The following is a 138,764-nucleotide window of genomic DNA, read 5'->3' as shown; positions in this document are numbered from 1 at the left end:
CCTAGGTGATCCTCCCTCCCCCTGCCACAATGGAATGTAACTACAGCGTCTCAAGGAGAAAAGGGGGGTAACCTAAAGATAAGAAGAAAAGAAGAAAAAAAGTGTCCGTTTTAAATTCCTGGGCCGCTGCTTAAAACTGACTTATTCTTCAGGATTCTTGTTTTGTTTTGTTTTTTCTTTAATGCTGTATTTTTGAGCTCATAATTTTGATCCTGCATACCTAGGTTAATGATTTTTTTTCTCTTTTTGATCAGTTCTATTTTTTATTCAATTGAAGTTTTTGAACAGCTGTTTCATTGCAATGAACATTTACCTATAAATTACAAGGCCTTTGATTTTGTGTTATTTGTATGTCGTACTGTCTGGTGTTATGTCTTATCTGCATCAAAACTGAGAGCTCTTAAAATTAAAATTTAAAAATGGATCCAAATACTTTTATTCACATGATTTAAAAAGGTTCAATTTAAATTGGGTAAACTAATAAAAGTAAAATATTTTTAAAAATAACTTGCAAGTTTCCAGGTGGTCAAACTAATGAAATGTTAATGTTAAACAATGTCTAATATCAATTGCTTCTAGGACTTTTCTTCAACAGGAAAGAGGCAGCAGATCCTGTTCAGGACACTTGTCTGATATCTTGGTTTTTATAAAATAAATAAATTGGAGTTAACATGTATGGGATTACTCAAATGTGTTTGTAGAGACGTCTGGTTAATTTACAAAGTTGAAATGCTAATTGTTAAATAACATCAAGTACTTTTAACTCCTCAAATTCCATGGGGTATCATACTTAAACATTATTGGTGTTTTCATAGGTTGGTAAATAAAAGGGTTTAAACTTGCTTTGTGCCATCACTAAACTAAAAACAAGGTTACTAAAAGTTATGTCCTAACAAGTGGAATTCTATATATAAAGGGTCCCAAAAGTTTCAACTGTGTTTCAATTAAGGGTACTATAAACAACAAAATATTTAATCTTATTAAAATAGGGTGATTTATCTAAATTCAGAAATTTCATAAGAGTTGTTTCAAAATGTGAACAAAAAGGTGTCAACAGATAAAAAAAAAATAATAATAATAAATAAATAAATAAAAGGTTCTGGGTATAGAAATATATTTAGTAAAAGGTAAAAGGAAATGTTTCTGGATAAGAAAGTCTGTGTGTAACAAAGGGCAAGTTTCAACAAATCTGTGTGTAACTAAGTTGGTTGTATGTATGTAAAACAGCTAAAGCTATTTAAGGTTTTTCCTAAGGTGAAATACTAATGTTCTGATATAAGCCAAAGTTTAATCTATATGGTAAAATAACATGGTAAAATGACAAGGATTTCTTAAAAACACTAATTCATTCTTAACTTTGTGTCTCTTAAGTTTTATTCTTTAGAACAATTGTCTTAAAAATAGGGGTTTATACAATTATGGTTAAGCAACTGTTAAAGATTGTACTACATTATAAAGTCTAAATTTTTCTTTAAAAACTAAAATTGGTAAAAATCAATTCCTTACTAAAATTAAAATAACTCTAACCACAGATGTACCTTATAACCCACAAAAACAAGGTATTGTTGAACATACACATCTCACCCTCAAAAATGTTCTTTATAAACAAAAAGGGGGAATAGAGGAGACCTTCAGGTCCCCTAAAGATAAACTTTCTCTTTGTCTCTTTGTTTGGGGTTTTTTAACTCTGGGTAATAAGGGTAACTCGGTGCTTTACTGGAGCTGTGGCTCAGTTTGTGTGTTTCCACGGAATAAACTAACTTACTACCTCTTTTTAGTCTCTTAGGAGGAACAGTTCAACTATGTAACAAAACAACCGCTTCTTTCAATTGTACTTTAGATTTGTGCTAAAATGCTTCTAGATTCCTGCTGGCAGACTTAATGTGTGTTCCTACCTTCCTACCAGTCCCAGTCTCTGTTACAGATGCAAAATTGCCAGTGTTACTATCAAGAAACAGGAGAGAATTTGGCATCACAGCGGCTATGGTCACTGCAATAGTGGTTTCTGCAACAGCAGCACTAGCAACTGCCATACCTACAGCAACAGCAGTCAATCACTTGGCCGAAAATATAGCTGCAGCCTTACAGACTAAAGAGACCCTAAACCAACATCTAACAGCAGGCATACTCCTTATGAACCAGCGAGTGGACTTACTTCAAGAACAAATGGACATTTTACAGGAACTGTTAAACGTGGGATGTATTTATCATCTGGCGGGACTGTGCGTTACACCTGTAGCTTACCATAACTTCAGCAATGCAGCAAACTTGTCTAGAATCTTGTCTGCTCAGCTACAAACAAACTGGTCTTACGAATTTGATAATCTTACTGCTATTCTTAGATCTCAAATTGCTAGCCTTAATGCTACTAGAGTTGATGTAGCTCCAATGTCTGAAGTGCTAAATTGGTTATCCTCCTCTTTCAGTTTTATTAAGCAGTGGGCTGGTATGGGAGCATTATGCATGCTTATGATCATTACTGTTATCTTCCTCTCACGCACTATCATGCGTGTGCGTCAGAGTCAAGCAAGAGGATCGTATCATCTTCCATCAGGCCATGGCTGCCCTAGAGGCCGGCAGCTCCCCACAAGTGTGGCTCGCGAGGCTGGACCATTGACCAGACGGGTAAGGTAGTAGGTAATGCCGTACCAACCTAAGACAGGAGCTGTAGCATGCTCTACAGTTATCCGATGACGGGTAAGGACGGTGGTTGACCACTCCGCCTAAGACAGGCTTGGTCCCGAGCTTTTCTTTTAAAAGAAAAAAGGGGGAACTGTCGGGGTTTCGGCCGGACCCCTGGCCCTAGGTGGAGCCTGGCCAAGATGGCGCCTGGCAAGCTGCCAGTGCGGTTGAAAAACTGCTATTCTGCACGTATACAACTAACTTCACCTTGAGGAATTCTCAGTAATTGGTCAGGGCCTCTGCATGATTCTTGCGTGATTCTTAGGTGCTTCAAGTTATACCCATATACGTCTATCTTCTCCCCACATATCATGAATATTCTAATTAGTTGATATAACCTATATAAGTGACAATAACTTCCCTAAAAAAAAAAAAAAGAGAAGAAGAATCTGCTGTTAATAAAGAAGTTTGCCACCCATCACGTCTCCGGGTCGTTCTTGCTGGCGGGAGCGACACGGAGTCTCCAGCACAAGATCAGGTCCCTGGACGCCGGGAGGAGGGCTGCAGTTTGCTGGGGCTGGGTGACTCCCTGATGCTCCTCCTCAGAGGTGTGGGCGAGGAGGCAGGCCTTGCTGGAGACCCTCGCCTGGCAGAGCGGGCAGGGGGCTGCTCCCAGGCGGCCTCTGAAGGTTCCTGGAGTTCTCAGGAGGTGCGCGAGGCCTGCGGACCGCTTGTCGGCCCAGGTGTGCGGGGCTCACGGTCAGACCCTCTGCCCAGGGGCACATGCCCACTCTCTCGCGCTGGTTTCAGGGGCTCTTTGCCTTTGCTGAAGCATCTAGCGAGGTCCCCGGGCCTCACCGTGGCTGTCGCCTCCTCTGAGTCCCGGGTTGTGGGCCAGCCTCGCTCCCCCAGGGGCTCTGAGGGCCAGGCCCCACGTGGGGTCCTCTCCCACTTCCCTCCTGCACCGGGTGCGAGGCGGCGTCACCTGCATGCAGGCTGCCAGGGGCTGGCTTCCTGCCCGAGCACCAGCGGGCTCCTGGGAGGGCCCTCCTCTCCCGTCTGTCTGCTCCTGTTTGGAAAGTGAACAGGGGTTTTGCTGTAGTTTTGCTGCTTGTCTCCTCTGTCTCCAGGGGATTCTAAGTATGGAACACAGAACGGACGGCAGGCGGCTCCCAAGAGCCCTCGGGCGCAGTCCGGGCTCTGGGGGACAGTGTGGCTCCCCTGGAGTCCTCTGTTGCCAACGTGGGTCTTCCCAGGGAAGGCGCCGGTTCCCGCCCCCCTGGGGCTCTTGGCCAGCGGTGGGGAGGGCCTCTGTGGGCAGAGGTCTGGCTGCCCCGTGGGAGCCTCGCACTGGCTGGTGGGCCATGAGTCCACGCACACGTCCAGCTTGACGGCAGGCAGGTGGCCCGGGGTGGACCCACTGGAGCTCCCAGAGCCTCCGGGGCCCCAGCACCCAGGCCTTGCTAGTGCTGGTGGCCTCGGCCTTGAGTGGCAGAGAGACGCTGGCATTTGGCTTGGTGGTGACACTGTGGCCTGTCCCCACCACCGTGTCCTGAACGCACCTCGCTCCTCTGGTCTGCTTCCCAGGGAGGCCGTGCAAACTTCCCCACACGCAGCGGGGCCCTGTTCTCAGCTGGTGACACCCTGTCCCCGTGTCCCTTCGCATCCCTGTCCTCTGCTCAGTGTCACATAGAGGAAGCAACTGCCACCACCAGCAGCCATTCCTTCAGCAGGGAAGTTAATCAAACGGGAATTCCGTGGGATTCTGATGGGGCTGCCGGTGGGCGCGGACCCCTCTACACCAGACCTCCTGAGAGTCAGCGGGCAGGGGTCTCTTGGCTTCTCTGGCTGCAGGTAATTTCTCTCAGTAAGATGTGAGGCTCTCAGTATCCAGATCCCGTGCATCTTTTAAGAAGAGTTTTCCAAGGTGGTGCTTCCCCGACGACTGTCCTTCCATCAGTTAAGGTCTCATTTCCCACCTTCTGCCGTAAGCAGTGACGCCTTCGCGGTCCCGCTGTGTCCAGGGACCTTGCCAAAGCCATCTTCAGGCTGCTCTTTCCTTCAGCAGATCCTTCATGTTCTACGTCGCTGGACGAGGCGACCCTCCCCTGCCTGCTGTGGGGGAAGCTCGCTGAGTGGAGCTGTCCCCGCGGTCCTGCTGTGGGGCGGACGCTCAGGCTCCCTCCCTGGGGCACTCCCCATGACAGAGCTCGCGAGCTGTGCTTTCACGGCCGGCTGTGCTCACACCGCTTGGGAGCTGACGAGAGTCCCCTTGCACCCTTGAGATGCGCGTCTCCTTCTCTGCATCTGACGGCGTCATCTGCACCTCTGTGCTGCCCCCTGACAGGTGAGGGCTGTCCTGGCCAGCGTGAGCACGCCGGGCTGGGCTCTCCTGTAACCGTGGCGCGCTGGGGACAGCCAGGTCATTCCGGTCCTTCTCCTCCCTGGGGCCTTGAGTAAGGCCAGTGCTGTCACCCGCAGCCTGGAGGGGCCAGCGGGACCTCAGGGCCTGGGTGCTTGTTCCCTTTATTTATTCACTTACCTGTGGTGCTGAGCATCAAGCCCAGATCTCGCAGGTGTTAGGCAGTTGCTCCTCAAGGCAGAGCCTCGCAGGTGCTAGGCAGTTGCTCCTCAAGGCAGAGCCTCGCAGGTGCTAGGCAGGTGCTCCTCAAGGCAGAGCCTCGCAGGTGCTAGGCAGGTGCTCCTCAAGCCCAGAGCCTCGCAGGTGCTAGGCAGGTGCTCCTCAAGCCCAGAGTCTCGCAGGTGCTAGGTAGGTGCTCCTCAAGCCCAGAGCTTCGCACATCTAGGCAGGTGCTCCACCACTGAGCCGCTGGCTTGGTTTCTCAGGGTGAGGACTGTCCTTCTGAGCTGGGTCGAGGGCCAGCAATGGCCACAGCACTGCAGGATCCTCAGGGTGCCTGGTGCTGCCTCGTAGCTCCTCCTCGTCTTTCCAGCCTGGTGCTCAGGGGCATCGCAGCCTGTGGCCGGCTGGCTCTCGGGACTACGGGGCACTTCGTGGCCAGGGTCTCTTCACGGGCGTCTTCTGCTTCTCCCTCCTCCTCTCCCTCCTCCATCCCTGCCTGCCCCAGCCTGGAACCGACCTCGTGTGTCCGTGCCCCCTTTCCTACTTCACTGCCTTCTGCGTGATTTCTTCTGCCAACGGGTCCTCCTCCACGGACCTTCATTCGGTTGTGAAGACTCTGCTGAACCCTTTTCAGGTAGTCGATTGCAGTGAATGTAGTTCTGGTATTTTCACCTGCTCTTTAATTAAAAAACAAAAAGCAGCTAGGCTGTGGCTCAGCATTCGAGCACTTGCCTGGCACATGTAAGACCCTGGGTTCGATCCTCAGGGTTGCATATAAACAAATAAAATAAATGTTCACCAACAATTAAAAGAAAAAAAGAGCCAATTCTTAAAACCAAAGCAAACAAAAAGCAATCTGAGTTCTTCTGTAAAATTACACATCTTATCCTATGCTCTTGTGCACAAACTGACCACAGTTCATTGAGACTCTACTGTGGTGCCATGTCTGTTCATGCTAGGCTCTGCTGTGGCGTCTTGCTGTCCTCAGGGTTTGGCCTTCTGGGAAGCAGGGGAGTTTGCATTTTGGATGCTGTGCAGGAAAACAGGTCATTAGACCCCGTGTAGTGCAAGGTGAGCTCTGCCATCAGGGAACCAAACCCAGGAAGTTCAAATATCACAAAGGAGAAGGACTGGTGACAACTGGGGATGCTGGTGCCACCCAAGGTACAGGACACATCTCCCTTGAGACAGAGGGAGCAATCAGCAGCATGAGCAAGAAAAACACCAAAAAAGAGAACGCAGGAGTGAAAAGCCCAACAGCTGAAAGAAAGTTCTGTCTCAGAGGTTAACGAAAATACCCTGCTGGGAGCCGTGGCCATGTCCGTCATCCCAGCAATCTAGAGGCTGAGGCAGAGGCTGCAAGTCCCAGGCCAGCCTCTGCAATGTAGCAAGGCCCTGTCTCAAAATAAAATTAAAAAGAGCTGGGGCGTAGTTACATGGTAGAGTGCCCTGGGTTCAATCCCAGGACCAGGAGAAAAGAAAACAACCACACAAAGCGCTAGAAGATCTGCCAGCCGAACCCACAAGGCAAACCTCAAAATAAGAAGAGAAACAAATCCAGGAAAAGCGGCAAGAGACAGAGAAGAAAGATCAAATGATACCTATACCCTGCTGTTGACTTTAGAAAACCACGCCCAGAGGAGACACACAGGCCTAGACCGGAAGCAAGACTCAGAGGAGGCTGGGTGGAGGGAGGCAGCCGGCCTCACTTGGCCAGAGGAGGCTTTTCCACCAGGCTGAGCCAAGGCTGCAATCCAGAAGAGGACGCAGCTGCAAACAACCTTGGTCACAGGCCCAGGCCCTGCAGGATGCTGTTGTGAAGGTGCAGGGCCCCCTGTGAGGTCCTTGCCTCAGCCTAGGGGCCTCAGTTGGGTCCTGGCTCAGGGAGTGCTCAGGGGTCCCCTCCCCAGAGTCTCTGACCGGCCCTTATTCCCCAGAGCTCTGCTTCCATCTCACTGGTGCCACGTGAGGATGTCCATCCAGCAGGCAGCCTCCCAGTGCCAGAGGGGCTACAAAATCACCCACCTCCCTGCACTGAGCTGATTCTGACCCCTCTGGTGCCTCCCCCTCCCCACCTCGCTTCCTGCCCTTCCCTTCTGCTCCAGGGCCTCGTCCAAGTCCTTTCCTGCGTCTGAGTCCTTGTCCTGGGGACAGCCCCTGACCCCACATCAGGTAGAGCCGCTGTGTCCCTGCAGTGTGGCAGCTCCCAGCCACCTCTCCCCTCGAGCTCTCTGGGCAGGGACCTTGGCTTGCTCAGGCTGGACGCTCCCGAAGCAGGAGCCTGGAAGCTGTTGAGAGGGGAAGAAGCAAAAGAGAAAGAAAGGAGGAGACTCCGGTGCTCAGGGTGGACCCGGGCTGTGGGCGCAGCTCCTCTGACCGCAGCACATACAGCGCTTCTGGGTGGGGACTTGCTGGCCAGTGGACGCCACCCTGGAGGGGCTTTACTGCTCAGGCTCTCTCCACCGCAGGAGGAAGGCCGTGCTGCAAGGCCCCGCTGGCCCCTGCTGGAGGAGGACCAAAGATCTGGGGTCCGAGTGGCTCCCTGCATTGTACTCCCTCATCTGGAAACAGTCCTGGACCTCCTGGAGACCAGCTTCCCTCCCAAGTTGTGGACAAACCTTCTCGGGTAGCGCCGCTTTGAGCCAAGGCGAGGTTGAATTCCAACTTCAAGGGAAGTTGAACTCAGCCCTCGACTGTGGCGTGTGAGGGTGTAATAAACTGCAGCCGAGTTCTGCTGCCAATTAACAGCGACTCTTGGATCCGTTTCCGGCACTGCTGGAATTCAGGCGGACGGCACGCCCTTCGGAAAGCATAGGCTTCAGAAATAAATGGGATCCAGTGACAGGCGGGAACGTCAGCGCCCGCAGAGACAGCGAGGCTTCGTCCAGGCAGAGCTGGCGAGTGGTTACCAGCGGGGGCCGGGGGCCCTCCGGGGCTGGGCGTCCCGGGGAGGGTTGAGAGTGACTTCAGAGGAGGGCAGGGGCTCTCTCCCCTCCACAGCAGGGCGTGGGCACCTGCAGCGTCCCAGCAAGCACACGGCTCTGGCTGTCTGAAGAGAAGGTGGGCAGCTGAGCAGTCTGCGCAGACACCCCAACCCCGGCTGGTGTTTCTACTCTGTTTTAGGGGCTTTTAAAAGAAATCAGCTTGACCTCCAGAACCTTCTAGTCCACTTCAGCCCAGGGCTTTGCTGGGCAGGCGTGCCTCACCTCAGGGGCCAGCGGGGCCTTGCAGCACGGCCTTCCTCCTGCGGTGAAACCGAAGACAGGAGAGCTGGCGTGTGGAGGAGCCTTACTTCCTTCGGCAGGAAGGACAGACCCCGCAGGCGCTGGGGTGCTCGCCCGGGGACTGGGCACCTTGCCCTGCAGCTGGGCTGTGTGCAGGCACAAGGGACTTTGTGCACGGAGAAACCAGGGCTGCAACCCGCTTCCTCTGGTGACTGCTCAGGCCCTGGGGACGCCTTCCCAGCTTCCTTTCCGGCCACAGGCGGGACGGCCCACTCTTGACCAGACCGCCTCCTGGAGTCCCGGGAACAATGGGCTTTTCCTGGAAGTGAGCTGTGTAGGACTTCTGAGAAGTCTCGTCCTCGACTGCACCCGCGAGGCTGGAGCACGGCTGCGGCTGGGCATTGCGCTGACCCGGACGTGGTGCCCGCGGGGCTTTCTGTGACAATCCAGCCCAGCCCATCTTTTCTGTCCTTGCTGTAGTGCAGGAGGTGATGGCGGGCCAGGGCCAGCTTCTCACGCCCTCTGAGGAGAGGGGGTGCCCCGCAGGACTGGTTTTCACGGCCACCTCGGCCTCCCAGCCTGGGGCGCAGCCGGCCGGACCCGTGCCTCGCTCCCCCGCCCCCTCACCCTGCAGCACTTGCTGCGTGCCTCACGTGCGCTAGGCCCTGGGTGGGCTCGAGGACAAGTCTGACAATCCTGCTTAAAGGGTCTGGAAGCCGGGGTGGGGGGAGGACAGACACGTGGGAAGGGTGGGGTCTCTCCCTGCCCTGGCCCTGTCCTGCAGCCCCCCACGCTCGGCTGACACCTTGGTGCAGTCCCAGCAGAGGCGGCCATGCTCCAGCCGGGCACACGCTCCACCCCTGGGGCAGCTGCCCTTCCTGCCCCTGCAGAGAAGCACCCACAGCCATGGATTCCCCACGACCCCAGGGCGAGCCCTCCAGGGCTGACGGCCGACAGTCGCGTTCCACAGCTCAGCTCCCTCAGTGTGCCCTGCGGTTGGGACGTCTGCTGCAGGCGCGCACACTCCGTGGTGGTCACTTCCATTAGGCCAGAGTCGGGTGGGCGGACCTGGGTTCTGCATGCACCAACCAAGGCGGCCCTGACCCCAGGCCCTTTGCATGGAGCTGGCTCCTGGACAGCTCCCTCGTCTGGTCCCTGGAGCTCACACCAAGTCAGGACTCCTGCGCGTGTATATGCATGTGTTATATCCGCTACTCCTGGAAACGATATTCGAACCTTGCTGAACTCAGCTTTAGTTCTGATGACCCGCAGATTCGCTTGGATTTCCTGCTCACGGCTGTGTGAGTGGCAGCGTCACTCATTTCACTTCTTGTTGGTAGGATGCTCAGGGTGGCCTAGGGCCCCACCCACGGCTGCACGGGAGCCGCCCGTCCACACTCCCAGGAAGGGTGCTGCTTGCTGTGGTCTTCACAGGCACCCCGTCAGACCCAGGCAACGCGTTCCTAACAGACATTCCGTGTGAACTTTGAAAAGATTGGAACAATTGCAGGGGTTTTCTCTTTTATTCTAGTAACATACTGAATGGGCAGCGCGTCTCTAGAGCATACGCTGTGGTCACGGTCTGCTGTCTCCTGTGACTCTGGATCTGGGATCAGGTTCTTGCACACAGCTTCTTGCACGAGAGAGGGAGCTGTGGTTTTCCCCCTGTGGGTTCCCTCCTTGGGCACTGAGGTTTCCCAACCTCACACAAGTGTGGGCTTCTGTCCATCCTCACCTCACCCTCTGGGCTTGTGGTCACCAAACTCAACCTGCCGTCCTTGAGAGAATGCAAGGAGCAAATCTTGCTGCCGGGAGGGGGCGAGGAAGGGCGGGAGACCCTGGCAGCAGAAAATGTCCCTGGACCCTGAGAGTGAAGGGCAGGGAAGCGCGCCGCGGCCCTTCCAGGGACGTCCCTGCTCCAGACGCAGCAGCGTGGCCTTGCACAGCCACCTGGGAGGCACAGCGCACAGCAGAGCTCTGCGCCCCCTGGACAGGCCTGCACGTGAGGAGAGGAACGAGAAGGAAGGGCGGAGCCCCTCTGCTCCTCGTCGGGCTCCCAGGAACAGCCACCCCGCACCAGGCCTGGTCTTCTCCCCGCGAGGGGTGAGCTTCCTGGGCCAGCTGGCCCTTCCCTCACAAGAGTGAGGGGGACTTTGGCTCCAGGTCTCAGGAACTTTCCAGCCTCACCACTGGAATCTGGGACTGGACTTCTCTGAGTCTCTGGCCAGCTTCCCTGCCTGGGGGTCACTCTGAGCTCTGAGGAGAACAAGGTGAGAGGCAGGTCAGCTGGCTGGGAATCACCTGAGGGCTCTGCTGAAGACCATGATAGCCCAAGCGCTGTGCCTGGACGGGCTGCTGTCTGGACACCAGGAGGACCATCGCCACCATTCCATCATCAGAGGACAGCGTGGGCTTTCCCTCTGCCTCCAACAGTCTCCGATTTTGAAGAATGAGAGGCCCTCCTGCCCCACCCACCCTCACTCGCAGCCAGGCCCTGCCGAACAGCACCTCCTCCAGCCCCTCGGAGGGGACACGGGGCAGCCGCCAGGACGCCTGCCCTCCAGTCAGTCCCTCTGCAGACCTCTGCATCCCTTGATGCTGCGGCCCGAGTGGCTGGCAGGATTTTCCTCCAGGGGGTCGGACAGCCGTGATGGTCCCCCTCCCTCTCAAGCTGCTACCCTGGCTGGCTGTTTCCTGAAGAGCTGGGTGCCTCATGGCGGGCGTCTCCCCTTAAGCTGCGAGTGTTCTGATGACAGCAGGCAGCTTCGCCAGAGTGGTGGTCAAGAGGTGGACACAGGGTGCACATCACTCCCTCTCACTCCTGGAGGAAACTCACATCCTGGTTTTGCCCCTGGAGGACAAGGGTGATGGGTCTGGAAAGACTACAGTGTCTGCCTGGGAACCCCAGGTGACCGGCAGATGGCCTGCAGCTGGTCTGAGGAGCCCTGGCCCTGGAGGCTGCTGGCCTTGCCAGGCTGAGCTGCAGAGAGAGGGCTTGCTCTAGGGTGCCCATGGGTGCTGGGGACGCAGGACAGCAGGGGTGCAGGATTTGGCCTGGGGGGGACATTCAGAGCTGCCTTCTCCAGCAGCTGGTGGCCAAGCAGGGACCAATCATAGAGTGTGGAGGGCAGCCTGGACATCCCAGGGCCACCTGAGAGGAAGCCAGGGCTGACCCTGGCCTGGAAGATCCTTGGGAGTTTGCATGTGAGATCCCCGCCTTAGCACTGGGCCAGAGGGTCAGAGACGCAGGAGCACACTCCTGAGAAGTGAGGTTTCCAGGCTTGTGTCTCAAGATGTCGCTGGGAATGCCAGACCATCCCCTCAGCCTCTCCATGCTGGGGCGATGGCCCGTCGGGGCCAGAGCAGGACCCTGGATGAGTGGTGCCCAGAGACACTGTCCCTCCCAGTCACATCCCCAGAGAGCATTGATACAGGGAGGAGAGGGGAGGCCAGGGGAACCCAGGGCTCTGAGAAGTTTGGTTTTCCCTCGTTAACTGGACTCCTGCAGGAACACCTCATGTCATCTGTGTGGAGAGAGAAAAATACCCATCCCTACACTGGGTCACCACTGGCTTGGATGACTCTACACATCCCCATACACTATCTCCTCCAAAAACCTTTCCCAATACCCATCCCCATCCCTAATGATCCCCATTCCCATCCCCATCACCATCCCCATCCTCATCCCCATCCCCATCCTCATCCCCATCCTCATCCCTAATGATCCCCATCCCCATCCCCATCCCCATCCCCATCCCAATCCTCAACCTCATCACCATCCCCATCCCCATCCCCATCCCCATCCCCATCCTCATCCCTAATGATCCCCATCCCCATCCCCATCCCCATCCCCATCCCCATCCTCATCCCTAATGATCCCCATCCCCATCCCCATCCCCATCCCAATCCTCATCCTCATCCTCATCCTCATCCCCATCCCCATCCCCATCCTCATCCCCATCCCCATCCTCATCCCCATCCTCATCCTCATCCCCATCCCCATCCCCATTCCCATCCCCATTGTCATCCTCATCCCCATCCCCATCCTCATCCTCATCCTCATCCCCATCCTCATCCCCATTCCCATCCCATCCCCATTCCCATCCCCATCCTCATCCTCATCCCCATCCCCATCCCCATCCTCATCCTCATCCCTAATGATCCCCATCCCCATCATCATCCCCCCCATCCCCATCCCCATCCCCATCCCCATCCTCATCCCCATCCCCATCCCCATCCCCATCCTCATCCTCATCCTCATCCTCATCCCCATCCCATTCCTCATCCTCATCCTCATCCCAACCCCATCCCCATCCCCATCCCCATCCTCATCCTCATCCCCATCCCCATCCCCATTCCCATCCTCATCCTCATCCTCATCCTCATCCTCATCCCCTTCCCGTTCCTCATCCTCATCCTCATCCCCATCCCCATCCCCATCCTCATCCCCATCCCCATTGTCATCCTCATCCTCATCCCCATCCTCATCCCCATTCTCATCCTCATCCCCATCCCCATCCCCATCCTCATCCTCATTCCCATCCCCATCCCCATCCTCATCCCCATCCCCATCCCCATCGTCATCCTCATCCTCATTCCCATCCCCATCCCCATCCCCATCCCCATCCTCATCCTCATCCTCATCCTCATCCCCATCCCCATCCCCATCCTCATCCTCATCCCTAATGATCCCCATCCCCATCATCATCCCCCCCATCCCCATCCCCATCCCCATCCCCATCCTCATCCCCATCCCCATCCCCATCCCCATCCCCATCCTCATCCTCATCCTCATCCCCATCCCCATCCCCATCCCTATCCTCATCCTCATTCCCATCCCCATCCCCATCCCCATCCTCATCCTCATCCTCATCCCCATCCCCATCCCCATCCTCATCCTCATTCCCATCCCATCCCCATCCTCATCCCCATCCCCATCCCCATCGTCATCCTCATCCTCATTCCCATCCCCATCCCCATCCCCATCCCCATCTCATCCTCATCCTCATCCTCATCCCCATCCCCATCCCCATCCTCATCCTCATCCCTAATGATCCCCATCCCCATCATCATCCCCCCCATCCCCATCCCCATCCCCATCCCCATCCTCATCCCCATCCCCATCCCCATCCCCATCCCCATCCCCATCCCCATCCCCATCCTCATCCTCATCCTCATTCCCATCCCCATCCCCATCCCCATCCCCATCCTCATCCCCATCCCCATCCCCATCCTCATCCTCATCCTCATCCTCATCCCCTTCCCGTTCCTCATCCTCATCCTCATCCCATCCCCATCCCCATCCCCATCCTCATCCTCATTCCCATCCCCATCCCCATCCCCATCCTCATCCTCATCCTCATCCCATCCCCATCCCCATCCCCATCCTCATCCTCATTCCCATCCCCATCCCCATCCCCATTCTCATCCTCATCCCCATCCCCATCCCCATCCCCATCCTCATCCCCATCCTCATCCCCATCCCCATCCCCATCCCCATCCCCATCCTCATCCTCATCCTCATCCCCTTCCCGTTCCTCATCCTCATCCTCATCCCATCCCCATCCCCATCCCCATCCCCATCCTCATCCTCATCCTCATCCTCATCCCCTTCCCGTTCCTCATCCTCATCCTCATCCCATCCCCATCCCCATCCTCATCCTCATCCTCATCCCCTTCCCGTTCCTCATCCTCATCCTCATCCTCATTCCCATCCCCATCCCCATCCCCATCCTCATCCTCATCCCCATCCCCATCCCCATCCCCATCCCCATCCTCATCCCCATCCCCATCCCCATCCCCATCCCCATCCTCATCCTCATCCTCATCCCCTTCCCGTTCCTCATCCTCATCCTCATCCCATCCCCATCCCCATCCCCATCCTCATCCTCATTCCCATCCCCATCCCCATCCCCATCCTCATCCTCATCCCCATCCTCATCCCCATCCTCATCCTCATCCCATCCTCATCCCCATCCTCATCCCCATCCCCATCCCCATCCCCATCCCCATCCTCATCCTCATCCTCATCCCCATCCCCATCCCCATCCCCATCCCCATCCTCATCCTCATCCTCATCCCCATCCCCATCCCCATCCTCATCCTCATCCCCATCCCCATCCCCATCCCCATTCCCATCCCCATCCTCATCCTCATCCCCATCCTCATCCTCATCCCCATCCTCATCCCCATCCCCATCCCCATCCCCATCCCCATCCCCATCCTCATCCCCATCCCCATCCCCATCGTCATCCTCATCCTCATTCCCATCCCCATCCCCATCCCCATCCTCATCCCCATCCCCATCCCCATCCCCATCCTCATCCTCATTCCCATCCCCATCCCCATCCTCATCCCCATCCCCATCATCATCCTCATCCTCATCCCCATCCTCATCCTCATCCCCATCCTCATCCCCATCCCCATCCCCATCCTCATCCTCATCCTCATCCCCATCCCCATTCCCATCCCCATCCTCATCCTCATCCCCATCCCCATCCCCATCCCTATCCCCATCCTCATCCCCATCCCCATCCCCATCCCCATCCTCATCCTCATTCCCATCCTCATCCCATCCCCATCCCCATCCCCATTGTCATCCTCATCCTCATCCCCATCCTCATCCCCATCCCCATCCTCATCCTCATCCTCATCCCCATCCCCATCCTCATCCTCATCCTCATCCCCATCCCCATCCCCATCCCCATCCCCATCCTCATCCCCATCCCCATCCCCATCCCCATCCTCATCCTCATTCCCATCCTCATCCCATCCCCATCCCCATCCCCATTGTCATCCTCATCCTCATCCCCATCCTCATCCCCATCCCCATCCTCATCCTCATCCTCATCCCCATCCCCATCCCCATCCTCATCCTCATCCTCATCCCCATCCCCATCCCCATTCCCATCCCCATCCTCATCCTCATCCCCATCCCCATCCCCATCCCCATCCCCATCCTCATCCTCATCCTCATCCTCATCCCCATCCCGTTCCTCATCCTCATCCTCATCCCCATCCCCATCCCCATCTTCATCCCCATCCTCATCCTCATCCCTAATGATCCCCATCCCCATCCTCATCCCCATCCCCATCCCCATCCCCATCCCCATCCCCATCCTCATCCCTAATGATCCCCATGCCCGTCCCCATCCCCATTATCTCAGGTTGAAGCCTGGGTTGGTGTGACCCTTGCTGCTGGGAAGAGCTGACCAGGACTCTGGCGGCCTGCATATGCTGGCCTGCAGTGCAGGTCCCTTCCTCATGGGGCTGCTGGGGCAATGCTCTGACAGATGGCCCCTGGCGCTGCCCAGTGGTCTGTGTAGTCCTCCCGCCTTTCAGATGGTTCTCCGGGGCTCTGTGCTTCTCTCCTTTCGGCCTTTGCTCCGCTCAGCAGGTATCTGAAGGCCCATGGTCCTTGCTCTCTGTGGATGCCGCCTTCATCTCCGGTGTTCTGTGAGCCCTGCCTGTCCTGCTGTCTCTGACCTTGTCTGCCAGAGGGCTGGGGGAGTCTGACGGGGGTGGGGGAGTTGTGGGTTCAAGTGGTTCCAGAAGCTACAGGACTAAGTGCTCAGAGCCAGTACCCACTCTCAGGAGCTGACTGCTCCATCACACCCGGCCAGGCACAGGTAAGTGCCACAGCATTTCCCTGCTTCCTCTTAAGGACTTGACGGGGAGCGCCCAGGCCCCTCTGGAGGACTGGGGAGACGGGGAGATGGAGGGGCCCCTCTCGCACCCCTGAAAATGTTCCCCGAGGGCTGCAGAGTCACCCCTGCATAATCGGTCTTGGGGAGGCACCCCGGGGCAGGGAAGATTCCGAACGGTTCTCTGGCTGCCCGATCTGCACTGAGCAGACGCCAACCCAGCTGGGAGGCCTGGAAGCCTGCGCTGTCACAGGCAGGTCCCTGCTGTTCCCTCCACCTTCCCGCGCCTGTGTGGGACTCCGAGCAGCCCTCCCTCTGCGGGCTCGAGGGAGACGAGCCAGGTGGCCCTGCTTTACAGGGAGGAGCGGATGGCGTGCCTGTCTGCCTCCATTGGACTCTGCTTTGTTCTTGCCGCAGCACATAATTAGAGTCTCATGTCCGCAGCCCCAGCTGGCCTGGCCAGCCTTCCTCAGGCTGCACTGGCTTGGGAGCTGCCATCTCTGGAAAGGCCTCCTTCAGGGTTGGCCCAGAGAGGCAGGTGCCCGACATCCTCCCCAACAGCCCTGTGCTTACGCTGTCTTGGGGGTTGGGGGGCAGCGAGGGGCCTCGGTGCCTCCTAAGACCCTGAGCCCCTGCTCGGGCCTGCTCTGCTCTCCCTGTGCAGCTGGACTGCTCTTCCTGGTTTCTCTAGGAGGAGGTGTGGGCCACAGTGGACTATCAGGCCCCCACGAGACAAGCAGAAGGCGAGGGCAGCTCAGACCCCTGCAGCCCTCCTGGCCAAGCCTGGCCCACGTTGCTGAGCAGTTACCTCCTCCCTTCTGGGGTCGCCCACGGTCTCGACTCCTGTCGGGGTCTTGGTGGGCAGAGGCCTCCTGCTGGCGTGGCTCCTCCCAGAGCCTCTGGGCTCTACGTGGCCTGCTGGTCATCAGGGTCCACCAGACCACTGAGCCAGCATCCTGCTCTCCTGCAGCACGTGAGCTTCCCCCTGGTGCTAGCCCAGGGCCCCAGGAGGACTTGGGCGGGAGAGGTCTCGGGCTGGTGAGAGCGTGCAGCAGCTGCCACATTGTTCACTTACTTAAAACGGGGTCGTGGGCCACACTGGGCAGAGGGAGTTAGGGCCCAAAGAAGCTACTTCTCTCCAGGAGGCCAAGGCCTGAGATCCAGACTCAGGTGTCAGGTGATCAGACTGTCAAAGCAGCTGGGGACAAGTACCCAGCTCTAGAGGTGCCCCTGCCCTGTACACCCATGTGTCCACAGTGGCCGCCCTCAGCCACAGGACGGTGTGGGCTGGGCCTGCCTGCTTCGGGGGTCTGGACCCGAAAGCAAGGAGAGGATGGCATTGGGCTCTGCATCTGGCCAGCAGAGAAGAGCGGGCGCAGAGATGAGGTGGCCGCCCAGAGGCCCAGGAACACTGGACCTGCTCTTGCTGACCCGGGCAGGGTGCCAGGTGCATCTGTGGGGGAGGCACTGGGTGGGCTGAGCTGGCCATGGTCTGGGAGGAGACCTCGGAACCTGGGGTGCCCTCACTCACAGCCTGGCCTTGTCCCGGCTGAGCATCCAGAGAACCAACAGGGTCTCCAGTGGCTGCAGCACCTGCTGAGATGAGGGGCAGGAGGGGGGCCAGCCCCGGCTGTGGCCATGTCACAGAGGTGCACCAAGCCCTGGTGGGCAGTCGGTAGGAGACTCAGGCCCCTGTCATGCCCACTGCACAGGAGCCCAGGGGAGCCTGGCCCCCCTGCAATACACGGCACAAACCCAAGGACCAGGTGCCGTTCATTGCCCAGTGACTGGATGGCCCCTGCTGACCACGCCTGAGCGTGACCCAGTCCCAGATGGTCAAGACAGACCTATTTTCCAGGTGGGGAAACAGCTCCAGAGAAACCCGCTGCGCTGGTGCTTTGCAACTGGAGTCCCTGAGGCAGGAAAGGCTGCCAGTGGTCACCGTGTCTGGCGCTCCTGATGCCTGCTCTGGATGTGTGACAGGCAGAGCAGGCCAGCTGGGGTGCAGGCCCAGCCATGGGCTGACCTTGGCCAAATGCCCACATGGTTCCTCAAGGGCATGACTTCCCTCAAACACCCAAGTCCTTTGCCCATTACTTACACTTTTTTAAATAAAAGAAGTCTAATCCACGTAATTGTCCCCAGATTGAATTTCCCTCCTCAGGGGACTGCAGGCCACACCTGGCCTACGGGTGCAGTGTGCTTAGGTGAGACCCAACTCGCTCCCCATGGCCCTCCCTGGAGATCCTGAGGTACCCAACTGTCAGCTTAGGTTCCTTTAAGGATAGCGACCACGGAATGAAGTCACCTGCTGTGGACGCCCCTCAGCCATCCAACGTGGCCTGAGGGTCTTATCAGGATGGGGGATGAGGTCACAGTGGTCACAAAACCCTGATTCTCACTGGAGTGAGCTGCTCAGCACTGTGCGGCCAGCGGGCAGACTCCAGGCAGCCCTTCTGGCGGGTGAGGCCAGGCAGAAACTGCTGCCAAGGCTCCAGTGGCCTTAGTCGCCATCCAGAGCTTCACCAGCTGCAGCCGGAGGCGGAGCAGGACCTGCGTCTGCTGGGTCTCCCCCAGGGCTCTGGCCCAGGAGTAAAGAGCTGTGGAGACACACTCCGAGGTCACCCTGCACGGGACCACCTCCCTGCAGACAGCAGGCTCCTGGGGTCACCCCAGTGGGGAGTCTCCTCGGGGCTGGGCAAGCGAGGGCCTCCCATGGAGCTGCATGCAGGAGGCAGTCTCTTGAGAAAGTTCCAGCAAATAGAAGGGTGCTTCTCCAGGTGCAAGGCCTCTGCCCTGAGGAGTCCATCGTGGGGAGTACGCGAGCCCTCGGGCACCAGGGGCTGGAGCCCCATGGCCACGATGAAGCAGAGCTGGCCTCTCCATATGCCTCTGTGATCGTCACCAAAACAGGTGACATCTGCTTATGCACTTGGTGCAGTGTCCAGACACAAGCTCCGACCCTTGGCTGGACTCCTGGGTTGACTGGACTTCCACAGCCCTGCTGGGAAGCTCACCATGGGGTGGGTGAAAGGAAGCCCAGAAGGCCCTGACGAAATGGCATGCGAGGGTCCCCACCTGGGCTCACACGCTGGACGGTCCCCACTCCAACCCACACCCTTGGGCTGGGCGAGGCCTGAGACCATCACGGCAGAGATCTGGGGGCCCATAGGAGCCCACCCTGCTTCTCTTCATTTCAGAGGTGGGGCGGGGCTGGGACGCCTGGAGCTGGGAAGGTGGGTGCCGTGGCCCAGAGGTGCCACACAAACGCGGCCAAGTATCGGAGGTAAGGGTGGCAGGAGTCTGTGAGCCCTGGGCGGCGCTGGAGGGGCGGTGGGCAGGAACCAGGGCACAGGGCTGCACAGTCGGAGGAGCAATCCCAGGGTGACTGGATGTCACCTGGGACCCACATCACAGCCCTGCGAAATGGGGTCAGAGCAGTCGTTCATCTCAGAGCAAAGGCCGTGCTGGCAACAGGAAGCAGACCAGCAAAGCCTGAGTTGGACGGCCAGGCGTGTGAGCAGACAGGCAGGAGGGGACAGCGGGGGCCCTGCACAGACTACCAGGGCCCAGCTGGAGGCGTGGGGAAGCCCAGGGGTGTCCTGAGGAAAGCCACTCTCCCGCCAGCCCCAAGGTGCCCAGGCTGTGACCCTCCAGGGGTCTTGGGCCCTATGGCAAGGTCAGCTCCAGGGCACCTGCTATAGGATCCGGCAGCTTGTCCATGTTGTCTGGGGGTCCCACAGGCACCAGGGTCCTTGGACCTGTTATCTTCTTTCCAGTCTTTTAACTAAAATGGCCCAACAAGAGGGCACTGACTGAACCCCGGTGGCTGAGTGGCTCAGGGGCCCCAGGGGCCTCAACCTCGCCCCGTGACTGGAAAGCACTCCAGGAGCCTCAGCCTGTGGTCACGCTTCCTCCAGGCCTCGGGAGCGCGAGGAATGTGTGCTCACGCGTGAGTCTGCTGCTCAGGCCGGAGGTGGCCTGGGTGAGCCGGAGGTGGCCTGGCGAGTCAGAGGTGGGCGGAGGTGGCCTGGGCGAGCCGGAGGTGGCCTGGTGAGCCGGAGGTGGCCTGGGCGAGCCGGAGGTGGCCTGGGCGAGTCAGAGGTGGCCTGGTGAGCCGGAGGTGGCCTGGTGAGCCGGAGGTGGCCTGGCGAGTCGGAGGTGGCCTGGCGAGCCGGAGGTGGCCTGGCGAGCAGGAGGTGGGCGGAGGTGGCCTGGGCGAGCCGGAGGTGGGCGGAGGTGGCCTGGCGAGCCGGAGGTGGCCTGGCGAGTCGGAGGTGGCCTGGCGAGCCGGAGGTGGCCTGGCGAGTCGGAGGTGGCCTGGCGAGCCGGAGGTGGGCGGAGGTGGCCTGGCGAGTCGGAGGTGGCCTGGCGAGTCAGAGGTGGGCGGAGGTGGCCTGGGCGAGCCGGAGGTGGCCTGGCGAGCCGGAGGTGGCCTGGCGAGCCAGCAGAGGTACAGCTCTTGGCTGGGGCCTTTGGCCTGGTGCTTCCTGGTCACTGGGAACTTCTGCCCTGATGGCTCCGAGCTCCACAGTGGGGTAGAGCTCAGGATCCTGTGGCTTGTGCAGCCAGAGCAGGTGGACCGGCCTCTCCCACCTGTCCCATGCGGCCATCCAGCACTCCCGGCATCTCCCCATGAGGGGGCGTTTGGGGTCTGGCATCTGAGCTTTATTCTTTCCTAACGTGGACGGTCACTGCCACAGTCCCTCTGGACACTCCTCCTGTGGTCCCGCGGATTCTGGTGTGTCGGGCTGTCGTTTTCACTCATTCAAAGCTCCTTACGCTTCTGTGAGCTTCCTCTTTGGCACACTGACTGCCCAGTAGAGAGCGGTTTGCTCTAGGCATTTGGAGATCCGCCGGCTGCGTTTCTGTTGCCCATCTCTGGCCTGGCTGTGTGATGACCGAAGAGCACACCCGTGGGTGATAGAATGGAGCTGTGCAGAGAGCACACGGGCACAGAGAGCAGAGAGCAGCCAGGCACACGGGTGGGCGGCAGTCACAGGGCCTCTGCGGGGGAGTCACAGTGCGTCCTCAGAACACTAAGCAGCACTCGCCTCACACCACCGGTGAAGACCTGTGCACTGAAAACCCAAAGAAACATTCAACATGCACTGGAGGTGGGCGGGGTGAGGCGGTCAGCTCCAGGCGCAGCCGTTAGGCATGTAGAAGAAGGGAGCCTGTGGGGAGGTAGGAAGGTCCTGGTGCAGGAAACGCTGACATCCCTGTTCCCAAGCTTGATGCCCGGCACACCCTCCTCCGTACACCCCATCCAACCTCTGCTCTGAGATGCAATAGGGAGAGCCCACAGGCCAGGACACAGGCCCCGAGCCCATGGTGAGTGCAGGAGGTGCCCTTGAGGGACCAGAGGCCATCTGGCCACAGGTGGGCTGTGTTGGGCACATCCACCCTCCTGCCTGGCCCTGGGTTCTCCTCTCTTGACTCCGAAGTTCCAGGACAAACCCTGGTGGGCTCTGGGATGTGGAGGTTCTCGGGCACAGTAGCCACGAGTCTGGAGGAGGTGTGGGACCTGGGAACCAGCCTGGAGGCTGAGTGAAGGGGCCTTCCAGGGGTGGGGGGCTGCAAACTGATCCCCGAGTCCCCCCAAATATGTGCCCACCTACTGTCTCCAAGAACTGTGTGAATGAATTTAAATGTTATTAGGATCTCAAGATGGGATCCTCTTGGGTGACCTAGCTGGGCCCTAAATCCAATGACAATGGTCCTGAAGTGACACACAGAGACAGACCAACAGGGAGGAGCCACGTGAGGAGGGCAGAGTATAGACTGTGCGGTCACGAAGGCCAGGGCCACTGGAACTTCCGTAGCTGGAGGAGGCCTTGGGTACCTGACCCGGAGGGCACTGGGATGCTGGATTCTGGTCTCCAGAGCCAGGAGAGCACACCCTGCTCCCACCTGGGCAGTGCTCCTGTGCAGGGACCGACCAGGGCAGGCTCGGTGGGCGCCGTGCTTTGGTGGTGGTGCTGAGGCACCTGCAGGATGTGGCCATGGCCCTCTTCCTTCTCCATCTCCTGGCAGATCCGTCAGCCCATGAGGCTAGTTAGCCAGGCTGAGTGGGGACGCAGATGCCAGGGACAAACCCTATGGTCAGTGGACCCCGCCTGCCCCAAGGCGGCTGGCTCTTGGCTCCTCCCAGGGGCTGACCCAGCTTGAGGTCTGCACAGAGGTCTAGCTGGGGCCTGCCTGGGAGGTTGCTCCCCTGCTACCGCAGACTGGCTAGACTTCAGACAGAGCTGACCCGGGACTGGGTGCTGCATGACCTGGTGCTGACGGGCTGGCTCTGCTGAGCGGCATGTCCAGCAGCAGTGCGTGTCCTGGTGGGGCCCAGCTGCCGGGGCTCCAAGCCAGGAGGTTGCCTGGCTGCCGCTCATGCTGAGATCCCTGGGTCCCCGCCAGGGTTGAGGAACTGTGCAACTGGGACCCTGATCTTCCCGAGCAGCTTGTGGTCACCATCTGCCACACGGGGACGGTGTAGGGGCCGAAGTCCCAGCCCCAGGACAACAGCCCTCCTGAGCCCCAGACACCCCCCTTCTTGGGCGTGGTTCACTTAATGCTGAGGATCTGCATCTTGTGCACCTGAGCCTCTGCTAGGACCCTCCTCCCTCTCCCTGCCTCAGCAGGGCTGGCAAGGGCCTGACCAGGCCTGGGCAGGGGGACCTGTAACTCCAGGGCTGTGGGTGTCTGCGGGACAGGAGGCCCTGGGGCAGGTGTTCCACCACAGCGACCTTGCCAGAGGGTCCTCGTGCCTGCACGGAGAGCAGGTGTGTCCTGGAGCCAGCCTCTGGTGAAGGTGCCAGGTGGCCCCAGAAGTCTCGGCCCATCTGGGACCCAACGCACTTCCCCCAGGCTCCAGGCTGTGTCCAGACAGGGTGGATCTCAGACCCATGCAGGCCAGTTATGTCGATCAGTCCATTGTCCTCAACAACTGCTCCATCCTGGGGCAGAGGGAGAAACTGCTTCCAGACCTGGGGGGCAGAGGAGCTGCTCTGCAGGATCCTCCTCCCACTGAAGTGTGCCCACCACCCCAGCCAGCGGAGGCCTGAGGCCCTGCGTGCATCCACCAGGGTCTCCAGCAGAGGCAATGGCCTCCGGGGAGGTGGGGACAGGGACTCCAGGTCCCTCCTCTTGCCCCCTCACTCCAAGTGGGGGTGGACATCTGGTTGACAGCTGGTCCATGAGGGCCAGTCTGCATAGTCTGGGTCTCTGCAGGTGGGGACGCCCCTCACAGGAGGGCTGGAGGTGAAGGCGTGGATGGTCCTGTGTGGGCACCCAGTCCCACCTGGCAATGGGAGTAGCTGTAAGAACGGTGTGGGAGGCAAGCTCTGTGCTGATGGCCCATCTGGACACTCACGTCACCTCACAGGTCCTGGCCTCAGGTTCTCTACAGAGGTGAGGTCGGCCATCTGGTCCTGTCCAGACACTGTGGTCAGGGTTAACACAGCCTCACTCACCCTCCCTCTGAGATGGACCCGGAGAGGAAAGTGTGGCCCAAGGAGAAGGCCTGGCCCTGGGGGAGGCGTGGCCCTGGGGGAAGGCCTGGCCTTAGGGGAGGCGTGGCCCTGGGGGAGGCGTGACCCTGGGGGAGGCGTGGCCCTGGGGGAGGCGTGGCCCTGGGGGAAGGCCTGGCCCTGGGGGAGGCGTGGCCCTGGGGGAAGGCCTGGCCCTGGGGGAAGGTCTGGCCCTGGGGGAGGCGTGGCCCTGGGGGAAGGCCTGGCCCTGGGGGAGGCGTGGCCCTGGGGGAAGGTCTGGCCCTGGGGGAGGCCTGGCCCTGGGGGAGGCGTGGCCCTGGGGCAGGCGTGGTCCTAGGGAAAGGCCCCCATGAAGGACGGGGAGAATGGGCGGTGAACTCAGGTGAGCTAAGCCAGAGCCCTACAAGCCCCTTCGCTCCCTTGTGACCCAGCCTGGTCCTTCCCTGAAGAGAAGCCATATAATTATAATGAACCAATTTAAAGCAATAAACAAACAGAAAGAATACCAGTAGAGTGGAGGAAGCGGGCAGGAGAAGGGAGGTGGGGAGAGGGTGGGAAGCAGGGCAGAGGTGAGCACGTTCTGTCATCAGGAGGTGTGGGTTTGTCAACATAAACCCCTAATGTGTACAACTAGCATGCACTCACAAACATCTAAGAAGAGAGAGAAGAAAAACAAATCTCCAAAATGTAATCCCAGACCAGAGAGTCTCAAAATGCACCAGGCAGAGGTGGACAGACGGAGCAGAAAAGTGGAGAAGCACGGAGTTACAGCTGGGCACTTCAGTTCTCTGCTCTCAAAAACTGGTAGAAGTAGTAAAAGAAAATCAGCCGAGTTCCAGAGAACTGAACATCATCTACCAACTGGATCCAGTTGACATTTATAGGACTGACCATGTCCTGGTACAGGAGAAGCCCAGCAAACCCAGAGTGACGTATCTCACGGGTGTGCTCTCCGGCCATCGCACAACCAGAGATGGGCAACAGAAGCGCAGCCAGTGGATCTCCAAATGCCTAGAGCAAACCGCTCTCTACTGGGCAGTCAGTGTGCCAAAGAGGAAGCTCACAGAAGCGTAAGGAGCTTTGAATGAGTGAAAACGACAGCCCAACACACCAGAATCCGTGGGACCACAGGAGGAGTGTCCAGAGGGACCGTGGCAGTGACCGTCCACGTTAGGAAAGAATAAAGCTCGGATGCCAGACCCCAAACGCCCTCCTCAGTAAATTAGATGGGAAGGAAAGAAGCCAGCAGAGACAAGCTGAAGAAAATTACAAAGCAGAAGAAGGTGGACTTGAAGGGGAAATCGTAGACCACAAAGAAGGAAGAGCCAACTGAAAAGATCAACAAATCAGCAGCCCGCAATCATGGTGGAGAGAAGAGAGGACAGGACTGACTCGAGGCTGCCCTGGGGCTGCGGGATGGAGGGCAGGGAGCCTGCAGACAGCCCGCCCGCCCCTCACCCTCTTGGCCCAAGCGCACCAAGTCCTGGGAAGCCGCAGCCACCGCCCGCCCCAGGAGAACACCCTGAGCACGGGGGTAACCACTGAAGACTGATTTGTTTAAAATCTTCAGCAGATGTGGCCTCATAGGCCAATTCTACTGAACTCGTAAAGAATTAAGACCCACGTAGCACAAGCTCTTACAGAAAGAGCAGAGAATATCTTGCAAATCGTATTTAGCTAACACCACCAAGGTACGGAGACGTGACTTTACAAGGACAGAAAACTGCCACACACATTGATGTGGACACAAAAATCCTCAAGATCACAGCAAGTTTAACGCAGCAATATAAAACAATGTATGTACCACAGCCGAGTAGGGTTCATCTTGGGAATGAAGCTTGGTTCAGCATTTGAAAATCGACCAGCCTAGTCCACCATATTAACAGGGATTAAAAGATGTTGAATAAAAAGACCTGCGCTGGGTGTGGTGGTGCATGCCTGTGAGCCTAGCGGCTCAGGAGGCTGAGGCAGGAGGATCGCAAGTTCTAAGCTGGCCTCAGCAACCTCACAAGGTCTGAAGTTACTTAGCAAGACTCTGTCTCAAAATAAAAAATCTAAAAAGGGTCGAGGATGAGGCTCCCCTGGGTTCAATCTCCACTACCAAAACAAAGAAATGACGTGGGGAAACAGGAGCCTTCGGTTCTGGTTTTAAAGCAGGGTGCAGGTGGTGGATGTAGCTTGGTGGTAGAGCTCTTTCCCAGCACCCCCGAAGCCAGATTTAAAGAACGCTCTTGGCAAACTGAAAGCAGAGGGGCCTGCAGCCCCTGCCTGCTGCCCCGCCGGTCCTCCTCTCTGCCTCTGCCCTTTCATCCAGGTGGGTCCGCATTCCAGCAGGGCTCCCAGCATGCCAGCCAGGTCTTCTGACTCATGGTCTGCCTCCAGTTCTTTGCTGCCTCCAGTTCTCTGCCTCCTGAGTCCTGTTTCCACCTTGGTCTCGTCTCTGGAACACCCTGGAGAGCAGGCTTGCTTGCCAGATCCCGGAATGGAGAGCGCAGGCTCCAGGGCAGGTGCGTGCCCCGGGCCCAGGGCCAGGTGTCCCAGCTGCCTGGGCTCCAGCATCAGAGACTTCCGTTTCCTCGGGCCCTGTCTGCTTCCTGTGTGGTCTTGGACTTCCATGGAATGTCCACCTTAAGCTGGATCTTTCTTGCAGCCCAGGGTTGTCCAGCGGGAGCCCTGTTGCAGGTCAGTTCAAACTGTGGGGTTGGTGCCCTGGGCTATGGCCTCAAGAGGGCTCCTCGGCCGACCTCTCCCTATCCGTGAGGAAGTCCGATGAGGCTCGCTTTCCTGTAGGATCAGCCTCCTGGGGGGAAGGCCTTCTGGACAGCAGAGGGCTCTGGACACGTTGCCAGACGGCCTCCTCCCCTGCCCCTTGCTTGGAGCCCCAGGCCCTGACTCTCCCCATGAGACCTGTTGCAGCCTTAAGAGGCCCCCAGGAGAGGCCAGCCACCCTACTGCACAGCCTCTAGCCACCTGTGCGGAGCATGTGCCCAGCCGCTGGTGAGCCTCCGCGGTTGGCTGGTTGTGCTTCTCTGTCTCTGCACCTCATGACCTTGATGTCCTGATGGCCTGAGGCGCTCTTCCAGCGATCCAGCTGTGTCCTCGTGAGGACGGTGGTGTTGGACCAGCACCTCACCTGCCAGAGCCGCCAGCCACACGTGTGGCACAGGCTGCCGCCAGGCGCGGTCCAACTCCTCTGCCTGCGAGCCAGGGCTCCTGGTGTGAGGGGCGCCTACCTGGACACCCCAGGCCCACCCACGGCCTCCCGCGTGTTTGCAGTGCAATCTGGGAGGTGGCACCTGGGGTCCCTCGAGGTGTCAAGCCCACCCCCTCCCTCCACCTCCCCGCACCTGGCAGGTTCAGAAGACGCCCTCAGCTCCTTCCTGCACCCTCAGGAGGCTGAGGCCGCTGAGTCGCACCAGTCCCGACGCGTGCGGACGGAGCTGCCCTGCTGCCCACCCAGGCACCCTCCTGCAGCACGGAGCCACTGCACTTGCTCAGTTGCATTGTGCGTGTGAGTGTAATGGTGTGTGTGTGATGGTGTGTGTGTAATGGTGTGTGTGTAATGGTGTGTGATTGTGTCTGCGAGTGACTGTGTACATTAGCGATGATGTGTGTGTGATTGAGTGTGATGGTGTGTGATTGTGTGTGTGAGTGATTTTATGTGGGGGTGAGTGTGATGGTGTGTGTGATGGTATGTGATTGTGTGTGATGGTGTGTGATTGTGTGTGATGGTGTGGGATTGTGTGTGATTGTGTGTGTAATTGTGTAATGGTGTGTGTGATGGTGTGTGATTGTGTGTGATGGTGTGTGATTGTGTGTGATGGTGTGGGATTGTGTGATTGTGTGAGTGTGAATGTGATAGTGTGTGTGATGGTGTGTGATTATGTGTGATTGTGTGTGTAATTGTGTAATGGTGTGTGATTGTGTGTGTGTGATGGTGTGTGGTTGTGTGTCTGAGTGATCGTGTGTATGAGTGATGGTGTGTGTGCGTGATTGTGTGTGATGGCGTGATTGTGTGTGTGTGTGATTGTGTGTGATGTTGTGTGTCTGTGTGTGATTGTGTGTGATGGTGTGTGGTTGTGTGTGATGGTGTGCGATTGTGTGAGTGTGATAGCGTGTGATTGTGATAGTGTGTGATTGTGTGTGTGTATGTGTGTGCACGAGTATGTGAGTGTGTATGTGTATATGTGTGTGTGTGTGCATGAGTGTGTGGGTGTGTGTAGGTGTGAGTGTGTAGGTGTGAGTGTGTGAGCATGTGTATGTGTGAATATGTATATGTGTGACTTTGTGAGTGTGAGTGTGTGTGAGTGTGTGCACATCTCAACATCTGAACCAGCATTGTGGTGGGACCCGTCCGGCCTCTGCCAGTGCCACTCTGGGCGCTGCCCAGCAGGGCCATGGAGCCCCTTGCGATGGGCCCTGGGCCAGGTTCTGCGCTGACTGGTTTCAGACCCTGGTTTTGAGGACAAGGTGTTCTGTGCACCTACTTTCATGTCTGAAAGTTCTCCTGGCCACTCCCTGGCTGTGTGACCCAAAAACGCCACCCAGCCTCTCTGGACCTCAGAAGAGCGAGCAGTTTGAACTGTGGGGACCTGCAGTGTGGGCTGCCCCAAGCCCCTGTGGGTCCTGATGAATGGGTGGACCTCCCACTGCCCTCCGTCCTAAGGTGCTGCTCTGGCAGAGCCTGGGTGGACAGGGTTGAGGAGGGCTGTGGGGCAGGGCAGGACAGGAGCCCAAGGAGGCTTGGGAGCCCCAAGGTCAGGCCACAGTCATCCTGGAGGTGTGGCCACGACTCGTGCCCTTGCTGTCCAGGCCACGTCCACCTCTGTCGGGCCGTGTGTGAGCTGGGTGGGGTGGGTGGGGTGGGCCACATGAGTCAGACAGGGCCTGCAAGTGACTTCAAACACGTAAGTTCTGCACACGGGTCTTACCGAGAGCAGCCGGGGTCCCAGGTCGCAGGCAGACCGCGCTCTGGCTGGAGCTCCCCTGCAGGGCCCGGGGAGGTGGCGGCCAGGGGCAGGGCCTGGAGAGCGCAGTCTCCACTTGCAGTCTCCTGCGGGAGCCTGTGAGAGCTTGCTGCAGAGCAAGTTCACCCCACGCACGTGGCCCTTCTGCATGAGGCCATTTTCCTCCCAGTTCCCCCATGTTGTGCTGTCACCTTAGCAACCAAAGCCAAGGCCTCAGAGATGGGGACACCCATCTTGGACTTCCAGCATATAAAACTGTGAACGACATCAACCTCTTTTCTTCATAAAGTGCTTGGCATCTGTTATTCTATTATAGCCACCAAAGTCACCGTGAACATCCCCTAGATGTGCCCCCATAGTGACCTGAACTGAGGTCACTCTGAGAAGCAAGAACCAAGAGGGGTCATAACAACACTTGTGCCATGTGTCTGGGTGACTGAGGGCAGAGGTCAGCAGCAGGCAGTTTTTGCACAGGGAGCCAGGGCCTGACACAGGGAAGAGCAAAGCGACCCCCAGGTGGGCGAGGGGCCCAGAGCTACTGCCACCTGTGCACCGTGATGGCACGGGAGTGAGGTCGGGGGAGCTGAGCTCTGCTGGGCAGCTCGGCTGAGGACCGGGCAACTCGGAAGCCCTCTGAGTCCGCTGGAGGAAGAGGTTCAGAGCCGTGCCTGGCGTGTGGGCGACTCCTCATTAGAGCGGTTTCCATGATGCAGCGAAGTGCCTGGGAACAGCAGGTCGCCCTGGAGGTTCTCCAGGCACCCAGGCCCCTGCTGGGCTGAGAGGCTGCGTGTTTATGCACGGCCACCCGTGTCCAGAGCAGCGTCTCTGCAGGACCAGGGACTGCTGACGCCGAGATGCCTGCTGCCAGCTCTCCTACCTCCTGCCCAGCCACCTGTTCCTCCTCCCCTCCAAGGAGAAGCCTTTGCTGAATACCACACGGAAGCCAAGGAGCCTACGCTTGAGTACCGTGTGTCTCTGGGCTCGGTGGTGTGGCGGCCGGCACCTGCCTGAGAGCCCAGCATGGCTGGTGTGCTTCTGGCAGGGAGAGGTGGCTTGTGTCTGTGTGGTGCTGATGAGCAGTGCGTGCCCTCTGGCAGTGTTGGAGGTTCATCTGACCGCAGGCTTCCTGTCCAGCCCTTTCCATTTTGTAGTCAAGGCAGGAGACAGGACACTGGTAGAGAGACTAGGGCATGGCCACTGTGAGGCACACGGTGTTCCCGTGCAGCCTCTGCAGGGCTGGGCTCCGCAGTACCTTCTGCCCCCAGGAGCAAAGAGGTAACATGGTTCTGCTCCAGAACCGGTCAGGACCTGGTCTGCTGGTGGCCTTTCCCCTGAGGAATGGAGCTGAACCTCACAGGACATGGACAGCAGCCAAGGCCAGACCTCTGCTGGGCTCCAGGCTCCCAGAAGCCAGCTCTTGCCAGCCCACTCTGATCCCGTCAGTCAGCTCTCAAGGTGAGCTCCAGCCTCGGCCACTGACCGTTCTCGTCTCTTATCTGCAGATCACAGGCCATAGCAAGCACCATCTTGCTGATGGACTCGATTTTCGACCCATGACCTCATCACACCGCATGCTGCAGTTGAGGGGAGGGGTGGCACCTGGTGTTGGAAGCTGACCACATCGTCAGACTGCCTTGTGGCCAGCCTTGCAGACCCAGCTCGCCCAAGTAGTTGTGCCACCATCAGGAGACTCAGGAGGACCTTTGGCCCTGCACAGTCCAGATACCACGTTATCCTAAGAACTCAGTTCACATCAGGTTTGCACTTGACCTCCTGGAACTTGCTTCTGTGTGTGAATGCATTTGTCCAAAATCATAGGACCAGATTCCCAAGTTCACCAGCCCTGGAGTGAAGAAAACCATGAGCTCACAAAGTAACAGTGCAGTGACAAGCAGAGGACAGACCGTGCAAAGACTGCTCCTCAGAGGAGGAGGGGGAGGAGCAGGGGAGGAGGGGAAGGGAGGGGAGGAGGAGCAGGGGAGGAGAAGGAGCAGGAGGAGCAGGGGGAGGAGGAGCAGCAGGGGAAGGAGCAGGAGGAGCAGGGGAGGAGGAGAAGCAGGAGCAGAGGGAGGAGCAGGGGGAGGAGCAGGAGGAGCAGGAGGAGGAGGGGAGGAGGAGGAGCAGGAGGAGCAGGGGAGGAGGAGGAGCAGGAGGAGTAGGAGGAGCAGGGGGAGGAGCAGGAGGAGCAGGAGGAGCAGGGGAGGAGGAGGTGCAGGAGCAGAGGGAGGAGCAGGAGGAGCAGGGGGAGGAGCAGGAGGAGCAGGAGGGGTAGGAGGAGCAGGGGGAGGAGCAGGAGGAGCAGGGGAGGAAGAGGAGCAGGAGGAGCAGAGGAGGAGGAGGTGCAGGAGCAGAGGGAGGAGCAGGAGGAGCAGGGGGAGGAGCAGGAGGAGCAGGAGGAGCAGGAGGAGCAGGGGAGGAGGGGAAGCTCAAGGAGCATGGGAACAGGAACTGAGGGGTGGATGGCCACGTACTCCCCTTGTCCTCTGCTGGGCTCTGTGGGGACCCTGCCCAGTGTTCCTGGGGGCTCTCAGCAGCCTGTGCTCTGCCAGTCGCCTGGTGGAGCAGGTCCTGACCACTCCCTTAGTGCACGGGGCTGTCTGCCCACAGGCCTGGTTCCGGTTCTGGTTCTGGGAGGGTCTCTGAGAACTCTGGCTCGGGCATGCTCAGGCTCTCTGTTCCCACTTTACCACTGACCGCAGGGTCCCAAGCTGCATGTGCCTCTTTCCTTCTTTTTGTGGTTAGTTTTTACCTCTTTATGTTGACATTTTTGAGGGTTTTTTTTCGGAGGGCATTTCTGATGTTTCTTCCTGTGCTTGTGCACTTTTCCTGGTGTGGAGGGCTGTTCGTGGCCAGGGTTTGGAGGTGCCTATGCACCCAGCATCGAGTACTGGACAAGATCAGAGCTGAGACCAGGTGCTGTGGGGGCTCAGCGGAGTCTGAACTGGAAGGCAGAATGCAGACCCCAGAGTGGGTTCAGGCAAGTGCGTGGAGGCAGGAGGACAGAGCGAGGACTGGAGTGGCCTCTTCCCCAGAGGCCTAGACTGACAGGACAGTGACAAGAAGGGCCACGTCCCCGTGGGGCTGTCACTGCAGGCGCGGGCGACTGTGAAATCAGTCAAGTCACTGACTTAGGATTCGTATGTCTTCTTTTGCTATGTCTTATACTTCAAAAAGTTCATTTTTTATTTAAAGAAAAAGCATTAAAGATTCCTGAAAATGGCAGAGACAAATGCTTTATGTCTGTGAGGCTCCTGCCGTCTGCATTAGGGACAGTTTGGGAAATATAAATTAGTGAGGATAATGCACGATGAAATATTAAATTTTTAAAAATCTATGTATTCCCAGAGATATGTGAGGGGAAATATAGAGAGGACAAGAGAGAAAGTAAGTAGCAAAAAGTATCTGAAGTGTTCTGAAGCCTTGGCGCAGCAAGGGAAGAGGGGAGCAGGGCTGGAGGGTGAAGCGCCCTCTGCCGGCGCTAGAATGGCCTGGGTCGGGGCTTCTGCCGCTCTGGGGGGCAGTTCCCATGGCTGGAGGTCCCCTGAAGTGCAGCTGCCGCCACCTGAATGTGCGCCCAGGGGTCATGCATGTCTGAAGCCCCGACACCTCCCAGCACCCCAGTGTGAGGGGACCCACCTGCTTACGTCACAGCCCTTGGGGACCTGCTGTCGGTGCAGAGAGCGCTTCTGCAGCCCGTCTGCCGGCAGCTGCTGTGGCTCCGTGCGACCAGGATAATGTCGCTGGGCGTAGGGCCCTCCATCTGGACAGGGGACACCGTGCTGGCCCCAGTGACCTCAGCCCATCTTCTGCTTTCTCCTAGGCATGCAAGGAGACTGAAGCACCCGAGAGCGCAGGCCAAGCCTCTCGAGCGTGGTTCCTGGACAGTTCCTCGGGACTCCTCCACTGCTCTCTCCTCCCTTCACACCCGCCAGCAGGAAGGAAGTCGTCACCGCAGGGAGTCTGCAGCAGACACGGGACCACATCCCACAATGCCGTGTCTCGCACATGCCGTGGAGGGCCATGGACCTTGCAGAGGACAGCAGAGGAGCCTCAAGCACAGCACAGGGGCTGGGAGGGTCCTGAACACACACGATGGACCCACACTCAAGAGCCAGCCCCGAGGACTGCAGGTGGGCAGCAGAAGGCGACACAGAAGCCTCAGGGCCCTCTGCACCTGCCCCTTCAGCCAGAGCAGCTGTGTCCACCTCAGCTGCAGATGGGCTTCCAGGCGAGGCTCACTTGAAGGTGCCCGGCACTCCGAAAGGCGTGAAGCCTGGCCTGAAGGTGGACCTGAGCTCTCCCCAGACGGCACCTCTCAGTCATTCCTGGCCCCCCTCTGAACCTCAGCTGGTCTTGGTTGGAGAAGCCTCCTGGGTCTGAGTCCAAGTGGGTGAAGTGCCTAGAGGGTCAGCAGAGGGGTGTCCACTCTGTGGCACATGCAGGCCCTCCGAGCATCTGCATGATGGCCCTGGTGAATTCAGGCTGAGTCCCAGGGGACGCTGCCATCCAGGCACTACCGGGAGAGTGGGAGGGGCCCAGGGCAGCTGCTGGCTCAGTGGCTCAGTCACACCTTCCCAGGTGCACTGTCCAGCCCTGGGAATTCAGGCCTGGGGCCAGTTAGGATGACAAAAGGGGAAGGACTTCCCTTTCAGAGACCGGTTCCGGGAGCCAGGAAGGGTGCAGACTGTTTGCATCACCTCACACGAGGGACGGTGGCCCTCGTGGGCCGCAGCTCAGGTGGCCCTCATCTCTCTTTGCCGCAGGTTCTGCTCTGACGGGTGATGTGCTGCCTGGGCCTCCTACTGACCCTCACAACCACTAGATAAAAGTTTGCCCAGAGAGGAGGAGAGGAGGGGCTGGGCAGAATCGGCCACGTCTTGCTGGGTTTCAGCAGGGGTCCTGCACATGTCCACCCTGTGCCAAGTCTGGGGAGGACTCCTTCGGGCAGGGATCAGAGAAGCTGTCCCCTGCAGGGAGAATCTGTGAGCCCTGAGTCTTGTGTTCTGGTAGTGGCCTCTCAGGGCAGCCTTGAGTGTCCACCAAGAAGCCAGCATTAGCCCTACCTTGCCTTCCCCACCCCACGGGGACCACAAGTCAGACCCAAGGAGCACAGTGGCCCGGCTTCTGCCCTCCGCACCTTCCCAGAGGCATTGGGAGCCAGGTTTCGCCTCGGGAAAGCTCCTCCTGGCCAACAGGAGGGCCTGCTGTGGGGACTCAGGTCATGCGGACGAGACCAAGACCCCGGGCACATCCAACCCAGGGGCGGAGGGGACATCTCCCCAGGCACCACGTGCTGCCAGCGCCTCGCAACTCAGAGTCCTCCAAGATCTCGGCTTAGCACCAGCTGGGCCGGGAGCGTCCCTGGCCCTCAAAAGAAGTGATGTCACTGCCCTGTGCCGGGAACCTATCACATTCGTGCCTCTCCCCAAGGACATCCAGAAGGGACACTCCTGGGAAAGCAGCAGTGGGCAACAGACGCCCCACATGCCAGGAGACAGAGCATGGGCAAGGCCATGGCATGGGCAGGAGAAGACAGCAAGAGGCTGAAACCGTGAGGAGCCGGAGGGCCCACGAGGACAGAGCTGAGGAAACGCAGCGAGGAGCAGCGGGAGGCCAGCTGCTGGGCAGGGATCCAGGCTGGACCTGCGCTCACAGTCTGGAAGGGACCTGCCCCAGGGCTGGAGAGGGCAGCCTGAGGGTGGCGCTCGGGGAGATGGGGTGGCGTCAGGAGGCCCAGAAGGCAACCCAGCGCCCCCAGAGTGGGCAAGCTGCCAGCTCTCTGCCCAGTAGACGAGGAGGGACGGCCGCTCCTTCCTGGGTGATGGAAAGTGAGGCCCCGCCAGGGGGGACGGCCGCTCCTTCCTGGGTGATGGAAAGTGAGGCCCCGCCAGGGGGGACGGCCGCTCCTTCCTGGGTGATGGAAAGTGGCAAGCAGCATGGGGGAGGCAGAGGGTGGCAGGAGGTGCAGGGCAGCGGGCAGTGGAACAGTCCAGGGGGCATCCCGCTGCCCTACACAGTGTGCCGCCAGCATGGCCCCTGCAGAAGCCAGAAGGGTGAGTGGTGGAGAGGACGGGAGAGCGCGGCTCCTCCAGCACCCAGCCTGCTGCCGCGGTGAGGCAGGCAGAGGGCCTCCTGCACGCCACGCGCAGCCGGGGGCACACAGGCAGAGGAAGGCCAAGGGCCGGGGGTCGGGTCGCGGGGCACAGAAAAACAGGTGAAAATGGAAACAGACACAAAACCAGCAACTGACACGTCTTCACAATTAAAGAAAACCAAGACAAACAGGCAGGGTGCGTGGGCTCCAGCAGACGGGGAGAAGCCGCCTGCCAGGGAGCCAGCCCTCAGAGGCGGGAGGCCACCCCGGAGACGGCACAGGTGCAAACGGCATCCCCTGGGTGCGAGCCCCGGGAGGCCGGGCACAGAGGCCCTGCATGCTCTTCGCAGGAGCCAAGACTTGACTAGAGCAGCCTCAGGTGGCCCAGAGACCGTGGCAGAACCAGAGCGGCTGGAGGAAGCATGGCTGAGCTGGGCGGGAGACATGGCCAAGCAGACCACGGAGGCACAGTCCTGCCCGGGGTCCACAGGAGTTGGTGGGGGCTCTGGATGCTCTGCCCAGGGACAGGACGCAGGAAGCACCTTCCAGCCACTAGTGCAAGGCACGTGGCAGGAACCGGGTTTCCAGGGCGCTGTGCTGGGCCCTGCCTTGTGCCAGGTCCTGGAGGCACCAGCTGCCCTGCATCCTCCTGCCTGCCGCGCGTGCCGCCTCCGACCACCCCCTCAGCCCCACCAGGCCCTGGGCAGGCTCCTGGCAGGACTGCTCATCATCATGGGCCAAGAGGAGACTCAGGAGGGGAGGCAGACCTTGGCAGGGCTGTGGCTGGCCTCGCACTGGGCCAGCAGTGAGCTCTGGCCACGGCCCCTCAGGTCCCCATGGCCTGGGTGGTGAGGACATGGAGGAGGCCTTCTGTCACTCAGAAGAGGCACCTTGCAGAGCCGAGGGCAGGGCACTGGCCTGGCCTGTGGAGGTCCAGGCATGTTGGGTCTGGGAACTGGGCCCCAAAAGACCATGCGTGACGCCCACCTCCCTCTGTCTGCAGCAGAGGACTGGTGCCTGCACTCAGGGGCACCCGGCTTCCGAGGGTCCCAACGACTAAAGGACCAGCTCCAGCTCTGGCAGCGGACAGGAGGGTCTGCCTGGCACTCACACACACCATCAAAGACCAAAGGCTCTGATCACTCTGAGCTGGCAGCTTGTCACCCGCTGGTGGAAGCTGAAGTCCCAGGAATCGCACTTCTCGCCGTGTGGACTCTCACGCCGTGTGGACTGGCGCCCTTCACCTCACAGGGCAGCCTGGGAAGTGTGGAGGCCTGACCGGAGGCGTTCAGGCCTGGCTCTCTGCAGGAAGTCCTGCCTCTCATCGGGCACCCCACCTTCAGCTTCCCCTCCACACGGCCAACTTCAGGAACGGGTTGTACTTTCCTTTCTTTCCAAAATTCAAGCCAAATGAAGACTGTCCAGAACATTTGGTGATTGTTCTTCAAAAAAGGATACACGAGAAGTCTTTTATCTCAGCAGAGAACGCAGAACCCTGTTATGAGCTGCCGGCGGACTGGACTTGGCCTTCCTGTGGGCCCTCCACCCTGCGTGCTTCTGGTTCTGCCTGACACAAAAGCTTCCAGCCCTGGTCAACCAAAACCAAGAGCTGCCCACAGCTGTGGTCCTCCTGGGGCCCAGCATGGCAGCTGGAGGCCAACCTCACAGAGGCGGGAGGTGCATAGGTCCCCGGAGGAGCCACGTGGACATGCATCGTTGTGGGTGCTCTTCTCTTGCTGTCTGAGCTCCAGTGCAAGTTCCCTCATCTGCCCAGACATAACAGCAAGGCCGTGTGCGCTGGCCCCACCTGGCTGGACGAAGCTTGTGCGAGCAGCTGGAGGCACAGGTGTGAGGGCTGTGGGGTCGCCCTGCCTGCCACCTTTGGCCTCGGGACAGGCATTCTTGCATGAGGGTGGATGCGGGTATGACTCCCGTGCCTTCCTGCTCCTGTCCCCCGTCTCCTTCCCAGGGCTTGGGAATGGCTAGCAGGAGCGGCTTGGACCCTGGGAAGTGGCCCCTCTACATGGCTGGAAGCCACCCGCCCCTCTATGGAGGGAAGGTGCCTGGCAGTGCAGGGCATGCCAGAGACGCAGAACCCAGGCTTGGGCCAGCAGGCTCCAAGGCATCGTTGGCTCCCCTGCCTCACTGCAGGCACGGACACGGGAGGCCCTTAGAGACCCCGGTTTCCTCTGAGTCTACGGAGGGAAATAAAGTCACTCCGGAAGCAACAGCCTGCAGGACCACTGCCTTAACCTGCTCCACCGCCCTCCCCGGGGCGCCTCAAGGGCCAGTGGAGCCAGGCTCACCCTTTGGAAGGACTCCGACTCTGGCCTGTCCGCAGAGGGAGGACCCACCTTGGAGGCAGGGAGTCTGTCGACTCTCCCAACTGAAGACTAGCTGCCCTCTGGGCACCGGGAGGGTGCTTGTGCCTCCAGCCCACAGTCGGGAAGTCGGCGTGACAAGGGCTGCTGGTCCTCCTTGACCTGCTAACTGCAGACGTCTCTCCTCCAGATCCAGTTCCTGCTTCTTCTGCTGCCCCTTAAGCACGGCCACCCTGGAGCCCTGCAGCACCCCACACTGGCTGGCACCTGCCCGCCGCTGAGGTTCCATCCACTGGTGGCCTGGAATCTCCTGGCCTCTTCCTGCAGCCTCGAGTTTCCCACATAAGGATCTAGAGTGGGGCTGAGCTTCTCCAGCCTTGATCCTTAAATGGTCGCCGTGCCCACAGGGCTGGTGGTTTGCCTGTGACGTGCCATGGGTGTCTGCGTGGGTGGCCCTGAGCTCCTGGCCTTGTCCAAATTCCCAGGCTTGTCCTGGGCCTACAGGAGAAGGGTCCCGACTCTGCCCAAGACTAGGGTCAATGCCAGTGCCATCCCTCTGGGGACATGATGACCCCGCACACAGGAGCAGTCGGCACCAGCACCCTTCAGCACGCTGGTGTGGCCTGGGGCTGGGCAGGTGGCAGGGGTGCGGCAAGGGGAGCAGCAGAGTTCAGAGACTGGAGGCGCTTGCTGCTGAGTACGGAACTGGGATTGGCTGACCCCAACGCTGGGTCACTGCCATCCCGGGGAGACCGCAGCTCTGCCTCCTGTGCTACGCCAGACCCGCCTTCGAGGGGCAGCTGGGCTCACCACACGCTTCTGGCTGGAGGGGCTGCAGACTCTGTTGGGCCAACCCTGCCTGCATGTCCACGCCAGGCTGGCCTCTGGCCAGAGCCCCTTGGGATGACCACGTTCCACGCAGCTCCTGAGTGGTGGCGGCAGGAGGAGCCTGCTGGTCACTGCCCTCCCCCGGGCGTGCTGGGGCCGAGGCGGCACAGATGAGGAGGGGGCCTGCTCCTCTTCACAGCCGCTGCCCGGGGTGTCCTCGGCCACGAGTCTCCTGGGCCAGCCACCTTCCAGAGGGCCCTGCTGGGGACAGGTGCTGGGCTGTCCACTCCAAGCCACTCCCAGTGCCACTTCCGAACTTCTGAGCCATGATGGTGCCAAATTCAGTGAGGAGCCGCGTCCCTGCAGAGGGGCCAGCAGCTGTGGCCCTCAGGGCTGTCTCCTCTGGTTTCCAGCCTCCCCCCCACACTGCACTCGTGCTCTTGGACACACACGGCCGTGGGGTGGGGCTGCACAGCCTCTGCACAAGGAGCCCCGGGCTCAGGAGCCAGCATCCCTGTCGGGGCCAGCAGCTGGTCCTCAGGCCTGTCTCCTCTGGTTTCCAGCCTCCCCTCCAGAACACTCACATCCACTCACACTGCACACGTGCTCTTGGACGCACACAGCTGTGCAGTGGGGCTGTATAGCCCCTGTACAAGGATCCTGGGACTCACTGGGCCTAAGCCCCACAGGGCCCGTCCTGCCTGTGGGATGGGGCTGACCCCTAGTGGCCTGAGGCAGACCTGCCCGACAGGCCCAGATGCCAAAATGCACTTCCTGGAAAGGGGTCTCCTCTGGTGGTCCTCAGTCTGCAGGGCCTGGGCTCTGACAGCTGACCCACTCTGCTTCGCACCTGCCTCCTGACCCCGTGCCCCACCTCTCTGCCCAGAGTCCCCACGGGTCCCACCCTCTATCCTGGACGTCAGGCACCTCAGTGCAGGTCCACCTCCTCACCCACTCTAGCCGAGTCCTGCAGTGTACAGCACCCCTCACCCTGTGCTGAACCCAGGGACCTGGATCCTCTGGTTCCCTTGTGGGCTGTGGGACCTGTTCTCCAGGCATCTGCTCTCTGGCCAGTACTGCTGGTCTTGCTCACGGTGCTGGTACTGTGGTCAGGTGCTGACAGGGTCTGGATGAGCCGCTGGGGAAGCTCCCAGCCCGAGGCCAGTCCCCTGGCTGGGTGTGGCCTGAGCCATGGGTGTCCTCCTTCAAGTTTACTCTGCCCACAGGCCATGCGTGGATACCTGGGGCCAGCTCTGTGCAGCGCCCCCTGGCAGCTGCTTCAGCTGCCTCTGAAATGGCTGGGGCACCATCAAGGTCACCGTGTGGCGCCTGTCGAGGGCCAGGGGTTCTTAGCAACTCTGGTCCAGGGGTTAGAGGACGTGTCCTTCACCCCAACCAGCCACCATGGAAGATGGGAAAGGTGTGGCCACAGGCCTTGGCATCCCCTGGTGCTGGCACAGGACGGGGCCTGGCTGGTGGGAGGTGGAGCGGCCTGGGTGGGTCTCAGGCAGCCGAGGAGGAGCACCCACGGCACCCCAGTCTCAGTACACTGGCTCGGGCGGGCACGCACTGAAGTTGCTTCCAGGATTCCTGCAGGTTCTGCACAGAGCGACCGGGCCCTGGGACCCCAGGTGGGCACCTCTTGGAGCTGGTCTCCCTCCACCGGGACCCAGACCTACCAGCCTTCCACCACCACGGCACACAGCAGCCCATGAGCACAGGAGGGTCGCAGGACCTCAGCTGGACCGCCACCCTGGTCTTGCAGGTGGTCACATGGGAATACAGCCCCGAGTGTGCACCACCCCAAGTGTGCAGGGCCAGTGAGGGAGGGTCAGGCAGCAAAGCCCGCAGGAGCCTAGCAGAGAAGGCTCTGCAGGAGGAACGCCATCCGAAGGAGCGGCGCGTCTAGGCCGAGGCACAGAACTGTGACGGGGCCCTCGTGCCAACCTGGACCCTGACAGCACAGGACAGGAGGTGGCCCCTCCCAGGCGCCCGCCAGCCCAGCACCAATGCCAAGGGAGGCAGAGCTGGTGGAGCCATGTGCACCTGGAGCTGCCTGCACAGGGTCACCGGACACCTCTGGTGGCTGAGAGCTGGGTCCTGCCCCACAGCGTGAGCCCCTGTCCCCGTGGTAGCCACGCACAGCCAGGGGTTCAGGCAAATGTTCTCTGAAACAGCCAGACTCCAAGTGTCCCTGCTCCTCCACCCAGCTTGGTACAGAAGCACCTGCAGATGACCGCCCAGCTGCCTCCAGGAACCTCGTGGAATCAGGCTCTATCTTGGGGTTACTGGGCATCCTGGGTGGTCCAAGGGTCCACATGTGCTGACCCTGTTATGTTTAGACAGGAGGCGTCCATAAAATCTCAGGTGTAACCATGTGAGTTCAGAGGTGAGGAGACTGGGCGGCGGGCGTCTTGGCCTGGCGGGCGCATGGACCCCTGCTGGGGACTGACAGACCGAAGGCGGGAATGTGGCGGAGGAGGTGGCCCTGGGCTTGACTCTGGGGCGTACGCTGTGCCCTGAGCCGCTTTCCTCCATGCCAGGCTGCCTCACTCGGGCCCAGAGCACGGGAGCTGGCTGTGACTGCGACCTCTGAAACCAGGAGCCCCAGATAACCCTTCCTCCTCTACCCGGTTCTCCTCGGGTCTTCTGGCCACAGCAGGAAACGCCGACTACAACAGCCGTGGTCCAGCCATGCAGGAAAACCCTGCCCGAGGGACCCCTAGGCGCCCCTCTACCTTGAGGGGTCCAGCAGCACTCCTCCCACCGAGGGAGGAGGGAGGAAGCCAGAGCCTGGGGCTGCGGACAGGCTTGCCGTGCGGAGGGAGCCCAGCCAGACGCCATCAGGCCGAGTGCAGCCGACCTCCGACGCACTCGGCGGCTCCGTGAGGCACAGAGGGCCCTGAGTGGGCCACACTCGGCCAGCCGTCTCTGTGGCGGGAGGCAGAGGCCAGAGGCGAACGGGATGGGGGCTGGAGTCTGGGGTGCAGCACGGGATGGTGGGGAGCTCGCAGAGGCTCTTGAGCGCCACTGAGAAAACGCCCAGGGAAGAAGCCTAGCTGGGGTCACGCGGGAGGACACCAGTCACCAGCAGAGTGAAGGACTCTGCAACGTGGGCAGCAGGCGGGAGGACACCAGTCACCAGCAGAGTGAAGGACTCTGCAACGTGGGCAGCAGGCGGGAGGACACCAGTCACCAGCAGAGTGAAGGACTGCAACGTGGGCAGCAGGTGGGAGGACACCAGTCACCAGCAGAGTGAAGGACTGCAACGTGGGCAGCAGGCGGGAGGACACCAGTCACCAGCAGAGTGAAGGACTCTGCAACGTGGGCAGCAGGCAGGGGACGTGCAGGGACCCTCTGGGATTGCACCAAACCGGCTCCACAGAAGGGCTGCCCCGCCCACCCTGAAGCTTGGACGGGCTCTGAGGGCATCACCACAGGCCCAGAGTGGCTGCTGGGAGGCAGCTGGGCCTCCAGAGGGTGGATCCTGCACTGGGCAGCCTCGCAGTGAGGTCGCAGGGGTGATGCCTGCTGAGGACACGTCTGCTGGACTCACATCTGTGTCCACTGCAGAGGGCTGCTTTGCCTCCCCGGACCCAGCTGTCTTAGAATGCTGAGACTGTCTTACGAGAACGGGGCACGAGAGCCTCCTTGCCTACTGGCCCCGCCGCCTCCCGGAGTGGCAGCCAGGCAGCTCACTGTGCGAAGATCTCTTACAGCCCTGGATGTCGGGGGACCACAGCTGGGCTCAGCTTCCAAGGCAGGCGGCGCCAGGAGTCGAGGCCCAGCAGAAGGTGGAGGCCAGGATCTGCAGGCGTCAGCCTGGGTGCTCACTCCACCCCGCCCTCCAGCACAAGGCTGGCGGGACGCCCAGGGGCGCCTGAGCAAGCTTCAGTAGTGTCTGAGACACGGGGACCAAAACAAAACTCTGCCAACAAACAGTATGCAGCAGTCCCACCACCAGGTGACAAGTCCTTTGAAGCAGCCACCATGAGAAGTGCTGGCACCAGGTAAGAGCAAAACGCACTCATGGAACACCGTCACCGGCCGCTCCTTCACCTGTGAGTGAGTCATCCTCTGAGAAGTAAATGGTGTCCCCAGCCTGGCGGTGTCCACCCCTGCCGCCCAGCACCACGCCCACAGGCCGAGTCTGGCCACCGCGAGGCTCCTTGCCTGGAGTCTCGACTTCTGCTACGTGGGAAGGGTGTCCTTGACCGGTTATGTGACGCGGGCAGAAGGCAGGCGGCCCCTCCCCGCTGTGCTGGCTTCGGTCAGGCCTGCCCCTCTACTTCCCTTCTCTAAACAGCTCTGGCCAATACCTGTGTCTGACCAGCCGGGCAGGATGAAAACAAGCACATTTAGACAGTTCTTTACAAAGAGGCCAACGGAATTCAAACTATCTTTTAAAAACTGAAAAGGTCGGCTGCTGCCTTCTGATGCACATTTTAAATAAGGTGGACAGGGCCCTGGCTCTGACGAGGCTCCACTGCCTGCATTCTGGCCTGGGGACCTGGGAGTGTCCGAGGGTTCCAGAGGCAGCTGAGTCGGTCAGTGCCACCCAGCTGCAGCCTCGGGCTCCGTCAGGGACGCCCAGGGTCAAACGCACGCCGAGAGCTTCTTCTTCTCCTCAAACTGCTTGTCCACCGCCAGGGAGAGTGCCTGGAGGAAGCCCTCGATGGTGACGGTGGGTGCCTGCAGGACACGGTGGGCTGTCACCGGGGTCCCACACGCTGCTGTGGCCACTGGCAGCAACCAGCCCGCCCAGTACAGACGGGGCTCTGCAGCCAGTGGGCTGAACAGGCCCTGGGCAGGCCTGCGGGTGCGACTGGCAGGGCTCTGGGTGCCTGGGCGTGTGCCCGGCGTGCTCCCCAAACAGACACGTCATGGCCACCAGTCCCAGGCTCCAGACGGCCACCCAGGCTCAGGCCAGGCCCAGCCCCTCCTGGGGAAGGTCGGGAGCCTCACCTGGATGTACAGTGCGTGAGCCAGGAAAGGGAGCTTCCGCAGGACCCGGCCGCTCAGGCCCTCGCTCTTCCTGCGTGAGAACAACAGGCTCCAGGACCAGTTTCTGGACGTTTCCCTCCTCACTCCAAAACCAGAGCCCGCAGTGAGGTGACCTCAGGGCACAACTGTGGAGTCGCGGGCGCAGCCCTGTCCTCACCCCTGCTCCAGGCAGCCGCTGCCCGCCCGCTCCCCAGTGACCAGGTCGTGCAGCAATCTCTGAACTGCCCGCCTTTCAGCCAGCTACGTGTCTCCAGCTGTGCCCTTCAAGTCAACCCTTCGGCCGGACCCTCCCAACGCCCCCCGGCTGCCGATGAGGAGCCTCTGGCCCCGGGGCCCCACCTCCCAGCCTAGCCCTGGCCTCCGTGCAGCCCACATGAGGTGGGCCTCTGTACCAGCAAGCACGCTGCACGGCTCCCTCCAGGTTCTGCCTCCTGCTCCTACCAAGGGCCCTCCGCAGGGCTCAGGGAAGTGCCAGGCGGCCGCCGGGAGCGGGTGGTGCTCTGCATGCCCAACGCGCGTGCGCATGCGTGTCCTCCCTGGTGCCTGCGGACCTCACCTCCAGACCCTCCCCACCTCCGGAGGAACCACACCTCCCCAGCCACTTCAGCAAATGGGTTTCTCTTGGCTGCAAAGCCGACTCAGTCTGCACCTTGAAATCTCACTCAGGAGGAGGCTCAACTTGGACACGTTGTTTTCGATGAAGCCAATCATCTCCAGCTCTCGGAGGGTCAGCAGCTGCTGGCGGGGGTATATGATCTGGCACTGGGGACAGAGGCACACGGTTACACAGGGCACAAGAGCAAGACAGAGGCCACACGCAGATCAGGTCAGCCTCCAAAGAACAAGCCTCACTGGAGGGACCCAGGAAGCAGCTGCCTCAATGCCCTCGGCCCCCATGCGCCCCCAGTCCTCTGGGCCACACCCTCAAGCAGAAGGGACGCCCTTCCTCTGGTGCTGGGCCAGGACAGCCCCTCTCCACACCAGTGCTGGGTGCGAGCAGCCTCAAGCGTCTGTCCCTTTAGCTCCACGGACCATCAGACGGGGGAAGAGTGCTAGGAGCCAGTCTTTTCAAGGAAGGGTCTGCTGTTTCTGGACATTACCTGTTTAGCCCAGGACAGACCCAGAGGTGGCACTGAGCCTACCTCAGAGCGGTTGCCTGGCCCTCATGCTGCAGGGTCAGGGACTCCAACAGGGAACCTCTGTGCCGTGAGCAGTGACCACAGACAGCTTCCACCCTGCACCCCACAGGCCTGGCGAGGGCCCTCAGGGATCCTGACCTGAGGATCTGCCTCCTGTGACACTCACCGGCTGGAGGCACCTGGTGACTCCCCCACGGCCTCAGGACTCAGCCAGCGCCACCTGGAGGCCATGCGTCTCCCTGTCTGAACTGGACCCAACCCTGCTCTCAGTCCCAGGGAAAGCCAGCACTCTGGGCCACGCCGGACCACCCCACGCTCACCACACAAGCCAAGGTCGCACAGCGAGGCCGGAGGGCCCAGCTCACAGGGCCCTGCATGTGAGCGCCTTGCAGCAGGGCCGGGCAGACCCTCTCCTCAGAACAGGCCTGCTCCCACCATGGCCCTCGGAGCGCCCTGCTGCAGAGGCAGGACCAGCGCCCACACCCAGGCAGCGCTGACCAGTGACCCTCAGGGGGTCACGGTGACACTCTCCCTGGTGGGCCGTGAGGCCCCTGCCCTGTGCTGTCCAGGAGGGGCTGCATGTGGGAAAACTGTGCTGCCAGTGGGTGGTGAGGACCCAGCACACGAGCCCTGCCCCACTCGCTGGCTTCCTGGGGACGGTCCCTGCTCAAGGCTCAAAGCACGCTCTTGCAGATGGGGTACAGGGCAGCCCGTGAGCCCCTGGGCAGGCAGAGGCGGCCATGACGTGGCCTTCGCCTGTGTGACCCTCAGATGGGGCCCTGTGGGCCAAACCCCGCCTTCCCTCCTCTTCTCACGTAAGGAGACCGGCCGGGGAGGCAGCTGCCCAGAGCCGCACACCCCACCGCCGCCCACTGATGTGAGCATCACTGGGCCAGGAAGAGAAGGGCCATGGACTCCACCTGCCAGACCAGCAAAACCACGGCCTTGCATTTAGGAGGACGGCTGACGCCCGCTCCACGCTAGAAGCACTTGGCCTAAGCTGTGACCCGCTAAGGACGTGTGCAAGTGACCAGGCACCTTCATCAGCTCTTCCAAACAGGAGAGGTAGATCCTGAAGATGGCGGCGGCAGAGGGCGGCCCGACGTACTGCTTGATGTCAGCCCTGTCCACGAAGGCGGCGTCGATCTTCCCGGTGAGGTTGGAGGTGGTCAGGATCACCACGTTGGAGTGCCTGTGGCAGCCAGAGCCAGGGACCGGGTCACCCCACGTTGGAGGTGGTCAGGATCACCACGTTGGGGTGCCTGGTGCGGCCAGAGCCAGGGACCGGGTCACCCCACGTTGGAGGTGGTCAGGACCACCACGTTGGGGTGCCTGGTGCGGCCGGAGCCAGGGACCGGGTCACCCCACGTTGGAGGTGGTCAGGACCACCACGTTGGGGTGCCTGTGGCAGCCAGAGCCAGGGACCGGGTCACCCCACGTTGGAGGTGGTCAGGACCACCACGTTGGGGTGCCTGTGGCAGCCAGAGCCAGGGACCGGGTCACCCCCCGTTGGAGGTGGTCAGGATCACCACGTTGGGGTGCCTGTGGCAGCCAGAGCCAGGGACCGGGTCACCCCACATTGGAGGTGGTCAGGATCACCATGTTGGGGTGCCTGTGGCAGCCAGAGCCAGGGACCGGGTCACCCCCCGTTGGAGGTGGTCAGGACCACCACGTTGGGGTGCCTGGTGCGGCCGGAGACAGGGACCGGGTCACCCCACGTTGGAGGTGGTCAGGACCACCACGTTGGGGTGCCTGGTGCGGCCGGAGACAGGGACCGGGTCACCCCACGTTGGAGGTGGTCAGGACCACCACGTTGGGGTGCCTGTGGCGGCCGAAGCCAGGGACCAGGTCACCCCAAGCTGAGACCCAGGCACCCCAGCACCCTGCAGGCTCCTGCTTGGATGCCCGCACCTGACCCGCCTCTCGCCGTTGGGTGGGTGAGGCCCTTGGCTCTGCAGGTCCCGCTCCACCCACCATGCCTGCCTACCACGTGGGAGGCCCGCCCACCCTCGGGCACACTGAGGATGAGCAGGTGTGACGGGCAGGCGTCAGCCGTCTGCACTCCAAGGCACAGAGCCTTCCACACACAACTTCTGTTTTGTTTTTAATACTCAAGTGAATCAAAAACACTTGATAAAAGTTGTGCCTTCTGTATACACTGCATCCAAGTAGGCAAGGCCAGTGCTCGACACCGAGGACCTGTATGGCCGAGAGACTGGGGGTGGCAGGAGCCGGGAGGCCACCCAGCATCACCTTTTGATCTGATCGATCTGGGTCAGGACGGCGTTGACCACGCGGATGGCATCCGAGGGCTCGGCACCAGCCCTGCAGGCGCTGCGGGCCGCCGTGAGGCTCTCCACCTGTGGGGGCAGAGTGATGGCTCGGAGGGAAGGCACCTGGCACCGCCCGGGCAGCTGCAGGGAACTGGCACCCCGGGCGGCCAAATAGGCCAGTGGGTACTGCCCGGGACCGGGGTGTGCTGGGGAGAGGGTCCTGAGGCACCGTGTACCCCGGCAGCAAGCCCAGAGCTGGCCACCCAGCAGGTGGGACAGGCTGCGTGCCAGCAAGGGCAAGGGGCACCCCAGTCCCAGGTGGCTGCCCACAAGTGCCCACCTCGTCAATCAACACAAACACTAGTGCTTCCTTATCGTCAATCAAGTCCTGAATCTTCTGGAACATCCTGGTCACCAGCTTGCCACTCTGGAACCACAATACAACCCTCTCTGAAGGCTGCCTGCGGCCCCTCCGCAGCCCACAGCAGGGTCCCAGCTCTCCTGAGGGCGCCCCTGAGCCTCCCTGCTCCCGGAGCCAGGGCACTGGGCGTGACCTGCACCTGCTCCTGCCCAGGGCACACCCATCACCAGCCACACTGACTGGGGGCCCTGGGTACTGCCCTTTAGAGGCGAAGGTCACCCAGTGGTTGCTCAGCAGAGGGTGTGGTCCCCAGGGGACACTGAGCATCTCATGCCCACCCAGGCAGGGGTGGCCAGGCCTGCCGTCCAGCCCTCCTCCAGCCAATGCAGCCTTGCTCCCCACTGTCCTGGAAAACGCTGCTTCTCAGCCACGGGGACAGACATGCAGACAAGGAGGACGGTCAGCACTCACTTCTGAAAACCACTTAGAAAAGAGGCTATGGCTGTTTATTTCGATCAGCTGGCCGTACCGGTACCTAGGACGACAAATGAGGAGGGCAGGGACTTCAGCACAGCCGCCCACAGGCTGGTTAGCTCAGCAGGCGCCAGGGCTGCCAGAGGGCACTCAGGACCCAGCTAGGTGCTGAGAGGCAGGGGACAATCAGTGGTTCCAGAGCAGAGCCCGTCTTTTCTAGAGCCCTGCGCACACTGCACAGGACACACAGCACGGTCTCTAGAGCCCTGCTCACACTGCACAGGACACACAGCACGGTCTCCAGAGCCCTGCTCACACTGCACAGGACACACAGCACGGTCTCTAGAGCCCTGCTCACACTGCACAGGACACACAGCACGGTCTCTAGAGCCCTGCTCACACTGCACAGGACACACAGCACGGTCTCTAGAGCCCTGCTCACACTGCACAGGACACACAGCACGGTCTCCAGAGCCCTGCTCACACTGCACAGGACACACCAGCACGGTCTCTAGAGCCCTGCTCACACTGCACAGGACACACAGCACTGTCTCCAGAGCCCTGCTCACACTGCACAGGACACACAGCACGGTCTCTAGAGCCCTGCTCACACTGCACAGGACACACAGTCTCTAGAGCCCTGCTCACACTGCACAGGACACACAGCACGGTCTCCAGAGCCCTGCTCACACTGCACAGGACACACAGCACGGTCTCTAGAGCCCTGCTCACACTGCACAGGACACACAGCACTGTCTCCAGAGCCCTGCTCACACTGCACAGGACACACAGCACGGTCTCTAGAGCCCTGCTCACACTGCACAGGACACACAGCACGGTCTCCAGAGCCCTGCTCACACTGCACAGGACACACAGCACGGTCTCTAGAGCCCTGCTCACACTGCACAGGACACACAGCACGGTCTCCAGAGCCCTGCTCACACTGCACAGGACACACAGCACGGTCTCTAGAGCCCTGCTCACACTGCACAGGACACACAGCAGGATCTCTAGAGCCCTGCTCACACTGCACAGGACACACAGCACTGTCTCCAGAGCCCTGCGCACACTGCACAGGACACACAGCACTGTCTCCAGAGCCCTGCTCACACTGCACAGGACACACAGCACGGTCTCCAGAGCCCTGCTCACACTGCACAGGACACACAGCACGGTCTCCAGAGCCCTGCTCACACTGCACAGGACACACAGCACGGTCTCCAGAGCCCTGCTCACACTGCACAGGACACACAGCACGGTCTCCAGAGCCCTGCTCACACTGCACAGGACACACAGCACGGTCTCCAGAGCCCTGCTCACACTGCACAGGACACACAGCACGGTCTCCAGAGCCCTGCTCACACTGCACAGGACACACAGCACGGTCTCCAGAGCCCTGCTCACACTGCACAGGACACACAGCACTGTCTCCAGAGCCCTGCTCACACTGCACAGGACACACAGCACGGTCTCCAGAGCCCTGCTCACACTGCACAGGACACACAGCACGGTCTCTAGAGCCCTGCTCACACTGCACAGGACACACAGCACGGTCTCCAGAGCCCTGCTCACACTGCACAGGACACACAGCACGGTCTCTAGAGCCCTGCTCACACTGCACAGGACACACAGCAGGATCTCTAGAGCCCTGCTCACACTGCACAGGACACACAGCACTGTCTCCAGAGCCCTGCGCACACTGCACAGGACACACAGCACTGTCTCCAGAGCCCTGCTCACACTGCACAGGACACACAGCAGGATCTCTAGAGCCCTGCTCACACTGCACAGGGCACACAGCACGGTCTCTAGAGCTCTGCTCACACTGCACAGGGCACACAGCACGGTCTCTAGAGCCCTGCTCACACTGCACAGGACACACAGCACGGTCTCTAGAGCCCTGCTCACACTGCACAGGACACACAGCACTGTCTCCAGAGCCCTGCTCACACTGCACAGGACACACAGCACGGTCTCTAGAGCCCTGCTCCTCCTGGTACACAAGCCTCAATAAGGAAGTTGGGAACATAAGCAGAGTTGCCAGCCAGGCCACGAGCGTTGGACAGTGACCCAGGGTCCTGAGCTGCAAGGTCATACGGCACCCAATTCACATCCCTGGGAGGTGCTGGGTCAGAGCACTCACCCTGCCGAACTAAGACAGGATAAGTGTCAGAGGTCCGGTGTCTGGGTGGGAGGGAGGGTATAGGGCAGAGTTCCAGAGGAAGGAGACGTGGGGAGACAACCCGAGGAACCGGCGTGGTCTCAGTGCCTGTGGAACATGCAGGCCTGAGAGTGGGGTTCCCTACGTTGGGGACGAAGTCTGAGGGCTGTGGAGAGTGACCAATACCAGGCGCTCCACAGACCCCAGAGAGTGCCTCCCGGGGCCTCCCTAAAAAGAGGCCCGCAAGGCCGGCCCCCGCCACAAGCAGCTGAATCACCCAGCACAGAGCCCGGAGGGGCCAAAGGGAGGCTCTGCCAGGAGGCCCAGGGCTCGGTAACAGTGTTGCCATCGTGAGAGGCAGTCACAGTGAATGGACAGCAAGCAGCAGCTGTGGCCTGGGCAGGACGGCCACAGGACAGAGCGCACGGGACAGAACACGGCCACCAACCGGCTCCTCAGGGAGAAACACTGGTGGACGGAAGCCAGAGAGCCGCTCAGCTCAGCAGACGGGTGCACGGCAGTGGAACCGCCCAACATCCAGGAGAGGACTCCCAGGGAAGCAAGGGCGGTGGCTGAGAGCAGCAATCCCTCCCGCACAGGACCAAGACCCCACCCCATAGGCAAGGGGAGCAGCCCCAGCGTCTGTGACGCTTTCCTGATAAGGAGGGACAGCAGAAGAAGTCAGCAGGGCTGCTGAGCTCAGGCTGCAGGCCCCACGGCTCCGCCCAGAGCACCAAGGCACCCACCAGGCCGGGTCAGGTGGGTGAAGAGGATGCCGGGCACACAGGATGAACTACTTCCTGAAGGAGAGAAGCCCAGTGCTCATGTGAAGGTACTGAAAATAAGGTCTGAAGCCAGGTGTTGTGGCCACACCCAATCCAGGGACTGGGGAGGCTGAGGGAGGAGCTTGCAGCCCAAGGCCGGCCTGGTAAGGCCCTGTCTCAAAACATGCAGAATCAAGAGGGCTGGGTGCAGCACCCGGGCAAGTCTGTAGTATGGCCAGTTCCAAGGCCCGCAGAAAGAGAACAAGGAAACCCCGTGATCCCGCACTCGAGTCCTTCTCCTGCTCTGCCCAGTCACAGTTACCTGCTCGACAGTCTGATGGTGAGTTTCTGGGCTAAAGCCTTACAAAGGGACGTCTTCCCTGTTCCTGGAGGACCTGCAAGAGCCAAGGAAACATCTGTAAGCATCAGTGTACGAAGCTTCTGCCAACCACAGGGTTCCTCACAGCTGCCCCCGCCTGCTAAAGACACCACCTAGTCCACCCAGAGGCCTGGGCCAGCCCAGCTGTGCTCCTGCTGCAGACACCGCCTAGTCCACCCAGAGGCCTGCGCCAGCCCAGCTGTGCTTCTGCTGCAGACACCGCCTAGTCCACCCAGAGGCCTGGGCCAGCCCAGTTTTGGAGTTCAGCCACTCTGCCCTGTGCTCTCTAGGCAAGGAGGCACCTTTCACAGCCTAGGTACCCTTCTCGGTGGCCAGTAGGCAGTTGACGCCTCTCAGGTCTCTGCTCGCACAGCAGATAGTGCCCTTGTCTGGCCAAAAACAAGCCTTTCCTCTTGAGAAACTGCTTTCCTTGGGTGTTTGGTATTTGTCACGGGAGAGGAATGACCTCCGTAGCCAGGACGTGCTCTTCCTGTGTTTCCCTGCACCACGCTCACAGAGGCAGCTCTGAGGGTTGGGAAGGGTGAGGGCGCCCCCGAGCAGACACCGGGGGCCTGAGGCCAGCCTGCCTTCAGCCCCCAGCAGCTGGGTCAGAGGCTGGTGGGAGGCTCCTGCCCTGTTGGAGGCACCTGTGGACTGGTCTCCCTGGCACGCTAGGTCGGCAGGGGAGCCCACTGGTTTAGGGCGCTCGGAGGCCTTGGGCAGCCCTGTGCCCGCTGCTTGGGGAGCTGCAGCCCTGAGCCTGCACCTCGCTACGAAGGAGCGCCACTTCCCTTGGCCACTTTGTCCTTTTCTACCAGGACGCTGGGAGGAACGCACTTGCCAAAGTTTTCTCTAGAGAACCTGAGGAACCCTCTCTAAATAACTGGGCTCCCATCTACACTCTGGGACACGGACGAGAAAGACACGGCAGTTCCTCCAGTGGGGAAACAGGTCCAAAACCCCAAACACCAGGGACGGAGCCAGACAAGGCCCGGCGAGAGCCCGGCCGCCAATGCCAGGGCGGCTCGGGGTGGGTGGCAGCCTTACCGTGCAGCAGCACCACGCGGTTCCAGGTGATGAGGTTGCTGTCCACGTTCCTGTCCGAGAACAGCAAGGTCGTCGTCACGTAATCCAGGAGCTGACACAGAGAGCGCAGGTGAGGCCCCGCAGCAGTCCCCAGCCAGGGCGGGACCGCGGCCACCTGGCAGGGACTCCACCCCCGTGCAGCAGCCACCTGGCTCTCCTATAGGCAGTGCCACGAGGCAGGACAGACATGGCTGCTGCTACTGCCCACAAAACACCTGCTCTCACTGGAAGTGCCACGGAAAGCAAGCCACGAAGGGTCGCCAGGCCACAGCCAGCACCTCCCTCCAGAGGGACGGGGTCAGTGCCCAGAAGGCGCGAGCAGGGTGGGCGCGAGCAGGGTGGGCGCGCCCCGAGGACCCCATTGCAGGGCCGCGCAGGTCCTGGCCGGCGCCTGCCTCCTCTGGGGCCGCTTCCTTCCCCTTTGCTCCTTAGGGAGCTGCCCGAGATCCGCTCTGTGCTGGGTGGTGCTGGAGGACAGAGGCGCTGCGGGGCGGCCACGACTCCTCAGAGGCGACTCACGTGCGACTTGACTTCCACGTCGTACACCAGGCTGTCCCAGAGCCCGTGGAATTCAGCTGCGAGACACAAGCAAACAGGAGCTCAGGACAGCGAGCACACCGGCCAGTCCGCCCAGACCGAGCAGGAGCCTGAGGCCCTCCAGGCTCCTCCTGGGCAGACCAGGGTGCTGTAAGGCCAGGGCAGCGCCCACGCTTTCCTTTGAAGCCACGTTTCCTGGTTAAAGATCCAAAGCAAGTGCCAGTCAGATGGCTTTCGACAGGGACCTAGTGAAGAAGGGTGTCCCGTGCTTGACACAGTCACCGTCTCCATCTCTCCTGTGGACCTGTGCTTCAACGCACGCTCTCCCCACAGGACAGGGTGCCACTGGGAAGCCAACCCCTGGACTCCACTCCGAAGCCCACCAGCAAAACACGCAGAGAGTGGGAGGAACTCTCAGAGGGGAGACCCCAGGGGAGGGAAGAGCAGGCGGCTGGCCTGTTAGCTGCCACCCCGAGGACAAGGCAGCTCACGTGGGGAGTGCCACTTCCCCATGTGGGCCTGCCACGTCCCTCAAAGGCCACACCGAAGGCTTGGTCCTCAGCTTGGTGCTCCTGGGAGGTGGCGGGGCCTTTAGGACACGGGCCTGGGGGAGGTGTGCTGGGGAAGGGACTGTGGACCCTGGGTCTCCCGCTGTCTTCTGCAGCCAGCCATGAAGTGAGCGGCTGCCTGCCACAGGCTCCCAGCCATGGCATGCTGCCTCGCCCCAGGCCCTGCTGAGGGGCCGCCTGTCGAGGCCTGAGCTCAAACGCCCTCTGAGTGCGCTGCAGGGACGGGAAGCCGCCAGCGCCACACTCCCACGCCACAGGACACAGACCTTCCCACCGTCCACCACGCCGACCCCGACCCTGGCGACCCTGCGCCCCACCTGTACCTGCAGGCAGCACCCAGTGGCTCGCTGCGATGATGTTCTCCGTCTCCTCCTCCAGGTTCTCGCTGCTGGGGCCGTCCTCATTCAGCTGGAAGATGTGGAGCGCGACCGCGCAGGCGCTCAAGTCAATGGGCTGCATGGAGAGAGCAGGTCAGCCACAGGGTCAGCAGCCCCCGACTCCAGCCACGCGCAGCACGGCCGAGGCACACAGGCTGGGTGGAGAGGTTGTGGCTTTACTTGGCTCTGGGACACACTTGTCCCCCCTCCAGGCCCTATTTTAAAGGCAGTTCTGCTGTTTTTTATCACTGCCAAGCGCCTCGGCCCAGGGAAGCCATGATACCTTTATTTTTATGTGGTGCTGAGGATCGAACCCAGGGCGTCGTGCAAACTGGACAAGCGCTCTACCACTAAGCCACGGCCCCAGCCCAAGTTTCCTCCTGAATGTCCTCCAACGTGGAAAGGTCAAATGATTTCTCTCAGGGTTGGATGAGGTCACTGAGTCTTAGAAAAGCACCACGGAGGTGCTGGTCCTCATGAAGGGATGCGGGTGCCCAACACGCCCAGCCTGGTCACCTGGTCCGGGCAGAGCCAGGCATCTCCCCTGGGATATGACTCTGCCTCTCTGCACTCTGTCATCTGGACACCAAGTAAGACCCCCTGCAGGGTGGGGAGGAGGTCGGGCTGCCTCCAGGGACCTGGCACGTCCCTCTGCATGCAGCCACACCAAGCACCGCATGGTTGCCCCCCTGCGCAGAGCTGGCCACTGGAGGGACTGAGGCTGGCTCCTGTGAGGCTCCCGGTGCTGTTGTGAGCACTCATGAGTCTGCACTACAGGGCGACCAAGTCTTGTCCTGCCATTTGCCTGGCTGGCCCTAGCTTTAACCCGTCCCTAAGGAACCCAGGTCTGTCCTACTGGAGTGCACCGAGGGACCCAGGGGAGACCCACACCAAGGGCTCCCACCCTGGGCAATGGCCAGAGAGCTGCTGAGCTTCCAACCTCACTGAGAGCAGTACACCGCCCCCTCCCTCTATACCAGTGCATGTGGCCCAATGGGGGCCAGTTCACATTCCTGCTCGGGGACCAGGCCACGTCAGTGCGCCCCACTTGGGTGGGGACGTCTCTGGAGCTGAAGAGAGGGCAGGAGACCCAGGGGAGTGGAACACACACCCCGCTGGCCCTCGAGGGAGGGGCCATGTGCTGAAGAATAGTATCTAACAGGATACGTGTCTCAAGGGAACACCCTGGTGCCCTAGTCTAACAGAAGAGCCCTGTCACACCAAGAACCAGGAAAACAACACCATGAACGAGGAAAGGACCCAGCGAGTGAACGGACACCAACCCTGAGCTGTACCGAGGTCGCAGAGTGGCTGCAACGTGCCTGCGGTCACTATGCAGTCCTCACAGCTCGGGCCTTCTGTGCCACCAATGCTCACTACCCGGGCCTCCACGACGGGAGGATCAGTGGGCTATCTCATGTTCCAATAACCTTGTACTTCTTCCCTCTGGTCTTGAGGTTTTAGCAGTGGAGAATGGCTGTGTGCTTGGGGCTTCTCAAATGTGGCCAAGACGCCCTCAAGGCTGGTGTGAAGGAGAAGGGCAGAGGAAGACAGCCCGAGGCTGCTGGCCGACACTGGGCACATGGGGGAGGAGCGCATCTCACCACAGGGTCTGGTTTCTATCGGGCGAGCAGTGGCAGGAACATGCAGAAAGGAGAGGTGGCCTCTGTGCGTCACACAGCAGTGAGGCTCCCTGAACGACAGCGAAGACTTCCGGGGGGGTCTGCGATGCCATGGACAGTACGCTGGGCAGACTCTCCCTGACCATGGTCCAGCACCACTGCTAAGAGTCACAGGTGTCCAGTTAGACTGGCGGCCTGATTTGCCCTTGCCCTGCAGCAGAGCTCAAAGGCACTATTTCCCAGTAGAGAGCTACTCCTTTTTAAAGGGCCTAGCGCATCAGGGCGAGACAGATCCAGTGTGTCTAACCAGCCTCTGAGAGGTGGGCAGTTAAACCGCTTCAATGGCTGGCTAATAATAACACATGAGTGATGTCTGCTCAGACGGGCCTACGGAAACGCATGGTGTCAGTAAGACAAATGCCACAGGTGGACCTGTACACAGAGAGATCCCGAGACTTCCCTCGGAGAGTCCTGCTGCCCCCGCGAGACTGGGCCAGGGTGTCTACAGCGGTGCTGGAGAGCTCAGCCCTCCCCTCAGCTCTGACCACGCCACTCACACCAGTGCAGCAGGTGAGTGAGGAGACCCACATCACGTGCACAGTTCCAGTTCCACGCCCACAACAGCCGCTCTTCACGAGGCCAGTGTTGCACAGTGCTGAGCCATGCTGTTTCATCAGGGACGTGTTTCCGGTTTTTATCGGTAACAGAACTGCCCAGTGCACCCCGACTCCCACACGCAACCTTGGCAAGCTGCTGGGTGCACCAGCTGGCAAGAAGGATGCCAGGAACAGCCGCCGCAGGCAGGCCCATCTCCCCAGCCTGCAGCCTCCAAGCCTCCTGTGGTCCTGATGCGTTCACCAGCACTTACACACAGGGCCTCACCAGCAGGTCCCCCAGCCAGCAGTACGGCTTCCAGCGCCTGGATTCCCACATGCCCACTGCACCCACAGCCTCCTGACACCAGGCCACGTTGTACCCAGGGCCTGGGGCGCAAACCAATAGATAAGTGAGTGAGACACTATCAACAGCAACAGATGTTCATGATGCCAATTCCGCATTCAGCTGAAGGTTAACTGCTCATGACACCTGCACCAGTAAGTTACCTGAGGGTCTTTAGCCTTCAGCTCCGTGTCAACAATAGACACAGACTGCACATTTCTGGTCAGAAAAGGTTCATCGAACTCAGTCCACGTATAGTCACCAAACACAATGTTGTGCCTGTTGAGCAGCTTCCGGACGCTCAGCTTAATGTCTTCTTTCTTTGCAGTGCTGGGAAAACAACACCACACAGGACCTGAGCCCACAGGGCTTCTAAAATGAAGCATCTTTTCAAAAGCATGGCACACAGCGGCCATGGCTTGTTCTGGAGCAGCAAGAGGTTAATGCCTGTGGCTGAGGTGCTCACCAGCTCCCAGTTTCCCTCAGCCCACCTTGCCACCATCTGTGTCCTCTCCTCTCCTGCACTCTGGCCCCCAACCTGCCTCTGCACCTCCCTGGGCACTGCCTCACCACACTGGGGAACCCGCTGGAGGTACTGGAGGTCCCAGTGCCCTGCCCTCGGGTCCCTTGCAGTACTGGGGTCCCGAGCAGGTACTGGGGTCCCGCGCCTCGCCCGGGGTCCTGTGCAGGTACTGGGAATCCGGTCGCCCAGTTCCTGGGGTTCCACACCCCGCCCAGGGGTTCCATGCAGGTACCGGGGTCCCGCCCCCCCCCCGCCCCGAGGTCCCGCCCCCCGCCCCGAGGTCCCGTGCAGGTATTGGGGGTCCCGTGCAGGTACTGGAGGTCATGGTGTCCCATCCTGGAGTCCCGTACATACTGGGGGTCCCGCGCCCCGCCCCGGGGTCCCGTGCAGGTACCGGGGTCCCGCGCCCCGCCCCGGGGTCCCGAGCAGGTACCGGGGTCCCGCGCCCCGCCTGGCCGCGCACCTGCCGCCGCGCTGCAGCACCTCCACGTGCACGGCGGGCGCCTCGGCCACGCAGGACAGCGCCTGCTTCAGGTCGCCCACCGCCTCGTCCATGCCGCCGGCCGCTGCCCGCCCGTCCGCTTCGAATCTGCCGCGCACAGAGCGCCGCTCCCTGACCCGGAAGCGCTCGGCGGCGGCGGGGCCACTTCCGGCGGGTGCGGGCCGGGCCTCGGGCGGCCGCGCTCCCGCGGGTCCACCGCCGCCGCTGTCATGGGCAAGAAGCACAAGAAGCACAAGGCCGAGTGGCGCTCGTCCTACGAGGGTGCGCGGGGAGGGCCTGGGGGCCTGGGGGCCTGGGCGGGGAGGGGCCTGGGGGCCTGGGGGCCTGGGCGGGGAGGCTCTGGGGTCCTGGGCTGGGAGGGGCCTGGGGGCCTGGGCGGGGAGGGCTCTGGGGTCCTGGGCTGGGAGGGGCCTGGGGGCCTGGGGGCCTGGGCGGGGAGGGGCCTGGGGGCCTGGGGGCCTGGGCGGGGAGGGTGCTGGGGTTCTGGAGTCCTGGGTGGGGAGGGTGCTGGGATCCTGGGGTCCTGGAGTCCTGGGCGGGGAGGCTGCTGGGACCCTGGGTGGGGAGGGCCCTGGGGTCCTGGGCAGGGAGGGTGCTGGGGCTCTGGGGTCCTGGGTGGGGAGGGTGCTGGGACCCTGGGTGGGGAGGGCTCTGGGGTCCTGGGCTGGGAGGGGCCTGGGGGCCTGGGGGCCTGGGCGGGGAGGGGCCTGGGGCCTGGGGGCCTGGGAGGGGAGGGTGCTGGGGCTCTGGGGTCCTGGGTGGGGAGGGTGCTGGGACCCTGGGGTCCTGGGTGGGGAGGGACCTGGGATCCTGGGCAGGGAGGCTGCTGGGACCCTGGGTGGGGAGGGTCCTGGGTCCTGGGCAGGGAGGGTGCTGGGGGCCTGGGCTGGGGGGGTCACAGGATTGGGCGGAGAGAGATCCTGGGCAGAGCAGGTGGGGGGTTCAGGAGTGGGTGAAGAAGGGTCCTAGGGTTCTCAGCCAGGTGGCAGGTTTGGGCAGAGGGGCCTGGGCAGGGTCCTAGGCTCTGGGGAGAGGGCAGGGAGAAGGACCTAGGCCGGGGTGGGGCTCCAGGTTCTTGTGCCAGGGACTGGCTGGTCCCAGGCCACCTCCTGGAGCACCCTTGCTGCCTTGCCTGGGGTTCTCAGGGAGAGGTCCTCCCTGCCTACCCCTCCCTCTGGCTGGTGAGGGTATGACCTGCAGCTGCAGTAAGTGGAGGGGCTTCTGGGAAGGGAGCAGCGTCTTGTTCCTTCTGTGCAGGTTGGTGGGGTTTGGAGGGGAGGGAGGAGCACTGCCAAGCCCCTTGCCCAGGGTTCTGGCAGCTCCTTGCCCCCACCTCGGGCCGTCGCCCTCTGGGACCTGGGTGTGCTGCACAGCTGCGCTGCCGAGCACTCAGTGGCCCTTGGCCGTGTGCAGATTATGCAGATGCACCACTGGAGAAGCCTCTGAAGCTGGTGCTCAAGGTGGGCGGGAGTGAGGTGACGGAGCTCTCAGGCTCAGGCCACGACTCGAGCTACTACGAGGACCGGTCAGACCATGAGAGGGAGAGACACAGAGAGAAGAAGAAGAAGAAGAAGAAGAAGTCGGAGAAGGAGAAGCATCCGGATGACGAAGAGCGGAGGAAGCGGAAGGTGGGGGTTGTGGCTGGGCTCCGCAGTGCTGCAGGGTCACTACGGGCTCCTGGACCCGGAAGGCGTGTCCCCTGGACGGGGGCAGTGCCCTGCAGCTGACACCCTGCCTGCCTGGCAGGAGGAGAAGAAGCGGAAGCGGGAGAAGGAGCACTGTGACACAGAGGGAGAGGCCGATGACTTCGACCCCGGGAGGAAGGTGGAGGTGGAGCCGCCCCCCGACCGGCCCGTGCGCGCTTGCCGGACACAGCCAGGCAAGATGGTGGCTCTGCATCCCTCCATGCAGGGCCCTCTTGGGAGGAAGAGAGCTGTGCTGTCTTTCTGGGGCCCATGCCAGCGTGCTTGGACCTGGGGTTCCCATCCTCTTCCAGTTACTGCTTGTGGCCTTTAAAAGCCTCTTCAACCCACAAGCTAAGTATGAGTTATATGCTTTTAAAGACTTACAAAAAGAAAAGACCTACCATGTGGCCCTCACTGCCTAGGCTGTTTCTTATCTGGCCTTTACGGAGAAGTGCCAATCACGAGTCTAACGTGTTTTATCTGCCTTGTTGCTCCAAATGGAGCGGTGTTAGGTGAGCGACCCCTTGTTGGTCTCCCTCTAGAGATGGGCATGTCTGTGGAATCAGGCGGTCCCCTGGGAGAGAGGAGCCAAGGCCCCAGGTGGGCCTGGACTCCCTTCTGGTGTCTGCAGGCTGGAGGGAGAGAGGGTTGGAGGTGGTCCTCAGGGAGCTTCTGCCATGGGCTCTGCGTGCCAGGACTGCCTGGAGTCCCAGCTAATGTTCTTTCCTTGGCACCAGTTCATTCCCAGATGTCCTGCTGGAGTCAGCACCTGGGGCAGGCGTCCTGTGCTTCCCAGATGACAGGGAGACCAAGGCAGCTGGGTGTGAGACATTAGGGACATAACAGGGAGGTTAGTGCTGAGTTTTCCAGACCATTAGGAGCCTTGTGGCCTGGCTGCCCAGAGGCGAATTTTGCAGGGCTTGTGACTTGCCTGACTGGCCATCTCTCAGGGGTCTTCTTCCTTGACATTTTCCAATTTGCAGCAGCTGCAGGTGGTTAGGCATGAAGCAGCAGTCGGGTGGCCACGTGTGAAAGTTAGCATAGCTGTCGAACACTGTAGCCCAAGGCACGTCACTCCTGTTGGAGGGCCTGTACCCAGTGCAGCCCTGGTGCCACCGGGTTAGTGACGGTGCTATGTGCATGCACCCTGGTCAGTCAAGAGCATCGTGGTCAGAGCCGTAGGCACCACCGCACCCTCAGGATAACTGTGTGGCATGATTCACGCCCACGCAGCAGGTGAGGACCCAAGGTCGAACGCTGCAAGGTGGAGTAGCGACCAGGGACTCCAGGGTCAGCCTGCGTCCAGCCTTCCTTTCTGCTGTACCTTGCCTGGGCCCAGTCGTGGCCTGGAGCTGAGCTGGAAAAGGCTTGAGCGACAGATCTGTGTCCTGACGGATGTAGGGGTCTGAGGCTGGCGCTGTGGGTGCCTCTCCCACCCAGCTAAGTGATGGGAGCGGCGGAGTCCCACCGTCTCTGTGTTGCAGTTCTTGCTTGAACTTGAGATGCCGCAAGATGGAACCCAGTCTCATGTGGCTTGTCTCTGCTCTCTTTCTGGACGGACAGCCGAGACCGAGAGCACGCCCATCCAGCAGCTCCTGCAGCACTTCCTCCGCCAGCTGCAGAGGTGAGTGCCTGTCCTCGTCCGCAGCCTCAGCCCAGCCCCGCTGTGTGTTCCCCAGGCCCTTCGCGGTCCAACCCGGATGGGCCGACCACAAGGCGAGGGCAGCCAGAGGGTGGCATGGGGCAGGAACCAGAGACTTGGGGCAGGCCCTGGAGGTGGAAGTGCCATGCTCGAGATGCCCGATGCAACCTGGACGGCCGGGTTAAGAAGCAAAGTTAAACTCGGTTAATCATACCATGTGTTAGGGTCCCAAGGCTCTTTGTGTGGCTTAGAAATCTAAGTTTTAAGGTTTGCCCTCTTTAACGATGTCTTTGCTTTCAGAAAAGACCCTCATGGGTTCTTTGCTTTTCCTGTCACGGACGCAATCGCTCCTGGATATTCGATGATAATAAAACACCCAATGGACTTCGGCACAATGAAAGACAAGATTGTAGCCAATGAATACAAGTCAGTCACAGAGTTTAAGGTAAGTCGATGTTACTTTCTGGATGTAGCATAGCTCTGTGTGTGTCCTGCAAACCTGTTGCTTGCCTCAGCTCGTTGCAGCTGGATGTGTCCACAGGCAGGGTCCTGGGGGTCCACAGCCAGCAGGAAGGAAGTGGGTTGGCTGTAGGCCTTCCCTCGTTGGTCTGGAAGCTGAGCTGCATGCTGCGGGCGTTGGAGACCTCAAGTTATTGTACGGTGCAGATAGGGCTTGTCCCTGCAGGTCGTGATGTGTCTGGTGGCCTGGCCAACTGGGTGTCAGGAGAAGCGTGATTTCCTTAATTCCAGTTTTGTCCTGTGCTAACTGGATGTTTGGTTCTATTATTTGGGAATGCCTGTGTCTCCTGAACGCTGTGCTCTTCACTCCTTGTGAGTCAGAACTTGCTCCTGGCATGGGCAGGAGGAAAGCAGGTCATGCTGGTGCTGGCTGCACCTGAGGTGGTGGCTCTGGAGAGTCGCAGAGGTGGCTGGCTTGGTGACTCACCATGGCAGTGCAGGGAGGGTGGGCCGGAGGACCTTCCTGGGAGAGACCGGCAAGACCAGGGGCAGGCGTGAACCACTGCCCTCCCCAGGTCCTCCCACGTGCCCCCCACCCCCCCTCCCCCGTCCCAGCTGTGATCTATGAGTCGCTTGCTGAGTGACAGAGCCACGAGGTGGCAGCACTCCGTCACGTGTCCTCTGGCGCTGTTGGCCCAGAGGTGCACGGGCTACATGGCCTCACCTCCCTGGGGATACTGGTGTAGTGCCGGCAGCAGTTTCAGGACGACTCTGTCGAGGCACAGGTGGCATGCTTTCCACCAGCAGGGTGGCTCCAGTGCCCCTCACTGAGGGAGACAGGTGCCAAGGGATCTGAGTGACGGGAGTGCCAGCGTTTCCAGATGTTGGAGCTGCTTAGCGAGGCTTCCTGGTCTGGGGAGTCTTCCTGATAGTCCTGGGCAACCAGCTGTAGATGGCATTTCCAGTCTCTGCTTGGAGAGACCCCAGCACGAAAGAACCATGGTGCCCAGCCTCACCTTGTCCCCAGTTCCCCAGAAGAACCAGACTTGTTGCTGCAGGTCCTGACTCCCTCCAGATCCCTGCTGCAGGGAGAGGCGGGCTGGGAGAGGGAAGCTCTGCAGCTGCCCAGGGCGGTCACAGGCGGGAACCTCTCAGGCACGCACAGGCCCACGACAGATGCACAGCGTGCTGAGCCCTGAAGAAGGTCGTCTGGCTCAGAGTGGAGCGGACTGGACTCGCACTGGTCGCCCGCCCTCCCCCGGGCTCCTTGTCCATGTGGTGGTGCCTCAGCCCAACGAGCCCCTGACCCGCTGCCTCTCTCCAGGCAGACTTCAAGCTGATGTGCGACAACGCCATGACCTACAACCGGCCCGACACGGTGTACTACAAGCTGGCGAAGAAGATCCTGCACGCGGGCTTTAAGATGATGAGCAAAGTAAGGGGCCCGCACCGCGGCTGGGCCAGGCCGCCGTGGCTTCCGTGCAGCACGCACGGCGAACGACACCATCCATCTGCCTCGCCCGCCACCCTGCCCCGCGCCTCTGCTGGGCTCCCTCACCCACGCCGCGCAGCTCTGAGGGCTCCTGAGGGGGTGGGAGGCCCTGGGCTGGCGTGGACCCTGGAGTGCTGCCCATGGGCACGCACCTGGCCGGGTGCTGAACCCACGCAGGACGGGCCTTGCCCTCGGCGTGCCGAGAGGCTTCCCAGGGCTGCCCGCTGTGCCTCCCTGCCTGCGGGGGCCACGGGTTGGTCCTTGTCACCCCCTGGGCTCTGGGCCGCATCCCTTGGTGCCGAGCACGCGTCTGCTGGCGCTGGGAGCTAGCCGCGGGCCAGGTGAGGCGGGGCGCCATCCCATCCCATTGTCACGGCCCCCTGGCTGTGAGGGAGAGGTACAGTCCACGCTCTCCTTTCTGATTCTAGGAGCGGCTGTTAGCTTTGAAGCGCAGCATGTCGTTTATGCAGGACATGGATTTCTCTCAGCAGGCAGCTCTCTTGGGCAGTGAGGACGCGGCCGTTGAGGAGCCCGTTCCTGAGGCTGTGCCTGTGCAAGTAGAAACTGCCAAGAAGTCCAAAAAGCCGAGTAGAGAAGTCATCAGGTGAGGCTCCGTGGGTGGGCACCACGAGAGCAGAGAGGCCGTCGGTGGCCAGACGGAGACCATGGCAGGAGCTTTTGGAGGGAGGCAGCTGCTCCAAGCCTTCGGGTTCTGCCGGGCACTGGGCGGACGCTGCATGACCCCAGGGCCTTCCCTGCTGGCCTGGAGCTCAAGGAGGATGAGGGGCCCTGTGCGGGTGGCCGTGGCCTTGGCCTCGGCTCAGAGTCTGCAGACCCGGGTCTCAGGGCACCTCTGTGGTGTGCTGTGGTCACCCCACACACACTGTCCACAGTCCTACCATCACAGCAACGCCTGCCTCTGTGGACTCAGGAGGCAGCAGGCCAGTTGAGGCTGGCCGTCTGGCGCTGGCCCAAGTGTGCGTGGGGCCCTCTGGCCAGGCCTGCAGCACCTGCGCCAGCTGGTCATCACAGTGCCTGGCTGCCGGTGCTGCTGGTGGCGTTCCTTGGTCACTCCTGGTGTGTCCCCTTGGCAGGCCCTTTCTGATGGCCTCTGCCGTGCCTGTCCTGAGCACGGGAGGCTAAGGGGCCTGCTCTGGACACCAGCACTGATGACCCCCCCGAGCCTCCTCCATGGCCTCATAGATGCCAAGGGAACGCAGCCTTGTTGAGGGCTATGCCATGTGGGCTGCACCAGGATGGCGCCTGGCGGCCAGCCGGAGGTTGTTTTGGTCACATAGGCAGTAAGGAGGTTAATTAACGTAAGCACACTCAGGTGATGTGTCATTGGCCGTATTCAGTTTAGTCCACGCACACAGCGCTGTGCACAGGTGTTCCCGAGCGCGCCTGCTTGGGCCTGCTCGTTTTGACCTTGCCGTGATTGGGCAGCTGGCTCCTCGCCTGATCTCAACTGGCGTGGCCCCGCCCTCCGCCTCCTGGAGGGAATATAAGCGGGCAGTAGACAGATAGCAGGGAAGCAGCTAGCAGAGAGGAGAAGCAGCTAGCAGAGAGAAGAAGCAGCAGTAAATAGAAGCAGAAAGAAGAAGCAGCTAGCAGAGAGAAGAAAGATGCAGCAGATAGCAGCAGGCAGTGGCAGAAGGCAGATCATAGAGCGGGGGACTGAGAACACACCTCCAGGTCGTAGATCACAGATAGATAGCACCTAGTCCACAGGATGCAGGACGCACCTCTAAGGAGCAGCTAGCAGAACTCTAAGAAGAAATCGATCTCTGATAAGCGTAGGAGCCTGTCTTCCTCTAAAACTTCCTCTAAAGCAAAGTCTCTCTTTCTATAAGCAAAACCTATCTTTCTCTCAAAGCTTCTCTTCCTCTAAAATCAAGCAAGCTTCTTTTCTTCTGTGGGCTAGAGAATAAGCAAACAAGCAAGGAAGCAGCACAAGAATAGAAGCAGTTTATTTTCCGTCCACCTCCGATAAATACCCGCGCAATTGTTGCTGTGGGTGGCGACACAGCCTGGTGGTCAGGAAGCAGGTGGGCACTGCAGGCTGTCTGGAGGTCCTCCAGGGGACACTCCCCTTGGTGCCGTTGGTCTCAGGGAGGCTGAGCATGGAGGCTGGCCAGTGCAGTCCCCGCAGCAGCTTGTGAGAGTCCCAGTGAGCCGTGGCCCTCCACTGTCTCCTCCCCAAGGCACATCTGGCCTGTGACCTTGTGGCTCTGCTTTGAGAGTGACGGGGCCACACATCTGTGCTGCGTGCCTCCCGCAGTGGCCTGGGTCACAGGTGGAGAGGACGGGAGGGTGCGTTTCCGCATGCAGGCACACTGCAGTGCCTCTGCCGACCCCCTGCGGGGCACCAGTGGCCTCACAGGCACCTGGCCTCAGACCTGCAGAAAGTCTCGGAATGTCCAGATCCCAGGCCTCGTGCAGACGCTCACTGGCACGGGCAGCTGTCGCAGGCCATGCCTAAAAGTCAGCCCTGCACTGTGGCTCTCCATCCTTCCCGAGCTGGGTGTCCAGGTGCTGTGTGGCAGTGACTGGGCGGGACACCCTCACGCAGGACCTGCCCCTGCTGCAAGTGTCCCTTAGCTGTTTGGACCCTTGCTGGCACAGGGCAGGGCCCTTGCACCTGCTTCCACCTTCTGCAGGGGGCAGGCCGCTCTGCATGCTGCGCCACGCCTCGTGGCCGCATGGCCGCACACCCTCCACAGGAGCCCGGCCACACTGCACTGGGCCCCGACCTGCTGGCCACAGCACCCAGGTCTGCCCCCGCGCAGCACTCACCCCCTGGGCTGGTGTGGCTCCCAGGCGCCTTGGAGGAGAACGCTGTCATTTCTGTCCCTCCCTCCTTGGGGTTTCGGGAGCTCTCCTTCAGCCGGACTGGGAGCAGGGGCCCCACCTGCTGGCCTGCACCTGCCACTACTGCTTTGGGTAGACCGGGAGGCACGCCTGGGCGCAGGACTGACGCCTGGTGTCCCTGCCTCGCAGCTGCGTGTTCGAGCCTGAAGGGAATGCCTGCAGCCTGACGGACAGCACCGCAGAGGAGCACGTGCTGGCCCTGGTGGAGCACGCGGCCGACGAGGCCCGGGACAGGATCAGCCGGCTCCTCCCGGGCGGCAAGGTAGCGCCCAGGGCCCCCCACCTGGCCACTCGGCCCAGGCACAGCCCGCAGAATCTGGAGGTTTCCGCTGGGGCCCTGTGGGGCCCGACTCCGGGGTCGCAGCCCTGCCTTCGCCCTGGGGAGGGTCCAGGTTGGGCCAAGCCAGCTCCTTGGCCCTGCTGGCTGTGTCTGCTTGGGCCAGTAACCAGCACGCACCCTCACTGCCTGGTGCCCGGCGGTACTCCTTGTCTGCCTGTGAGCTGGCCCTGCACGTGCACGGGCTGGAGCAGGAGCCGCTCCCGAGCCCCGTGACCCCAGTGGGAGCGTGCGGTGCCACGCCCCTGCTCTGCCCACCTGCGCCCAGGTCTGCCACGCCTCGCCTGGTCTTTGTGAAGACCTGCCACTGGTTGCCATAGCAAGTCCCAGACGCACACAGGTCGTATGTGAGGAGGTTAAGCACACGGGTGCAGCGCACACCTGAGACTCGGTGACTGAGAAACTGGGGCAGGATGGCCAGTCAAGGCCAGCCTGAGAACTTAGAGATCCTCAGCAACTTAGCAAGACCCTGTCTCAGTGTGAAAAGCAACAGGCTGGGATGTAGCTCAGTCCTCGAGCGCCCCTGGGTTCAGCCCCCAGCACCAAAAAAGACAGAAACAGGAGGTGATATGGTCACACCTGTGGCGGCTCGGGGACCTCAAGAGTCAGGGTTGCCCATGTGGCCAGACTCAGTCCTGTTGGCCAGGCAGGTTTGCGTGCATGTGGGGCACCAGGTGCTGGGTGAAGCCTCCGGCAGAGTGGAGACACGTGGCCATGGGGCTCCTGATAGATCTGCATGCCCCCGCGTTGGCCTCTACTCAGCCACTCCCTTGACTGAAACCTCCGAGTCCACCCCACACAGAGGCCGCTTCCCTCTGACCACATGGTGAAGCCAGCTCCTGCTGTCCTCAACAGAGCCCTCGGTTAGGACCCTGTTGTGCCTGCTCTCCACCCCCTGCCTGCCCCACACCAGCACCCAGCGCTACCTCTTGGGTCTTCTGGGTGACCCTCGACGGGGTTGGATGCTCAGTGGTGGGTTCTAATGGAGCTGTGTGCCCTCTGGCCTCGAGGTAGCCCAGGCCCTCCAGATGGGGGCCTTGCCAACAAGCTGGCTTGGCCCCGCTTAGTTCAGACCTATGAACGTTAACATCTGCTCAGAGCAAAGGTGTCTGTTTCAGGAGGGCCGCTTCTGAAGGGCCCGGGAAGCTCTGCATGGCCGTGAGTGCTTTGCCCCAGGGACCTGTGGAGGGCACCTCTGGCCCTGGCTCCTGGAGGAGCTGGTCGCTGCGACTGGGGTTCACCCAGGCCAAGCCCACCTGGGCTCTGTTGTGGGGTGCCGTCCCAGGGCACGCTCAGGTGCTGCTTCCTTGCAGATGGGCTACCTGAAGAAGCTTGGAGACGGGAGCCTGCTCTACAGCGTGGTGAATGCAGCTGAGCCAGATGCCGATGGTGGGTGTCTCACCCAGGGTCTAACCTCTGCCCCTTGACCCCTGTGCAGGCTCAGTGATACAAAGCCCATGTCGCTGGGTCACATGTCCCTGCTGAAGGGACGGCACAGCTGCCCGGCTTTTCGCCCCACACACACCCTGGGCACCACACGTGCAGGAGGGCCAGTCGGACCTGCGGTGGGGACTCTGGGTGGTGGCAGCCTGCTGGAGGCTGTCTCCGGCAGTGTCACCAGGGCTTGCCTGCCCAGCTTCAGCAGAGAAGCGCAGGGCTGGTCATGGCAGGGTGGGAGGACTGGGCCCCGCCTGTAGGCGCACTGGCCCCAGAAAGCAGAAAGTGAGCCTCTGCCCCCACCTGGCTCACTGGGCAGGGACACCCACTGCTCGTGGGGAGACTGGCATGTGGCACGCCGGCCCAGCTGCCCATGGCCTGCCAGCTGCCCATGCCCTGGCGGCACTGCGGTTGGCCAGTGTTCCCCTGCGTGTGCAGGAGTCGCCTCGATCCGAGTGAACAGCTTAGCCAAGTGAACGCAGTGTCCTCTAGGAACAGGTGAGGCGGTCAGTACTCAGGTCAGACCGCCCCAGGACAGGTTGCTATGGGAAATGCAGGGATTTGTGCGGAGCCGCGGCGTGGCGTGAGTGAGGTGACCCAGCAGACGTGCCGCTGGCAGCGAGCAGTGGCGGGTTGTCGGCAGGTGGGCGAGGCCCTGCCTGGGCACAGGAACGTCCAAAGCCCAAGGGGCCCAAGACGCCGATGGCGTTGCCTGGGGGTGGCTGGAGAGGCGGACCCGAGACGCAGCTGAGAACCCGGGGCCACTGTGAGCCCTCTCACCGCGGCCACAGGTTCTGGGCACTTGCCCACAGGTCTCGTCTTCCCGCAGAAGAGGAGACGCACCCTGTGGACCTGAGCTCGCTCTCCAGCAAGCTGCTCCCGGGCTTCACGACGCTGGGCTTCAAGGACGAAAGAAGAAGCAAAGGTGCGCAGCCGGCTGCCTGTTCTCGCCGGGTGAGGTCGGCGTCCCTGTTTAGGTGCACGGGTGTTTCAGCAGTGTGCGGCGAGCTCCGTGGTCTGCAGCCGCAGGTGTGGGGTTTCCTAGTGTTTCTGCCCCGTGGTTTTTCAGAAGCGGCCTTTCTGGGGTCAGGGTACGTCCCTGTCTGCCTCCCACTCCTGGGGCCTGTGCTGTCTGCAGGGCCCTGGGCTCAGCCCGGTCTCCCCAGGGAGAACTCCCACCCGCAGCCCCACGGTGTCCCCTTGCCCTCACGGTGGCCTTCTGCAGTGCCCTTGTCCAGCTCCACGTCCAGGCCCCCTGTGCTTGGGCCCTGGGCGCTGGCTGTGCTGAGCAGCTGCCGCCTGCCCCCGCCCCGCACAGCAGACGTTGCTCGTGCCTCCTTCAGTGCAGTCCTCAGCTGCAGGGACTTCCCGTGTCCAGGGCTGTTCTGATGGCCACATGGCGGGAAGGGGCTGGCGTCTGGGCAGAGACCTCGTGGGGGTGAGCCGGCCCAGGGAGGCTCACGCGGGCCTGGGGACGGTTGCCACCAGGAGACCCCGAGGTGCCGCGGGCTGGCTCTGATGCCACTGCTGTCCCCTCTGCAGTCACGTTCCTCTCCAGTGCCAGCACCGCGCTCTCCATGCAGAATAACTCTGTATTTGGCGACTTAAAGTCGGATGAGACGGAGCTGCTGTACTCGGCCTATGGGGATGAGACGGGTGTGCAGTGTGCACTGAGGTAGGCGTGGCGGGCTCCCCTTACCCTCAGCAGTGCCCCAGCCCTCCGCAGACCATCCCAGAGAGGACCTGTTCTGACGGGGAGGGGGACCCGGCTGGCTGGGTGGGGACCACTTGCTTGGGACCCTGCCTCACTGCTGCATGGCCACTCTGGCAGCTGGAGGCCAGGGCTGGAGGTTGAGGCCTGAGGTCTAGAAGCCGGTCTCGTCCCAGTGTCCTCTGCACACCTGTGTCCTGGTCTCCGTGTAGGACGCCAGCCGTCTGGGTCAGCCCCCTGACCTGCTTCACCTTCAGCACCTCACCGGAGGCCCTCCTCAACAGTTGTGGTCCGAGGTGCCAGGCAGGCCTCGACTGAGGAGCCCAGGCAGAGACGGGCAGAGCGCAACCGAAGCCACCGGGCTTCTGTGCAGCTTCCTCGGGTCTGTGTTCTCTGTGGCCAGACGTGAGCGTTCACCCCAGTGGGACCTCAGCAACGTTCACGGCCTCCAGGAAGCGGGCCGTTTAGCATTGGGGAGGCTGATGGACACTGAACCTGGCCTTATGGCCGGAAAAGAAGTGACCCTGAAAACGGGCAAGGGGAAGGGCTGCTCCCTGTGCCGGGCAGGAGGCCCCAGCTCCTCCTGTGCCCAGATTCTGCCAGGGACGCCGTGCCTGCCAACTGTGTGGCGTGTCCCCGAGGGTCTGCCCAGCTGTCCCAGGACATGACCCGACTGCCTCAGGGAGAGCTGGCCCCGCTCCACCTGACTCCAAGCGAGCCGCCCCAGAGGGTGCAGGACATGGCTGCAGGGTTGCCCCATGGTGGCCTGACCCGGAGGCCTGTCCTCCTCAGGTCCTTGTCCTGCTGTTCTCGTGGAGGCTGTCTTCTGGTGGAGGGCCCGTGTTGAGGGGAGGCCTACTTCTGGATGGAGCCCTGTCCCTGTCCTTGCTCCCTGTGTGCTGGTTGGCTCGGGCAGACAGCCCTCCTCTGGTCTCTGGGACGGCCCTGGGGTCTGTGTTGCTGTTGTCTTTTCCTGGCCTCTGGCTGTGGCCTGCTGCCCACCTCTTAAATCTTGTCTTTTCAAGCTGGTGCACTCCTTACGACCCAGACTTCAGCCTGGCAGCAGTTGGTGACCGAGCGTGGCCACAGGCTGTGTCCCGTGCCCCTCTGGCTGGCTTTGCTCTTACCCCAACCTGTGTGCGTGGGCCTCCTCCAGGCTGAGCTGCCTGTGGCTGTTCCCATGGCTTCCACTCCCCCGCTTGGTCTGCCCCTGGTGTCTTTCAGCCACTTCGAGAATCCAGTGGACACCGTCAGGTGCTCCCGTGTCGCGGCCCCGTGGACAGCCCTGGAGGACGGTCAGCTCTGGGGGCGCTTGGGGCCTTTCCCCCAGGTGTCACCCAGCCCTTCAGCCTGCAGGAGTTCGTGAAGGATGCTGGGAGCTACAGCAGGAGGATGGTGGACGACCTTCTGGACCAGATCACCGGCGGAGACCACTCGAGGGTACTCTTCCAGCTGAAGCAGGTGGGCTGCGCCCTGCCTGCTGGTCCGGGGGCGACAGTGTGCTCTGGCCTGGGAGGGCTCCCCCGAGGACACAGGCTCCTGGCCCTGCCCTGGAGCGCCCTGCGCTGCTCTCACAGCACGGGCGCCCCGCAGCCGGCGTCCGTCTCGCCCTGGCCTTGTCTCTGACACCCGCCGGGCCTCCTGGGCTGCGTAGGGTTTTGTTCGCTGAGTGTTTTTCTCCAGCTTGGGGTCTGCGGGCGGCAGCTCCTGGAGCTTGCCCAGCTGCCCGGGCCAGGGCTCCCGTGCCTTGTAAAGTAGGAGGACGGGTACAGCGGGCATCTCCCGGCCGGCCCCTCTGGCTGCAGGCTGCCTGGTGCCGCCCACCATCTGCTTCTCCTGCGGGCCTGCCGCGCCAGCCGGTGCCTGTGTGTTGGACGCTGCCTGCTCCCTGGCGCTTCCCGCTGGTGCCTCTGGCCCTTCTCCTGGGGTCGTGGCCCGACTCGGATGCCTGGGGTTAGCTCTGCTGCTGCTCACACTTCCTTCCCTCTGGGTTTTTGTGTGGGTGTGTTGTCGGTTTTGCTCTGACTACTTTCTGTTGCTATGGCTTCAAGTTCAAGTTCACCAAACCTTTCTGGTTGCCCAGCCTGCGAGGCTTCCGAGGTTGGGTGGTCTCGTGGTCTCGTGGACTCCAGCCAGTTCTCCTTCCCGTCTCGCTCTCTCGCTGTGCCTGTGATGCACCACAAGCTCCTGGAGGAGGGCCATCAGCCACCACAGCAGTGCTGGCTGGACACAGGATGCCCATAGTCTGGGCGACTAGCCACACGTGGCTGCCCGGAGGTGTGCCTGCGGCTAGTCTGGGTGTAGCTGTGGCCTGTCTCAGCCGCACTCTAGAACCCAGAGAGGGTCGCAAGAGGGTACGGAAGATTCTACGTGGACCCTCGTTTGGGGGCCGGGGATGGAACCCAGGAACTGCTAGGCAAGCACGTGACCACTAACCACTCCAGTCCTCATGGGTCATTTCACGTGGAGCTCACGTTAGGATAAAAGTGTTTTCCACACATTCTGAGAGTGACGTGGCTGCGAGACGTCCTGGCAGTGGGTGGTGCTGGCCCCCATCCTGTCCCCAGAGCCGGTGGCTTCTGCCGCCTTCCTGGGGAGTGCTGGCTCTCCTCTTGGCAGAACGTCAGGCGGGGAGCTTGGTCAGTCGGGCATGCAGTGGCACTGCTCAGCTGCTCTGGTGGCGTGGGTGGCGTTGGGATGTGCCTGCACCCTGGACTCCAAGGGCATCTGGGCCCTGGCCCCAAGGAGGGCTTCCTGGGCCTGCCGGGTCACCTGCCATGCAGGTCCTGCGGACTCCATCAGCCCTGCGTCCTGCCTGGTCACAGTCCTCGGGCTGCGGGTCCCTCTGGTGGGAGACCAGCCCCTTAGCAGGTGGCACTGCTGCAGGTGGGCGCCCAGCAGGGAGGGCGTTGCTTCTGAGACCCCCAAAACCAAAAGAACAGGACCGACCCTCAGGAGCGTTTGTGACAGGCGTGGACACACACTCTGAATGACTGTGTCTGAAGAACGTGTGCAAGACCAGGAGGATCTCAAGGGAACCTCCTGCACAAGCACTGGACAGCGGACGGGGACGCACAGGCCCGGCCCTGCCCCTCCCATGCGCATACCCACTGGCACCCGGTGTCTCGGGCAGACCGCCCAGCCTGCGTGGCTGCTTGTCCCTGGCTGGTTTTAAGTGTCCTTGGCTGCAGGCTCAGCCTTGGGACCTCTGCTCCGCGTCACCCACCCTGCAGGCACCCCCCCCAGCACCAGCACCGGGCTCGGCGGGCAGGGGTGCAGGGGCCGCAGGGGCCGCCTCCGCCGCCAGCTGAGCCCTGCGAGACCCCGGCTCGCACAGGATGGCTTGAGGCTGGTGGTCGGAGCTCCAGGGCAGTGCGGCCCTCGCTGTGTGGACGGCAGCCTTGGAAAAACCTGTGTCCGCTTCTTCCTTTGCAGAGGAGAAACGCTCCCCCAAGACCCCCGGACGAAGTGAAGGTGGGTTTCTCGAGCGCATGGGAGCTGATGGGGTTCGTGTGGCGGTGCTGGCGTGGCCCCCGGGCCCGCAGGACAGCACCGGCCACTCTCGGCAGGTCCTCTCTGAGGACGGTCTGGGCGCACTGGTGGCTCCAGGGGAGACTGAGGCCAGGCGCACCTTCCAGGTCCAGCACCCAGGGTTTCTGAGCAGACTGCTGCGTCTAGAGCGGGCGAGGCTCCCTGGTGCCTCTGCAGCTCTCCAGGGGCTGGTGCCGTGGGCCCTCGCTGCAGAGCCTGCCACGGCCAGCCGGACCCCAGCGGAGGCTCGCACCGCAGGCTGAAGGCTGTGGGTTGGGCCTGGGGTCCCCTTGGCCTGGGTGTGAGGGCAGCAGCTGGGCAGCAGGGGCCGGCTGTACACTGGCTGGCACGGGCTCTCCCCAGGGGCCGGCTGTGCGCTGGCTGGCACGGGCTCTCCCCAGGGGCCGGCTGTGCCCTGGCTGGCACGGGCTCTCCCCAGGAGCCCTTGGCTGGGGGCGGCCACAGGACCCGGGATGCGCCCCAGCCTGCTTCTGGTCCCTGGAAGGTGGGTCGCTGGCTCTGAGTGGTGGCGGTCATTGGGCCGTCTGGCGGTTGTCCCTGGGCGTGGACTTGTGTGTCCCCTGTGTGCTGCAGCCCAGAGTTCCTCCACTGCAGCTCCAGAGCCAGACTGTCCCTTGGCATCCCAGAAGGGGCATGACCATGCTGACCTTGGCCCTGGCGTGCAGGGTGCCTCAGGTGAGCGTGGGCCTCCCCTCCACAGGCGGGGGACCCCCTGGGGGACAGCAGCTCTGTCTTGGACTTCATGTCGGTGAAGTCGTACTCTGAGGCCTCTCTGGACGTGTCCGTGCTCAGCTCTCTGGGTGAGTTGTGCTGGGCATGTCCCAGGGGCCTCTTGGTGGCCGCCCCTGTGGTACAGAGGCAGGATGGGGCCCGGGCGCCCTGCCCCCAGGGGCACTCTGGTTGGCAGCAGCACAGCCGGGTCTGCCAGGGGGCCTGGGTCAGTGCTGAGGATGGGCCCTGAGCTGTGGAGTCCACTGCGGCTCCAGGGCCACGTCAGGCCTGCGCTGGACGGAGACCCCACTGGTGTCCACTGTGGCCCTGGGCTGATGCTCCCACGCCCTGGTGTCAGGGGGCCGCATGGGCGGCCAGTGGGGCTCTCCTGAGCCCCTCGGGCAGCTCCTCTGGCTCCTGGGGAGGGCGGCTTCTGCCACTGGCCCCGAGGTTGGCCTGGCTGGTGCTGCGGAGTGTGGGCCCTGCTGTCCTGGCACTGCCCTGGACTCCCCTGGCCTGCCTGGACCTTGGGTGCCACCTCTGGCTGCAGTGGGAACTATGGGCACGCTGAGGCTGTCCCTGCCTCCCGGGACCCTATCCCCACGCCTGCCGGAGCGGCTGCTTTCCCTCGCAGCCCGGGTGGGCAGGTCCAGGCGTCCTCCTGCGTCTGGGGTCCCACAGAGGCTCACGGGCACACAGCTTCCTGTGGCCTGCGTGTCAGAGGCGCCAGTGCCGCCCGCTTGCAGCACGTGTCTCCTCGGGCAGAGGAGGCCCCTTCAGGCCTGGCCACGGGACGCAGGCCGTCTCAGACCTGCATGGGGTCCTGGTGCGCCCTGCAGTGGGCCCGGGCTTTCTTCCCTGGCCAGTGGTGCCCTCTCCAGCCCCGGTGTGCCTGCTGACCTTTCTGTGGTCCACGCAGCAGCCCAGCACTCCTGTCCTTGGTGTGGGCCATGTGCCTGGCCCACAGGGAGCTGGGCAGTGTCCTCTGCTGGATGCCCTGTGGGGAGCTGCCCGGCCTCTGCAGCCTGACCGCGTCCTGCTCCTGTGGGCCAACTGCGGCCCAGCTGAGCAAGGGCGTCCCGCCGTCCCACACTCAGGGAAGGTGCAGAAGGAGCTGGAGCGTGATGGCAGCCACCTGACCCTGGACGAGGCGGCAAAGCTGCTGCAGGACCTGCAGGAGGCGCAGGCGGAGCGGGGCGGCTCCCGGCCCTCCTCCAACCTCAGCTCCCTGTCCAACGCCTCCGAGAGGGAGCCGCACCCCCCAGGTAGGTGGCCAGCCCTGTGGATGCTCCTCCCGTGCAGAGCTGAGAGGGGTGCACGGCACTGCCGGGCGGGTGCGGCTGGTCCCTGTGTCCTCCACCATTGGCCACGGTGCTGTTCCTGTGGACCCAGGTCGCCCTTCTGTTGGGCGGACCCTGGCGCCCTCTGGGTGGGGTGTCCTTGCAGAGGACGTGGCTGGCGCGGGCACGTCTGTCTCCTCTGACACTCAGGCCTCACTGTGCTGGGCCAGCCTCCCCCGTGGGCAGCACCCCACCCATGCTGCTCCTCTTGGCTCCCGCGTGATGCTGAGCGTCTGTGGGCAGAGAGCGTGTCGGCCTCCCAGGGCTGACTGAGGAACAGCAGCACGTCCAGTCCCGTCCACCTCGCGATCAGGCTGCCAGCGGCGCCATGCCCAGGAGCCAGCAGGCAGACGGCAGTCCTGCAGCAGGCGGGCTCCCTTGGCATGTGGACCCTGTGCTCTCACCCCTGCAGGCAGTCCCCACCTCAGCGTCGGGGAGCCGCCGGACGCGGCGCACGACCCTTACGAGTTCCTGCAGTCTCCGGAGCCCGCGGCGTCCGTGAAGAACTAGCTGCCGGCGGCCCCAGGGTCTGGCTCCGTGCCATCTGCATCTGCATTCCTGCCGTGAGACAGGCGTCGATCTCGTCCCCTTCACGTGCAGGGGTGGCTGGGGCAGGACGCCCCTCTGTGCCATCAGTCGGTTGGCAGAGCCCCGGCAGCACCTGGCGCGGCCCTGAGGGTCCCGAGTGGCCACGGGCACCGGGGTTTGCAGCGGGTGCTGAGCTGAGGGGCCTGCCCCACCTGCACGCCTGGCGAGCCCACCCCTGCACCCCGAGGGCCGTGCAGGGTCGCCAGGCGAGGCAGCTGGACCCCGCCGTGTGATATCTGGACCTGAGCAGTGCAGCCCGGGGGAGGGCGAGCTGTCCGGGGGCAGGAAGGTCAGCCAGGGGATGTCCGGAATGGGCCTTTCCTGGAGGCTATTCGATTGCAGAGTGCTGCATACAAACCCAATAAAGAGACTTCTAGGATGCCAAGGAGGAGACCCACCCTGCTGGGGGCCCTCTGCTGGGCCTGGCCCCTTGTGGGCCTCTGTCGGCTCCAGGGACTGGGCACAGAGGACGCTGGGTCCTGGGGAGCAGGACTGTGGCTGGAGAGGCCTGTGGGCAGTGCACAGTGCCCAGGAACACACACGGCCCCCGTGGCTTCCAGGGAGAGCGACCCTGAAGTGCCCCGGGACCAAGGGCGTGCCCTCCTGGTGGGCAGAACACCAGCCCACAGCCACGCAGCACTCCTCAGCCTGCTCCCCCGCCTCCGCACTGCCGCCTGCCCCAGGCTGTCCCCTGCCCGGTGCCCCCACAGCCCCGTCCCTGCATTGACATGGCTGCCACAGGAAGACTGGCAGAGGTGGGGCGGCGCCCGCAGCCTCAGGTGGGAGTCCTGCTGAGTGCTCCCCTCAGCCCTCGGGCTGGACCCTGTGGTGTCCCGTGGTGTCCCGTGGTGTGCCGCAGCGTGACCTCACGGGGCGGGGACCCTCCCTGGGCATCCGGGTGTGCAGCCCTGAGTCCTGCAGTTGGCACACGTGACCTGGTTGGGGCACCTGGGCAGTACCTGGAGGCCCCCAGGCTGAGCTGGTGCCCCCTCAGCCCAACCCAAGCCACAGGTGGAGTGGGGCCCCCGGCTCCCCAACAGCCAGCACCCAACCACCTTGACCCTCCCGCTCGCAGCCCTCACCCTTACTGCAGTAGAATTCCCAGCGTAGAGCTGCTGCTGACCACATCAGTCCACAGCTGTGGCGCTGGACGTGCTCATGGCCTGCATGGCTACCTCCTCCCTTGGGCTCCTGAATGTTATGGCCCTCAGAAGCCCCATGCCCATCTGTCCAGGAACAGCGGGACTTCTGGGGGACCAGGGACACCCTGCCATGGCCACGCCCACATCCCAGGCACCGCCCAGCTCCAGCCTGGCTGGCTGGGTCCTGCTGTGATCAGAGGGCCCTGGGCAGGCACAGTCTGCAGCATGGGGTCATCCCCGATGGGGTTTCCGGCCAACTCGGGGGCCTCTGCTTCCTGCTTGTGTGGGCCTGTGGCCAGGCTCCTGGGCCTCAAAGGAGCTGCTGTGGAGGGTGGCATGTGGCTGCTGGTGCTGCCCAGCCCCTCGCTGTGGCCCCAAACCTCCCGTGGCCTCAAGGTAGCTGCTGTTGAGGTGGCCACTGCTCCTCAGGGCTGGGACAAGGGCCGGGGTTACAGTGGCCACCACACTAGCCTGCTGGGCTTGGAATGCGGCCACCAGCCTCACCCTCAGCTTCTGCAGTGACCACTGGCTGCCAGTCATGTGCCCATAGCTGCACCGCAGGCCAAGGCTGCGTGTGGGTCTCATAGAAGAGGAAAGGGCTGTAGGACCTGCTGTCCATAGGACAGGGCCTGTGCAGGGCCAGCCCTCACCCTGCCTCAGCACCTCTGAACCACCGGCCACCCTGAGGTCTGTGGAACCCGTGACCTTGTCACCCACTCCCTAAGGGACCCCAGGAATTTGTTGCAGATGGGGAAACTGAGGCAGGGGCCCATCTTCTGGTGTGTGGCCGAGTCTCCCTGTGACTGGCTGCTGCATCCCGCTGAGCGCCGGCTCCCCAGCCAGGGAGGTAGAGCAGCACCCTCTCTTTGCTGTGCAGTTCCTGCAGGGCCCTCCATACCCGGAGCCCAGGAGAAGCACAGTTGCCTTTGGCTATCAGAGAGCATGTGCCATTGTGGATTTGGGGTGTCTGCGAGCAAGTGTGCAGGTATAAGAAGTGTGTACCACAGGGAAGGCAGGTGCATCTTGTGCAGGTGTGTGGGTGCATTGAGTGTGTGCAGGTTCATGTGGGCGCAAGTGTCTGCAGGTGTGTGCAGGTGCATGAGTGTGCAGGTGGGTAGGCGTGTGCAGGTCCATGTGGGTGCAAGTGTCTGTGCAGGGGTGTGGGTGTGTGCAGGTGTATGCAGGTGCATGAGTGTGCAGGTGTGTAGGCATGTGCAGGCACATGAGTGTGTGCAGGTGCATGTGGGTGCAAGTGTCTGCCAGTGCATGAGTGTGTGCAGGTGCATGTGGGTGCGTCTGCAGGTGTGTGGGCGTGTGCAACTGTTGTGGCTATACCAGGTGCTGGAGTGTGCAGTAGTGTGTGCAGTGCTATCTGTGAATAGGTGTGTGGGTGAAGGCATTTGTGAGTGTGTGCAGGTGTGTTGGCATGTGCAGGTGTGGGCGTGTGCAGGTGTGTTGGCATGTCAGGTGTGGGTGTGAGCAGGAGTGAGTGTGTGCAGGTGTTTGTAGGTGTGTGGGCATGTGAAGGTGTCAGTTGTGTGGGTTTGCTGTTGTGAGGAGTGTGTGGGTGTGAGCAGGTGTGTGGATGTGTGCAGCTCTTGTGGGTATGCCAGGTGCAGGAGTGTGCAATAGTGTGTGCAGTGCCATCTGTGAGTAGTTGTGTAGGTGTGGGCATGTGAGAGTGTGTGCAGGTGTGTGGGCATATGTGGGTGGAGCAGGTGTGTGGGTGTGAGCAGGTGTGTGCAGGTGCATGTGGGTGTGAGCCGATGTGTGGGTGTGAGCAGGTGTGTGGGTGTGAGCAGGCTTGTGGGCTTGTGCAGCTGCATGTGGGTGTGAGCAGTTGTGTGGGTGTGAGCAGGTTGTGGGCATGTGCAGGTGCATGTGGGTGTGAGCAGGTGTGTGGGTGTGAGCAGGTGTGTGGGCATGTGCAGGTGTGTGGGTATGAGCAGGTGCATGTGGGTGTGAGCTAGTGTGTGGGTGTGAGGAGGTGCATGTGGGTGTGAAACGGCATGTGCAGGTGCGTGTGGGCGTGTGCAGGTGCATGTGGGCGTGAGCAGGTGTGTGGGCGTGTGCAGGTGCGTGTGGGCTTGAGCAGGTGTGTGGATGTGTGTAGATGCATGTCGATTTTAGCAGGTGTGTTGGCGTGTGCAGGTGTGTGGGTTGTGCTGTTGGAGCGTGTGTAGGTGTGTTACGTGTGTAGGTGTTGAGTCTACCTCAGTGTATTCAGACAGAACGGGGAAAGCAGTTGTCAGTGACACTCGCTGCATAACTTGGTGACCACGTCTGGTGACCATGTTGGGTTAGGGTTAGGGATGGCGTAGGGTTAGGGTTGGGTTAGGATTAGGTAGGTTTGGACTGGGCCTGCTTCACTTCCACCCTGCGCGCAGGCTGTGAGCAGAGGAAAGGAGAAGCCCTCAGAGCCGGCAGCAGTGTTTGGGAGGTGACTATGTGCCTGGCCGTCCAGAGCAGGGCCCGGGTTCTGGGGATCCAGGGTCCATGACTGCTCACCTCTTGCCTCGCCTGCTTCCCTCTCTCTTCCAAGTACACCTGCACCTGTTGTCCAGTGACCTTGATTCCTCTGCTCTTGGTTACATGCCTCCCATACAACCTGACTCCATTGGTTCCCTGTCAGATGGTGGACACTACCTAGCGTGGGCTTGGGCAGCAGCCGGACAGCTTTGGGCTGGCAAGATAGGTCTGTCTGCAGATGGCTTCTTTGGGATGCTAGGTGGCACCAGAAGGGTCACTGCGCAAGGAATGAAGGGAAGTGATTTGCCTTCCTGTCCAGCCCTAAAGGCTCACGTTCGTTGGTCCACACAGGGGCCTTCAGGTAGTCGTTGGACCCACAAATAGGAAATGAACATCTTTTGAGCTTAAGGCCCGAGTCTCAGAGAAGGGCACAGAGGAGAGGGACAGGACACCATGACTGGTCCTTGGGGAACACAGGGCCTTCTCCAGCAAACCATGCAGTGTCACATGTTGAGACACGTCAAGCCGTCCAGACGCGTGGCCACCTTGGAAGGCCAGCCTGCCAGGCGGCTCAGGGTGGCACATCTGCCTGGAATACTCTGCATGCAGCGCGGGCACCTTGGCTTCTGGAGTAAACAGTCAAGGGGCTCCAACCTCAGCCCGCGTGTGGTGTCGCGGCTGCAGGTCATAGGCTCTTCCCTCAGGAGGGGGCGAGCTCCCTGGGGCAGCTTGGAACTGTTAAGTGGGCTGCAGTGTCTTGAGGAGCTGCTTGAGGCCCCACCCCTGAGGACCCACAGCAAGTCTGAGCTGGGTCTGTCACACCCCTGCCCCCACCGGCCAGCCGCAGGTGGCTTCCGCCGTTGCTGGGTGAGGCTTTATGAGGCACTTGGGTTCCGTGGCTGCCGTGTGGCCTGGACAGGTCCCTCCACTGCTCAGTCGGCCAGCGCGAGTGCGAGGCGTGTCTTTGCTGCTCAGCCTGGTGTGACAGACAGGCAGGCAGCAGGGACTCTGCCACAGAGGAGCTGCTCGCTTCCCCAGGCCGGGGACACCGATCCTCTGGACTCGGCTGTGGCCACACAGCGTGGGCCAGGTTGCCTGTGGTGGTTCCCCGGGAGCTGGCAGGCTTCTGTCTGGTGAGGCTCAGGAAGCGGGTCTCGGGTGGGACGCAGCTGGCCAGCATCCCGAGGGCGGGTGGGCACAGGACTGCTCCGAGAACGGAGGGCTCGCAGTGGGGATGGGCCATCCGGAGGGCTGTTCTCGGGTGCGGTGCAGGACAGCAGGAGGGGTGTGCAGAGGGGACCGGGGGAGCGCCGGGGCTGCTGCACAGGAGTGGAATGGGAGGCAGGCCCTGCAGGCCCCCGGCGCCAGGGCTGGTCCTGGGCACGGTGGCCATGGCAGACTGCGACTGGGGCACTGGCCGCTCCGGCCCTGGAGCAGAACACAGCTGCTCAGGGGACGGGAAGCCTGCTTCAGTCAGCTCTCCACTGCTGCGGCTGAAAAACCCGACTGGCGCGACTGTAGAGGAGGACGGTTGGTCTGAGGGCTCCCGGTTTCAGAGGTCCTAGTTCATGGAAGGCCACTCCATGCCTCGGGGCTCCAGGCAAGGCAGGACGTCAGGGTGGATGAGCGTGGCAGAGGGAAGTAGCTCGCGTGATGACCAGGAGGCAGAGAGCGCCCACTCCAGATACAAACACACCCCAAGCCCCGCCCAGGCTCGCCTCCTGCAGCCACGCCCACCGCTTCAGTGACCCCTCAGTCCATCCAACCAGGGATCAACCACTGCCTGGGCTGAGTGCTTGTAACCCAGTCACCCCTCCTCTGAACCTTCTGCACTGTCTCATGTGTGAGCTTTTGGGGGACACCTCACATCCAGGCCACAACCAGGCCAAACCAAAATGGCCACAGAAGGGACCCGCACCGCAAACCCAGAAACGCAGGCTCCTGCCCCGAGGTCAGGAGGCACAGCAGGGCGCCCCTCCCCGCCTCCCTCAAAGCGCCATGGTGAAGGAAGGAGGGCCCAGCTCTTGCAGAAGCCTGCCTGAGAGGGAGGCAGAAGGCAGTGGAGGCCGGGTGGGTAACCTCTGCCAGGTCAGGAAGCAGAGGAGGTGCCCAAGCCAGGAGAGCTGTGCTGCTGTGTGCTGTGTGTGATTATGCATCATGTGTTGTGTCGCAGGTGGTGTGTGTTGTGTTGCAGGTGGTGTGTGCTGTGTGTCACTGTGTGCTGTGTGTGTTGTGTTGCAGGTGGTGTGTGCTGTGTGTGTTATTGTGTTGTGTTGCAGGTGGTGTGTGCTGTGTGTGTTGTGTTGCAGGTGGTGTGTGCTCTGTGTGTCACTGTGTGCTGTGTGTGTCACTGTGTGTTGTGTTGCAGGTGGTGTGTGCTGTGTGTCACTGTGTGCTGTGTGTGTTGTGTTGCAGGTGGTGTGTGCTAGAGCGTGCGTGTGTGCCTGTGCCCAGCAGTATCGGTGTGGAGCCCTGGTGCTGGCCGCTGGGCAGCACTCCCCCAGACTCCCGTGGGTGCTGTGGACCGGGCCTCCTCTGCCCACACCTCATCCCCAGGTGTTTGGCCCCTGGGATGGGAAGGCCTCCTGGTCCTCCTGGTCCTCCTGGTCCTCCTTGCTTTCTGGTGAGGGTCACCTGGGACCTGGAGTGGCGGGACAGTTTGGGCTTGAGGAGGTCGACGCCTGGCAGGCCTGGGCCCAGGTGTGGTCGCCTGGTTGGAGGGACATGCGGGCACTGCACCGGGCACCCTGTAGGCCCACGTGTACTCATGGGGACTGTCCCTGTCTGGCCTCTCCCACAGGCACACGAGGGGACTGCCAGCCAGCACTGGCCCGTGCTCTCCACTGGGTCCTGCTTCCATCAAGCCTGTTCTGCCCATCGGGGTGGTGCGTCCACTCTGAAGTGGGATGAGGAAGGGCCCCCTCACAGTGGCCCGGGGCTGGTCCTGGCTTTTCCAAACTGTTCTGACCGCCTAAGAAATATGAATTTGAAGTGGAAACCCACATTTCCCCTGTAAACATTCCGAAGCAGCAGGAGGGCCTCTGGACCTCACGAGAGGAACGTGGGCACACTGCTCTGGGCGTGGCCCGTGCCCGCTCCCCTTGCCCCCGGGGAACCACCCCTGCCTGGTAGCTGGGAGAGTAGGGAGGCGCAGAGGGAGCGTGCTGCTCCTTAGGAGCCAAGCCGGCTGGGGCGCGTCCCCTCCGCCTACCCACCGCTGGACCAGCTGCGTGGCTCTCAACGCGCCTGGGTGTGGAGGCAGCTCGGGGTCGAGTCCTGTCTCTGCAGTGCGGGGTGGAGCCAGGGCCTCGGGCACTGGGAGGGGCCCTGCCTGCGCCCAAGCTGGGCTGTGTTCTGGCGTCCCGCTGTCCCGGGCACACGGGCGGGCGGTCTCTGGCGTCCCGCTGTCCCGGGCACACGGGGGTGGTCTCTGGCGTCCCGCTGTCCCGGGCACACGGGGGTGGTCTCTGGCGTCCCGCTGTCCCCGGCACACGGGGGTGGTCTCTGGCGTCCCGCTGTCCCGGGCACACGGGGGTGGTCTCTGGCGTCCCGCTGTCCCGGGCACACGGGCGGGCGGTCTCTGGCGTCCCGCTGTCCCTGGCACACGGGGGTGGTCTCTGGCGTCCCGCTGTCCCGGGCACACGGGGGTGGTCTCTGGCGTCCCGCTGTCCCGGGCACACGGGGGCGGTCTCAGCCTTCCTGCAGAGCAGGGCACTCCCCGCTGGCCTGCCCCTGCTGCTCTCCGGGGACTCGGGCAGCCCCAGGCTCGGTCATGTGCGCCCCGTCTCCTCCCGCTGCTGCCCTGAGATCTGTGAGGGGCCCGCGCAGGACTGTCTGGTTCCAGGTGGTGGGACTCTGGCCAGCCGCTTTCTGTGGCCACAGTGGGCTGGGTCTCCAGCACCCAGGGCTGCCTTCTGGGGCTGCCGCAGCCTGGTCTCACTTTCTGCCTCTGTCCCTCTGTCGCCTGTGACTGGCCCTGGGCCGTGTCCACGGGCCACACTCGGAACGCAGAGCAGGGCGGCTCGCTCGGGGAGGACTTCTGCTGTGTCTCCACGTCTTCCTGGTGACACAGCGTCTGCCACTCTGCCAACAGGGCTTCCCCGAGGGCCCCAGAGGGCCGTGCCCTGCTGTGGTGCCGCCAGGTTCCAGGAGCCCCTCTGGGGGTGGCGCGGGCAGCTGTGGACCACCCGCCCTCCTTCCTCCCACCCAGGCGCCCCTCCCCTGCGGCTGCGGGAGGACGTCTGAGGATACGATGCCCGGGTGGCTCAGGGTTCCGTCTGTCCGTCCGCGAGCCCCAGGGCCCACGGCTGAGTGGTGGTTGACCAGGCTTCTCCAGAGCTCGCGATAGTGTCTGGTGACCGGGGTCCTGGCCAGGTGGGCAGGCGGTGCCCTCTGGTTGCTCAGCCTGTGGACCACCCACAGCTATTCCCAGAGCCATGCTGGCTGAGGCCTGGCGCAGATTCCTCTCTGGGCTGGACCTCCCTGACCTGTCTGCTGAAGGTGCCCTGGGCCACGCTGGGGCGTCTCCTTGTGTCCCCTGCCCCTGTCTAGGACCCTGAGCCCCCTGCCCTTCTCCGTCTTGCAGATGGGCATCTGTTGCAAGAGCCAGAGACAGGTCATCCCCGAAAACCTGGGCAACTCTGCAAGGAAGGCCTCCCTGCACCCCCTGTCCAGGGTGAACGGCTGGTCGCCGCCCCTGCACTCCTTCCAGGTGGTATGCTGGACCATCTTCCTGGTCATGTCTGTCGCCGCCTTCGGGATCTTCATCCCCTTCCTGCCCCGGGACTGGAAGCACGCTGCCTACATTGTATCCTTGCCCCCGCGCCCATGGCTGCCTGCCTTCAGAGGTGGGGGGTCGCGGTCTCCACCAGGCGGGCCCCAGGCTCCAGCAGGCCTGCCCACGGCTCCGTCCCTGCCCAGGCCAGGCCACCTGCCCTGCCGCTGTGCCACTAGGGCAGCTGTTCCCCGTGCAGCTCACACTTGGGCTGGTGAGCGTCTGCTGGCCTGATGTGACAGGCAGGCACTGAGTGATGACCGCAGGAGAGGGAGGGGCTGCAGGCCGGGCCACCTCACCCCCAGTGCACCGAGGGACCCACTTGGTTGTCCCTCAAGACAGCAAGGTCAGCAGGAAGGGACTCCGGGACTCTGAGCCTCCTCCAGGCAGCACCTCACAGCCAGCTCTGCAGAACGCAGGCAGCTGTGGCTGTCTCCTGGCGAAGTCAGAGGCCCTCATCCGAGCCGATCTCCCTGCGGGGTCAGAAGGGAACGGCCTGTCAGGCCAGCTGACCCTGGCCTTGGTCAGGAACCCCAGGGACCCAAGTCACTGGTGCCTGGGGCAGAGTGGGCCTGCCTGGAGGTCACCTGATGGCTGGGCGCTGAGCCGCCATGGACCCATGTGCCCTCTGCGTTGGCTGCCCTGCTGCAGGCCTGCTGGCGGGGAGACGCAGGGTGTGGAACGTGGGCAGGGCAAAGGCGCCCTGTAGGTCTGCTCAGCTCCTGCAAGGCAGGCGTCCTTTCCAGAAGCCCCTTACTGTGGTACAACCCTGCTTCCAAACCAGGGAGGGCGCGCAGGGTGGACCCGTCCAGACGCCTGCAGCACCGTGGGGTCTGCGTCTGGCTCCTCTCTGCCCCCAGGGGCTAATGGCGCCTGGGGCTGCTGCCTCGGCAGCTGAGAGCCTTTGCTGCGGAAGCCACGCGTCTCCTGATGCACATTCCTCAACATCTGGGTGGTGGGCTGAGCATTTGTTCTGGGCAGCGTAGTTGCCGCCTGGCGCTCGTGCCCTGGGGCGTCCCCTTCTCTGCCTGGCTGGAGAGACTGGGCAGCTGGGCCCCTGGGACCGCTGTGGCTGCGCCTTTTCCTCTCAGTAGGAGGAATTTCTTTGTGGGAGTTTTTTTTTTTTAAATAACAAATGCAGTTTCTTTAATAGATGAAGTGCCGTTCGGCTTTTCTGTTTCACCTTGTGTCCATATTGGTACGTAGCATTCTTCAAGAAATTCGAGCTGCTCATCTAAATTCTCAGGTGGCCGGGTCTCAGCAGTGGGCGGTGCTGCCAAGCCTGTGGGCCCAGGATGGCTCCTTCCTCCTGCGGGCTGTGGCTTCTTCCCGTCTTCACCCGCTGCCCCAGGGCTGGTGCCGCCGTGGCTCTTGTCTGCTCCTGCCTGTTCTCGCTGGTGTCTGCCCTTTCTTCAGCGAGCCCCTGGTTTGCTGTGCCCCACCCCACACCGAACGGCGGGAGCTCGGGCACTGAGGTGGACGTTTCCTGTTCGTGTATTCAAGCCGCGGTTCCCGTCTGCACACACAGACGGCGTGCAGGCGAGCGCGCTCCCGCACACAGTGCTCACGCGCCGGGGCAGGCACGCGCACTCCCCATGCGGCCCGCAGTCTTCCCGTCTCCTGTGCCCCTTCCAGTCCTGACACTGCTGCCCAGGGCCTTGGCGCTCTGCCGGGGTCTGGGGTGCCCTGAGCACCAGGCCCTGACACCTGCACATCTGAATGGGGCAGGTCAGTGGACTGTCCGTCCTCCCAGAGGTCGGAGGCTGCACCCCAGCACAGGCACGAGGTCAGGCGTGCGTCCAGCACTCTCCTCTGGCCTGTCTTGCGATTTCAACCCCTATTTGAAATAAAGGCTGGTCACGGTGGGCGGCTGCATGTCCCTTGCTGTCCCCACTCCCAGGACCTCAGGGAGGCGGGCAGCAGCACCCACCTCCCAGGGGAGCCCTTCCTGGAGACCTTGGACGTGCGCACGGGGCTCAGTCCTCACTGTGGAAGGGTCTGGAAAGTGTGGCTGCCCGTGTCCTGCTCTGCAGACGCAGGGTGCTCCTGAGCCTCGGGGACGGGTCAGTCCCCGTGCGTGTTCTGCAGACCTGGGTCCCCCAGACTCTGGTCTGGCCTGGAGAACCTCCTCTGTGGCCTGACGCCCGGTCTTTTGCCCCTGTTCCTCAGACCCTGAAAGCAGGTCCTGGACAGCCTCCCCTACCCAGAGTCCCACAGCACTGACCACTGCACCGTCAGTCCCCGAGTCCTCTGGGCCTCCTGTCCATGCTGAGGGTGGGGTGCTTCCCATCCACGCCACCACCCGGCTCACCTCCCTGCTTCCACACACGACACCCCACATTTGGGAGCCCCACAGAACCGTGCCTCCCATGGGAGGAAAAGCAGGCAGTGCCCCTTGGCCCTCCGCAGCCCATCTCAAAACGCTGCAAATGTCCCTGTGTCCTTTGCTGGACTCCTACCCAGAATCTGGCCAGGGCCCAGGCCCGAGCATGACCACGGAGCCTCTTGGTCTCTTGAGTTCAGTACAGTGCCCCCTGCCTTTTGCTGGCAGTTGCTGGCCTTGCCCTGATCCTGGGTCTTGGGGCATCCAGGCTGGCCGCACAGCTGGTGGCCTGCATGGTCACGGCCGAGCGGCTCCTGAGAAGGCAGCAGGGTGGGGTGCAGCCGGGCACGCAGGGCCAGCCCTTAGTGGGGACACACTGCTGCTGGGGAGGGCGGGCCGGGTCGGCCCTAGGGCGGGGTGTGCTTTGCACCCAAGGCCCCTCTGGTCACAGTCCTGGGGCCGTCCACCTCTGCCAGCTCGCACCCTGCCAGGGGCCTCCCCATGTTCATGGCTTGCTGCCTCCCGGGCCTCTGCCCCCAGCTCTACCAGGGTCCAACACCTGAGAGCCGCAGCTGGGCCTGGTCCACACCACAGCAGAAGTCTCCCCCCATCCTGGGAACCAAGGCCGATGGGTGCCAGAGGGCTGAGCTCTTCCCGAGGCCCAGCGGCAGGACTGCCGGCCTCTCCCTGTGTCTGCAGGTTGTGGGGCCAGCTGTAGGTCTGTCTGGCCTGTCCCCTTCTTGCCAGGCCCACAGGGCTGCCCTGGAGACCTTGTTTTGGCCATCTGCTGAGACCCTGTTTGCAGGCAGGGCCTGTCCTCAGGAGCTGGGAGTCAGGGCTGAGTGTAGGAGGGACATGACTCGACCTTCCCCTGTGGTCCTCTTGTGGTCCATCCTGCTGTGGCCCTCGGGTCCTGCTGGGCAGCTGCAGGCGCCACACCGGGTTCCACCTGCAGGACAGGCTCCTCGCCTGGATCTGTCTCTTCAGGGAGCCTGGGCCTCGCCCTCTGGTGGCGCAGGCCACTGTCCTGCTGCCTTCCTGTCCTCAGGGCTGGCTTCAGGGTGGCTCGCCCTCTGTCCAGGCCTGGCTGCCTTTAGACCCAGTTCCCAGACCGCAGGGCTTGGCTCTGTGCTGTGGCCACACAGGGGCGCCAGAGTTGTTTGTGGCTGCAGGTGGGACTGGAGCGGGAGGTCAGGTCCAGGGTCAAGAGCCAGCGGACCCGCGGGCTCTTCCAGGAAGCAGCAGAGGGCCTGGCTGAGGCCAGCTGACCTGCAGGGCCCCAGGGCTGCACGGCTGGCCCAGTGGCCACTACAGGGAGCAGCTGGGACTGTATTTAACCTGGAGAAACCTCTGCAAGCCTGCCTTGCGGCGCGCAGTCTGAAGTGGCGGTGGGGGCTCCTCCGCCCTGCAGCCCCTGCTGGGAGCGCCGAGCGGGGCTGGAGGCTGGCAGTCCGCGGCCAGGGTGCTGGGAATGTTGCTCTTCCTGCTGCAGAACAGGACAGGGGAGGTCAGCCAGGCGAGGGCGAAGGGCGTGTGCTGGGCGGGCGCCTTCCGCTGCTGTTTACCAAACACAGATTGTTGCTAGGGAATGTTCCAGCGCCAGCTGCGGCTCGCACAGCTTCAGACCGAAACTCGCAGGGAGGCCCTGGGCGGGAGGGGGGCTCCGGCTCTTTCCCTTCTCCTCTCACTCCACCTGAGGCCGCTGGGGTGGGCGGTGCAAGGGCAGGAGCAGAGGCAGGCTGTGTGCCTGGAGGCTCTTCCCATCCCAGCTCACCCCGGGGCGGTTCCCTAGCCCCTGGCCGAGAGTAGCCAGCCAGGTCATCTTGATTCATTAAGGTCACCCACAGCACTCCTGGGCTGAACTTGGATGTCACAGGAGGACAACCCCAAAACATATGCTTTTCTGGATTCACTCCAAAACCTGATGCTGGACAAGCAGAGCACACAAGGTCAGGGGACGTGTGCCTAGGCTCTCTTCTCCTGTGAAGTGGCTTCGTGCCCAGGGGGCGAGTCCAGGGCAGCTTCTCTCCTGGCAGCTCAGGGTCCCCATGGAAACAGGACCCCTTCTCTCCCAGGTGACTCTGTCAGGGTGGCCTCTGGCCACAGCTGCTGCAGGCTTGGCTGAGCACCTCCACCTGGAGGCCAGGGTCCCGAGGACCAGCGTCCTGTCTCCTCGCAGTGGTCCTGTGTGAGCAGAGAAGGCTGCGGGTCTGGAGCGGGCACGTGCACTGGGGCGCAGTGGCAGGGACCTGCCAGGCCCCTCCTGTCCGTGGGGCAGCCAGAGAGACTGCTGTACTCCATGTAGCGTGACGTCCAGCCTGGTCTGTGCCTGGCCCTCACCCACCAGGCCCTGCAGCAGCACCCCCACCTCAGCTCGGCCTGCAGGGATGTACTGGGCTGTACGCTGTGTCCAGGCTTCACATGAAAGCCTGCCTGGCGCCTGGTCCACTGACACGCAGCCCTGCTGACCCTCACCCCGTGGGAGCCGAGGCCTCAGCCTCTTCCTCCCAGAGCAGGGTGGTGTGGCCTCACCCAGCTCTGTGGGGTCAGAGTGGCCGTGGGAAGGCCTTCTCTGATATGGCCCAGGGTGACTGCTCAGTTCTTTCCCCGGATGTGACCCTTGGCCTGGCTGGAACTCACCATCTCCCCAGCCTGCTGTCCAGCTCCTCCTGGGCACAGCGGCCTGGCCCCGACCCTGGCCCAGGTTCCCGCTCTGCCCCTCTTGGTGTCTTGCTGGCTCCTGCCCCGCCCTCCTCAGGGGCGTCTGTGCTGAGTCTTCCCCAGCTTTGGGGCCAAGCGGCACCTGACCTGCTGGGGTCTGGGCAGGTCCAGCTTCCCAAGCGTCTTGTCTCCCACCACTGAGCGCTGCTCTCAGAGCCCTGCTGGGGAGGGGCCCCGGCACAAAGCCCACCCCAGAGCCATGGGGCTCCATGGCAGGGCTGGGTGTCATGGGCCAGGCCCATAAGCCCTGAACTCCAGGAGGCCGGGGCCCTCTGGGCTGCCATTGCCGGGTCAGAGCCCCTCTCTGCTGCAGCCTGCCCTACTGCTGCTGGGCCTGTGTGCACTGTGGTCAGCTGCAGCCCAGCTGAGCCCCTGGAGGTTAGGCTGTGCTCTGCGGATCTGCCTGGGGTGCAGACTGAGGGTCCAAGGGGCCATCCTCTGCCCCTGCCCCCAGCCATGCTGCAGGGGACACCCCACGCCACCCCCACCCAGGCCAGCCCGAGGATTCCTTGACAGCCCAGGTGACTGGATCCCTGTTCCTGTTCCACCTGCTGGTCCACCTGATTGCCGTTACCATCGACCCAGCCGAAGTCAACGTCCGGCTTAAGAGCTACGCCCAGCCTGTGCCCACCTTTGACCGGTCCAAACACGCACATGTGATCCAGAACCAGTACTGCCACCTGTGTGAGGTCACTGTGTGAGTGCCTGCCAGGCCCCTGAGGGCTGGGGCCACCTCCTGGGGCTCGGGCTCAGAGGCAGTTGCTGGTCCAGCTGGGCTGGGGCCCGGCATATCCCCGTGCTGCACTCCCTGATGGCTGCACTTAAGTCCCCGCGGCTCACTCAGGGCTGACCCTGCTGTCCGCTTCCAGAGCAGGGCCTGGGCCTCTGGAGTGGGGGCTTGTCCCTGGCCGAGGCCTCAGACTGCGAGTGCCCTCACTCAGGCCGTCCTCCCCTCCACAGCAGGCTTCCCGGAGGAGCCACTGCCCCTGGGGAGGAGGAGCTACCGGAGCTGTGCCTGTCAGGGTCCCAGGCCTCAGGGCTCGGCCCTGGTCGGGGGGTGGCACAGCCGTGTGGGCGCGGGGCAGCTCGGGACGGCTGGGACCTGGGCCCCGGCCTCAGCTCCAGGAACTGCATGGCAGGCGTGGCCTCTGCCAGGCACTTGCCCAGCAGCTGGGCATGGCTGCAGGAAGGCCAAGCCCACCATCTTCCCACGGGGTGTGGGTTCCTCTGCAACTGGGGCTCTGTCCCCGACAGGCCTCCTGTGCCTTTCCTGACCCCAGGTGGAGGCCTCAGACTCCCTTCCCTGCTGGACGCCCAGTTCCCGGGGGCATGGGGCCAGTGCCCCTGGGTGCGCCTGGCCTGAGGAGGTGGGCGCTACCCATGGGCCTGCACCTTGGGCCAGCCGGCGCCCCCCGCTTCCCTTAGGAGCGAGAGAGCCAAGCACTGCAGCTCCTGCAACAAGTGTGTCGCCGGCTTCGACCACCATTGCAAGTGGCTCAACAACTGCGTGGGGAGCAGGAACTACGGGTGAGGCTGCCGGGGGCCGGCATGGGCACGCGGGCGGGGGCCGGCGTGGGCGTGTGGAGCTCAGTGCCTGGGTCTCCTGCTTCTGAAACGTGTTTGATGGAGTGTCCTGGACAGGCTGGGTCAGCTCATGCCATAGGCCATTTGCTGGAGACCCATCACGGCTAGTGAGGGAGCAGCCTTCCCAGGCTGCAGCCAGGCTGCTGAGCCCCCTGGACCTGCTTTCCTGGGCCTGCCCACCTCTCCACACCAAGGAGTCAACCCCAGGAGCAGTGGCCAGACCCTGGAGCATGCAAATGCGCATCCAGGTGCCAGATGAGGTGTCCCTGGGTCACTGGATAGAGGATCTGTGGCACTCTCCATCCCCTGTGCTGGACCCAGGGTGGCATCCGCTCTGTGGGCCATGAAGGTCACCGGGAAGAAACAGGGGCCCTGCCACCCTGGACTAATTAGGGGAGCAGGCTCCAGGCCAGCATGGCCTTGTGGGCAGGACACCGGCTGCAGTGGAGCCGCGGGTTCAGCTCTGTGCTTTCGCTGTCCTGCAAGGCACCAGGGGGCAAGTACGTGAGGCCCAGAGGAGGGCCGCGAGGCCCTGCCGCAGCAGTGAGGGGCTGCGTGGCCGGACGGGTCTGGGAGCTGACCTGCGTCCTCAGGAGGCTGCCTCCCACTGACGCGGGCCTGGGCTGCACCCCTGGTGCCTGGGCAGCCTGGTACACAGGTGCAGCTTCTCAGCCTGCCAGAGGCCTTGGGTGACCATGGGGGCAGTGAGGGCATGGCCTGCACCCGGGCCTGGGAGCCTCTGCTCTTCAGAAGCTCAAGGGCACGTGGACAAGAGACTAGGGAGGCACCGGGCCCCGTGCTGGCAAAGCTGCTCCATCCCTCTGTCCACTGGAGGCCAGGAAAGCAGGAGAGCGGTGGCACTAGGGTGTCACCTGGCCCCCGAGGAGGACAAGCCCAGGCAGGGCTCTGGGAGATGATCGCCCACCCCAGCAGTGAGCGGAGCCAACGCACCGGCCCAGGGAACAGCAGGTAGAGGACGAGCCGGGGCAGCCAGGGCCATGAGGCCAGGAAGGGACAGGGGACGGCGCCTGCAGACGGGTCGTGGGGAGTACGGACGCGCTCTGGAGGGCAACAGCTCTACTGTCCATGGGACCCACTCTCTTGCTGGACGGGGAGCTGAGTCCCATCCAGGCAATGGGATGGACACGGAGGCTCCGGCAGAGGGTGTGGGGCGTGGGACGTGACCAGTGTCACCATCAGCCAGTGACATTGACCTGCAGGCGTGAATTGGTGCGAAGGGCGTGGGGCGGGTGGACAGAGGGTGCCTGCAGATCTGGTGGGTCCTGCGCTGCCATGTGAGCCCTGCCCGCACCTCCCTCAGGTTCTTCTTTGCCTCAGTGGCCTCGGCCCTGGGTGGACTGCTCTGCCTGATGGTCCTCTTGCTGTACATAGTCGTCCAGCACTTCATCAGCCCCGACAAGCTCCGCACGGACCCCCTGTACAAAGGTAGGCGCCCCGTCTTGGGGCCACCTGGGGCTCCCCAGCCCCATGGGCCGAGCTCACAGCCCGCTCTCCAGCCTGCTTCTGGAAGTCTTCTGTCCCAGGGGTGCCTCCATCTTACCTTGGGCCTGAAGGATGTTCCTGCCAGGCTCTCCCTGGTCAAGGCAGCAGCCCAGTGTCCACCCTCCAGCCAGCTGTGTCCCTGTGCCCAGGAGGCAGGCATGCTGCCCTGAGGTTGAGCTTCCAAGCAGCGGTGGGTGAGTGGGGTGCACCCGGCCCCCCAGCACCTCATGGTCTGTCCTGAGCCCCCAGACAAGCTGGACTCTGACACAGGGGGCAGAGCCTCGGGCGCCCCTCTTGCAGAGAGCAGGAAGTGGCCGGGAGGCGGAGCTGCAGGCCCCAGGGCAGCGCGTGGCCCTCCTACTGAGTGGGTTTGGCTGCCCAGGCTGGGCCCAGAAGTCTGCCCTGAGGAAGAGGAGATGTGCAGACCAAAGGTGGCCTCTGATGCGCGTCCCCCTCCTGACCCAGGGCCGAGACAAGACAGCGTCCTTGCGTGTGCAGGGACAGCTTTGCAGAATGACCAGGGTCTGTGCATGAGGAGCTTGCCTCGTGCCCAGGTTGGCCCACCCAGGGACAGGTGCTGGGGAGACAGAAGAGAAGACAGACACGGGCCCCGTCAGGCAGACCTGGCGGCAGGGCTGGAGCAAGTGGCCACTAGCCCAGGGACACCAGAGCCTCAGAGCGGGAAGAACAGGCCCTGCCAGGAGCCTGACTCCAGACTTGCTTCCAAAGTGTGAGGGAGCAGTGCCGGCCACCACGGTGTCACCAGCTCATGGTCATTGTCACAGTAGCCCAGCACACTGACCAGGAGCACTGTGGGGGGCCAGAGCACCGCTGGCCCCTCTGCCCCAGGTGTCAGAGGCAACGCCAGTTCCGTGGCAGGAGAGGGTGAAATCTGCTTGTTGCTGGTTCCGAAACATTCCTGGAGACGCGCTGGAGCAGCTTCCAGGAGTGAGCCTCCAGGTGCACGGAAGGCCCTGGCCCCTGGGTCCCCACATCCCCCAGGACTTCTGAAAGCTGTTTCCCCTGGCGGCCAACCCCACAGACCCAGAGTCACCACGATGCTCTCTTCCTGTGACAGAGGTCCCCCCAGACCACATGGATCATCCTTGCTCCCGTGGGGCACAAGGGGGCCATGAGGGGCCCTGTGGGGCAGTGCCATGGCACCTCCACACGGCCCCTTGCCTGGGGCTGAGGCGACTTCTTGACTCGTTGCTCCGGAAGGCTCCGTGGGGCTTGGCCTCCCACAGGATGGACTTCATCACAACAGTGCCAGACACAGGGCTGGCATGGCGGGTCCAGCCCAGCCCACCAGGCAGCGAGTGGCTTTCCCCACCAGATGGCACACTGAGCTGTCTAGGAAGAGTCCAGCACTGTTCTAGAACTTGCCATGAACGAAGGTCACTGCGGGCACCCCAGCCGGCCTGCCTCTGCCCACAGGCCTCGAGGACTCTCTGACACTTAAGTTTAGAAGCAGTGTGGTTCTGAGCGTTGGCAGCCCTTGGGCACAGAAGGCCCTACCTGGGAAATGCCCCCTGGAGACTGACCAGGGACAGAGGGGCCAGGACCTATGGGAAGGGCAGGTGGTAGGTAGACAGGCTGCGGCCTCCTCTCTGAGCCTCACCCTGCAGACCCCTACAGGGGCCTCCAGGGGCAGGCCGCAGCCTGGGTGGGCCTACCTGGATTGGGCAGGCGGCGGGTCAGCCCTGCCGGCTGCAGGTGCCTCCTTTGTCCCCACAGATGTCAGGTCTTCCAGCACGTGGCTGCTGTTCCTCCCGCTGTGGCCTGTGCCTGTGAAGACCCCCGTGGTCTTCCTCATCCTGACGGTGGTGCTGCTGCTGGGCTCCACCAGCCTGGTCCTGCTTGGGCACCTGCTTGTGTTCCACTTGTACCTGAGTACGTACCGCCCGCCCCGCCCCTCGCCTCCCCTGACCCGCGGTGGGCAGAGCATTAGGCAGCCCTGCCTGGAAGGAGGGGGGCAGGGGAGGCTCGGCAGGCCTGGCCGGGAGCTGCCCTCTGGAGAGGCCTGCAGGAGACACAGCGGCTTCAAGACAAGGTCAGGATGTGTGGAGACGAGGGCCAGGACATCTGCAAGAGGAGCACAAGAGGAGAGGGTGGGGAGAACAGCCCCAGGCAGAAGCCAGGACAAGGAGAAGCCCGGGAGGGACAGTCCCCTGCCCCGGCACAGCTGAAGGAGCCTGGAGCCGCAGAGCGGGCCACTGTGCACATGCCCACACTCCGTCCAGCGGCCACCAGAAGCCGCCTGCCCCAGCTCACACCCCTGCAGGGGTGGCCCGTCGCAGAGCCTCCTGTTCTCTGGGCAGTAACAGACGGGCGGAGGTGTTGGCAGGTGCCACAGGGAGGGCGCGTGGGGCCCCTCTGACGGATGCCTGCTCCAAGGAGGGGCCAGAGCAGGGCCTGGGCCTCACCTGGACCATGTTGCGCCTGCAGCCTGCCCATGCCTGGCAGAGGGGAGACACCCCGGGTGGCCTAGCGTCCCCACCCAGGAGAATGCTGGTTTCGGCTCACCCAGGTGTGGGCACTGCTGTCTTGCCTACGGTGTTGACCTCTGACCACATCTTGTGGGGGCCACAGGTGCATTCAGAGCTTTAACTGGGCACAGCCAGGTCAGCGCTGTGGATAGAGGGCCTGTGCTCAGGAAGAGAGTGACCCTCAGCCCAGCTGGAGTGGGCAGGTCCATCCCAGGGATGGTGCCTCATTTTCTACATGGAGCCCCGGGAGGGGCCTCGCCACCTCCGCACCATGAGCTCTGGAGAAAGTGCAGTCCCTCGGCCGCCCTGGAACTTAGGCTGCCTGTGCTCAGGAGTGGTTTCTAAGGCGCTCCTCTAGGTGGTCTGGAGCACCTCACGTTTCAGTCCTCAGGCCCGCTGGCTCTGCAGTCTTTCCTGGAGTCTGCCCCCTCCAGGATTCGCCCAGTCCTGACCACACCGCTCACTCCAGACCCAAATCAGGGCCCGCAGCAGGAGCTGCATGCAGAGTTCACACGGGCCTGAGGTTGTGTCCACGTGTGCAGGACAGCAGGCCCCAGATGTCCAGTGGAAGATGCTGAGTGCTGTGGCTATTCCAAGCTTTGTGACAGGTGTTCATCCCCCACTGTGAGGGTGAGTGAGGCCCACTGTGTGCCAGCACCAGGGGCACTGCCGTGGAGGAGGCGCGGGGTCACCTGTGCCATGGTGAGAAGGCCAGAGCCCAGGAGACACAGACTGTGTGGATGGGACCACCTGAGGTGGGCCTGCCTGGTGGGCATCAGGCCACCTTTGGCAGGCAGTGAGGGTCAGGGTGATGGGCCCAGCCTGGTGGGCACCGTAGGACGCTGACTTCTGCTTGTCATGGGACAGAAGGCCGCTGCAAGGGAGCAGGACCCTGGGAACATGATGGACTCTGTGACCCACCAAGGGCCAGCACGCTGTGTGAGGACACAGCCAGGGGTCTGCAGAGCAGTGTGCTCCCTTCCCATGGAACCAGAGAGATTCAGAGGCCCAGGCCCCGCGCACCAGCCCACAGGAAGCGGCCTAGGCACAACACCCTTCTCTCTGCTGCATCTCAACATGTCCAGGAGGCCAAACAGGCTCTGGGGACAAGAAAGCCCCTGGGGCGGGTGCCAGGCTGAGGAGGACTCTACAGCACGGGCTCAGTAGCTCCCATTCTCCTCCTGGACCTCAAGGCCTCACGAGGACCTCCAGGGCCTGGGTGTGCAGCCCTGGGTACCTCCATGCCAAGGGAGTGGCCGCTAATCCCCAGGAACGCCCGTCCCCAGGGGTTCCCGAGTGAGCACATTCACCGGCTCGTCCCAACAGAGCTGGCCTTTGCAGTGCCGGGCGCTGACCTGCCTCTCCTATATCACGCATGGTGCCTGCCCTCCCAGATTCAGAGCCCACAGGCCTCCATCTGCTGGACAAGGCCAGGATGCGTCACCTGCCTCAAGCCCAGCAGAGGCCTCAGTGCGGGCTGGGTCTGTCCTCCGCCAGACCTGAGTCTTCCACCATGGTCTGTGAACACGGGCTGTCAGGAAGGCCCGACGGGGCCCAGACCTGGGTTCCCAACCCCGTGACCCCCGCCTCATGTCCGCCTGGGCCCAGGCTGTCAGGAAGGCCAAGCACATGGGCAGGGCCCGCAGCCTGAGGGCCCGGAACTACCAGACAGCAGGCTGCAGGAGCTGGTCCCTGCCCAGGTTCTTCCGACTGACCGCCTTGGTGCTGGACCCTCCTCCTGACAGTACTCAGGTCACCAGGCCTGGCCAGGGCCTGGGAAAGCCCCCCGGGAAGGAACACCCGGGGCGTCCCAGCGTGGGGCTGGGGGCCGAGGCTGGAGAGCACTGCCGGGCTGCCTGGCCCCGGCTGGTGTGGAGAGCTGTGGCAAAGAGCCACAGGGGCTCCTCCATCCAGGACTGACCAGGACTTGCCTTCCTGCTATCCACCCCAGAAACCTGACCCTGGTATTCAACTGTGCTACAGAGATGTGGTTGTGGCCAGGACAACTCTGCTGGTCACCTGCTCTGGACCCAGAAGCCTGCACATGGCTATGTGTGAGAATGGCCATAGCTGGGGGCTCCTGTTTCCAGGGCTGACCAGGCTGGTTCCTCTGCCCACAATGTGGCTGCGGTGCTCCTGCACCGTCACATGGTAGTGTGGCTTCACCAGAGCAAGCCATCAGGAAGGCAGGACAGAGGCCCGTGCCTGCCCGGGGCCCTGCAGGCCCAGCCCCCATCCAGGGGCCGGCTCAAGGTGGGAGCACAGGAGGCAGGGGGCCCTGGGCTCCAGCAGGAAGCAGGCAGGCAAAGCTCAGTGCCCAGGGAGTGGGCAGAAGCCCAAGTGGCCACGTGGAGGCTCCATGAAGGCCGTGGTGTCCCAGGCAAACAAGGGGGAGAACACATCGAGGAGGCCAAGGGCAGGTCCACAGGCTGCCGAGCTGACCGCTGGCACCCGGACGTGCTGGAGGACACACAGGACGCTCATCTGCCTCACAGGGCTCTGCCTTGGGTCCTCGGGGGGGCTCGATACGCTCTGCCCCACCCCAGCCACCAGATGGAAACGCTCACGGGGAGCTCAGCGGCCAGCCGTGGCCCTGGGACGCGTGCTGTGCAGTCAGGTCTGGAGGGCGTGTGTGCAGCCCGGGAGCAGCAGCGAGCCGGGTCAGACACTCCGCCTGTGGCCCAGGTCCGAGGCCAGGGAGGCGCCGAGAGCAGGTGGAACGGGAGGAGTGTCCTGCAGCACCTTGCAGGCAGAGGCCCCGGGGCCTGAGCCGCAGGCAGGGTCCGAGTGTGGCCTTGCGCCATCCCAGAGGCCACACAGCCCTGAGCGCCTGCGCCCGTTGGCGTCAGGGGAGAACAGGCTAGGCTTCGAGGAGGCGCAGGCTGAGGCTGCGGAGCCCGGGCCCACGTCGCCCTCCTCTGGTAGCGCCCTGCAGCTTTCCCTCAGCGCCGGATGACAGCCAGGGTCTCGGGGGGCAGACCCAGCGAGCTCGCGCCTGCACCTGCTGCAAGCAGCCTACCCAGCCAGCCCTCCTGCCAGTGGGCTTGGCACTGCCCAGCCCCTCAGAGTGGGGACCTCCTGCACTGCCCTCGGGCTGCCACCGGGCTCACAGGAGGTTCCGGAAGGGCGCCGCAAGCTGCAGGCAGTTCCTCGCTGACATCCCACAAAATGCCGGACGGGGTGGGGGTGGGGGCCGGCCTGGGGCGGCAGAGCCCCTGCCGGCCGGGCCCTCCAGCCAGCCACGCCCCTGCTGGCCACCTGGGCTGCTCCCAGGCAGGGTGGGTGCCCGTGGCTGGAGGCTCTGTGGGGCGGAGAGGCACTGCTGCCGGTGACTCTGCCCTCCCCTTGCAGTGGCCAAGCACTTGAGCACATTCGAGTACATGATGCAGGCTCGCTTCCAGCAGAAACAAGCGCCCACCAGGCGGGAAGGGCTGCCTCTGCCCACGGAGAAGGGGCGTCCACAGGTAGGCCTGCCCAGCGGCACCCTCGCCCAGGGCTGGGTGAGACCAAGTTTGCTGTGCAGCAGGGACCTGGTGGCCATGCTGCTCTGCCCCACCACCCTGGGGCTCCGTGGCGAGTGCAGAGTAGTGGTGTGGGAGGGTGTGTTATGTGTTACTATGGTGTGGCATGTAACATGCGTGTGCATGCAACGTGTGCTGTGTATCATGGTCTGTGCTGTGTACCATGGCGTGTGGTGCACGTGGACTACGGTGTGTGTTGTGCAGCATGGCGGGTGGTGTGCAGCACAGCACGTGTGCTGTGCCCCATGTGGAGGAGCAACTGTGTCTCTGCTTCACCTAACAAGCCAGTGGGCTGACTGGTTTTCACCTGCCTCTGCTCCTCATGGGGCTCAGCTGCCAGGGGTCCCTGGTGGTGGCTGAGCAGGTGGAGCCGGGGCTCCTGAAGGGTCAGCCACACAGAGCCTTCAGAGAGGCCCAGCAGCACCTGCACAGCCTTGCACACTGGGATGAAGTGCTGTGCACCCTGGGAACACAGCCTGGCTCAACATCTGAAAACCAGCGACTGCAGCCAGAGGTACCGACGGAGCGAAGGGCGGAGGCTGTGATCACGTTGGGCAGCACAGAGACCAGGCTGGGTGCGCCGAGCTCCTCCTGTTAAGGGTCCTTTAGAGACCTCCACAGCCTGGGAGTACAGCGAAGACCGCCTGAGCAAGACACATGATCCCCGAGACCAGCACGGGCGTCCGATGAAGTCCCAGCCACAGCCACGGGGAAATGGGCATGCAGAGCCCAGGGGCACCCTTTCCTCAGGCAACATGGAGCCAAACACACATGTTCTGGTAGAGATGACCGCATAGCTCACCAGGGACACAGGCGTGTGGCAGGCACGGCACCCTTGTCCCCACCTGCCAGCAGTGAGAAACCTGAGCTGTTTTAAAATAATTCCACGCACCACATGATCAGAGAGTCCTGGTGCGTGTTCACTGCTGGGAGCTGCTGGACTGAGCACAGGGACACAGCCTGTTAGACTGAAGCTGAGCCGTGTCACCTCAGTGATCCACAACCTCACCTTCTCCCCATGAACCTGGCTGCCAGGGCCTTGGTGGAATAGTGACTGGTCCCACCATGTGTGTGGAAGTTGAGGACCTGGCCACAGGCAGCCGGGACAACATGACCCTCACAGGAAGACAGACAGAACACAAAGGATGGAGGACCCTGCCCAACCTCTCACTCCCTGTCTGCTGACTCTTACAAGGGAGGTGAAGGGGAGAAGGGGTGAGTTTGCCAAGCAGTCCTGGAACAACCGGCAGACCTGTGGTCATGAACACCTAGTTCTTCATGCCTACACAGAACCTACTCCAGAACAGTCACGCCTACCCCACAGCCAAGCTGGACACTCCTAGAAGAAAATGTGAGATTGTCTCTGACGTGAGTCCAGCAAAACTTCCATCGATGTAACATCAAAGTCCAAGTTCACTGAGAAAAAGTGACAAATTGGACTTAATAAAACTTAAAATACTTGATCTCAAGGGCTCCCTTAGAGAAAATGAAATACAAGACATGCACAAAGTGTTTCCATAGCACACGTTGTATCCAGGATTCACTAAGAACTACGCAGCTCAACTATGAGAAGAAAGATCCAGATTATACAATGGGCTAAAGAGCAGAGCAAGTTCCTCACCCAGTGAAGACAGATGAGCATGGAAAGCAGTCTGAAGTCACTCAGAGGTGGGAACAGAACCTCACGCCACAGAGAGGCCACGCCAGCGGGCAGGCTGGAAGTCGGCATGGCCAGCGGAGGCCGGGGAGTGGTACACCACAAGGAAGCAGCTGGCATTGTTCACGAAACACACCAAGACCGCAGCACATGGTGGCACACACTCAGGACGGCACACCAAGACTGCGAGTTCAAGGACAGCCTGGGCAAAACAGCAAGATCTGGAAAAAGAAAAAGGTTCCATGAAAACCTGTCCCAGGCCAGCTCCACACACCAGCGTCCACCCAAAGAAAACGCAAACGTGGGCACGATAACCTGTTTAGGAAGGTGCCCTCCTGAAGTGCAGTCCTTCCCAAGGTCTGCTGCCACACACCAGGAAGTGCGCACCTGACGGCTAGGCAGAGACGACCTGCCCAGGCACTCGCTCACCCACGCCCGCTTTGCCCTCACAGGAAAAGGAGAGCGCCACCAGCTCCTCCACCACTGCCCTGGGGTAAGTCTGAGCTTCCTCAGGTGGGTGCTCATATCAGAGGAGGGACCTGCTGCAGAGTGGACAGAGCGCCACAAGAGGGGAGGAAGTGAGGGCAGGTGAGAGGGAGCTGCACAGAACACTGTGCCAAGGAGGACCCTGCAGCCACCTGTGGACTGTGGACACACACCTGCTCACTCACACTGTGACACCACAGGTCCCCTGCAGCCACCTGTGGACTGTGGACACACACCTGCTCACTCACACTGTGACACCACAGGTTCCCTGCAGCCACCTGTGGACTGTGGACACACACCTGCTCACTCACACTGTGACACCACAGGTCCCCTGCAGCCACCTGTGGACTGTGGACACACACCTGCTCACTCACACTGTGACACCACAGGTCCCCTGCAGCCACCTGTGGACTGTGGACACACACCTGCTCACTCACACTGTGACACCACAGGTCCCCTGAAGCCACCTGTAGACTATGGACACACATGGTCACTCACACTGTGACACCCAGGTCCCTTGCAGCCACCTGTATTCCTTGGGAAGGACACAGACACATCTGCTTACTAACAAGATGACATCTCTGGTCCTCCTGTAGTCTACCTTTAGACTGTTTTATGGACACAGAAACAGCATCTCAGTACTGCTCTAACACCTCTGGCCCTCCTGCAATTTATTCCTCTTTGGGCCTTCTTTTGCTTCTTCCTGGTTAATATCCTGAAGGTGTATAGCTCTGCAGGCTCATTTCCTCGGTACAATATGGTGTTCTGCTGCCTTTCTTCACTTCCTCCCATCTGATGTCTTACCTGAAGCAATATACACCTTCCTGTCTAGCACGGTGTATTCACAGGGCTCCACGTGCTCTCTAAAGCAAGCATCTTCCCCTCGGGGCTATGCTTTTCTGTCTCGGTCCTCTCTGGGTCCTCCCTTAATGTCTTATGAACAGTGTCTTTGGGCTTTATCTGCCACGGTTCTCAGCTCTTCCAGCATCTATCCTTTACCCAATTCCAAAGCTGTTCCCACATTCCCAGGTGGTTGTTAGAGCAGTTCCCACCTGCCCACTTCCTCTTATCAAAATGTTTTACATTGCTAGGTATGTGGTATAAAGTCCCACCCACTGGGTAACTTTAAACAGTAGATACTTACTGTCTTAACATTCTGGAGACCAAAAGCTCAAAATCAAGTCTTCATCAGGGATTGTTCCTTCTGAGGCTCTGAGGGAGGATCAGCCCCTGCCCCTTAGTGGCTCCTGGAGGACCGTCTTCTCATGCTGTTTTCTCTCTACACATGTATGTATTTCTTCATGCTATCTTCTCTCTACATGTATGCCTCTGTGTCAAATTGACCCTTTCAAAGGCCACCAGTCATAATGGATTTGTGCCAACCCTAATGACCTCATTTCATCTTGATACCTTTGTTCAAACCATCTCCAAATAATGTCACATTTGGGATACTGGGGGTTACTCTCCAACACACCATTTCAGAGAAGGCACAATCAGCCCATAACAGCAAGTATGTCATCTGCTCCTGGCTTCCTGATGTCTTCCCCTTAGGACACAAGTATGTATTATGTTTATAATTTTAAAAAGCTATGTTAAAATATTTTTCATATGTTTAAAACATTTAAGTGTTTGGATATGGCATTCCTAACCTGTAACAACATTAAATAATTTTCATCTAGAACTAGTTAATAAAATTTTAAATAATTTATTCAAATCCTCACAGAGAAGCAAATGCACATGTGCGCGTGCGCGTGCGCACACACGGACACACACACACACACACACATACACACACACCCCTTACAGCCCTCTCATCTCTCAGCTGTGGTCCCCTCTGACCCTCCCTCAGGCCCTCCCCCAGCTCACTGCAGGGAACCCTAGCTGCTGAGCAGGCGGGGAGCACGGGCTCTGGTCCCTGCAGGGAAGCGCCTTGCACAGAGAGCCCTGTCTCTGCTCTGCAGCCCCCTCCAGCCACTGCCGTGCTGGCCGTAGCTCATGGTGGGATTCTGCCACAACCAGAGAAGGTTCTTCTGCTGAGGGTGGAGTCATGGCCTTGCCAGGGAGGGGGACCAAGGGGCAGCAGTCCAGAGACAGGGACAGAGAGGGCGGCCATGTGAGGGAGGGTGTCCTCTCTTGCCCGGCAGAGGGAGAGCTGCACAGCAGGTTCTGTGAGCTGCTCCAGGACCTTCTGGAGGCCCCAAGGCCAGAGTGATGGAAACATCCCAGCGTCTCAGGTCTCCCCACCATGAGTCAGAGCACCCAGCTGGGTTCCTTCCTCCCACCCAGTTGTCCTGGATCACAAGATGACATTTACATGGGGAAGGCCGGGGGACTCAGGGCCTCGTTCCTAACTGTCTCCACAACACACACTCGTGAATCCATCAGACACAGTAGTACTATATAGGATGCAAGTGTCCCCACCTCCCTGCCTGGACGGCATCGCTGAGCACCCTCTCAGCAGCTGATACCTCCACATGTTTTCTTCTTATGCATATGTAACACATACAGTCACTCACACTGAGAGATTAAATTATACAAATACATTCATCTGTATCTTTCTTTTTTGTTTCCTGCAAAATATAACACAGACAACTTTCACAAGTTACCTATGGACAAAATTCCTTGACATTGGGAACATCATAAACTTCCATGGAATGGATATGTTATGATTCAATCACCCATTCTCTTCTGATGTACACTGAGATGATGGCCATGCTTGGCGTTTGAGAAGAGAGTTTGTAGAGACATCTTTGTGTCTAGGTTGTCAGGGCTGGTGTCTTGATTTCAGTAGGATATCTAAAAGTCAAGTGCATTTTGATTTTTGTGGTGCTGTGAACAAGACCTAGAGCCTTGCGCCCAAGCACTCTGCCATGGATGGTCCAGTCCAGGCTTGTGCATTCTCAATCTCCGCAGGGTCCTTCTGATTACTTTCTAAAAAGGTCAAAGCATTTCATAAATCCAGCCGCTGCTTCACACTTCTCAGCACAAATATCAAAAACATTGTTTTATCCACATGAAAAGAACTGTATTGTGTGTGTTTCTCTTACTGTGTAATGTATATCTTTTTACTTGTTTTGATCATTGTGCAGTATTTTAAAATGTGAATTAGGTTTTAAAATATTTTGCCTATTTTAGTGAGACATTTGTGTACTTCTCATCAATTCTTAGATGTCAAGGCATGTGAAGCATATGAATTCTAATTTTGTAGCTTAAAATATGTTTCTTCCAGAATAAACTTTTAATATATATATTAAAAAAATTTTTTTTGAGACAGGGTCTCCCTATGTTGCCTAGGGTGGCCTCAAACTCTTTGGCTGAATTGATCCTTCTACCTCAGCTTAAGTGCTGGAACTACAGGCACATGCCACCGTCCCTGGCCAGTCTTTCATTTAAAAAATGTGTTCCTGGTGTCTTTTGCAACATAGGGATAACAACCTTTTCTGGAGCTACATCTGTTAAAATTTCCTTTGGTCTTCTTTAAAGCCTTTCTTACTTTAAGGTTACATAAAATGTCCCCCATACTCTGCTAATATTGTTTATGAAACGTATTATTTCTTTGTATTTTCACTTTAAACTCATTTTAAATTTGCTTTAGTATGCAATGAGATAGGAGCAAAGTTATTTTATCCCTGCCGAATAACTCTTGGTCACTACCTAATTTGTTAACTGATACATGTTCACCACCAAATTAAATGCAGCGCGCGGTGCCCGCACTTCCCACCAGCACTGGGCTCGGCCTGGGTGCGCTCTCCCTCTCGTTTCCATCGGTCACTTTTCACCGCCTGCTGCACAGACCTCACTCCGAGGTTTCCCCACTTTTAAAGATGTCTCAACACGCTTTCCTTTCCCGTGAGAAGCTTGAGGCACTTTCCCAGAGCCACGAACCGAGAGTGGCGATAATCGCCCTCGCTTTGCACAGACCAGGTGACTCCCCGCCTCGCGTTTCCGAACTCGGCGGAGTCCCCGGAAGTGAGTATCCCTCTGCGAGAACCCCCGGAAGTACCACCCACATCCTCCCGGCACGCACCGGAAGTCCCATTCTTTTCCGGAACTCCAGGTCGCGCTGCGCAGTAAGGGGCCGCGGAGACCCGTCGGGCTCGTGGGGAGGCGCTCATCCCGGCGTAGCCTGGGGTCACCTTGGGATTGTCTCCTGGGCTGAGGCGCCTGTAGGTCCTTGGCTTCGTTCAGCAGCGCAGTGTGAAGAGGCGGCCTCCCCGGAGCCCAGCCACGTCCCTTCGGCTGGTTTCCTTAGCAGAGGGCAGTGCCGTCCAGTGGGCCCTAACCGTCTGGTTTCCTTAGCAGAGGGCAGTGCCGTCCAGTGGGCCCTAACCGTCTGGTTTCCTTAGCAGAGGGCAGTGCCGTCCAGTGCGCCCTAACCGTCTGGTTTCCTTAGCAGAGGGCAGTTCGGTCCAGTTGGCCCTAACCGTCTGGTTTCCTTAGCAGAGGGCAGTGCCGTCCAGTGGGCCCTAACCGTCTGGTTTCCTTAGCAGAGGGCAGTGCCGTCCAGTGGGCCCTAACCGTCTGGTTTCCTTAGCAGAGGGCAGTGTGACAGGTTGACATATTTGATGCTATGGAAATGTTATAGGCCAGGCTTTATAGCCAGTGACTAAATAGACTCCATGTCATGTAGGAAATACTTCTCCCATGGGAACACCCCGCTTCTGTACCCATCACCAGTTGCTTATCATGACATGTTTGGCAACACAAAATGGCAATTCTTATATAAAGAATCTTTTTGATTCCTATTTTTCCTAAACAAGATGAACCATGTTAACAGTGATGTCAACAGTGATTGTTTAGATGTTAGTAACCATTCTTCAATTTGTACATAAGTAAGGTCATTTTGACCCACTTCCCCCTTCTGCTAATGATTTTAGATCTCATGTTGTTAGTTTGTAGTTGTAAATCTTAGCAACAGACAGTTATGATTGATGTACTGACTTACGCTCTAAAAAGCCCTACAACCTATGGTTGGGGCTGTTCTCCCAAAAGCCATTTTTGCGCCTTTGTGTGAGACAGTCAGTTGGCTGGCTAATAAAGTCTCAAATTTGGACTTCTCAGTGGTGATCAGTCTGTTCTTAAGTTGCTCCCCATGACAGAAGTACTGTCGGGTGGATCCTAATCATTTTGATCCTGGGTTCCAAATGCATCTGTAGCACTTTAAGTAGAATCTAAGAGCATTTTTGCTTCCATGTTTGGCAGAAATGACAGAAGATTGTTGTTATAACCATTGCAAACTTCCAACTTAATTTTCTTCATGACTGCCAAATCAATGGATATTTATTACAGAAATGTTGAAAATAGAAAATTCCCAAATGAAAAAAAAAAATAACTTGGAGCCCACTGCCACAAGAAGCTATTGCTGCAATTTTGATTGGTATTTTCAAGTCTTCCATTCTCATAATTTTTCTGTGCAATAAATGAATTCTTTTATAAAATAATAACCATAATATACAGTGCCTTGGTTGTTTACTATTTATACTTCATGTATTCTGTAATTTATTCTGTTCAAAAAGCAAGATGTTAATGGGTTTAAAATATTTCATCTTTGTTGAAATTTTTTTCATGTTCAATATGGGCTTTGTGTCTCCAACAGGAAATCATCTAAAATTTATAAAAGCATTAATGATGCATAAACTGTGACATAAATGTCATGGCTTCTCTTGATGTGGTGGACAGCCACACCTGCAGGAGCACATCACAGCCTCAAGTCCTAGACATGACATTATGCAAGTGACAACTGTGAGTGTCTGTGGACTATGAGGCTGTTGGCCACAGGCAGTGCTCAGGGAAAACCTCAGGTCAGGCTTTTTAAGTGTGACTTTCTAGTGGAAGTTGGATTATTCGGTGGGAGTATTCCTTCCCATCGCTTTGTCTGTTATGAAATATTACATGGAATGGATGTGTAGAATTTGACCAGATCAGAGGGAAATGTAAACAAGGAGTTGATGATATTTATTTAGAGGCTTCTTTTCTAATTTTGAACACTTCCCAGTCAGCTGCTGTCCATTATGTGGTTTGAATTGGTTTTCCATTGCTGCAAAATGAATAACCAAAAACTTGATGGCATAAGGTGACATTCATTATCTCAAAGTGTGCATGGGTCAGAAATCACAATGAGTGCAGCTGGGTCACTTAGTCTACATCTCACAAGACGTTGATAGATTGCCAGAATTTCATTCCATATTGGAGGTTGTGGGGCAGCTTCTACTTCTTTTTTGTTGTTGTTCTAATTTTGTTTTCTTTCTCCTTTTTTAAAATTTGGTTCTAATTAGTTATACATGACAATGCATTTTGACACATCATACATAAATGGAACATAACTTCTCTTTCTTCTGGTTGTACGTGATACAGTTACACAGGTCTTGTAATCATGTATGTACATAGGGTAAAAATGTCTGTTTCACTCTACAGTCCTTCCTACCCCCATTCCTACCCTTCCCATTCCTTTTCTCCCCTCTGCCTAATCCAAAGTACCTCTACTCTTCCATAGTGCCCCTACATTGTGAATTAGCATCTGCATATCAGAGAAAATATTCAGTGTTTGGTTTTCTGGGGTTGGCTTATTTCACTTAGCATGATATGCTCCAGCTCCATCCATTTACCTGCAAATGCCATAATGTGTTTCTTTTTAAGACTGAGTAATATTCCATTGTATATATACACCACATTTTCTTTATCCATTCATCTGTTGAAGGGAACCTAGGTTGGTTCCATAGTTTGACTATTGTGAATTAAGCTACTATAAACATTGATGTGGCTGCATCACTGTAGTATGTTGATTTTAAGTTCTTTGGTTATAAACCAAAGAATGGGATAGCTGGGTCAAATGGTGGTTCATCTGTAATGGTTAATTTGAATTGTCAACTTGATTGGATTAAGAGATGCTGATGATTAAGAGTTTTCTGGGTGTGTCCCTGAGGACATGTCTAGGAATGATTGGAATGTGGGATAGGAACTGAAGTGGAGCCCCTCCCTAAGCCTGGGAAGCACTGCCCAATAGGATGGAATAGAAGTTGGAAGAACAGGAAAGCAGATGCAGATGTAAGCTCGGCTCTTCCTGAACAGGTTCTTGATCTCTGCTTCAATCATCTGAGGATATCAGACTCTCATTTCTTCACTCCTCCAAAGTGGACTCTGCCAGTGATTCTCCAGGTACTTTACAGAAGCCTTGGTCTCAGTCTAGGGTAGCACTGTTGATCCCTCTTGTTCTGGGGCTTCCTCCTCTTGGACTGCACAGCTACTTGTTCTTCCAGCGTTCCAGCCTACATACAACCACTGTAGACTATCCAGCTTCTGGTTGTGTAAGCCAATCAAATAAATTTCCTTTTTATAATCATACTTTCTGCTGATTCTGTTCCTCTAGAGAACCCTAATACACATTCCAAGTTTTCTGAAGAATCTCCATACTGCTTTCCATAATGGCTGCCCCAATTTGCAGTCCCAACAGCAATGTAGGAGTGAACCTTTCTCCCCACATCCTCACCAACACTTATTCTTGCTTGTATTCTTGATAACTGCCATTCTGACTGGAGTGAGATGGAATCTCAGTGTAGTTTTGATTTGCATTTCTCTAATTGCTAGTGATGTTGAACATCTTTTCATGTATTTGTTGATTGATTGTATTTCTAATTCTGTGAAGTGTCTGTTCAGTTCCTTTGCCCATTTATTGATTGGGTTATTTTTTTTTTTTGGTGTTGAGTTTTTTGAGTTCTTTACATATCCTGGAGATTAATGCTCTATCTGAGGGGCATGTGGTAGATTTTCTCCCTTTCTGTAGACTCTCTTTTCATGTAATTGTTTCCTTTGCTGAGAAGAATGTTTGAATTTTTGAAGAAAGTTTGAAAGTTTTTACTTTGAATACATCCCATTTATTGATTTTTGATTTAACTTCTTGTGCTTTAGAGGTCTTGTTAAGGAAGTCAGATCCTAAGCTGACATGGTGGAGATTTGGGCCTACTTCTTCTATTAGGTGCAGAGTCTCTGTTCTAGTGCCTAAGTATTTGATCTACTTTGAGTTGAGTTTTGTGCAGGGTTAGAGATCTGGGTTTAACTTCATTTCATTACATATGTATTTCTGGTTTCCCCAGCACCACTTGTTGAAGAGGCTATCTTTTCTCCAATGAATGTTTTTGGTACCTTTGTCTAGTGTGAGATACCTGTGTTTATGTGGGTTTGTCTCTGTGTCTTCTATTCTATAGCAGTGGTCTACATGTCTGTTTTGGTGCCAATACCATGCTGTTTTTGTTACTATGGCTCTGTGTTATAATTTAAGGTCTGGTATTGTGATGTCTCCTGCTTCATTTTTCTTACTAAGGATTGCTTTAGCTATTCTGGGTCTCTAATTTTTCCAAATGAATTTCATGATTGCCTTTTCTATTTCTATGAAGAATGTCATTGGGATTTTAAAAAGAATTGCATTAGATCTGTATAACGCTTTTGGTAGTATGGTCATTTTCTAAATATAGAATCATGCCATCTGGAAATAGTGATAGTTTGAGTTTTTCTTTTCCTATTTGTATCCCTTTAATATCTTTCATATAACCCTGATACCAAAACCAGACAAACACACATCAAGGAAAGAAAACTTCAGACCAATATCCCTGATGAACATAGATACACAAATTCTCAATAAAATTCTGGCTAGATTGTGGAACAACCTAGATGCCTTCCAGCAGGTGAATGGATAAAGAAACTGTGGTATATATAAACAATGGAATATTATTCAGACATACAGAAGAATAAAATTATGGAATTTGCAGATAAATGGATGGAATTGGAGAATATCATGCTAAGTGAAATAAGCCAATCCCAAAAAACCAAAGGTCAAATGTTTTCCCTGATAAGTGGATGATGACATATAATGGGGTTAGCAGGGTGGGGGTTGAGAGAAGAGTGGAGGAACTTTAGATTATGTGGAGGGAAATGAGAGGGAGGGGGATATGAAAAATGGTGGAATGAGACACACATCATTACCCTATGTACATGTATGATTACATGAATGGTATGAATCTACATCACGGACAACCATAGAAATGAAATGGTGTACCCCATTTTTGTACAGTGAATCAAAATGCAGTCTATAAAAAATTTTTAAAAAATAATTTTTTTAAATTCTGGCAAATTGCATACACAAACACACTAAAAAGATAGTGTACCACAATCAAGTTGGGTTTATCCCAGGGATGCAGGGTTGGTTCAACACACAGAAATCAGTAAATGTAACCCATCACATTGACAAAACACAGCACACCTTCACGTTCAAAACACTAGAAGAACTAGGGGTAGTGGGAACACACCTCAACATTGTAACAGCTATCTATGCTGACCAAATGGAGAAAACTGAACGCATGCCCTCTAAAAACAGGAACAAGACAGGGATGCCCTCCGTCACCACTTCCTTTAACACAGTCCTGGAAATGTAGCAAGAGCTTCTACTTGTTAACGCCTTGCAGGACACGGACAAGCCCGTTTTACCATGCTCCTCTCCTTGCCTCCTCGACCTTTAAGTCAGCAGTGGCAGACTGTGCCCACTCATCTTCTCAATCTCAAGTCTGTAAATATTCAAATTATCACGTGTGGCGTAACTGTTGACTCACAGTCCTAGGGACAGCACTTTCTACTACCCTGGTGGCTTAAGACAGCAGGAGCTTGTCTCACAGTCCTGGAGACCAGAAGTCTAGTGAGGCGTTGGTAGATCCGTGCTACCTCTGGAAGAGGGTCTGCATTTACCTCTCTGAGTGCCGGGTGGCTCCTGGGATTCCATGACTTTTGGAAGCGTCAGTGTAATCTCGGTCATCTGGCCTTCATTCCTATCTGTGTCCTCCCCGATTCTTGTAAGAACACCAGTCATTGGATGTAGGGTCCACCTTAATCTGAGTTTAATTTCATCTTAAGATCATCCTTAACAGGCGACTTCCCCAAGCACTCTATTTCTAAATCAGGTATACATATTTCATGCCACCCCACTGCCTATATTAAGGTCACTGATCAGTCATAACCTTAATTTCGTCTGTTAAGTCCTGTTGGTACATAATGTGACACATTCACAGGTGTGACACCATGGGCCAGGATTCGGGGAGGGGAGCTACATTCTGCCTGCCACATAGTTTATGTCTACTTCCCAACATACAAAGCATACACCTGTAATTTTAATCACATTTTTGATGGCCTATGTAGGAGGCACTGATCTTAGCAATGGAAATGTGAGTTACATAGACAAGTCCCATCAAGAAATAAATACCCAGTAATTACATCAGCTTGTGAAATGTGTTTTGAACACAAAGGAGTAACGGAGAAAATGTGCTGGGAGGTGGTCTGAGCGGGTATCTTAGAGTAGAGGCTCCTGTGGTGTAAAGAGGCATTCACCGTAAGACTCGGAGCAGCCAGTGCACGGGTCTCAACGAAGCGTCCCAGGATTCTACCAAGATGCTCAGAACAGGAGTGAGTGTTGGGATCCAGGGTCTGAATTGGGAAATGCTAAGGTTAAACCCTGAGGGCCCAGTGAGGACTTATGATGTCACTGAAAGTCCTTGAGCAGGAAGGGACGCCCCTGGGTTCATACTCTGGCACTGAGTGGCTAGTGGCTGCCAGTGGAGCACAGGCGGATGCTGGGGGGCCCCCAGGAGGACGCGCTGTGCAGAGATGGCCTGTGGCCCTTGGCCCTGCCCACCCACCGTGAACCTTCAGAGCACGCCAAGTCTCTGCCCACGCTGCTCCCTCTGTCTGACTGTCTCCCTCCCGTCTCCAGGTCAAAACTCACTGTGTGACCCCGAGGCTGACCTCACCTTTCCTACTGAGGCCATCTTGCCACAGCGCTCCTGGCCACCTCCTGCCTCTGCACTTCTGGTGACTCCCCTGTGCAGTAAGCACAGGCACACCTTGATCACCTCCAGGGGATGCTGGTTTCCGGTGCCGAGATGAGAGAGTCCACACCAGAGCTTAAGGTCACTGCAGCCTCCAAGGGTCAGTCATGGTCTGCCTCCCCAGTGCTAATGTGTGTGTCCTTCCTGCCTCTTCCTCACAGAGACACGTGGTCCTGCCAACACCTGTGCACCCAGCTCTGTTCTACAAAGCTGCCATCCACCTGCAGAGGAGCTCATCACCAAAGGTGAGCTGACTGGCACAGAGTTTTGAACCTGGGGTCAGCACCCATGGAGGGTCAAGGCTGCCCTGGAGTGAGGCAAGGACAGTATTCTGATGGATTTGCGCTCTGGTGTTAGACAATTGTGTGAGTGTCTACATGTGTGAAACCGCATTACTGTGGAATGTGTGGTGTGTGCAAGTGTGCATGTGTGTGTGTGGTGTATAGTGTGTCTGTGTGGGGTGTACTATGGTATGTGTGTGGTCTGTGTGGTGTGTGTGGTGTATTATGGTGTATAGTGTGTAACATGGAGTGTAGTATGTAGTGTGTGTGGTGTGCAGCATGGCGTGTATGGTGTATAACATGGTGTAGGGTGTACACGTTATGGTGGGTGATGTGCAGCACGCATGTGGTATGTTACGGTATGTGGTGTGTAACATGGCCTGTGGTGAACATGTGTTATGGTGTGTGGTGTGCAGCGTGGTGTTTTGTGCCATGTGGTGGGTGGCATGCAGTGTGGTGTGTGTAGTGTGTAACATGGTGTGTGGTTATATGTATCATGGTGGGTAGTGTGCAGCATGGTGTGTGGTGCGTGGTGCATGTGTACTATGGCGTGTGGTGTGCAGCATGGCGTGTGGTGTGCAGTGTAGCGGGTGATAAGCAGCATGGCGTGTGGTGTGCAGCGTGGCGGGTGGTGTGCAGCGTGGTGGGTGGTAAGCAGCATGGTGGGTGGTGTGGCAGCGTGGTGTGTGCTGTGCCCCGTGTGGAGGAGCGACTGCGTCTCTACTTTACCTGACAAGCCAGCGGGCCGACTGGTTTTCACCTGCCTCTGCTCCTCATGGGGCTCAGCTGCCAGGGGTCCCTGGTGGTGGCTGAGCGGGTGGAGCCAGGGCTTCTGAAGGGTCCAGTGGCCTCACCACAGTGTTGGTGGGCTCAAGGGGCCATGGGGTGTGCAGAGGCGGGCAAGATGGGCCCAGCGGCAGTGACCCTGGGACAGAGGGTCCCTGGGTTGCTCTCCCTGCTGTTTCCTGAACGTCTAGTGGAAGCTCCGTGGTGTCCTGCTCCCCATGCTGGACTTGGCCATCAAGAGTGACCCTGGGCCACCCCGTGTCACAGCAGGTGGCCGGGGCCTGCCTGCCTTCCTGCCAACAGGGGCCCATGTTCCAGGTTGGAAGTCCCCGTCGACGCCGCTGTGCTGGTGAGACTCCCCAGCTCTGTCTCTGAGAAGTGTCCCCGTGCCACCCCGGCTTCTGCCCACCGTGACTCTGGTCTGAGGCAGGTAGCAGCCCCTCACAGCCTGGGCAGCCCCCAGCCACAGTCCTCATGGCTGCAGGTGCCAGGGAGGGGCAGTCCTCACGCTCCGCCAGCTCGCACACGCCAGGAGCGCACCCGCAGCAGAGGGGTACGGCAGGCCAGCGCCAGCCCTGCCACGCAGGCTGTGCCGGGCACACACGGCTTTCCCGGGATGCCAGCCAGGACGCTTCACGGGAGGAGGAGGGGTGCGGAGCGAGCAACAGTCCCCTGAGCCCGGAGTCCCATGCGGTCGCCCTCTGCTGAGAACGCAGCTCCGTGGGGAGCCCCCGCTTGGCTCCCAGGCACGGTCATCAGCAGGAGGTGGCCTGCAGCTGGGGGCGGCTCCTGCACAGGGAGCTGCACCAGGCTCCAGCGCCTTCCGGCCAGCACTGTAGCCCTGGACCTGCGTGTCCCTCATGCGTCCCTCCAGGCCTCAAGAGCCCTACTGCCTCAGTGGAATGGCCTCTCTGCGAGTCTCTCTGGTCATTAGGGAGGACCAAGTCCATCCAGGAGGACAGCCCATCCTGTGAGCTCACCCAGAGCCACTCTACCTGGGACCAGATGAGAGCTCAGTGCTGGGAGGCCAGGGCTGGTCTGCAGTGGAGACATGAGTGACCACGGCCAGTCCCAGCCATCTGCTGCTGTGGGGCCACCTGTCAGGAGGCCATCCAGTCTTGGAGAGGCAGCCAGAACCAGCACCTGGAGGACCAGCAGCTCGGCCCCAGGGGCGGGCTGCAGCTGGCGGCTTCGGCAGCCATGAGCCAGACCGAAGGCCTTCCTTTGAAGGGCCTGCTGCGTGGGGACACAGCTCCCCAGACAAGAGTGCGGCTGACGGTGGCCCAGGGTGGGAAGCCCCGTGCAGCGGGCAGGCGGCCCCCTCCTGCGGGGCTTGGCAGAGAGCGCCCCCGCTGTGTGGGCGGCAGCTCAGGCCCGCCTCTGCTGGCTGTGGCTGGTCACCTGGCTGTGCAGCTGACCAGGTGCTGCACAGTTGTATACGCTGCGTCCTGTGCAGGGCGCTCGCTGTCCTCCGGGCTCTGGAGGGGCATCATCTTTGTCCATATCAGGGTGAATTCCTGTTGGGACATAATAGGAAATAAAATGGTTTCATTCAACGTTTACAGCCAGTCGTGTAACTTACTGTGGTGGCTTCACTTAAAAATGTCCCTGAAATTTCTTCTCTTCTCCCCAACTGACATCTTGTCCTCCTGAGAACACGTGCAGCCATGCGTTAGCCTCATGTCCTTGGATGCCTTGAGTCTAGTTCAGAGTCAGGTCTCGCCCTCTCTCCTGGTTCCCGAGTCGAGGGAATGCTGAGGGAAGTGTCCACACCAGGAGGCGGCACGTCCAACGGGAGCCTTCCAAGTCACACAGCGGGACGTGGACCACGCAAAGGCTGCAAGAGCAAGCACACATTTAAACAACCTGATGTGTCTTTTCAAAACAGGGCAGAGTGCGGTGAGAGTCTGTGTGTCTCAGAGTAAGGGGCAGGACGGCCCACCCGCCACGCGAGGGTCGGACTCGCCTGCCGTGTGTCTCAGGGTAAGGGGCAGGACGGCCCACCCGCTACGCGAGGGTCGGACTCGCCCGCTGCTCCCTCTGTGCTTCCTCAGCACGCGGGGAACTCGTCTTTCACTTTAAAAAGTTGCTTTTGTGAGACATTTTTATATATTTTAAATATCTGTATATTGCTTCCCTGCTCTCTGATCTCAAGAAGTTTATTCTAGAGCCACTTATACAATTTAAAATAAAAATGTAATTTAAAACTAGAAGTTATTTACTTGAACCTCCCAGTCAAATACACACACACGCCCCTCACAGCGCTCTCATCTCTCAGCTGTGGTCCCCTCTGACCCTCCCTCAGGCCCTCCCCCAGCTCACTGCAGGGAACCCTAGCTGCTGAGCAGGCGGGGAGCACGGGCTCTGGTCCCTGCAGGGAAGCGCCTTGCACAGAGAGCCCTGTCTCTGCTCTGCAGCCCCCTCCAGCCACTGCCGTGCTGGCCGTAGCTCATGGTGGGATTCTGCCACAACCAGAGAAGGTTCTTCTGCTGAGGGTGGAGTCATGGCCTTGCCAGGGAGGGGGACCAAGGGGCAGCAGTCCAGAGACAGGGACAGAGAGGGCGGCCATGTGAGGGAGGGTGTCCTCTCTTGCCCGGCAGAGGGAGAGCTGCACAGCAGGTTCTGTGAGCTGCTCCAGGACCTTCTGGAGGCCCCAAGGCCAGAGTGATGGAAACATCCCAGCGTCTCAGGTCTCCCCACCATGAGTCAGAGCACCCAGCTGGGTTCCTTCCTCCCACCCAGTTGTCCTGGATCACAAGATGACATTTACATGGGGAAGGCCGGGGGACTCAGGGCCTCGTTCCTGTCTCCACAACACACACTCGTGAATCCATGAGACACAGTAGTACTATATAAGATGCAAGTGTCCCCACCTCCCTGCCTGGACGGCATCGCTGAGCACCCTCTCAGCAGCTGGTACCCCACGTATGTAACAATCATGCCACAAACAGCACGACTGTTAATTCAGAAACTGGCGAGGGGCAATGGGGGACATAGAAAAGACAGACACAAGTAGAAGAAGCCGGGGCCAGGTGGGCAGCCGGGCCCTGATGGAGTAGCACTGACCCTGATGGAGTAGCACTGACCCTGATGGAGTCACACTGACCCTGATGGAGTAGCACATTTATTATGCAGGTTCATCTAAAGGCCATTGTGGGGAAGTTCCTGCAAAGCAGGCAGTCTGCAGGACGCAGGGCTGGGGAGGCATGGGTCATCTTGTGCTCAGAATGCTCTGTCCTCAGGAGCCAGTGCTGAGCTCAAGGTCCCAACCGATAACTCTGAGCTTTGCACAGGGTTTCCTTGGGCTGGTGTCACTGTAGCAACTGGGCCATCTTGACCTGTCCCTTGTCACAGGAAGATCCCAGAGCAGCACAGCCACGAGGCAATCAGGGCTGTGGTGCAGATCACTGCGCCCCACTCACTCCTGAGAGGTGAGATCACACACAGGCATTCATCCGTAGCTTTTTTATTTCTCCAATAAAATATCCTGGATGAGTTCCATGACATTTCCTGTGGACATGATTCTTAATGGGGACTTCATACTCTTCCATGAAAGGACTCCTCCGTGGTGGTCGACCATTGCTCATTGGAAGACACGGAGTTCATGATTCAACTGCCTGTGGGGCCGCCTCTGCAGGATCCGGAAGTCAAAGGGTCTCTGCATTTTACATCCTCAGATTGTTCTAGGTGCTCTCACAAATGGTGAGAGCAACACATCCTTCCTCCTCTTCTTTTCAGTACTAGATATTAACAGTATATTTAGTTTTATCCAAATTAAAATTCATTTCAATGTATATTTTCCTTTTTATTGAGACTGAATATCTTGTCATTTTTACTCACAATTTTACAAGTGTGCTTACATAAATTTGCTTTTCAAATATTTTGCTCATTTTAAAATTGGTTTGTTTGTATTTTCGATTTTAAGAGTTCTTTGTATGTTAAAGATAATTATTTTATTTTAGTGTTTCAAAATATTTTTCCAGTCAATCATTTAAAAAATTCTGTTTATCATGTCTTCTGTAATGTGGGGTCTTAAATTTTTCTGAAGTTAAATATATCAAATTTCCTTCTATCTTGCTTTAAAAAGTCCTTACTCAAGGGTTATAAAATACTTCCCAACACTCTTTGCTGTTTCAATAACTTTTCCCTTCATTACATTTTGGTTTTCAAGCCTCACATTCAGTTTTGAGAACGGCGAGACGGGCCACCACCTCATTTGTTAAATCACACACTTTCCCTCAACACATTGAGAGGTCCCTTCTGTGTGTGTGTGTGTGTGTTTCTTTATAAAATCACTCTGATTAGTTATACATGACAATGCATTTTGACACATTGTACATGAATGGAACATGACTTCTCTTTCTTCTGGTTGTATGTGATGTAGTTACACCGGTCATGTGATCATACGTGTACACAAGGTAACAATGTCTGTTTCACTCTACAGCCCTTCCTACCCCCAAGCCCCCTCCCCTCCCTCACTCCTCTCTAATTCAAAGTACCTCTACTCTTCCCTGGGCTCCCTGCTTGTGAATTAGCATCTGCATATCAGAGAAAATATTCAGTGTTTGGTTTTTTGGAACTGGCTAATTTCACTTAGCCTGGTATTCTCCAGTTCCATCCATTTACTTGCAAATGCCATGATATGTTTCTTTCTTAAGGCTGATTAATAGTTCATTGTGTATATTCACCACATTTTCTTTATCCATTCATCTGTTGAAGGACACTGAGGTTGGTTCCATAGTTTGGCTATTGTGAATTGAGCTGCTATAAACATCAGTGTGACTGTGTCACCGCAGTATGTTGATTTTAAGTCCTTTGGGTATAAACCAAGGAGTGGGATAATTGTATCAAATGGTGGTTCAATTCCAAGTTTTCTGAGGAATCTCCATACTGCTTTCCATAATGGCTGCCCCAATTTGCAGTCCCAACAGCAATGTAGGAGTGAACCTTTCTCCCCACATCCTCACCAACACTTATTCTTGCTTGTATTCTTGATAACTGCCATTCTGACTGGAGTGAGATGGAATCTCAGTGTAGTTTTGATTTGCATTTCTCTAATTGCTAGTGATGTTGAACATCTTTTCATGTATTTGTTGATTGATTGTATTTCTAATTCTGTGAAGTGTCTGTTCAGTTCCTTTGCCCATTTATTGATTGGGTTATTTTTTTTCTTGGTGTTGAGTTTTTTGAGTTCTTTACATATCCTGGAGATTAATGCTCTATCTGAGGGGCATGTGGTAGATTTTCTCCCTTTCTGTAGACTCTCTTTTCATGTAATTGTTTCCTTTGCTGAGAAGAATGTTTGAATTTTTGAAGAAAGTTTGAAAGTTTTTACTTTGAATACATCCCATTTATTGATTTTTGATTTAACTTCTTGTGCTTTAGAGGTCTTGTTAAGGAAGTCAGATCCTAAGCTGACATGGTGGAGATTTGGGCCTACTTTTTCTTCTATTAGGTGCAGAGTCTCTGTTCTAGTGCCTAAGTATTTGATCCACTTTGAGTTGAGTTTTGTGCAGGGTTAGAGATCTGGGTTTAACTTCATTTCATTACATATGTATTTCTGGTTTCCCCAGCACCACTTGTTGAAGAGGCTATCTTTTCTCCAATGAATGTTTTTGGTACCTTTGTCTAGTGTGAGATACCTGTGTTTATGTGGGTTTGTCTCTGTGTCTTCTATTCTGTACCAGTGGTCTACATGTCTGTTTTGGTGCCAATACCATGCTGTTTTTGTTACTATGGCTCTGTGTTATAATTTAAGGTCTGATATTGTGATGTCTCCTGCTTCATTTTTCTTACTAAGGATTGCTTTGGCTATTCTGGGTCACTAATTTTTCCAAATGAATTTCATGATTACCTTTTTAAAAATTGTACACTTATATTTAACAATAGTTTTACACAGAATGTCAAGAACATTTTTCTTCCTATTTTACAGAGGCGTGAAACATACATACTTTCTATTAATATCCATACCCATAGTGCATTCAAATCTAATTCCTAAATAGATGCATCACATTTTGCTTAGAATTTAAAGGTTTAATGGCAAAAACTGGGAGGAAAAAGAGTATGTAAGTTTACATAACTGGCAGAAAAATAAATTTGAGAAATAGTAAATAAAACTTACTATGGTCTCATACACCCTGAAGGAGGTGGTGCCTGATTTGGAGGGGTAATCACTATGTCAAATAATCACCTATTTGGAACTTTTGGAGCTGCAAGGTCATGGAATCTTCAGTACCCTTTCTGCCAGACATGGTGCTGCCAATCTCCTTAACTCAATAGGTCTTTTAAGATCCATTAAAAACAATTGCAAAGTTGAAGCGTGTTCCTGTCTTTCTAGCTTTTGGGTAGACTTCTTTTACTAACCTAGTCAGTTCTTTCAGCATTGCATCCATCCAAGTGTAAATCTGCAGCTCGTTGGTGGGTACTTTTCCACGAAAGGATTTATCTACTCCGTGGTGGCAGCCTTTATCGGTGGCAAAGCTTTGCACAGCAGTGGGCAAGACTTCTTGGGGTCAGTTGGCTTCTCTGGCTTGCTCTTAATTTCCTCCCAGGTAATGTACCATTCCACCTCCATCTTCCTCCCTCACCCTCTGGTCGCGGGCGTGGGTCTCCCACCCTGTAGTGAGCATGAAGTCTCTCGCCAGGAGAAGCATGAGGCTTTACACAGCGTCTGATGATTGCCCTTTCTGTCTCCATGAGGAATGCTTTGGGGTTTTATAGGAATTGCATTGGATCTGTACAACACTGTGGGTGGTGTGTCCATTTGACAAGATTAATTCTGCCTATCCAAGAGCATGGGAGGTCTTTCCATCTTCTAAGGCCTTAAATTTCTTTCTTTAGTGTTCTATAGTTTTAATTGTAGAAACTCTCACCATTTTTGTTAGATTGATTCCCATGCATTTTATTTTATTTTATTTTTTTGAGGCTATTTTGAATGGGAGAGTTTTCCTAATTTCTCTTTCAGTGGATTAATCACTGATGTATAGGAATGCATTTGATTTATGGGTGTTGATTTTGTATCCTGCTACTTTGCTGAATTTGCTTATTCTAGAAGTTTTCTGATGGAATTTTTTTGATCTTCTAAATATAGAATCATGTCATGTGCAAATAGTAATGGTTTGAGTTCTTTTCCTATTTGTATCCCTTTAATTTCTTTTGTCTAATTGCTCTGACTGGAGTTTCCAGGACTATGTTGAACAGAAGTGGTGAAAGGGGGCATCCCTGTCTTGTTACCATTTTTAGAGGGAATGCTTTCAGTTTTTCTCCATTTAGAATGATGTTGGCATGGGTTTAGCATAGATAGCCTTTGCAATGTTGAGGTGTGTTCCTACTATCCCTAGTTTTTCTAGGGTTTTGAACATGAATGGGTGCTACATTTTGTCAAATGATTTTTCTCTCTCTGTTGAGATAATCATATGATTCTTGTCCTTAAGTCTATTGATGTGATGAATTATGTTTGTTGATTTCCATTTGTTGAACCAACTCTGCAGCCCTGGGCTGAACCCACTTGATCATGGTGCACTATCTTTTTAATGTGTCTTTGTATGCAATCTGCCAGAATTTTATTGAGAATTTTTGCATCTGTGTTCAACAGGGATATTGGTCTGAAGTTTTCTTTCCTTTATATGTTTAGTTTTGGTATCGGAGTGATATAAATCTCATAAAATGAGTTTGAAAGGGTTCCCTCCTTTTCCATTTCGTGGACTAATTTGAGGGATATTGTTAGTTCTTCTTTGAAGGTCTTGTAGAACTCAACTGAGAATCCATCTGGTCCTGGAATTTTCTTGGTTGGGAGGCTTTTGAGGGCATCTTCTGTTTTGTTGCTCAAAAATGATCTGTCTAAATTGTATATGTCCTCCTGATTCAGTTTGGGAGGAACATATGTCTCTAGAAATTTGTCAATGTCTTCAGTATTTTCTATTTTATTGGAGTATAAATTTTCAAAGTTTTTTCTGATTATATTCTGTATTTCAATAGTGTGTGTCATGACATTTTGTCACAAATCTTAGTAAGTTTTAGTGTGTTTTCTCTCTTCGTTAGCATGGCTAAGAGTATCAGTTTATTTTTTCAAAAAATCATCTTTTTGTTTTGTCAATTTTTTAATCATTTCTTTCTTTTTTTCAATTTCATTGATTTCTGTTCTGATTTTAATTATTTCCTGTCTTCTACTGCTTTTGGTGTTATTAGTTCTTTTTTCTAGGGTTTTGAGATGTAATGTTAGATCATTTATTTGTTGACTTTTTATTAGTTTAATGAATGAGCTCAATGCAATGAATTTTCCTCCTAGCACTGCCTTCATAGTGTCCAGAGATTTCATATGCTGTATTGGTGTTCTCATTTACCTCTAAGTATATTTTTATTTCATTCCTGATTTCTTCTGCTATTCATTTGTCATTCAATAGTGTATTATTTCATCTCCAGGTGTTCAAGTACCTTGTACTTTTTATTCTGTCATTGATTTCTAATTTCATTCCATTATGATCTGATAGACTGCAGGGTAGCATCTCTATTTTTTTGTATTGCCGAGTGTAGCTTTGTGGCATAAGATATGGTCTATTTTAGGGCTGGGGAGATAGCTCAGTTGGTAAAGTGCTTGCCTTGCAAACACAGGGCCCTGGGTTCGATCCCCAGCACCACACACACACACACAAAAAAAAAAGATATGGTCTATTTTAGAGAAGGATCCATGTACTGTTGAGAAGAAAGTGTATTTGCTCATTGATGGATGAAATACCCTATATATATCCGTTAAGTCTAAATCATTGTATTATTTAGTTCCATAGTTTCTTTGTTTAATTTTTGTTTGGAGGTCCTATCCAAACGAAGGTGTGTTAAAGTCACCCAGTATTAATTGTGCTGTGGTCTATTTGATTCTTGAAATTGAGAAGGGTTTTGTTGATAAACATAGATACTCCACTGTTTGGGGCATGTATATTTACAATTGTTATGTCTTGTTGGGGTATGATTCCCTCAAGCGGTATGGAATGTCCTTCTTTATCATTTCTGACTAACTTTGGCTTAAAGTCACTTTATCGGATGAGGATGGAAACCCCTGCTTGTTTACACAGTCCTTGTGAGTGATAGGTTTTTCCCACCCTTTCACCTTCAGTCTCTGGACGTTTTTGCCTATGAGGTGAGTCTCTTGCAGGCAGCATATTGTTGGGTCTTATTTTTTAATTCAATCTGCCAGCCTATGTCTTTTGATTGATGAGTTTAGGCCATTAACATTCAGGGTTATTATTGAGATATGATTTGTATTCCCAGTCATTTTGGTTTATTTCTAGTTTTAATCTGAATTAGTTTCTCCTTTGATTGACTATTCCTTTAGTGTAGTTCTTCCATTTCCTGGTTTTCACCTTTTTTTCCCCATTTTGTTTTGTTGAAAATATGACAGGCAACCCCTATCAGTTTTAGAAACCTTTTTTTTTTTTTAATTTTTAAAATGTTGATAATCTTAAAACTTTTTACATTTTAATTTTTCCATGTACATTTTAAAATTTGCCCAGTCCCAAGGATTATAAAATTTCCAGTAGAATTGCATCAAACACACACTCAATTTGGTTGTGACCAGTTGGACTTCCCCTGCATCGCAGCTGTGTGGAGGCCGGGATGTCAGACTCCCCTGGGTGGGTCAGGCTGGAAGTTCCAGCCACACCCTTCTGAGTAGCTCCTGAAGCTCCACCCTACACAGATGAGCCCTGTGTGTAGCTCCAGGGTTCCAGAGAGTCTGGTGTGGGGGGGTGGTTGGGAGAGTCACACTGTAATGAGACAAGGAAATAAGAGGAATGGCTATAGTTGTGTTATGTAGTAACAATAAGCTGTATTTGGTCTTTGCCTGAACTTGTAAAACTAAAATAAATGTACCTGGTGACAAACTTGCTGTGTGGCGGATGACACTCCTGAACAAAGCCGATATGAACCTTTACCTATGATTTGAGTGGGGGCTCCTAGTCTAGTTGTGTTCTGGTCTTTATCAATGAAGACCAGAGCCTGACTTGGCTGAAAATCACGACTTAAGCCCCTGGACTTTTGGAGCAAACTGTCAGCAGCACACCACCTCTCCTGTGGCAATGACTGCCACCCGGCCTCCGGCGTATCAGACACCCGAGGACATCCAAAGACATCCGAGGAGCTGAGAGAGGCTACAGCTGAGAAGAGCTCCCTCGGTCTTGCTGACTGACTTCTTGGCTAAGAGACGTTGCATTGAGCAAGTCCATGGGGCCTGGACTCTAGGTGAACAAGAGACTTGCTATTTGTGCCTTGCTATCATTAGGAATGTTAAGGTGAGTGTGCATTTCATGAATGAAATCCACTTGTTGAACCAGACTTGACTCCTCTCTTACTGCTCATGACACACACTACAGCCTTCCTCCGTCAGCACAGAGGCAAGAGAGGTACACCGTTCATCACACTCAAGTCTGAGAACCACTTTAGACTCTTGCTTAGTTTAATAGTAAATGTAAATATAGTTTAATATGAAGATATAACACTCTGTCCAGAAAACCAGTTTTTTTCCTAAATTCATTTTCTTTGATTTGGTAAATCCAAACCACTTTAAATTTTAGCATGGACTATGTCCTAATATTGGGCAAAAATCAATGTTTTCTCTTTTACCCAACTGGAACCAGGATTGTGTGTGTGTGTGTCTGAGCACACTGAACCTGTGAATGTGGAGCTACAAGAATTCCCAACATGGAGTGTATTTACTCAGAGCCCCCCGTCCACCAATAGCCACTGATTGCTCTTGGGAATATTCCCTTTTAATATGTTTCTGTAGAGTGTGTACATAGTTTTTCTTTTATAAAATCATCATTTTACACCTCTTTAGAAGGCTGCTTTTAGGGGATACACATTTCAAAAACTGTTCTATTAAAAACTATGACATGATATTGATGGGTGTGAGCGGCTCTGTCTTGGAGAGGTCTCACTTTCCTCTTTGTTGGGAGACTTCTCAATTTTCAATCCAGTCATTTTTGTACTTGGGATGGAACCCAACAGCACTTTACCACTGAGCCACATCCCCTTTTTAAAATTTTGAGGCATGATCTCCCTAAGCTGCTTAGGGTCCTTCTAAGTGGGTGAGGCTAGCCTTGAACTTGTGATCCTCCTGCCTCAGCCTCTTGAGCTCCATCAAGTCCCACACCATTCAGTCTTGTTAGCTCAGCTTGCTTAGTGAAAGGGATGTATGAAAACTGCTGTGCCAGTCTGAGCTCGTTCATTATCTAGATGGAACAGGTGATAACCATTAGCCTTTTTGGTCATCAGAAATGTTTCTAGCATAACCCAATAGTTGGGATCCGGGTGATCAAATGGGTACTGTTCAGAACCACTGAAGCCTCACTCTTCACAGTTCACATCCTGGGGCAGATCAGAACCTCCATCTCCAGAGGTTGGGGGTCCCAGTGCTGCAGCTCTTGGACTAGAGACTAGTGATCTTCCTAGAGTTCTCCTGGCTTTGGCATCACACAGACCTTGGGTCCAGACTAGGTTGGAGACATTGCTGATCTGTAGCCTCAGAAAGTTTCCAACTCCTCTCTGAGTCCCTCTTCCCTCAGAAGGAAATGAGGGAGTGTTACTGTTTGCTTCACAAAGTGGGCAGTGTGTGAAGACCAGAGGGAATTGTGAACGTTGCTGCCAGCATCTGGCTCCCAGGGAAGCCCAGTGGGTGGCGGTCCCTCCTCCCTCCAGCTGTGGTCCTTGAGTGCACAGCTGTGCATTAACCACGATGCTCACGTGGAGACAGACCCATTGCTGATCCGTGAATGGCCTGTTTTTAAACATGCCCAGTATCTCTGGCACTTTCATCTGGAAGCACCAGACGTCACCCAGAACAGAAGCAGTGTGGTCTGTGCCTGCTCTGTGGCCCGGTCAGAGGCCTTGCAGTCCACTTGTGGTCAGTTCCTTGGCTCTCCCTTTACTTTAGCTTCTCAGGTCTCTGCACAAGAAGGACACACTGCATTCTTGAGAAGGATGCGCACAGGCAGTTTATGAAAAAATACCTTGTGTGTGAAGAGTTTGGAATCTTTGGAAAACCGTATTTTTCACTTAACACCAAATTGTCAAGACCTGTCCACACCCTGTCCCTGCAGTCTGTGACTCTCTTATGTGACTGTTTTGTCCCATGCCGTACTTATTCACCCCTCTGCTGTGGACAGGCACTGGGGTGGCCTCTGTGCTGCCCTGTATGTGCAGATGTTTACCTCATTCCTTCCAGGTAGCTGAATGGCTGGGTTCTTTTGAGTGTAGGCTGTGCGGTAGGGATCTGACTTCCCCCAGCCCCTGCCGGTGACTTTCTGTTGTTTTCAGCTGTGATATCTGAACAGTCCTCCTCTGACCACCTGGTGAGCCCCACCTGTGCCTCTGGTCTCTCCAGTCCACGCCCCTGTTCACCTACCTGTCCTGCTCTGACCCTCCCGGGCTCTTCCCTCAGCCCCTATGTTCTGACAAGCAAGTTCTCTTTTTTCTCTTCTAAGAAGGGTCCTGGTGATTCATGATGACCCTCACCAGTCCCACTCCTTCCTTTCTGGAGCCTTCCCCCTTCTGTACACTCCCCAAGTGCCCGGTGTCCAGACAGCAGAGCCTGTCTGCCTCCCTGGGGTGGAAGAGGCTGAGTGAGGTGTGTGGGCCACAAGAACAACTTAGAGGAGGAAAAGCTTATTTTGGTTCACAGTCTCAGGGGTTCAGTCCATGGCTGGCTGGTTCCTAGCTCTGGGTTCAAGGTGAGGCAGAGCATCATGCAGAAGGTTGTGGCAGAAGAAAGCAGCTCAGAACATGGGAAGTGGCGAGAGCTCTGCTCACTAGGGACAGAATACAAAACCCAGAGTCATGCCCCAGTGCCCCTCCTCCTGCAGCCACGCCCAGCTGCCCACAGCGACCACCTGGTCAAGGCACTCAAGTGGACCAGTGCACGGATCAGGACACAGCTCTCCTGACCTGACCATCTCACCTCCGAACATTCTTGCGGTCTCTGTCATGTGAGCTTCTGTGGGACACCTCATGTCTACACACTAAACCCTGATGATCTACACTAAACCATTGTGGGTGTGCAATTGTCCAGGTATCCTTTTGTGGTCCTTCCACTCCTGTGGCATCAGGAGTGAAGTCCCATCTTTTTCAGGCTCTAGTGATGTGAGTCTTCTCTCTGTACTAAAGTCAGTAAGCTTGTGGGGTTGTTGATTGTGTTGATCTTTTCAGAAAACCAATTTTGGTTTTGTTGGATTTGTCTATTGTTTTCTCTTTCCTGTTTCTTTATTGTTTGGTCCCTTCTTCTAGGTTTGAGTTCAGTTTGCTCTTTTTCTGCTTCTGCCAGTGCACGGTCAGGCACCGACTGCAGACCTCCCTCCGTGCAGGCTCGCAGCCAGGCTGCTCCCCTTGGCACGGCTTCATGGATTCCCAGGAACCCGGTGGTGTTTTGTTATTGCTCCTGTGACTTCTGCTAGACTCGTTGGTCAGCAGCACACCCAAGCTCATGAGGGTGTTTCCCAAATAGAGAAGAGATCCAGAGTTGGGTGGCTACAGAGAAATGTCAGAAAGAATGGCAGGCATCATGCATGCCCAGCACACAGCTGAAGACCCGGGCCCACTGAGACATCTGGGTCTGGAACATGGAACAATGTTTCTGAGATTCAAAAGAGGGGGCGTCATGGTTTGGATACAAAGTGTGCCCCCAAAACTCACGTTTTAGTTAGTGTGGGAGTATGCAAGGTGAAATGATTAGATTAAGAGAGCTGTGACCTAATTGATGGATTGATGCATTTGATGAGTTAATGATTTGGATGAATTACTGCTTGGCAGCCATAGGCAGGTGGGGCGTGGTTGGAGACACTAGGTCACTGTGGATGTGACCTCGAGGATTCTATTTTGTCTCTAATTTATTTTTCTCTCTCTCTGGCTGTCATGAACTGAACAGCTTTCCTCTACCATGCCCTTCTGCTACAATGTTCTGCCTCACCTTGAACCCAGAGCAGCCAGTTGACCATGGGCTGAATGTCTGAAACCATGAGCCTAAAATAAACTTTTCCTCCTATTAGTTGTTCTTGTCAGGTATTTTGTTCACTGGGATGAAAAACTGTATAACACAGCAATATGTTGTGGTGAACCTTTGGCTTGATGGTGACACATTCTACAAAACCATCAGCTCTCTCTGATGCTTTTTTAATTGCAATTTGGGTTCCTGGAAAGTGAGGAGACCCTCAAGAGTTTGGAGAAAGAAAAGAGCTTAAGGATGCATGGCCAGTACAAGGGGGGAATTTTTGGACCAAGAGTTACAAGTCAGGGGATGGAGCTGCATGCAAGACTCTAAGACTGGTCCCGGTACTCTGGAGAGTCTAATGGTCTCAGGACAGTGGAACTCAGGGCCCCCACAGAAATAAACTGAAATAAAGTGACCCAAATCAAGAACCTAGATTTTTAAGAGCTTAAGGACAACTAAATTGTGCTCATGAAGATCCTCAAGAAAACAGCTGTCATGAGTGAAAGTCAGAAACAAAAACAGATGGATTTAGATCCCCAGAAACTTCATATTTGGAATTATAAACACAAGAATATTCAGTAGTAGAATCACAAGAAAATAAACAACTGGAGAATGTTTTAAATAATCAGGAGGATAAATAAAATATCCAAATAGAATTTGTAGAAGTAAAGAAAATACTTGTTAAAATTTAACAGATTAAGCATTAGACTAGATAGAGCTGAAGAGAGAATCATCAGAATGGAAAGTAATCTGAAGAAATTAGAACGCAGCAGGAGGGACTGAGGGATGGAATAGATGGGAAAAAAGTTTCCAGGTAGAGGACAGAGTGAAGTCTAAGATATGTCTAATTGGAGTTCACAAAAGTAATGCCATAAGGAAAGGATTGTAGTCCCCTGTATTGAGGTGTCCCCAGAAATAACAAAAGACCCAAAGACACAGGGATAGCATGCATAATTTACAACAAGCTGCATAAATATAAGGAAAGAAAAAGCAGAACACTAAAGATGATCAGACCTTAAACAAAACCAGAAAGAAACAAGGCATCCACAGAAGAGAAGTTGGACAGGTACAGATGTCCTGGTTGTAACAAGGAATGGGAAAGTATTATGCCTTCCCCTGGAGTCTTGTGCCAGCAACATCATCTTTAGGGGAAAAAAAAGGATAATCACAATCTCAGATAAGTAAAGCTGAGTTCCCCAACAACCAACCTATACCAGTGGAACCCACAAGGATCTGCTTATTGAAGGGACATGTGTAACGTGAGCATTGATAGAACCCATGGTGAGCAGTCAAGAAATCCACTTTTGCTTGTGAAGATTTTTAACACAACTCATACTATTGGTCAACTGTACACTAAAGATAATACAAATATAGATTTTGACAACACATTTATCAAACTTATCTTATGGAACTTCTGCAGATCCCTGAACTCACTTATCAGAAAATGTCAGCACTTCCTAATCTCATCAAGCCTCAAATAACTACCTCTGAAGGGATCTGTCAACCCAATCTTTGTTCCCTTTCCCCTTGCATTCTTTGTCTGTTCCCTGTGGCTGCTTTTAAAATTTCTGTTTACCACCAGCATTGAGCAATTGGATCATGGCTTTTGTGCTTGAGGTGCCTTTAATTTCTTGAGTGTGTGGGTTTACAGTTCATATCTAATTTGGACACATTATGGCCATTGTTTTGTCAAACACTCTTTCCTACCTATTTTCTTCTTTCCTTCTGGGCCTCCACTCACACATACTTAGCAGTGTGAAGCTGTTCCACCGGTCATGGGTGATGGTGTTGGCTCTTCTCACTGATCACAGACAGTTGATTGCTACAGTGCACACAGAGCAAGCCCTTCTTCATTGTCTGCACTTCACCGATTCAGCATCTGCCATCCTGATGCTGCATTTCGATGTGGATCCCAGTGTGTCTTCCTTGTCTCTGTTAGCTTCAGAGAACAGGAATGTGGATGTGATGCCGTCCTGATGTCCTTGTGACAGGTCTGGGTCAGTTTCAATCCACTGGTTCATCTCCTCGATATGGGCCTCACTTTCCTGTTTGCACACCCAGTATTTCTGATCAGATACCATAAACCGTTTATCCTTTTTTGGCGTTGGATTTGTCTGCACCCTTATATTCCTGAGATTTTCTTTGTGATGCAGTTGTTTAAAAAGTTTGAGATCGATCCCCTGCTGTTTACCCCATTTGTCTACCGCGATCACCTGCAGTCTGCCAGCATATCGACACCTTTTTGAGTGCAGATTGCTCACTGTCAGATGCCTATCATCCACCATTTGCTTGCCTCTTGCCTGTCCATCGCCTGCCTTTCAACTACCCACCACCCACCACCCAAGGTTCACCTCCGAATCGTCCAATAGCAGTCAGGAAACTGACCATAGACCACCAGTGGAGCACCAGCTGCCTGCTGTTGCCTGGAAATTCACTGCCATAGTACCTGCAGGTTTGGTTACATGTGGCTGCCGCCATTTTGAGACAACAGCCAGGCCCCGTAGGACCCCTGGCCGGACTGACTGAGCCCTGTCTCCAAGATCCCTCAGCCTGACCACTCACTCCCTACCTCCGGGGCCCTCACATTGACTGACTGCTTCCTACTGCCAGGACCCCCAGACCAACTGACTGCGTCCTATCACTGGGACCCCAGACCGACTGATTGAACCCCACCTCCAGGATACCGCAACCAGACTGACCACACCCTACCTCCAGGACCCCTGCCTGACCAACTGCACCCCGACTCCAGGACCTCCAGCCGACCACCTCCACACCCCTAGCTGCAGCTCCCCATTTGCCAAAACATTCGGAAGCCAAGCGGCCATCTTGGATAATCCTGGAAGCCCGATCTTCCATCTTTAGGTGGGGCAAATCCCATCCCATGCTGGAGACTGGAAGCTCTTTGTCAGGTACCTCTCATGCGTCAGGCTACTGAAGACTGGGAGGTTTGAATACTGTGTGACTGTTAGAGTGTAGATTTTCTTTTTTCTCCTTCTTGAAAAATTTTAAGTTTTTATTTCTTTACTTTTCACACTCTCTTTTCCTTTTGCTTACATGATCCCTCAGAGTCTCTTTCTACCTTTTCACATGCTAACAACCAACTTCTTTTGATTACACTCCCACTCTTTCCATGATCTAGAACTTCTATAAATTCTTTTCTTATCCCATTAACAATTACATCCTACACCCCTTCGCATTCCCTTTGTCCTTCATTAGAAAGTGCAGACCTTATTGCAAATCTGTTTGTTATACTGAAGATAATAATTGAACTCATTCTGTTTATTATGACAATATTGTTAATGTCCTCATAGGGGCTATTTGGTCTAGGATTGCCTGGTGTCTGATTGGGCACTGCTAATATTGATCTCCCCTTAAAGAAAATGTTTTGGAAACCTATAGGGTTACTATAAGCCTAAAGGGGGGAAACTGCAATACCCCAGATCTGCACTGCTAGAGGGGAAGACACATGAACAATATGAAAAAACAAGGGAAGAAAATGATCCAAACAAATCTAGATTCTATATTAATAGAATTCAGTGACAGTGTGTTAGAAGAAATGTCAGAAAAGGACTTCAGATTATAAATGATTAAGATGATTCATGAAGCAAAGGATGAGATAAGAGAGCAAATGCAGGTAGTGAATGATCACTCCAATAGGCTGAAAAAGCAACTGCAGGAAGATCATTTCAACAAAGAGAGAGAGATTCTAAAAACAAAACAAAACAAAACAAAACAAACAAACAAAAAATCCTGGAAATGAAGGGAACAAAAAACCAAATAAAAAACTTAATGGACAGCATCACCAACAGACTAGACCACTTGAAAGACAGAACCTCAGACAAGACAAAATATTTAATCTTGAAAATAAAGTTGCCCAAACAGAGAAGATGGTAAGAAATCATGAGCAGAATCTCCAAGAACTAGGGGACATCATGAAAAGACCAAATTTAAGAATTATCAGGATGGAGGAAGGCACAGAGATACAAACCAAAGGAATGAACAACCTATTCAATGAAGTAATATCAGAAAATTTCCCAAACCTGAAGAATCAAATGGAAAATCAAATGCAAGAGGCTTACAGAACACCAAATGCACAGAATAACAACAGGTCCACACCAAGGCACATTATAATGAAAATGCCTAACATTCAAAATAAAGATAGGATTTTAAAGACTGTGAGAGAAAATAATCAAATTACATTGAGGTAGAAACCAATACGGATATCAGCACATTTCTCAGTATGACTCTAAAAGCTAGAAGGGCCTGGAACAACATATTTCAAGCTCTGAAAGAACCTGGTTGACAACCAAGAATCCTATACCCAGCAAAACTAACCTTCAGATTTGATAACTAAATAAAATCCTTCCACGAGAAACAAAAGTTACAAGAATTTACAAATAGAAAGCCTAACTATAGAATATTCTCAACAAAAGATTCCATGAGGAGGAAATAAAAAGCAACAAGTAAGTCAGCAAAGGGAGGAACTACCTTAAAGGGAAACCATTCAAAAGAGAAACCAAGTTAAGTTAAAAACCAAAAATAAGCCAAATAACTGGGAATACAAATCATATCTCAATAATAACCCTGAACGTTAATGGCCTAAACTCATCAATCAAAAGACATAGACTGGCAGAATGGATTAAAAAGAAAGACCCAACAATATGCTACCTTGAAGAGACTCATCTCATAGAAAAAGACATCCACAGACTAAAGGTGAAAGGATGGGGAAAAAAACTACCACACACATGGACTCAGTAAGAAAGCAGGGGTTTCCATCCTTATATCAGATAAAGTGGACTTCAAGCCAAAGTTCGAAGGGATAAAGAAGGACATTTCATACTGCTTAAGGGAACCATAAATCAGGAAGACATAATGATCGTAAATATTTATGCCCCAAACAATGGTGCATCCCTGTCCATCAAACAAATCCTTCTCAGTTTCAGGAATCACATAGACCACAACACAATAATTCTGGGTGACATTAACACATCGCTGTCACCACCAGATAGATTGTCCAAACAAAAACCAAACAAAGAAACCATAGAACTCAATAACACAATCAAACCTAGACTTAGTAGACATATATAGAATATTCCATCCAACAATGAGTGGATTCACTTTCTTCTCAGCAGCACATGGAACCTTCTCAAAAATAGACCATATGTTATGCCACAAAGCAGCCCTTAGGAAATGCAAAAAAATAGAGATACTGCCTTGTGTTCTATCAGATCATAATGGACTGAGAGTAGGAATCAACGACAAAATAAAAAACAGAAATTACTCCAACACCTGGAGACTAAATAATATGCTATTGAATGAAACATGGACAACAGAAAACATCAGGGAGGAGATAAAAAAATTCTTAGAGGTCAATGAGAACGACGATACAACATATCAAAATTTCTGGGACACTATGAAAGTGGTACTAAGAGGAAAGTTCATTGCATGGAGCACATTCAAGAAAGAATAAAAAGTCAACAACTAAATGACCTAACATTACATCTCAAAGCCTTAGGAAAAGAAGAACAGAACAACACCAACAGTAGTAGAAGACAGGAAGTAATTAAAATCAGAACTGAAATCAATGAAATTAAAACAAAAGAAACAATTCAACAAATTGATAAAACAGAAAGTTGGTTCTTTGAAAAAGTAAACAAACAGATAAACCCTTAACCACACTAACAAAGAGAAGGAGAGAGAAAACTCATATTACTAAAATTTGTAATGACAGAGGAAATATCATGACAGACACCACTGAGATACATAACATAATGAGAAACTACTTTGAAAATCTATATTCCAACAAAATAGAAACTACCAAACACATTGACAAATTTCCAGAGACATATGCTCCTCCCAAACTGAACCAGGAGGACATACACGATTTAAACAAATCAATATCAAGCAATGAAATAGAAGAAGCCATCAAAAGCCTACCAGCCAAGAAAAGACCAGGACCAGACGGATTCTCAGCCGAGTTCTACAAGATCTTCAAAGAAGAATTCATTCCAATACTTCTCAAAGTATTCCAGGAAATAGAAAAGGAGGGTACCCTACCAAACTCATTCTATGAAGCTAATATCACCCTCATAACCAAACCAGGCAAAGACACATCAAGGAAAGAAAATTTTAGACCTATATCCTTGATGAATATAGATGTAAAGATCCTTAACAAAATACTGGCAAACCATATCCAAAAACATATTAAAAACTTGTGCACCACAATCAAGTGGAGTTCATTCCTGGAATGCAAGGATGGTTTAACATCTGTAAATCAATAAACGTAATCCATCATGTCAATAGACTAAAGGTTAAAAATCATATGGTTATTTCAATTGACGCAGAAAAAACATTCGATAAAATACAACACCCCTTCATGCTCAAAATGCTAGAAAAAACAGGGATAGTAGGAATATACCTGAAAATTGTAAAAGCTATTTATGCTAAGCCCATGGCCAACATCATTCTTAATGGAGAAAAACTGAAAACATTCCCTTTAAAAACAGGAACAAGACAGGGATGTCCTCTTTCACCACTTCTATTCAACATCGTACTTGAAATACTAGCCAGAGCAATTAGACAGACTAAAGAAATTAAAGGAATGCAAATAGGAAAAGAGGAACTTAAGCTGTCACTATTTGCTGATGATATGATTCTCTATTTAGAGGATCCAAAACTCCTCCAGAAAACTTCTAGACCTCATCAATGAATTCAGAAAAATAGCAGGTTATAAAATCAACACACATAAATTTAAGCATTTTTATATGCAAGGGATGAAACATCTGAAAGGGAAATGAGGAAAACAACTCCATTCTCAATAGCCTCAATAAAATAAAATACTTGGTCATCAATCTAACCAAAGAGGTAAAAGATCTCTGCAATGAACTACAAAACAATGAAGAAAGAAATTGAGGAAGACCTTAGAAGATGGAAAGATCTCCCATGTTCTTGGATAGGCAGAATTAATATTATCAAAATGGCCATACTTCCAAAGGCACTATACAGATTTAATGCAACTCCAATTAAAACCACTGTGATATTTCTCATAGAAACAGGAAAAGCAATCATGAAATTCATCTGGAAGAACAAAAGACCCAGAATAGCCAAAGCAATCCTGGACAGGAAGAGCAATGCAGGAGGTATCACAATACCAGATTTAAACACTACTATAGAGTAATAGTAACAAAAACGGCATGGTATTGGCATCAAAATAGGCAGGTAGATCAATGGTACAATAGAAGACACAGAGACATACCCACATAAGTACAGTCACCTCATACTAGACAAGGGTGCCAAAAACTTATAATGGAGAAAAGATAGCTTCTTCAACAAATGGTGCTGGAAAAACTGGAAAACTCGTGTGTGACTGTGAGACCTGGAAGCAGCCTGTTCTGACACCTCATGTGTGACTGTGAGGCCTGGAAGCGGCCTGTTCTGACACCTCGTGTGTGACTGTGAGACCTGAAAGCAGCCTGTACTGACACCTCCTGTGAGACTGTGAGGCCTGGAAGCAGCCTGTTCTGACACCTTGTGTGTGACTGTGAGGCCTGGAAGCAGCCTGTTCTGACAGCTGGTGTGTGACTGTGAGGCCTTGAAGCAGCCTGTTCTGACACCTCCTATGTGACTGTAGGGCCTGGGGCAGCCTGTTCTCACACCTGGTGTGTGACTGTGAGGCCTGGAAGCAGCCTGTTGTGACACCACGTGTGTGACTGTGAGGCCTGGAAGCAGCCTGTTCTGACACCTGGTGTGTGATTGTGAGGCCTGGAAGCAGCCTGTTCTGACACCTCGTGTGTGACTGTGAGACCTGGAAGCAGCCTGTTCTGACAGCTGGTGTGTGACTGTGAGACCTGGAAGCAGCCTGTTCTCACATCTGGTGTGTGACAGGGAGGCCTGGAAGCAGCCTGTTCTTACACCTCTGTGTGACTGTGAAGCCTGGAAGAAGTCTGTTCTGACAACTTGTGTGTGACTATGAGGCCTGGAAGCAGCCTGTTCTGACAGCTGGTGTGCGACTGTGATGCCTGGAAGCAGCCTGTTCTGACACCTCGTGTGTGACTGTCAGACCTGGAAGAAGACTGTTCTGACACCTCCTGTGTGACTGTGAGGCCTGGAAGCAGCCTGTTCTGACACCTCGTGTGTGACTGTGAGGCCTGGAAGCAGCCTGTTCTGACACCTTGTATGTGACTGTGAGGCCTGGAGGCAGCCTGTTCTGACACCTCCTATGTGACTGTGAGGCTGAAAGAATCCGGATCTGACAACTGGTGTGTGACTGTGAGGCCTGGAAGCAGCCTGTTCTGTCACCTCGTGTGTGACTGTGAGGCCTGGAAGCAGCCTGTTCTGACACCTCCTGTGTGACTGTGAGGCTGAAAGAATCCGGTTCTGACAACTGGTGAGTGACTGTGAGGCCTGGAAGCAGCCTGTTCTAACACCTCGTGTGTGACTGTGAGGCCTGGAAGCAGCCTGTTCTCACAGCTGGTGTGTGACTGTGAAGCCTGGAAGCAGCCTGTTCTGACACCTCGTGTGTGACTGTGAGGCCTGGAAGCAGTCTGTTCTGACAATTCGTGTGTGACTGTGAGGCTGGAAGCAGTCTCTTCTGATAACTCGTGTGTGACTCTGAGGCCTGGAAGCAGCCTGTTCTGACACCTTGTGTGTGACTGTTAGGCCTGGAAGCAGCCTGTTCTGACACCTCGTGTGTGACTGTGAGGCCTGGAAGCAGGCTGTTCTCACAGCTGGTGTGTGACTGTGAGGCCTGGAAGCAGCCTGTTCTGACACCTCATGTGTGACTGTGAGACCTGGAAGCAGCCTGTTCTCACAGCTGGGTGTGACTGGGAGGCCTGGAAGCAGCCTGTTCTGACACCTCGTGTGTGACTGTGAGGCCTGGAAGCAGCCTGTTCTGACACCTCGTGTGTGATTGTGAGGCCTGGAAGCAGCCTGTTCTGACAGCTGGTGTGTGACTGTGAGGCCTGGAAGCAGCCTGTTCTGACACCTCGTGTGTGACTGTGAGGCCTGGAAGCAGTCTGTTCTGACACCTCGGGTGTGACTGTGAGGCCTGGAAGCAGCCTGTTCTCACAGCTGGTGTGTGACTATGAGGCCTGGAAGCAGCCTGTTCTGACAGCTGGTGAGTGACTGTGAGGCCTGGAAGCAGTCTTTTCTGACACCTCGTGTGTGACTGTGAGGCCTGGAAGCAGCCTGTTCTCAAGGCTGGTGTGTGACTGTGAGGCCTGGAAGCAGCCTGTTCTGACACCTCGTGTGTGACTGTTAGACCTGGAAGCAGCCTGCTCTGACAGCTGGTGGGTGACTGTGAGGCCTGGAAGCAGCCTGTTCTGACACCTCGAGTGTGACTGTGAGGCCAGGAAGCAGCCTGCTCTGACACCTAGTATGTGACTGTGAGACCTGGAGGCAGCCTGTTTTGACACTTTGTGTGTGACTGTGAGGCTGAAAGAATCCTGTTCTGACAACTGGTGTGTGACTGTGAGGCCTGGAAGCAGCCTGTTTTGACACCTTGTGTGTGACTGTGAGGCCTGGAGGCAGCCTGTTTTGACACTTGTGTGTGACTGTGAGGCCTGGAAGCAGCCTGTTTTGACACCTTGTGTGTGACTGTGAGGCCTGGAGGCAGCCTGTTTTGATACCTTGTGTGTGACTGTGAGGCCTGGAGGCAGCCTGTTCTGCAACCTCGTGTGTGACTGAGAGGCCTGGAAGCAGCCTGTTCTCACAGCTGGTGTGTGACTGTGAGGCATGGAAGCAGCCTGTTCTGACACCTGGTGTGTGATTGTGAGGCCTGGAAGCAGCCTGTTCTGACACCTCGTGTGTGACTGTGAGGCCTGGATGCAGCCTGTTTTCAACAGCAGGTGTGTGACTATGAGGCCTGGAAGCAGCCTGTTCTCACAGCTGATGTGCGACTGTGAGGCCTGGAAGCAGCCTGTTCTGACAACTGGTGTGCGACTGGGATGCCTGGAAGCAGCCTGTTCTGACACCTTGTGTGTGACTGTGAGGCCTGGATGCAACCTGCTTTCAACAGCTGGTGTGTGACTATGAGGCCTGGAAGCAGCCTGTTCTCACAGCTGATGTGCGACTGTGAGGCCTGGAAGCAGCCTGTTCTGACAGCTGGTGTGCCACTGTAATGCCTGGAAGCAGCCTGTTCTGACACCTGGAGTGTGACTGTTAGACCTGGAAGAAGACTGTTCTGACATCTCATGTGTGACTGTGAGGCCTGGAAGCAGCCTGTTCTGACACCTCGTGTGTGACTGTGAGGCCTGGAAGCAGCCTGTTCTGACACCTTGTATGTGACTGTGAGGCCTGGAGGCAGCCTGTTCTGACACCTCCTGTATGACTGTGAGCCTGAAAGAATCCGGTTCTGACAACTGGTGTGTGACTGTGAGGCCTGGAAGCAGCCTGTTCTAACACCTCGTGTGTGACTGTGAGGCCTGGAAGCAGCCTGTTTTGACACCTTGTGTGTGACTGTGAGGCCTGGAAGCAGCCTGTCCTGACACTTCGTGTGTGACTGTGAGGCCTGGAAGCAGCCTGCTCTGACACCTCGTGTGTGACTGAGAGGCCTGGAAGCAGCCTGTTCTCACAACTGGTGTGTGACTGTGAGGCATGGAAGCAGCCTGTTCTGACAATTCGTCTGTGACTGTGAGGCTGGAAACAGTCTGTTCTGACAACTTGTGTGTGACTGTGAGGCTGGGAAGCAGCCTGTTCTGACTCCTTGTGTGTGACTGTGAGGCCTGGAGGCAGCCTGTTCTGACACCTCTTGTGTGACTGTGAGGCCTGGAAGCAGCTTGTACTGACACCTCCTGTGTGACTGTGAGGATAGAAGCAGCCTGTTCTCACAGCTGGTGTGTGTCTGTGAGGCCTGGAAGCAGCCTGTTCTGACACCTAGTGTGTGACTGTGAGACCTGGAAGCAGCCTGTTCTGACAGCTGGTGTGTGACTGTGAGACCTGGAAGCAGCCTGTTCTCACAGCTGGTGTGTGACTGGGAGGCCTGGAAGCAGCCTGTTCTTACACCTCTGTGTGACTGTGAAGCCTGGAAGCAGCTTGTTCTGACACCTTGTGTGTGACTGGGAGGCCTGGAAGCAGCCTGTTATTACACCTCTGTGTGTCTGTGAAGCCTGGAAGCAGCCTGTTCTGACACCTTGTATGTGACTGTGAGGCCTAGAGGCAGCCTGTTCTGACACCTTCTGTGTGACTGTGAGGCTGAAAGAATCCTGTTCTGACAACTGGTGTGTGACTGTGAGGCCTGGAAGCAGCCTGTTCTGACAGCTGGTGTGTGACTGTGAGACCTGGAAGCAGCCTGTTCTCACAGCTGGTGTGTGACTGGGAGGCCTGGAAGCAGCCTGTTCTTACACCTCTGTGTGACTGTGAAGCCTGGAAGCAGCCTGTTCTTACACCTCTGTGTGACTGTGAAGCCTGGAAGCAGCCTGTTCTGACAGCTTGTATGTGACTGTGTGGCCTAGAGGCAGCCTGTTTTGACAGCTGGTGTGGGACTGTGAGGCTTGGAAGCAGCCTGTTCTGACACCTCGTGTGTGACTGTGAGGCCTGGAAGCAGCTTGTACTGACACCTCCTGTGTGACTGTGAAGCCTGGAAGCAGCTTGTTCTGACACCTTGTGTGTGACTGGGAGGCCTGGAAGCAGCCTGTTATTACACCTCTGTGTGTCTGTGAAGCCTGGAAGCAGCCTGTTCTGACACCTTGTATGTGACTGCGAGACCTGCAAGCAGCCTGTTCTCACAGCTGGTGTGTGACTGTGAGGCCTGGAAGCAGCCTGTTCTGACACCTCGTGTGTGACTGTGAGACCTGGAAGCAGCCTGTTCTCACAGCTGGTGTGTGACTGTGAGGCCTGGAAGCAGACTGTTCTCACCACTGGTGTGAGATTGTGAGGCCTGGAAGCAGCCTGTTCTGACACCTTCTGTGTGACTGTGAGGCCTGGATGCAGCCTGTTTTCAACAGCTGGTGTGTAACTATGAGGCCTGGAAGCAGCCTGTTCTGACACCTTGTGTGTGACTGTGAGGCCTGGAGGCAGCCTGTTCTGACACCTCGTGTGTGACTGTGAGGCCTGGAAGCAGCTTGTACTGACACCTCCTGTGTGACTGTGAGGATGGAAGCAGCCTGTTCTCACAGCTGGTGTGTGACTGTGAGGCCTGGAAGCAGCCTGTTCTGACAGCTGGTGTGTTTCTGTGAGACCTGGAGGCAGCCTGTTCTCACAGCTGGTGTGTGACTGGGAGGCCTGGAAGCAGCCTGTTCTTACACCTCTGTGTGACTGTGAAGCCTGGAAGCAGCCTGCTCTGACACCTTGTGTGTGACTGTGAGGCCTGGAGGCATCCTGTTTTGACACCTTGTGTGTGACCTTGAGGCCTGGAGGCAGCCTGTTCTGACACCTCGTGTGTGACTGAGAGGCCTGGAAGCAGCCTGTTCTCACAACTGGTGTGTGACTGTGAGGCATGGAAGCAGCCTGTTCTGACAATTCGTCTGTGACTGTGAGGCTGGAAACAGTCTGTTCTGACAACTTGTGTGTGACTGTGAGGCCGGGAAGCAGCCTGTTCTGACTCCTTGTGTGTGACTGTGAGGCCTGGAGGCAGCCTGTTCTGACACCTCTTGTGTGACTGTGAGGCCTGGAAGCAGCTTGTACTGACACCTCCTGTGTGACTGTGAGGATAGAAGCAGCCTGTTCTCACAGCTGGTGTGTGTCTGTGAGGCCTGGAAGCAGCCTGTTCTGACACCTAGTGTGTGACTGTGAGACCTGGAAGCAGCCTGTTCTGACAGCTGGTGTGTGACTGTGAGACCTGGAAGCAGCCTGTTCTCACAGCTGGTGTGTGACTGGGAGGCCTGGAAGCAGCCTGTTCTTACACCTCTGTGTGACTGTGAAGCCTGGAAGCAGCTTGTTCTGACACCTTGTGTGTGACTGGGAGGCCTGGAAGCAGCCTGTTATTACACCTCTGTGTGTCTGTGAAGCCTGGAAGCAGCCTGTTCTGACACCTTGTATGTGACTGTGAGGCCTAGAGGCAGCCTGTTCTGACACCTTCTGTGTGACTGTGAGGCTGAAAGAATCCTGTTCTGACAACTGGTGTGTGACTGTGAGGCCTGGAAGCAGCCTGTTTTGACACCTTGTGTGTGATGTGAGGCCTGGAGGCAGCCTGTTTTGACACCTTGTGTGTGACTGTGAGGCCTGGAAGTAGCCTGTTTTGACACCTTGTGAGTGACTGTGAGGCCTGGAGGCAGCCTGTTTTGACACCTTGTGTGTGACTGTGAGGCCTGGAGGCAGCCTGTTCTGATACCTGGTGTGTGACTGAGAGGCCTGGTAACAGCCTGTTCTCACAGCTGGTATTGACTGTGAGGCATGGAAGCAGCCTGTTCTGACAATTCGTGTGTGATTGTGAGGCTGGAAGCAGTCTGTTCTGACAACTCGTGTGTGACTGTGAGGCCTGGAAGCAGCCTGTTCTGACACCTCGTGTGTGACTGTGAGGACTGGAAGCAGCTTGTTCTGACACCTCCTGTGTGACTGTGAGGATGGAAGCAGCCTGTTCTCACATCTGGTGTGTGACTGTGAGGCCTAGAAGCAGCCTGTTTGGACACCTAGTGTGTGACTGTGAGACCTGGAAGCAGCCTGTTCTGACAGCTGGTGTGTGACTGTGAGGTCTGGAAGCAGCCTGTTCTCACAGCTGGTGTGTGACTGGGAGGCCTGGAAGCAGCCTGTTCTTACACCTCTGTGTGACTGTGAAGCCTGGAAGCAGCCTGTTCTTACACCTCTGTGTGACTGTGAAGCCTGGAAGCAGCCTGTTCTGACCCCTTGTGTGTGACTGTGAGGCCTAGAGGCAGCCTGTTCTGACACCTCCTGTGTGACTCTGAGGCTGAAAGAATCCTGTTCTGACACCTTGTGTGTGACTGTGAGACCTG

General features: G+C 57.4%; 3 protein-coding genes and 1 pseudogene across 13 annotated transcripts; 2 read left to right on the top strand and 2 right to left on the bottom strand.

Annotated features, from left to right (window-relative positions):
- Positions 1-42,151: 42,151 nt before the first annotated feature.
- On the bottom strand, positions 42,152-56,599 carry Trip13 (thyroid hormone receptor interactor 13). The gene is made up of 13 exons (XM_047555578.1): positions 56,442-56,599; positions 55,620-55,785; positions 52,841-52,970; positions 51,931-51,986; positions 51,373-51,463; positions 50,269-50,341; positions 47,019-47,082; positions 46,527-46,613; positions 46,167-46,273; positions 44,952-45,105; positions 43,424-43,536; positions 42,736-42,805; positions 42,152-42,462 (listed from the first exon to the last, which is right to left on the bottom strand). Exons 1-13 carry the CDS (start codon positions 56,531-56,533, stop codon positions 42,367-42,369), a joined length of 1,299 nt encoding a protein of 432 aa, XP_047411534.1. The 5' UTR covers positions 56,534-56,599; the 3' UTR covers positions 42,152-42,366.
- Positions 56,583-74,672, top strand: Brd9 (bromodomain containing 9). 3 transcript variants are annotated; one of them, XM_047555575.1, is made up of 16 exons: positions 56,583-56,741; positions 57,894-58,108; positions 58,227-58,359; positions 59,729-59,789; positions 60,108-60,252; positions 61,591-61,701; positions 62,187-62,362; positions 64,759-64,891; positions 66,280-66,355; positions 67,233-67,328; positions 67,946-68,078; positions 69,464-69,575; positions 71,550-71,588; positions 72,367-72,466; positions 73,475-73,642; positions 74,130-74,672. In XM_047555575.1, the coding sequence occupies exons 1-16, from the start codon at positions 56,690-56,692 to the stop codon at positions 74,225-74,227; spliced, it is 1,848 nt and encodes a 615-aa protein (XP_047411531.1). In that variant the 5' UTR covers positions 56,583-56,689; the 3' UTR covers positions 74,228-74,672. The 3 variants fall into 3 exon arrangements, with proteins under 3 accessions (XP_047411531.1, XP_047411533.1, XP_047411532.1); XM_047555577.1 differs by having other exon boundaries at positions 62,250-62,362; positions 74,130-74,670; XM_047555576.1 differs by having other exon boundaries at positions 62,247-62,362; positions 74,130-74,670.
- A 3,064-nt stretch (positions 74,673-77,736) lies between these two features.
- LOC124987125 (palmitoyltransferase ZDHHC11-like) lies at positions 77,737-112,003 on the top strand. 9 transcript variants are annotated; one of them, XR_007109144.1, is made up of 10 exons: positions 77,737-79,049; positions 82,502-82,723; positions 88,256-88,431; positions 89,160-89,261; positions 90,640-90,764; positions 92,559-92,714; positions 96,662-96,774; positions 109,725-109,920; positions 110,001-110,084; positions 111,174-111,212. XR_007109144.1 is itself a non-coding variant. In XM_047556119.1 (9 exons), exons 2-9 carry the CDS (start codon positions 82,502-82,504, stop codon positions 111,279-111,281), a joined length of 1,035 nt encoding a protein of 344 aa, XP_047412075.1. In that variant the 5' UTR covers positions 77,737-79,049; the 3' UTR covers positions 111,282-112,003. The 9 variants fall into 9 exon arrangements, 7 of the variants coding, with proteins under 7 accessions (XP_047412075.1, XP_047412073.1, XP_047412076.1 ...); XM_047556119.1 differs by lacking the exons at positions 109,725-109,920; positions 111,174-111,212 and adding an exon at positions 111,225-112,003; XM_047556117.1 differs by lacking the exon at positions 109,725-109,920 and having other exon boundaries at positions 111,174-112,003.
- Positions 112,004-117,026: 5,023 nt separating this feature from the next.
- LOC124987634 (histone deacetylase complex subunit SAP18-like) lies at positions 117,027-117,480 on the bottom strand (annotated as a pseudogene).
- Positions 117,481-138,764: the final 21,284 nt, after the last annotated feature.

This window comes from Sciurus carolinensis, chromosome 6, assembly GCF_902686445.1.
Source record: "Sciurus carolinensis chromosome 6, mSciCar1.2, whole genome shotgun sequence".
NCBI lineage: Eukaryota > Metazoa > Chordata > Mammalia > Rodentia > Sciuridae > Sciurus > Sciurus carolinensis.
This window is presented reverse-complemented; position numbering and strand designations above follow the sequence as displayed.

Coding starts and splice junctions, on each gene's coding strand:
- Trip13 (XM_047555578.1), bottom strand. CDS start 56,533: ATGGACGAGGCGGTGGGCGACCTGAAGCAGGCGCTGTCCTGCGTGGCC. Junction 55,786..56,441: donor GTGCTGCAGCGCGGCGGCAG/GTGCGCGGCCAG, acceptor TTGTTTTCCCAG/CACTGCAAAGAAAGAAGACA. Junction 52,971..55,619: donor TGAAGGCTAAAGACCCTCAG/GTAACTTACTGG, acceptor CTCTCCATGCAG/CCCATTGACTTGAGCGCCTG.
- LOC124987125 (XM_047556115.1), top strand. CDS start 82,502: ATGGGCATCTGTTGCAAGAGCCAGAGACAGGTCATCCCCGAAAACCTG. Junction 88,432..89,159: donor CACCTGTGTGAGGTCACTGT/GTGAGTGCCTGC, acceptor CGCTTCCCTTAG/GAGCGAGAGAGCCAAGCACT. Junction 92,715..96,661: donor TGTGTTCCACTTGTACCTGA/GTACGTACCGCC, acceptor CTCCCCTTGCAG/TGGCCAAGCACTTGAGCACA.
- Brd9 (XM_047555575.1), top strand. CDS start 56,690: ATGGGCAAGAAGCACAAGAAGCACAAGGCCGAGTGGCGCTCGTCCTAC. Junction 62,363..64,758: donor CCGAGTAGAGAAGTCATCAG/GTGAGGCTCCGT, acceptor CCTGCCTCGCAG/CTGCGTGTTCGAGCCTGAAG. Junction 64,892..66,279: donor GGCTCCTCCCGGGCGGCAAG/GTAGCGCCCAGG, acceptor GCTTCCTTGCAG/ATGGGCTACCTGAAGAAGCT.